The following is a 144,179-nucleotide window of genomic DNA, read 5'->3' on the forward strand; positions in this document are numbered from 1 at the left end:
GACCCAGCTCCACTCAATGACCAGCAAGCTCCAGTGTTGGACACCACATGCCAAACAACTAGCAAGATAGGAACAAAACCCCATCCATTAGCAGAGAGGCTGCCTAAAATCATACTAAGTTCACAGACACCTCAAAACACACCACCAGACACGGTTCTGCCCACCAGAAAGATAAAATCCAGCCTCATCCACCAGAACACAGGCACCAGTTCCCTCCACCAGGAAGCCTACACAACCCACTGAACCAACCTTACCCACTGGGGGCAGACACCAAGAACAACGGGAACTATGAACCTGCAGCCTATGAAAAGGAGACCCCAAACACAGTAAGTTAAGGAAAATGAGAAGACAGAGAAACACACAGCAGATGAAGGAGCAAGGTAAAAACCCACCAGACCAAACAAATGAAGAGGAAATAGGCAGTCTACCTGAAAAAGAATTCAGAGTAATGACAGGAAAGTTGATCCAAAATCTTGGAAATAGAATGGAGAAAATACAAGAAACATTTAACAAGGACCTAGAAGAACTGAAGAGCAAACAAACAATGATGAACAGCACAATAAATGAAATGAAAAATTCTCTAGAAGGAATCACTAGCAGAATAACTGAGGCAGAAGAATGGATAAGTGACCTGGAAGATAAAATAATGGAAATAACTACTGCAGAGTAGAAAAAAAGAAAAAGGAATGAAAAGAATTGAGGACAGTCTCAGAGACTTCTGGGACAACATTAAACGTACCAACATTCGAATTATAGGGGTCCCAGAAGAAGAAGAGGAAAAGAAAGGGACTGAGGAAATATTTGAAGAGATTATAGTTGAAAAATTCCCTAATATGGGAAAGGAAATAGTCAATCAAGTCCAGGAAGCGCAGAGAGTCCCATAGAGGATAAATCCAAGGAGAAACATGCCAAGACACACATTAATCAAACTATCAAAAATTAAATACAAAGAAAACATATTAAAAGCAGCAAGGGAAAAACAACAAATAACATACAAGGGAATCCCCATAAGGTTAACAGCTGATCTCTCAGCAGAAACTCTGCAAGCCAGAAGGGAGTGGACCATTATATTTAAAGCGATGAAAGGGAAGAACCTACAGCCAAGATTATTCTACCTAGCAAGGATCTCATTCAGATTTGACAGAGAAATCAAAAGCTTTACAGACAAGCAAAAGCTAAGAGAATTCAGCACCACCAAACCAGCTCTACAACAAATGCTAAAGGAACTTCTCTAGGGAGGAAACACCATAGAAGGAAAAGACCTACAATAACAAACCCAAATGGTAATAGGAACATACATATCTATAACTACCTTAAATGTAAATGGATTAAATACTCCAACCAAAAGACATAGACTGGCTGAATGGATACAAACACAACACCTGTATATATGCTGTCTACAAGAGACCAACTTCAGAACTAGGGACACATACAGACTGAAAGTGAGGGGATGGAAAAAGATATTCCATGCAAATGGAAATCAAAAGAAAGCTGGAGTAGCAATTCTCATATCAGACAAAATAGACTTTAAAATAAAGACTATTACAAGAGACAAAGAAGGACACTACATAATGATCAAGGGATCAATCCAAGAAGAAGATATAACAATTGTAAATATTTATGCACCCAACGTAGGAGCATCTCAATACATAAGGCAAATGCTAACAGCCACAACAGGGGAAATCAACAGTAACACAATCATAGTAGGGGACTTCAACACCCCACTTTCACCATGGACAGATCAACCAAAATGGAAATAAACAAGGAAACACAAGCTTTAAGTGACACATTAAACAAGATGGACTTAATTGATATTTATAGGACATTCCACCCAAAAACAACAGAATACACTTTCTTCTCAAGTGCTCATGAAACATTCTCCAGGATAGATCATATCTTGGGTCACAAATCAAACCTTGGTAAATTTAAGAAAGTTGAAATCATATCAAGTATCTTTTCCGACGACAATGCTATGAGACTAGATATCAATTACAAGAAAAAAGACTGAAAAATTACAAACACATGGAGGCTAAACAATACACTACTAAATAACTGAGAGATCACTGAAGAAATCAAGAGGAAATCAAAAAATACCTAGATACAAATGACAATGAAAACACGACGACCCAAAGCCTATGGGATGCAGCAAAAGCAGTTCTAAGAGGGAAGTTTATAGCAATATAAACCTACCTCAAGAAACAAGAAAAATCTCAAATAAACAACCTAACCTTACAATGAAAGCAATTAGAGAAAGAAGAACAAAAAAAACCCCAAAGCTAGCAGAAGGAAAGAAATCATAAAAATCAGATCAGAAATAAATGGAAAAGAAATGAAGGAAACAATAGCAAAGATCAATAAAACTAAGAGCTGGTTCTTTGAGAAGATAAAAAAATTGATAAACCATTAGCCAGACTCATCAAGAAATAAAGGGAAAAGACTCAAGTCAACAGAATTAGAAATGAAAAAGGAGAAGTAACAACTGACACTGCAGAAATACAAAGGATCATGAGAGATTACTACAAGCAACTATATGCCAATAAAATGGACAACCTGGAAGAAATGGACAAATTCTTAGAAAAGCACAACCTTCTGAGACTGAACCTGGAAGAAATAGAAAATATAAACAGACCAGTCATAAGCACTGAAATTGAAACTGAGATTAAAAATCTTCCAACAAACAAAAGTCCAGGACCAGATGGCTTCACAGGAAAATTCTATAGTTAGAGAAGAGCTAACACCTATCCTTCTCAAACTCTTCCAAAATATAGCAGAGGGAGGAACACTCCCAAACTCATTCTACAAGACCACCATCACCTTGATACCAAAACCAGACAAAGATGTCACAAAAAAAGGAAACTACAGACCAATATCACTGATGAACATAGATGCAAAAATCCTCAACAAAATACTAGGAAACAGAATCCAATAGCACATTAAAAGGATCATACACCATGATCAAGTGGGGTTTATCCCAGGAAGGCAAGGATTCTTCAATATACGCAAATCAATAAATATTATACACCATATTAACAAATTGAAGGATAAAAACCATATGATAATGTCAACAGATGCAGAAAGAGCTTTCGACAAAATTCAACAACCATTTATCATGAAAACTCTCCAGAAGGTAGGCATAGAGGCAACTTACCTCAACATAATAAAGGCCATATATAACAAACCCATAGCCAACATCGTTCTCAATGGTGAAAAACTGAAACCATTTCCACTAAGATCAGGAACAAGACAAGGTTGCCCACTCTCATCACTATTATTCAACATAGTTTTGGAAGTTTTAGCCACAGCAATCAGAGTAGAAAAAGAAAATGAATCAAAATTGGAAAAGAAGTAAAACTGTCACTGTTTGCAGATGGCATAATACTATACATAGAGAATCATAAAGATGCTACCAGAAAACTATTAGAGCTAATCAATTAATTTGGTAAAATAGCAGGATACAAAACTAATGCAGAGAAATCTCTTGCATTCCTGTACACTAATGATGAAAAATCTGAAAGAGAAATTAAGGAAATACTCCTATTTACCATTGCAACAAAAAGAATAAAATACCTAGGAATAAACCTACTTAAGGAGACAAAAGACCTGTATGCAGAAAACTATAAGACACTGATGAAAGAAATTAAAGATGATACCAACAGATGGAGAGATACACCATGTTCCTGGATTGGAAGAATCAACATTGTGAAAATGAGTATACTACCCAAAGCAATCTACAGATTCAGTGCAATCCCTGTCAAACTACCAATGGCATTTTTCACAGAACTAGAACAAAAAATTTCACAACTTGTATGGAAACACAAAAGACCCCAAACAGCCACAGCAATCTTGAGACAGAAAAACGGAGCTGGAGGAATCAGGCTCCCGGACTTCAGACTATACTACAAAGCTAGAGTAATCAAGACAGTATGGTACTGGCACAAAAACAGAAATATAGATCAATGGAACAGGATAGAAAGTCCAGAAATAAACCCACACACATATGGTCACCTTATCTTTGATAAAGGAGGCAAGAATATACAATGGGGAAAAGACAGCCTCTTCAATAAGTGGTGCTGGGAAAACTGGACAGCTACATGTAAAAGAATGAAATTAGAACACTCCCCAACACCATACACAAAAATAAACTCAAAATGGATTAGAGACCTAAATGTAAGGCCAGACACTATCAAACTCTTAGAGGAAAACATAGAACACTCTATGACATAAATCACAGCAAGATCTTTCTTAATCCACCTCCTAGAGTAATGGAAATAAAAACAAAAATAAACAAATGGGACCTAATGAAACTTAAAGGCTTTTGAACAGCAAAGGAAACCATAAATAAGACGAAAAGACAACCCTCAGAATGGGAGAAAATATTTGCAAACGAAGCAACTGACAAAGGATTAATCTCCAAAATATACAAGCAGCTCATGCAGCTCAATATCAAAAGAACAAACAACCCAATCCAAAAAATGGGCAGAAGACCTAAATAGACATTTCTCCAAAGAAGATATACAGATTGCCAACAAACACATGAAAGGATGCTCAACATCACTAATCATTAGAGAAATGCAAATCAAAACTACAATGACGTATCACCTCACACCAGTCAGAATGGCCATCATCAAAAAATCTACAAACAGTAAATGCTGGAGAGGGTGTGGAGAAAAGAGAACCTTCTTGCACTGTTGGTGGGAATGTAAATTGATACAGGCACTATGGAGAATAGTATGGAGGTTCCTTAAAAAGTAAAAATAGAACTACCATATGACCCAGCAATCCCACTACTGGGCATATACCCTGAGAAAACCATAATTCAAAAAGAGTCATGTACCACAATATTCACTGCAGCACTATTTACAATAACCAGGACATGGAAGCAACCTAAGTGTCCATCGACAGATGAATGGATAAAGAAGGTGTGGTGCATAGATACAATGGAATATTACTCAGCCATAAAAAGAAACGAAATTGAGTTATTTGTAGTGAGGTGGATGGACCTAGAGTCTATCATACAGAGTGAAGTAAGTCAGAAAGAGAAAAACAAATACCATATGCTAACACATATATATGGAATCTAAAAAAAAAAAAAAAAAAAGGTTCTGAAGAACCTAGGGGCAGGACAGGAATAAAGACACAGAAGTAGGGAATGGACTTGAGGACACGCGGAGGAGGAAGGGTAAGCTGGGACGAAGTGAGAGAGTGGCATTGACATATATACACTACCAAACGTAAAATAGCTAGCTAGTGGGAAGCAGCTGCATAGCACAGGGAGATCAGCTCGGTACTTTGTGACCACCTAGAGGGTGGGAGGGAGATGCAAGAGGAAGGGGATATGGGGATATATGTATATGTATAGCTGACTCACTTTGTTATACAGTAGAAAGTAACACACCATTGTAAAGCAATTATACTCCAATAAAGATGTTAAAAAACAAAACAAAACATGGGCTCAGTCTTTGTTGTTTACTGTGTGACTTTGGTAGTAACATCTATTGAGCCTCATTTTCTCTAATATGGAAATAATATATATTTGCCTTATAGTGTGTCCACAGGAATTAAATGTACAAATATATACAGGGTTCAGCATTGTAAGTATTACTATCAAATACTCTTTAAATTCTATCTCTTACTTACTACAGGACCACAACTGCAAATCCAGACCTACAGCACATGAGATTTGTGTTTCCTGTTGCCACTGCTCCAACATGTGTGTCATTTCCTGAAGTTTTATCAAACCCTCCCCCCCACCTCCATTATCTGAAAAAGGAAAACAGATGTTTTCATGATCATCCTGTAGGAGAAAAAAGACAGCAAAGAGAAAGTTCTGGCTCTCTAGTGCAAAAATGCACTAAAAAGTAAAGATCTTATGATAAAAATGTACAAGATTTATATCCAAAGGACAGAAGAAATGTTATGTAATGTAAAATTGTGTCAGGGATAAAAGGTATATAGATAAGCAACCAGGACCAAGAAGAATCAGATTCAAAAAAGATCTTTTCTTCATCTTCCTTTGACTGAAGGGCTACCATGTGGATAGTTTGCTTTTAGTGTTGGTTGTATAGACAAATTACAAGAGTATGTCTCCTTCTGGCACTACAAATCTAACAAAGCTAGATTAGGTCCATGATTAATTTTGATCATCTTTATGATAGCATGTAAAAGTATAAATTTAGGTTCTTAGAGAACACATAATACTTTTTTCCCCCTGAAGGAAGACAGGGAAAGAAAAGGGTACACTGTGACTACAGATCTCCGTACAACAAGTGTTCATTGTTGAGTATAAATACAAGAGAGGAAAAGGACACACTTAACCATGTTTGCGTTCTTTTAGAAATCCTGTTAAATGTTATATGACTCTGCTGCTTTCTGTGTCTTGTTTTATCAACTGAATTGTCTCCTATCACTTGCTTCAACAAATCTACAAAGACCCACATACTTAAGCTCTCCTACCCTAACAGAAGACAACATCCTAACTACTCTTGAAGAAACAAATCAAACTCTCATGTACTAGTATACTAGTACCTGTGTATATCATGTTCACATTTAGAATTTAGCAAAAATAGGTGACAAATGAAAACAAAATTTGGATTAATTTTGCCAATTATTTTGCATTTATTACTCCATAAGTTAGACCAAGATAGTATGATACTTATGCAGTAAATATATTAAATACAGAATGAATGAGAGTTCTTTGATCTCCTTAGGTCAAACACTACTAAACTAATTAAAACTAAATTACATCTGTTTAATAACAATTCATTTAATGTGTCAAAAAATTTGACAGTCTTTGGAGTTTCTAAAGTGGGATCTGACCTAAATTATCAACTCCATACATCATCGCAGTTAAGAATGATGAATAAAGAAGAGAGACACAGAAAGAAAATATACTTAAGGGAGACAATATATTGGTAAGGAACTTCTAGAGTTCTAGGTTAGGTATAGTGATTCAGTGATCAGAAAGAAAGCAAATGCTAACAGAAATATTTTTGGCAGTTCTATTTATCTAATATAAAGCACAGTATTCCCAAAGATATCTTACTTGTCTACTTGATTTCAAGTAATTGTCATTAAACTCAAACACATATGACTTTTGTATACAAAATGATAAGCTAAGGTAGATAGCAAATTTAGAGGCACAGATGGTGAAGAAAAATATGTTGAATTTTCAATCAAACTGCTTTCGAGTGTGGTTGTAAACTCAAGAATATATTGCATGTATAATTCTGCTTGAATTAGCTGAAAGACAAATCATGGTTAACATACTACTTATTAGCAAGTAATAAAGAGTTAAGCTTACTGTGGGACTTGAAACTTTTTTTAAAGGGGTCTTTGCTCAACTACATTGTCTTTTGACTCAACAAAACTGATATTTCAGATTTAAAATTTCTATATTACTTAAAAATAGGGATTCTAAAATTCTCAAGCCAAAACGGCAGCATGAACAGCTTAGGAGGTTGAGGCAATATTCCTATGGGACTTTGAATCACAGCCTAAAATGGTCCTAAAGGAACAGTGGCTAAAATGGCTTTGAAATTTCATTTAAAATCTTCTGTTGTCACTTACATGCTTTATGTTTTGCATTCTTCTGATATGTCCATGTTTGTTTTAATGGGAAAATATTTTAAAATTACCACAAAAAAAGACAATGCCAAAACCATGCATCATGTTTGTTTCATGGATTTCTCTAATCCTTATCATATAATTAGAAAAGTATGGTCATGGGGTTTAAGTCGTCAGAGGATGATGCAGCATTAGAGTAAGGATCTTCCTTTTAATGGCACTCAACGAGATACTTTTGGAAGTCTTAATTTTATATTCTTTAGGAGAATCTAGTATCAAGTTTTATTTGAGGTTCTTATATACAGATTTAAACAAACTTAATACTTGTGTGATTTTTTTAGAATTAGGAAAAAAAAATCCTCTATATTTAAAAGGGATATTTTAATGAGCAGGGTAAATTTATCAGTTTTGTCACTCCAACCCTGACCCTTCTCTTAAATCCATTTTACCAATAATTGTGTTTAAAAACACGGATCTTAGAATAGAGTCCAAATGTTTTAGCGTGACCCATGATTTGACCTTTTCATACCCAAACACATTTCTCTACTGCTTCCTTGTCTCATAATTGATGACCTAGCCATGTTAAACTTTTAGTTTCTCCAGGGTGCCATAATCTTGACTCAGTACTATTTTTTTTTTTTAAACAAACTGTTCTGTCTTCAACACTTCCCTTCCTCATCCCTCCGACCCAGCTCTCAACTGTAACTACAGTTGACCCTTGAACAACACAGGTTTGAACTACACGAGTACACCTAAACATGGATTTTGTTTTTCAATAAATACATACGTACTGCAGTACTACAGGATCCTCAGTTGAATCCCCAGATGCAGAACCAAGGGTACAAAGGGAGGACTATAAAGTTATAAGCCCTGACCCCCACGTTGTTCGAGGTTCAACTGTACCTCCAAGAATCCTTTTCTAACGGGTAAAGGTTGAGTATACTACAATAGCGCCCAGTAGTTTCTGCATAAAACTTACCAAACTATACAACTGCTATTATTTCACACCAGACTGAAAGCCCCTTGATAAGGAACTGTGTTTCATGCTGATTCACAGCTTCTAGTTAGCATGTAGTAGTATTTGCTGAATGAAGATGTTAGCGAGTTAAGTATAGTTTATGTTTCTAGTTCGTAGAAATCCAGTTTGAGGAGTTAGTGGTTCATTTGAAAGCATAATACTGGATGTTTTATACTGACAGTCTTTTAAAACCGAAATCTACCTCATCATGTGCTCTCCTGTCATTTTTTTAAACATCTTTATTAGAGTATAATTGCTTTACAATGGTTTCTGCTTTATAACAAAGCGAATCAGTTATACATATACATGTTCCCATATCTCTTCCCTCTTGCGTCTCCCTCCCTCCCACCCTCCCTATCTCACCCCTCTAGGTGGTCACAAAGCACCAAGTCCATTCTCTAGTAGGTCTGTGTCTTTATTCCCGTCTTGCCTTCTCTGTATCATTCCAATTTTAGTATATGTGCTGCCGAAGCAAGCACTCTCCTGTAATTTTTATAAATAAATTCAATTATTATCTAACAAAACAAAAATGGAAAGGGAAAAAACTAACCACAAATAATTTATATCATTTTGTTATTGTGGTGTAGAGAAAAGAGCCATGGGCTTTGAGGTCGAAAAATACCTCCATTCGTTCAGAAAATTGTTAAAATAATCTCACCTTAAAAAATTGGTTCAAAAGGTGATTCATTTTTCTATCACTACAGACATTCCCAAACTGTATTTCTACAGCAGTTGATATTTTGTGAAGTGCTTGCATATTTTGTTTGAAACTAAATCATTATTTTGAAAATATTTTAATATTTGCCATTTTTTGTTGCCTATGCTATTAATCTATACATTAATTAGCAATAAATATACTATGATTACATAGAGTGCAATATTTTTAGTATTCATGACTGGTTGAAATTAATACTATTATCATCTCAGGAAAGGAATAAATACCATGCCCAGATTACAAACTAATGCTCAAGAGATTATGATAAACAAAAACTAGAAAATAAACATCTTGGGCATTATCTTTTTAAGCATGATTCCTGTAATAGCATAGACAAGATGTAAAGGCCATAGACGAGAAAATGGGCTCAGACTAACATGGCTTGTTCAAGCTGCCATGATCTATAAATGGTGATGCCCAGCCTCAAACCCTGTTTTCTCATGTCCAGCATCACAATTTGCTATATACCTTCTGTCATAATGTGAATTGGCCTAGAAGCTCCTTGAGAGTAGACAACTCTACTATAACAAAGCATAAGCATTTCCAGACACTGCCACATTATGCAAAATCACACAATAAAAACCACAGGGCTTATGGGACACAACCCTCAAACACTTCATCACACAAAAACAAACAATAAAAAAAATGGCAGCACAGTTTTGCATGTTAAATGTTTAAGAAATATATAAATACTGCTATAAATATGCCTTATTTTAAAAAAGATTGAAAGCTTGCTTGTGGAAGTGGGTGTTGGAAGTGTTGTAGCTTGTGAGTCATCGTGAAGTGTTGGAAGGATTGTATGAAATTGGACGGCAAGTTGTTAACACCAGATGTGGGTAAGTGTGCCCCCTAACACGTGAAGAGCTGAGGTAGGTAGCTGACAGATGTCTGAGGTGTATACGTGTGCACACCTGGTGTATTTCTAAACAGCCTGGATTAGCTGGGTGCAGTTTTCTGTTTTCCACGTTTCTCATGATGAAATCGCACATTAAATGCGAAATGCATGTAACACTTACATTCTTCCTTAATATATCAAATATGTTGGAACAAATGTGCATTTTCAAAAATCAAAGAAAAGAGCTGAGTGTACTGTGGTGCCATTTATCTTTGAATTCCCTACAATGCAAATAGCAAATTCCAACAAACGTCTTTTGAAAACGTATAAATTAACACTTAGGGGAAAAAAACTTCCATAAACGGAATGCCAAGAATCTTCCCCAAGCAAGAGAAAGAAAAACTACCAATGGAATGAATCTGTATTTCACATAATCCTCACAGTGAACATATGAGGCAGGTATTATCTCTATTTTACAGATGAGAAAATTAAGGCTTTGAAAGGTCTCATCACTACTGGGTAGCAGAATAAGGTCTTTGAATACAGTTCAGTCTAATGTCAATGCCTATACTTTTTCCAGAACAAAAAATATTTATAATTTAAAAATATACATTATAAAATTCCAAACTCAGGGAAGAGACAACTACTGCAATGTTACTATGGTCTCCCTGGGGCTGTTTTACTTACATCTTTAAAAAAACAGCAGTAATTATTCCTTTGAACATATATATGTACTTTAACTTCTATGAATCATTACTAAATGAATTGGAACCACCTTTTAGAACTTTATAGGTGTCAGCATAAGGAGCTTTTTAACCACAATTCTTTGACTAATTCTCCACTAGCGTTGAACACACTCGTGATAAATACATTAATACTTCAGGTTTCTGGAGCCTTTTAGTGATTTCTACCGTCTGGAATTGTTACAATACCAGAAATTAAGAAAATTTTTAAAAAGGGAGGATTTTAAGCTGAACCAGACAAAAATAGAAAAACATCTGAATATTACAATTTGTACCATCATTTATCAGTTCATTAACCAGTTGAAAGGATTCATCTAACTGGTTGGTTGTGGTTATAAAAATGTAAGTCACAGGAGCAAGAAATTAACTGCAAAGAGAAGATGGATGAAAAGTAAAGAGAAAAACAATTTAAGTGATAGCTAAAGCAGCAACAAGGTTTAGAGACAGCAATGGGAGTGGTAAACAGGAAATACTCAGCAAGACAGGACAACAGAGAAAACTGCTAGCCACAAGAACATGAACCACCATGCTAAGGATATGGGTAATAAGTCACTGAAGGCATAGTATGGCACAGCTAAATCTGTATTTTTATCACAGCTCTAACGCAGAGAGCTATCAGCAGCATCACTAGTAAAGTTTAGGTACTGCAACTTTAGAACTGTGCTATCCAATTGGAGTTGGGAAAGGAACTGAAGCAGCATTCAGTGAATAGGAAAGCTTTCTATCTACCAAAGTGACCCAAGGGTCATTTTATTATAAAGTATGATGTAACAGAGACAGGACTTAAGACTGTTAATTTCCAGTCATTTAACAATATCAATTCACGTGGAAGTCCTTTCCCTGTCAGGCTAAACTTGATGTTTATTACTAAATAAAACAATCGTATTGATTTCTGTTATTAGCTATTTACCTATTATCTTGTACATTAAATTCCAGTAATTTTAATTTATGAATAACAGCAGCCCTCTACTTCCTTTAATTAGTTTAACACATTGCAGGACTGAACTGGAAACCCAGGTACCTGTAATCTAATTACAGGTAAGTCAATACAAATATGTTGCTAAACTGTTCATTTGACCTATCTAGAACAGTTTAAAATGAGGTTAAAACTATACATAAGGTCCTTTTCAGCTCTACAGTTATTCCTTAGTGTTAACAGTACATATCTCTCGAATAACTTGAAATTACCAAGAAAATGTAACAATGTTCACACTCAGCAAAAAAATAAGAAAAAACTTTTAAGCTGATTTTCACTGAACTGAAAAAAAAAATTCTACTAGCATAGAACTTGAGTGTCCAAATGGGTCACACCTACCAATCTTGTCAAAATGTAGTTCAGCAGGTCAGAGGCGGAGCTAGAGATTATGAGTTTCTAATAAGCTCCCAGGTGATAACTGCTGTTGGTCTGGGGACTTGACTTTTGAGTAGCAAGGTTCTATGATCTGAACAAACTGTAATGCTGACAAGCTAGGCTAGCCCAGATATCGTTGCAGAATAGTGACTATGACCAGGAATAAAACACTGTAAGGAAAACATTCCAGAAAACCTGATGATGAAATACGTCTGGGAGGTGATAATATGGGAGGAACAAGAAAGATCGTTAAGTTGGTAACTGAAGGGGAATGAGGGAGGTTTGTTATTTTCTAAGCACTAACACCAATTAAGGGGAATACTCTTTCTGTCCACTGAAATGGGAGGGAGGCATTAAGCTGTACGAACAGTGGCTATAATGTGAAGCTGGAAAGGATATCTTTGTATTTGAGGATCTCACACATAATTTCAGCTTTTAAAATACTAACGATAGCTCCTTGTTTACTTTTTACATCTTTGCCTTAGGAAAAACTTGAGACTCAAACAACTCATACAGTATTTATTGAAAAGGAATTGATTTAATAACCTTAAAATTGGTTAAATGTCATGAGATTTGATAAGGGGATTATTAATGTCCAGACATCCTAATCTTAACAAAATTTTGAAGTGTGTTGAACAAAATATCATACCATTTAATAAACATCATAAATATTTGCAGTATTTTTTTAGGTACAAAAAGCAACTTAGACTACAGAATACAGACCAAATTCTCTTTGAAAAACCACCACTGAATTTAAAACATACTAAATTCAATGTAACGATTACCTGTGGAGAAGGGATATACAGGGGCTAAGATCAGGGAGAGTACATAAAGGAGATCAGTTCAATCTGTAATGTTTTTTTTAAGTCATATATTAAAATTACACAAAGTATGGGAAGTATTAGGTGGTGAAATAGTAAGTGCATAGCTGTTTATGTTCTTTGTATTTTTCTGCGTATCTGAACACTTCATTTTGTCCTTAATGTGGGCAATCTGACACTTAACTTCATTAATACTTTATTTGCAAAATCTAAAACCAAAAAAGATAAAGGGAATAAGTATACTTAGGAGAATAAAGAATAACTCCAAAATTAAGGGTTTTGATAACTGGTACACATATCCTAATACTGTGGCTTAAAATTGAGATTTTCTACTGAATTCTTACCAACAGATTTTCTTGAAACAAATATTTAGCCAAAATAGAAACCTATGTATGTTCAATTTCACTAAACAGTTCCATACCCTCTTCTCCTGAATGAAAAAACATTTTCAGATTTTTGCTCTATTTAAAAATATTAAGGCAGTGAGGAAATCTTGTTTGAAGTCCCAAGCTACTCATGAGAACGTCTTTTCTTTTCATATTCTCCAAAGACTGTGTTAAAATTACCTCTCAGTTTCACAGCAACCTTTAAAGGTATATACACAGAAAATCTCATTTTTAAATGGAGTCCATAATTAAATATGTATCTGTGTTGTGTTACTAGGCTATCAAATAGTTCAAACAAAAAATACAAGGCTAAATCCAGATTCTCCTTTCATTTGGCTTTGGGATGCATTATAGACTTGCTTTCTACATCTTTTTGCTTTAGCAAATGTTAACACTTAAAAACATAAAAAAAAATCCTCTGTAGCAAAGCGACATCAGGGTATTATTTATTGTAGGTAACTAAGATCTGGCAAGACATGAAACTGGCATTGCAACTTTTCCTCCTACATAGCAATTTATCAATTGCATAGCATTTCTGCATTCCTACTATTTGAGTTTCACAGTATCCTGTGAGGTGGGAAGAGCAGTACTGCCTACATTTCCCATACACAAGGGATACTGAGGCTTAGAAACGTAACTTGTCCTTTTCTGCTAACTATATGTTGATCCAAAAATAGAAATAACAAACCAATTACCACAATTTGATTATACTAACCTTATATTTTGAACTTTAGATTTCTCAAGTGTTAATATATCCCTAATGTAACTAAATATGATTCCTTATCATTCCTGGTTAAGCCAGGGTGTTCTTAGCTGCTTTCAAATATTAAATTAGATTTCTAACATTAAATGTAAACTTTATGAATCCATTCCTTAAGTAGGTATTTTGAAACCCATTTTCCAAAATAAATCTTAATGTCAAAAAATCAGTTTCTCTCTCAGTTGTAGGAAAAAATAAAGTTATCTTTCTTAATATTCAAGGTTAAGACCTCTATTAACAAGCAGCTGCATCTTACGAACACTTCAGTTAGCTAGTTCACTTGAGAGATAAGACTGAGGCATATGGTGGTAATAATAATGATGACAAAGCTATTATTTTCACCTAATTAAACAATTTACTATATGCTGAGGACTGGGTTAAAATAATGTATGAAAATTAAAGCACTCCAAAATGTCAAAATTCTCACTTCACTGACTTGTGCTTTGGAGGGAAGGTTGCACTGGAGTGCACTCTAAAAGACTGAGGAATCTGCCACTCCCTAGGCAGGAAAAACTTGGGTTTCTGGTCACTCCCCCATCAGAAATACTGGGAACTCCTCTTCTTAGCTCAGTAATTGGAGCAACCCCAGTTCCCACAGACATCTCAAAACTTCTGTTTCTTCTTCCAAGCCAATCCCAGCCACAAGGAACTACCTGAAAAACAGATAGTACCTACTTTCAGATATTTCAACTACCACCCAATACTGAGAAAAACTTCACTTAGAGAAAACTGTTCGATTACTATTCATTCATGTTATGGGTTTTTTACAGACTTTTTAGGCTCATGTGCTGTTGCTAGAGTTCTTCTGTACTACAATGCTATTTTAAGAAAAAAAAAATTAGAGATAACTTTTAGCTTCCAAATCACCCCCATTGTCGACCCAAATGTAAACAATTATTTACTATATTCTTTCTTTCTTGGAAGTGACTGAATTATTAATATAGCACACTTAAATGAATTGCATACTCCTTCATTTGTTTTTAACTTTCCTAATGTATGAGTTTTGCATAATTGTCAGTTATTTTATAACAGAACAAACTTAAGGAAAATGTATAACTGCAAAGTTATCAGACACCCAAAATGCCTGTATAAAAAAAGGTGACCCCCCAAAAATATTGAGTACAAATAGCACCCTAATCGAAACCCTTTAAAAAGTGAAAATCGTAACATCACAAATTACCCTTAAACTTTTAAATAAATACCTGAATGTGTATCTTCCTTCCCACCCAAGGCAAAAGCAGATGGTATGATACTGTTTCTTCCCAGTAACATCAAGTACCCTTTGTTAAAACTCACAAGGTAGGAAATCTTTAGCAGACACAAAAGATGAAAGATGAAACTGCAGCAAGAGAGCATGGCAAATCCAAAAGATCTATTAGTGCATAAATCTACTGGAAAAAAAACAACAACAACAAAAGAGATAGAAAGAATTAACAAGATACAATAAAAGTTATGTCTTTAAAGCAGTAGATTATAACAGGGTGGGAAATGTTTAATATGTGTCCTCCTGAAAAGCAGTTACCATCTTTCAAATTAAAAAAAAACCAGCTGGTATATTTTCACAGCATCTAGATTTATTTATGGTATAAAGCCATAGAATTGTAATATTATTATTCCTTTCCCACCCTGGCAGAGAATAAACATGAATTCAGAAGCACAGTGGAGTGAAAACAAAGAAGAGAGAGAAAAGGCAGCAGAGAAAGACAGAAAAGGTGAATACAGAGCTACAGAAGTGTTTATTGAGCATGCTACAGAGGTAAGCAGAGTACACACAAAAGGAAATTAAACAACCATCAAACCTCCCAACTTTGTTAGAAAATTAATTTTTAATTGTGCCGCTTTCAAACTATACTGAATTTTACATTTCTAAAGATGTAAAAACTCAACTAATAGAAAATATACATGACCATTCTGTCTACATAGATAACAGAATCTATGAACCTTGAAACTAAGTACATCAATTTGAAAAAGTATTGGTCATTTAAACAGAATCAACAATTCAGATTGACAAGAACTGTTCAAATTAATTTGACCTGTAGATTCTGAGCCATGTTTTTATTAAAGTCAAAGTCAGATCTATTCCTAAATACAAAATATTTTGAAGATTTATTAAAACTGAATATTACAATGCAAGGTAAATTAAGACTAAAGGCACATAAACTTTGGTCCCACCTGGTTGTCAGTTTTAGAAAACTGCCACAAAATTAATCTTCCTGCAAATTTTCGCAGTACACTTTCTTTTATCTTTGAAAAATACATGCACCAGTTCCTGAACTAGCTAGACCAGTCTGCACATGCTCAGAAATCCACAACCGTATTCCAAATCTTAATTACAAACTAAGGATGGCAATATATATTTAAATGCACATAAATCATGTCAACTTCAAAAACATCTACGAAAAATATTCAGCCACAAACAAGACGTTACTTAGTGCTGACATTTATATGATACGTCCCACAAGAGTGTGTACAAAAAGGTTAAGATTCCACAATGCTTTCCACATAGGGCTCAAACTTACAGAAATCACTTTGTTGTCTTAAGAAATTAATACTCTGCATCTTGTTAATTTTAACTAATGCCTACATTCATAACTGAATCTAGACCAGAATTGTGAGATACAAAAGGCCAATGTTTTTTTCAAAGCAATAAAGCCTAAGGTAGTAAAAACTAAAAAAATGCTGCTTTATTCTTTCAGTATCATGTATCTTATTTGATTAAATATAAAGAAATGTGACAAGCCAATAATTCAAAATAAGTTCCAAGCAGGAGAAACAAAAACTTAACCTTTTTACACACCCCTGCCTAAACATATTGTTAATTCCCATTTAACAATGTGCCCTAGACAACCAATTCCTTTCTTCTAGTAAATGCACAATAGCAACACTAGTTTTCCTTTTTAAGGCACGTATGTCAACTAAGTTGAAAAAGGAAAGTAAAATTAAAATTTTAAACAGACAATAAAAATGGCTTCTCTACAGAACAGATGAAAGAGAGCAGTTAATAACTCTGCCTTTACATATGCCATTTCATTTTATAACCAAGGAATGATAACAGCATGGGAAAAAAGAAGAAAAAAAAGGAAAGAAAACAACAAAAAAAATCAAACTCTGGTCCCCACTTTTCTGAACAGTCAATAGGTGTTGACACCAAACAATGTGATTCACCGCCAATCTTCATCTCCCCTTTTTTAAATTGTTGACTTGGAGAAAGACACTCTCAGATGATGGTTTTCACCAAGGTTATAATTATGAAGATCAATCAAGGCCTGAATAGCTTCTTCCACTGTTGCCATCTGAAGAAGAGCCATTTTGTGATCTCTTCTGAAACAAAATTATGAAATTAGATACTTCATAAAAATTAGGAAGGGCTTAAATACTTAACTTTTGCCCATTCCAGAATCAAAGATGTCTAGAAACAAAAAGAACAACTACTTGAAGAAAACTTTTACTTCTATCAAGTCACTAATTTAAAGACAAGAAAGCTTGCTTACTGAAAAAACTTAAATGCTTTCACAGTGCCCCCAGTGTTAGCAAACAGTGTTCGTAGATCCTCTTCTGCTACTGAAGGACTGGGAAAATTAGACGGAAAAAGAGAGTAACAATTAATAAAAAATGTTTATATTTTATTCCTAAAATGTATATCCTTAATAAACTACTCCAGCTTCAATACTTACGGGATATTGGATAGGTGAAGGGTTGCAGAAGGAGGAAAAATGTTCTGAAAATTTTTGGATCCAGGTTTCTTAAAACGATGCAGTGGGGAATTACCAAAATCTTTTGTTAGCCCTTGATCATCAAGTCCCTCTCGAGGTAGTTGTACAGTCTGATGCTTAGACAGAGTAACACGAATAATTTTTCCATACATCTTCTGTCCATTAAGATGATTCATGGCTATAAAGGGGAAGAATGCCTATTAAAAAACAATATCAAGGTTCAAAGCAAAAATAATTCTCATTTTAGAATAGTTGAAATATCTGAATTCTGTTATGATTCTAAAATAAATCATGAATTTACAATAGCCACTGGTGACAAAACAAGTTCATTTGCACTAGACAAGGCGTTGAGGCAAAAAAGCCAGCTTCTTTCATAGAACGAAAATCCAAAATGTGAGTCTCTCTCTTCCTTGACAGTCCTGCTAAATGCCCAAGAAAGAAACTTAGTACTCATCTGTAACATTTTCTCCCTGCTGATCCATATCCTAACTGCCAAGTCCTACCATACCCATCCTCTTAATTACTCTCAAATTCATCTTCTATTTCTACACTTTTCACTGCCATTATTTTTTTATCTGGATAACTCAATCAGTCTCCTAATTTGTCTTGTTGGATTTTTCTCTACTTTTCTCCAATCCATTCTATACAAATTTATGTCACTACCTGCTTAAAAGCCTTAGGGATAAACTCTAAAATTACTCTTTCTTTAACATGGCTTTATGCCTTTCTCAGTCTGACCCTACCATCTCTCTCAAGCCTCCCTGAATAAACATTTATTGATGATATACAATACTAACCACTTTGCTAATGCTGAGAATCAAGTGGTAAGACAAGAACCATCCTAGCCCTCCTCATGGAACCTACAGTATCTTAGTACCGTACTCCTTGTACTTAATGTTCCAGGTGTACAAAACGTATTTTCTTAAACACTAGTTTTTTTACCTTTAGCCCAGTGTGCATGCTTTTCTATTTATAACAATTTCCTATCTCCTTCACTATCCCTCCTAATCTATTTATCCTTTAGTGTTACTCCCTCAAGAGGGCCTTTTCTTCATCCTCTAGAAAACGTTCAGAACCTCACTAGATATTCCCCCATGCAGTACCCTTTACTTATTTTTATAAATTCATTACATTTTAATTATTTATATCCTCCTTCAGACTGTAAGATACATGAAAGCAGGAACCAGTGTCTCTCCCCACAGCACACAGCACAGTGCCTAAACAGAACATCACATAGCTACTTCTTGAGGCAGCAGTTGGGTTACTTTTCAACTAAAAGAACTGGTCTGAGATTAGAGAACAGTTATACGTTTTATGTTTTATTCACTAGTCACAACTGAAGAAAACCATGTCATAAGTCAAATAGTTTAGCTAAACTGAAGGTCTATTTGACTACTCAAATCAAAGTATTAGAGTATTAAACAGAGAGGTAAAGGCAATATGGAAGAGCAGGGAATTGAGAATAAAATCCTTACTCTCAAATGTTTTTAATTTGATTAGTATACTACAGTACACAGTCTGACACAGGAGATACCCAGAATTTGTTAAATCCATGCATCTTGTCATACTTACTTGTACAGAATAAACCAGTTAAATATAAAACAGGTCTGAAAAGGAAAATGCTATAAAAGTATAAGGTACCATTCCAAAAAATCTTTTTCATTTATAGCTTCCCTAATTTGTAAAAATAAGTTTACTATTCCAGCTATAAGATAAATACTAAGGATGTAGCGTACAACATGATAAATATAATTAACACTGCTGTATGTTATACATGAAAGTTGTTAAGAGAGTAAACCCTAGGAGTTCTCATAACACAAAAAATTTTTCTATTTCTTTAATTTTATAACTCTATGAGATGATGGATGTTCACTAAACTTACTGTGATAATCAATTCATGATGTATACAAATCAAATCATTATGCTGTACCTCTTAAACTTACACAGTGCTGTATGTCAATTATATCTCAAAACTGGAAGGAAAAAAAAGTTTACTCTTCCTGATTTACTGCAGTGTTATACATTTGTAATAGTTTTTTCTCAGATTTTCAACTGAGGCTAATAAAAAAAATAAGCTCTCAGGCCTTAACTTTCTTACACTGTATTTCACATATACTTATAAAATCAACTCAATTATCCATAGTGATGGTATGTAAACTCCTTTTATAATAAAGCTTACTTGAATTATAAAATATTTTTAAGGTTCTATTAATTCTGTTGTTTTAAGTGAACAGAACTTTGCTTATGATAAAGTGCTATTACCTCATACAAAAGGTGTTTTAGTGCAGCTTTGAGAAGTTATAAAAATACTGCACAGTTGAGCTTTGAGATACTGAAGGGCACAAATAACAAAACAACAAGAGGTTCTAAGCATAGTAACTGCACCGAAAGGAGATGGATAATAGAGAAATGGGGTTACAAATAAAGCAAAATAACCAAACAGCTAACTCAGAAAGTAACCAGGTAATAAGGGAGATTCTAGTCAGCTGATTGCTGATAAAAGGATGTGAATAAATTTAAAGTGGATGGGGGTTAAGGAGAGGGGTAATTAGAATACCGGGGCTTTTAAGGGTATTAAAAAATAAAAAGCGTGTCAAAAATGGAGGTATATATATTGATTAAACAAAGCAGAAGGAAATGATTAGAATAATTTTAAATGAATCAAGTTTAAATAACAGGACTCTAATATCTTGAAATCTGTTCCAAGAAATATGGCATCAATGAACAAAGCAATCAATGATCAAGAAGAAAAAAGTCAATGCTGCATAGTGGAAACGTCATTTTTGGTTTAGTATTATTTTCTACCTCTCCCTTTATCTCTGAAGATAGTAATGAATAATGAGAAGTTAAAAGATGGTAAAAAAAAAACAAAAACATACAGGAGTTCACATAATGTGGAACTGGAGCTATATCAATAATTATCCCCTTTATAATTAAAAATATTGTTGCCTCTCCCATTTAAAAAAAATGAATCTTGACATCCACTTGTTTATTAGTCTTGTCAAAGGACCCAACTTTTAGCTTTTTTTTTTCTCTCAACTGTCTTCTATACCATTATTTCTAGATTTCTAGTCTTGTCTTTATTATCTCTTTTCCTTGGGTTTATGCCATATTCTTTTTTTTTTCTAAATTTTATTTATTTACTTATTGGCTGTGTTGGGTCTTCGTTGCCGTGTGCGGGCTTTCTCAAGTTGTGGCAAGCAGGGGGGCTACTCTTTGTTGCGGTGTGCAGGCTTCTCATTGTGGTGGCTTGTCGCAGAGCATGGACTCTAGGCGTGCAGGCTTCAGTAGTTGTGGCACGTGGGCTCAGTAGTTGTGGCTCACGTGCTCTAGAGCGCAGGCTCAGTAGTTGTAGCTCATGGGCTTAGATGCTCCACAGCATGTGGGATCTTCCCGGACCAGGGCTCAAACCCGTGTCCCCTGCATTGGTGGGCGGATTCTTTTTTCTTTCTTTCTTTTTTTTAAATAAATTTATTTATTTATTTATTTTTGGCTGCATTGGGTCTTTGTTGCGTGCGGGCTTTCTCTAGTTGGAGGGAGCGGGGGCATTATCTTTGCTGCAGTGCACGGGCTTCTCATTGTGGTGGCTTCTCTTGTTGCAGAGCACGGGCTCTAGGGCGAACGGGCTTAGTTGCTCCTCAGCACGTGGGATCTTCCCGGACCAGGGCCTGAACCTGTGTCTCCTGAATTGGCAGGCAGATTCTTAACCACTGCGCCACCAGGGAAGCCCAGGAAGGCGGATTCTTAACCACTGCGCCAGCAGGGAAGTCCCTATACCATTATTCTTAACAGTTAAAACATTCTGTAAAACATCACTTTCACTGTACCACACATACTAGTATGTATAGTACTTTTATTATCATTTAGTTTTACATATTTTAAAATTCCCATTAAAATAACTTGAGACATGACATATTGGAATTATTTTTCAATTTCCAGATACCTGGAGATTTTAAATGTATCTTGCTGTTATTAACTCTTTAACTTAATTGCGCAGTAGTCAGAGAATTTGGTCTGTATGATACTTACTCTTTGAAATTTACCGAAGCTTGCTTTATAGTTTAGTTTGTGATCAATTTCTGTAAGCATTCCCTGTGTACTTAAAAAGAATGTGTTGGATGTATAACTATTAGATGCCTAATTCTATACATGTGTAATTCTGTTAATGTAATTGTGCTGTATCATTTGCGTCTTGCTGATTTTTTTTTTTTGGGGTCTGCCTGACATAATTCAGCAAGGTGTATAAAAACCTCCATTATCGTGGTGAATTTGCTCAATTCTCCCTGCAGTTCTATCCATTTATAATTTACGTATTTTGAAGCTATTTCATTAGGCATACATAAACATAAAACTGTTGTCATCTTGGTGAACTAATAAATCTTTTATCACTAATCTTTATCTGAAATGAATACAGCTACCTAAGTTTTCTTTTGCTTATTACCTGTCAATTATCCTTTTTATATCCCTTTACTTTCAATCTTTCTACATCTTTGCACCTCACATCTCTTGTAAAGAATAGGTGGCTTTTAAAAAATCAAATCTGTCTTTTAATTGATGAATTTATTCCTTTACATCTGTTGTTATTATTGATACATCTGGACTTGATTCTATCATTACTTTCAAATTTCTATTTCCCCCCATTTTCTCCATATCATTTGCCATTTTTCCCTCTTTCCTTTTGACTTTTTTTTGGGGGGGAAGGTCTATTGAGAGCTCCCTTCTATCAGACCAGCAATACCTCAAAGTGCAACTCAGAGTTCTCCACTACTCACAGTAATGAAGAAGTGAAAGCCAATATATACACATACTTAAAAATTGCTCAAATATCGCAACACCAGAGTTACATGATTCCTACTCCCTTTACAGCACACTTCGCTAGATATAATTTAGTAGTTAAAGAAGAAGTAAGTTTACTTTTGAGATGGCAGCTACATATTAAATAAAAAGTTGAGGCTTTCTTGTAAGTAGTTCTTGAAAATATGAATTGGAGAAACAAGATAATTATTTTAACAAGGAACTACTCTTTGACATTTCCTTAGAATTAATTTACTTTAATTGTTGAAGATCAGTACATTACTTCAAAACATAATTTACAAATTATATTATTCCTAAAATATCCAATTTAAGAAAATTCCAGTATCAATTAAATAGGTTATGGTAGAAACTGAAACATCTTAATGTTTGCAAATTTTAAAACTCTGGTCTAAAATGATTTAACATGGCCTCTAAGATTTGCAACAATCCCATTCACACTTGTATACTACTGACTATACCTTGCCGTTTATTTCTCCCATACTACTTCCTAAGCATAAAAACATCTGCCTATATTATAAAACAATGAGTATTTCCAAACAGAGACCCATGAAAACCCAAAAGAATGAGAACAGAGCCCATAAAAAAAGCATACTACATTTTTTAAAATTTCACTTATTTTTTTCAATAGCACACCCTAGTTTTGTATAGGATTTGTGTGTTTGTGTGTGTGCTATAAAGGCATTAAGGGTCCAAGTACGTATTTTTACGGACATATACTTCAAGAAAGCAAAATCTAACCTGGCAGCAATGAGAAATAATAAATTATTTGCCACTACATACAGTTTGAAACCTATAAATCATGCTATTAGTAAGTCAAAGCTTTAGTAAAAAAATCTTATAAAAATTAGGGGTAAAAGATTTATAAATGTACTGTTAGGCACTGAATTGTATTCTCCCAAAAGTGATATACTGAAGCTTTAATCCCTCAATGTGACTACCTGGAGGCAGGGCCTTTAAGGAGGTAATGTAGGTTAAATGAGGTCACATGGGTGAGGCCCTAATCCAGTAAGACTGGTGTCCTTATAAGTACAGGAAGAGAAATCAGAGCCTCAGAGGCTGAGAAAAGGCTCAGAGGAAAGGCCATGTGAGGACATATGGAGAATGGAGCTCTCTGAAAGCCAGGAAGAAAGTTCTCACCAGAAACCAAATCTACTGGCACCTAACTACTGGCCTCCAGAACTATAAGAAAATAAATTTCTGTTGTTTTAGCCACTCAGTCTGTGGTATTTTGTTATGGCAGTCCAAGCAGACTAATACAAGTATAGCAAAAATTAAAGTATCACTTATCTAAATAGTCCTTACATAAAACAAAACCAAAAATATCGTGAAAAATTTGGTTAAATTCTACCTCAGGTACTTCTCAACCGTAATGACTGTGTATCCTTTATTTACATGAGGGTAATGCCACCCACAGCTCACACAATGAGGAAAAAAACCAAACATTTAAGAATGCTTTGTCAACTATGAAACAAAAACTGTAAAATGCTACTTACAAAGTTTATAAAAACAATGGCAATGACTACACTCACCAAAGTACAGAAGTGTACACAAGCAGAGGAAGAAGAAAAGATTTAATGAGCATCTATGACATAATTAGCACTTTTATATAACTTCCACTAAAGATGGATAATAGCTGATAAGAAACACTGAATTTCAAACTTACTTCTGATTCCAAAGGCTAAAAGGTCTAGTTCATCATGTTCTTAGTTTGTGAGTCTCACTGGATATAACAGCAAAAATACACTAGTTTTTACACCAAAAATGGCAAATTTCAAAATTAATAGAGTACACCCAGTCTGAAGTACCATCATCCCCGAATCTCAACTAACAGAATTATAAGCTAAGAACATATTGACATTTACAGTCAATCACACCGTGCATATGCAGCTACATTCTAGATTTATGTGATTTGGCTTTGTGCATGAAGAAAAACGAGATGTTAATTAAGTCATCAATTATTTAATAGTATAAGTGTAACTTGTCTGAAGTACATTTTAAGATTTCAAAAAGGATTAACAGTGGGGTATTTGGTATAAGTTTTTCATTCTGTAAGAACCTGGTATCTCTAAAATATGTTTCCCATGTGACTCTTTCCTTTACTAAGTTTAGTTAAATACTTGCAAATGACTTTAGAAGAATTAAAATAACACGGCGTTAATCAGGATTCCATGGACTATATGAACTGTTAGCTTTGATTACAAGGAGTATCCAGGAATGAAAAACACTAAGGATCTTTAATATGTATGTCATAATTCTTATGTGAAATTGTTATTGTAATTTTGAAGCCAAAACATTTCTTCCTTAGACTCCACACAAGAAATGGTTAAGAGGACAGCAGAAAAATACAAATATGTTCATCATGTACAACTATTCATGTTAAAATATGAAAATTAACATGATTTTGAACCCTGGCTATTAATAAATGGCTTCTTACTAATATAAAGACTTTGTTTTTATTCACAGGTTTAGATTATATATTTGAAATCAGATTTGAAGATGTATAGATAACATATAATTTAATCTTACCCAGTTGTGATTGGTTTCCATCAGCCATCTGTATTAGAGCACTGTCTTTCTTATTGTACAAAATCTTCACACGCTGCACATCTCCATAAACACCTTTTTTTGGAGCCACAGAGAGGTAATCCAAAAATGGAATTAATTTTACGTGCAAGTCAGCTAAAGATTATCTTTCTGACATATTAATGAAACATTCAGACATCAACATGATCACTCATTCAAACTCATCATTCTCACAAATGAATAAAGAAGATCAAGATTTTGAACAGTGAATTTTGAAAAGAATAATCTCTGATAAACCCTCAAAGCTATGTGAATGATATTAAATTAAAGACCATGCAAAATAAATCAGCATGCATTAAAACAAATTTTGTGTCTATGGAGTTTTAAATAGCAAAGAAAAATAGCAAAAGATTTACTATTCAACTTTAAGCCAAAGTGCTAGCTACAAATAAGAATTAAGGTGAAACAAAAATCAAATCAATAATAAAAGTATAGTGCTAACAATAACATACCGAAGAGGGTAAACAGACTTTGGGGCGTAACCATCTTTAGAAGGAGAGAAGAGCAAGCAGCGTAAGACAAGAAGAGAGAAGAGTCGAGGAAGAGCGGAGATGAACAGATCATCCATAACGAAGGGTGGTTCCCGCAGAATGGTGAGGTGGTCATGGATCATGGTTCAAGGCGGTTAATTGGGGCAAGTTGGTCCGAGGAACATTTGTTCAAGCACAGAAGCATGAACATAGGGAATGGAGACAGGGGATGAAGACAAGGACAAGGAAAATAAAGGATAAGACAGGGAAGGGAATGGGCATTTGGGAAAAGACAAGGAAAGGGAAGGTGAACACACAGGGAAAAGGATGAAATGGGGAAGGGAAACAGCAATGCAGAAGAAAAAAATAAGGAATTGGGGAACAAAAAAAAAATAAAATATAGGTCAGTACATAGGAAATGCAGGATTTGGTCAGAAAATGGTTGGTTTATGTACTGTACAAGAAAAACTGAGTAAAATGTAGTCATCCAAGACAAATATGGGTAAAGTACATCTATATCAAAGAGTAAATTACAGCATTTCATCTCAACATAGGGAAGGAAAGCATGCACAGGAATTTTAAACTTTGAACTTTAACTGCATAAGCATGGCTGGTTATGAAATGCAGGCAAAATTCTTAAGAGAAAAACAAAGGCACTCTGATTCAAACATTTTAGCATGCAGAACTGTGGATGACAATAGTACTAAATGATAAAATAGCTTAATGTTCGTATTAACAGAGGCCAATTAAAAATGAAACAAATATTCAAATTAGACATCATAAACTGATACACTGAGCTTCCCACATTTCATACCAGCTTCCATAGCAATCAAAATAAAATATACCAGACATAAAATGTACAACTAAAGAAAATAACTCAGCAATAAACTTTATTTAACGGGGTGGGAGGGGTTCAGGGAGGGGTAAAGTTGAAAAATATTTTTAGAAGACAATGACTAATAACTGCAAAGAAAAAATTACTAAGAAAGACTGGAAGAGTGCCTCGTCAAGATCTTTGGAAGAACCTTCAAAGAAAAATGTATTAGAGTAGTTCACATAAAATAAGATTTAAAAAAATGCAATGACACATAAGCATGAAATGAACAAGCAAATAATTAGAAAAGGCAAAGAGCAAAATTGTTTTACAGTTACATCTGCAAATTAGATCACATTTGCCTTTTGAGAACAACAAAAAGATAAAAAGCCGAACTACAGTACTTCACCATATTTTTCTTAGGAAAAATAGGTAGTTAGGTTAAAATATATATATATATATATATTAAAAGAGATATGACTGTCTACGGAAATAAAGTATTACCTAAACAAGTACATAGATTTTATTCGGAAGTAGAAACACACAGAAAATACTTTGACTAATGAATGTACATAAAAAGAAAGGCAAGTGCAAAACGAAATAAACATGAAAAACTTTCACAAATGAAATGGAGTTAAAAAATAAACACTAGAAAATTATTTTACTAACCTCTTCATTTAAATTGCTAACCAACAGGACTGTATTGCCACCAGCTGAGACTCCAGGCATACCCACTCGGCCAGCAGCAGCTGCAGCAGCTGCTGCAGCAGCGTTTGGAATAGCCAAAGGACTCAGAGCTCCTGGAACAGCTGCAACAGGAAGCCCTAATTTTAAAATAAAGCATATTTTACGAAACACACACAAGTCGTTTACAAAAACCAATTTAAGCACGATGGCTGCACGGCTTAGGGCTGACCGTTCCAAGTGGTTCCTGAAAGTTAATTTTTATAACATTTAGAAACATTAGTTGCTGATAAGTAGTAGATAAAATTAATTGGTTTCAATGAAATCATTAAATATTAGAACTAAGGTACATACCTGTATTATGTTAAAAAAATTAAATATACAACATTCCATTTCCTATGGAAAAGCAAACACAGCATAAAGAATATACTTCCAAGTCAGAGACTTGAAAAATTCACTTCCATGGTTCATAGTGAGGAGCCAAATCTAAAAAAAAATCATCTTCAACATAACAGTAACTCACTTTTTTATAAAGTGCTATCTTCTTTATAAACGTGCTTGAAATTAGACAAATAATTACAGCTTACAAACCATATATAGTAAGTCCTTCACTTTTAGAGACAAAATCACCCTGAACATCATTATTTAATTCATTCAAGTGACCTAAAGAAAATCTTACCAAAATCTGTTTTCCTTAATTCCACATTCAAGTAGGTGTAACACAAGTTTCTCAATTACAACACTTCCCCCATAGAAAGAATGAGAAAAAGTCTCTATATCACACAGGCTTTCTCTTTCAGTGTTTTCCTATCCTTTACCTACCAGTTTTAACATTTCCTTCTTATTTCTACTGTTCTACTTTCCAGTCTTACTGTTGTTCTGTCATCTTCAGGATTCTTCATTTATTCCACAGAATTCCCTTTGTCTCAGCATCTTTTATCCATATTTCAATTATCAATAAACTTGGATTCCTTTCATCCCTTAAATTCTTACATACCAGCTTATTTCTCAATAAATATTAGTTCACTAAAGAAATGAGTTATATGTTCTTTTTTTTCCTTCTCATGATAAACGCGACAAACATTCAACCTACATAAAGTTAATTCATGACATACCTGGGTAGAACTGGCCCATAGTACTGTTGTCCCATAAGTTCATGTTTTATTTCTTCTTTTCTCTTTCCAGCTTTCTTGTACATGTCATAAGGATGTGCTGTTACCTCTGGTTTCAGATGTTACTCTTTTAGCCAAGTTTATCTTTTTACTTTACAGAAACTACTATGACCTTTCATTGGCAGGGTGAAGGGTTCTTGAAGACTGACAATTCTTAACTTCTTTAGTTTTTGACTTATAAAATTTTTCCCTCCCAATCTCCTTTTATCTTTTCTGAGTATCTCCCCCATCAGTAGAATGGTGTTTCTCATTTACGTTCTTGCTCTGTATGAGTTTATTTTACAGTCCCCCACCACCACTCCACATACCATTTTTGGGGATTCCCTCCCCCCACCTTTTTTTTCTTATTTCTCCACTTTTATTTTTTAGATTTTACTTTTTGTTTTGGAAAATTTCCAACATATAAAAAAGTAGAGAGACTAGAATAATGAGCCCCATGTATCCACCACAATTGTTTACCAATTATTAACTCATGGCTAATTGTGTTGTATCTACTCACCAATTTTATTTTTAAAGTAAATCCAGAAATAAGGATCTAATTTTAAAATAGAAACTTCTCACGTCTAATAATTAATCATGCATAACAGTCTTTAGTGCCTTTTAGGATCCACCACTTTAACTATCCTATGGTATTACTAACTTCTCAATGTTAAATACCATAGCTCTCATTACATTTGATAGGTTGTTTCCATTTAACAGTCAATGGATATCTTAAAATGCTGCCAATGTAAGATACATTCCTAATTCCTAGGTATATACTCACAGTCATTTTGATCTTGCATACTCTTATTAGACATGTAGATAGATTCCAAAACTTATAGTTCTAAGTTACTTATCATTTGTCTTTCTCTGTTGATATTTCAAGAAAAATTACTAATTCATGAAACACATATAAAACATCAATACATTTGATATATCAGTCTAAACACAACTTCATTTTTGCAGAAAATGGTTTCTTCTAAAACACATCTCTACCATGCCAATATACAATTAAACAATCATAATACTTCACCAAAATATTCAAAGATGATGAAAAATTTATTCAAAGAAACTTTAAGTCTGGGATTTGTAATGAAGATACCTTGGTAGCACAATATTATTTAAAACATCAAGACATCATGGAAAAATAATCACTGAGAATTAAAATAATTAAAATTAATTTAAAATGGTAATTAAGAATTAAGAGACTAGGCTAAAGCCCTTTTTGAAGTGTGGAAGACTTAAAAAAAACAAGAATGCCATATAAACAACATTACACTTCAGTAAAAATAAGACTTCATTTTCTCGTGAAAACATAAGTGAAATTTTGTGGCTCCAAGTAGATACAATTTATCTCCTTCTAGTAAGGAGATAATGGAAAGCTCAGCAAAATGTGGAATGTAAGCTATGAGGTCCCCACTGTTCTTGCTACTATGCAAATGCTACTTCATAATCTCCCTACTTCTCCATTTATTCTCACCATTCTGGGTCACCAGATGATCTATCCTCTTGCCAAATGACCTTTCTTCATTTTAGGCAGCCCAGAGCATGATGCAAAAGTACTTCAAGAGATGAGGGCAGTCACTGTCCTTAGTGCCACTAGCATGTATTTCTCTTCCACTACTTCTTCTCCTAGTCTGGTAACTTAGAAAAACTATTTCAGTCATCTTTCACAGTTCCAAATCACTAGAATAGTCTTGAGGTTTTTATTGGACTTTTAAAGCCTCTAAGGATAGTTTCCACAATTTCCTTCAGTATACTCTTCTCTAAAAAATTATTTTTTCAGTAAGGTAATTTTTTTTTTTTAGGTTTAATCTCAGTTTTGTCTGCTACACAAAAATATAAAAACCTATGAAGTATTTCATGATGTACTATTTATGCCATAATAATGAATTCTGAAAAGGAATTCTGCACTGTATTTTTCATATTAATGTTAACTGCTAGCTGTGAGAGAAAATACATTTACTATCTTCCCTTTGTAAAAAAACATATAAAACACGTTATGCACATTGGCTCTAATGGATTACTTTTAGCTGTAGAAATAACTTTAATTTTAATGATTTACATCTTCAAGCCAGCAGGTATGCTGTAAAAAACACTATATGCATATTGAGATGGGGGATAAAAACGTCTGTTTTACTTCCAGGATTGTTTTAAGAATCAAATAACGTCAAAGAGCTTCATAAACTGCCACATGAAAAGAAAAGGAAGGTGTCACAGGGATCCCTTCTATGTGAAATGATCTTCATCAGCTGGGCCACCCAGCATTTTGAGTGATTCAGCAATTTTATAAACTTCTTGTATTAGTTCTGACACATTACTAGCCCTTCCTCCCTGAAACTGATGGCCACACTGCCATGTATCTATCTGATAGAGATTGAAAGTCCACAGCGATGAAGTGAAGAGAAATTATGCATCTATCTATCCCTCTATCCCTGAGGTCATATTTTGCTGAGGCACACAGACATCCCTAACCTTGTCCATTACAATTGAAGAATTAAACTGTTCTTGATAACTTACCTTAGATCACTGGCAAATTTTATCTATAATTTTTAATAAACTTTTATTTTAGAACAGTTTTAGATTTACAGAAAAATTAAAAATTCTCCAAAGTTCCTATAACCTGGGCACCCCTTTTCCCCCATTATTAATATCTTACTATAGCATGATATAGTTATATATCATATATATTATAAATAGATATATTGTACTATCATACAATAGTATATGTTGCAACTAATCAGCCAGTATTAATATGTTATTATTAATTAAGGTCCATAAAGTATTCAGATTTCCTTAATTTGCATGTAATGTCCTTTTTTTGTTTCAGGATGCCGTTATTAGATTTAGTCATACCTCCTTAGGCTCCTCTTGACTACGACAGTTTTATCCATGCTTTTTAGAGATGCAGAATTTGTTTCATCCTTTCATTTCCTATTCTAAAACGTCTATCCAAAGTCAATTACATCATATCTTTTGGTCTTACACTTCTTTCCCCTGTTTTTGGTCTTACACTTCTTTTCCCTGTTCAAGACATCTGGTGGTTGTTATTCTCACATATGACTGAACAGAGGATTGGTGGTGGGACTTTGAGGCCTGTTATAATTCATGTAGTATAGGGTCCTGGGTGAGGGGGGCAGTTTTTACAACATTTAATTTCCTGACTTGAAAATAAAAATTTTACCTTTGACAAGAATGACAGCTGCTATTTTTTCCTCAAACAATCCATTCTTCCTCTTCCACCAACCTTCCCTTCAATTTCTATTTTACCCTCCAGAACCCATTTTTCTTTTCTATCATTAACAATTGCATTTTATTCAATGTGCTTGGTCCTAATGAAACTTATCTTATAACCCTCTCAAAAAGTCATTTTTACCTCCCTAAACCCTTCCCCAAAGGAAAGTAAAGGGTGCATTTTTCATCCCACTATCCCACCACCCAATGTTATTTTCAGACTGCTGTTCTGCCGTCACCAATTAGAATGTCTTTGAGGTCGTACCATGCAATCATTTCTCATCAAAACAGCCATCAGGTCACTGCGACATTTTCTCTCATTACATTAAGACTTTGGCACCTGGCTTTATTTCTTCCTTCTATCTCAGCTCTTGTCCTCATCCTGTGATCTGTCTGACACACTGGTCTCACTATTTCTTAAAAACTTCTACTTTGATGATTTTTACTGTATCAGTCTGTTTTACCAACTTCTTTTGCTACATCTTTGATTTTTTTTCCTTTTTTCGCCATTCATTTCTAACATTACATCCCCTTTCCTGACTTCATTCTTCCATCTTATAGATCCTCCTACTCCCATACCAGCCACTGAACCAACCCATTTTTAGCCTATATGATAACCACTTCCCTTTCTATTCTCCCTTGGCTAGACTATACTATGTCTAGAGCATTTTGGCTTGCTTGTTCCTAATCCATTAATGCTCTACAATGCCAGACTTGGATAAATCAAATCTTGTATTTTGGATATGCTTTCATCTAGGTTTGTAAAATATTAAGAGTGAAAACACACACACACACACACACACACACACCCTACAACCCCAAACTGATTCCACAAACATTGTTATTTGATGTTAGCCGCATTTCCTATTCTATTTTCAAGAATTCCCTAAAAATCCACTAGACTTAAGTCCTGTACCCTATTCTCAACCTTTATATTCACCAAGTATCTTGTAAGACCGAGATCAGAATTCCCTCAAAATTTTCAATCAACTTCAAAAGTCCTCCCTTCTTTCATCTGTTCCCCTTTCTTCATAAAGATACAAATGGTGAGAAGAAAGAATATGGACTATCAAAAGCTGATGACTTCAGTCCAGCTCTGCCCCTAAATCTCTAGGTGAGCTTGATAAAGCTTCCTTCCAGTTCTCACAGTGGTCCTGAAAAGTATCTCTGTATTTCGTAGGCCCCAACATTTCCACTATATTCTTGATCCAATCTACTACAATCAATTCTAGGACTTAAGCTAGCCTTCAAAACAAATACTAGCTAATATGAAATTAGCATTCATTCTATGCCAGACACTGTGAAAAGTTCTCTGTATGTATTAACACATTTAATCCTCACACTAGCCTTAGAACATGGGGATTACTATCATTATATCCATGACAAATGTGAAAGCTGAGACAGTGAAGCTGACCCAGCTTTTGAACTGAGGATGTCTGGATTTGGACCACATACTCTTAATGATTATGCATACTTCTTCACCGTAAACATTTCCTCTTGGGCCCTGATTTGCTCAACTACCATCCCATTTCTCCTTCCTTCCTAAAGCACTTATTCAAAGAGTAGTAAGTACTTTCTTATAAAATTTACATTCCTAATCCATTATAATTTGATTTATACCCATTCTTATAAGAATAAACTTTATGGTAACTACTAAACTGAATAGGCACTTCTAATTTTAACCCTATTTATTTCATCCCTCAATCCTTTACTTCCCCACAACATAAATGTGTAGTGCTTAAAGTTTCAATTTCAAGTCTTTAGCCCTCTTGCTCTCTTATACCTGAGAATCTTAAACCAAAGTTTTTTTTTTCTTTCAGTTTTACTGAGATATAATGGACATACAGCACTGTCTAAGTTTAAGGTGTGCAGCATAATGATTTGACTTACATCATGAAATGATTATCACAGTAAGTTTAGTGAACATCCGTCATCTCATATAGATACAACATTAAAGAAACAGGAAAAGAAAATTTTCTCCTTGTGATGAGAAGTCTTAGGATTTACTCTAACAAGTTTCATATATAACATAGAGCGGTGTTTGTTATATGTATCATGTTACATTACATCCCTAGTACTTATTTATCTTATAACTGGAAGTTTGTACCTGTTGACCACCTTTATCCAACTTCTCCCCACCCCCAAGCCCTGTGTCTGGCAACTACAAATCTGATCTCTCTAAACCAAAGTTTTAAATATCACTCCTCTGGCCTTTCAAATTCTCAACCCCACAGAACTCTTGCCTAAGTCCTAGGCTGAATTTCCTACTATCTAGGTAGACTCCTCCACAAGTTTAATTCTTCATGAGTCATCATATCATAACGTGCCAAGTCCTATTACTTTTACATTTCATTTTTCCCATGTTTCTTTCTTTCCATTCTCATTTCTGTCCCTAGTTTAGATTCACAATTTTACCTTACTTAGACTAATAGTCTCCAGTATACTCCTTGGGATAGCATCAGTTCTAAGATCTTCTCTCAAACTAGTTATTTCTGACATCACTGCCTTTCATGTTTTCCCAATTACCCTATGCCTCTTTCACAACTGAATACTTGTCACTTCCTAAACATGCACGATATATTCTTCATCACATTTCTCATGCTGTGTTTTTTAAATCCTTTATTCTTATCCAAATCAAATGCCTTTGGCCCATAAAGCCCTTCCACATTCTCCTTTGGATGATAAATTACTCACTTCATTATGCTCTAATACTACATTAAACTCTATTATATATTTCAGTTTGCCTCACATTAGAGATATTCAGACGTATGCTGTCTCCACCGGAGTATAAACAAGATTACAAGCACAGAAACCTTGTAATTTTTCTGAGCCCCTACAGTACCCAGCACAGTGCTAAAATGACTGCTGAAAAACGCAATTAATGAATAAAGCAGGATGCCACTGAGGTGAGGTAGAATCCTTCTAGGAATGTGAAAAGCTCACAGCAATTACTTACGGAGGATAAGAAAAATTCAGAAAGTGGGGCAAAAAGGAGAGGCAGATTCAGAGACAGAATACCATTTTTAAATTAAAATCAAGATTAACAGGAAAAAGAAAAAATATAGAAATTAAAAGGAAGAGAAATATGAAGTTAGGAAGAACTCAGAAAAAAAAACACACTAAAATTTCCTGTATGTATCTGTTGCTTTCTTGGTGCATCTTTAGAGACTGAAAACTTCCTGCATAATTTTTACCTCCTTCAGATAGAGGCACATTTTATACTATGGTCACAAATGCATAGTTTTTCTTCTACTAATTGCAGAGGTAGCAGTAATATACTTTAGAAGGCTTTACTTTTAGCCATACCACATACATAACTGTCAACTCTTAAAAATTTTTCAAGATTAAATCTACAGTATAATTTAATTTAAATCTGTCTTCTACATCCAAAGGCTGAAGTTGATTACCACTGAATCAACTTCTGTTGTTTAGCTGTTTAGCTTTAAAAATATGAACACCAGGATAAATATGAGAAAGGTTTTCAAGTATGTGACAGGGTATCATGGAAAAGGAGGAGGTAAACGTAGGATTAATAAAAGAAATTTCTTAAAGCTATAGCTGAGAACAATAGAATGGATGACCATAACAAATCAGTTTAGGACTATAAAATCAACCATTAAGAACTCTGAATGAAAATGTGTACCCTGGATAGTTAAAAAGCAGCCTACGAATAACATTTTAGCCCTACAGTTATAAGCTTATTCCATTTGAGAAGGCTGGTAAATAAGTAAATATGAACTGATGTAATAATGTATTTCTCCTAATGTTTATGGCACGTTATACCTCCAAAGTATGAGGTATGCAATTACCACCAACTATTTCCTTTGCTGAGAAGACAAAAAAACTTCCAGATTTAAAACATATTAATTCAAATATTATATAAAATGTACTTGGAGTTAAATAAACTCTTTAAAGGTTATTGCTTCAAGTTAATTCATGATTCACAAGTAAAAATGTTATCCAAATTTTAAAATGAACAATTCTACCCCAGCTCTTGCAACTTCCTCTTTAAAAGAGACATTTTAAAGACAGAAAGTGGTTAAGACTCCATGCTCCCAATGCAGGGGGTCCGGGTTCGATCCCTGGTCCAGGGAACTTAGAGCCCGTAGGCCGCAACTAAAGATCCTGCACGCCTCAACTAAGACCCGACACAGCCAAATAAATATTTTTTAAAAATGAATAAATAAATATGAATACACAAGAACACGTGATCTTAAAAAAAAAAAAAAGATGACACTATAAGGAAATAAATAGCCAGACCAATCCAGATTGTGGCATTTTCTAAAAGAATATAACTAGGTTTCCACAATAAGTCAATGGAACTGAGGGCTGGGGCAGAGGGAGAGGACTTTAACAGAGTAATAGACATTCAGGAGACATAACTACCAAATGCCATGTGTGGCCCCTGAGAAGATCCTATTCTGAACAAATCAATGCTTAAAAAACATTTTTTGAGACAACTGGGGAAATGCAAGATTGACTGGGTATTCAACAACATTAAGAAATCATCATCAATTTTGATAGGTATGATAATCAGGTTTTAATCAATTTTGATCAGGTATGCTTGGTAAGAAAATGTCATTATTTTAGAGAAATTATGGTAATATTTGAGATGACATGATGTTAAGGATTTGCCTCAAAATACAAAAGAAAAAATGAACAGATAAAACAAGTGTGGGAACTAGTGAATTGAGATAATGGATATGATAACTGAAGTCTTTGATAAATAAAAACTTAAAAAAAAACATGTAAATAACCCATTCAAAAGTAACAAAAACAAAAGCTTTCAGAAGTCATTTAAAAATAAATTTTAAAATATTAAGTTTAAAGTAAGTTTTAAAAAATATATTTAAAAAAAGTTTACTTGTTAATTTTATGCATCATAAACACATAGAAAAGAAAACCAAATTCAATTTAACAGCTAAACAGTATCAGTGGAATTGTACCGATACCAAGACAGATTTACATGGCATGAATAAAGAAAAGTATTAGAATACTGGCTCAATAGGTATAAAGTATGTTTTTATGAGAACACTAATAACTTCACTAAAAAACTACAAACTTTCCTCTATAGCAGTAATTCTCAACTCCCACTACATCTTGGAATCCTGGAATCTTAAAAAATTAGAAACCCACTAATCATTAGGGATTCTCAGTCTACGGTAAGACCTGGTGATTTTGATGTGCAGGAAAGTTTGAGAAACACTGATCTATAAGAACTACATATTTACCCTTATGAATAAATGGTTGTTATATCTGTTCTCAATTACCAATTATTTTCACCTCAGAAGATATCCTATACAAAGTTTGCTTTGCTTTTCTGTTAAAACCTTATGATGAGAACGGCTGCTACTTATTAATTAACTCAAACTACACAGAAGGCTCTAAAGTAAGTATTCTTTGTATGTATTATCTGCATTAATTTTTAAAATGTAGACAACATGATCATGAAAAATTAATTACTTCTAGCAGTTTTTCTAAAAGTGACCCACCCCTTAATAAATTAACTACACTTCTTAAACATTTTAAAATGGTCATTATAATGACATCTCAATTTATAATCTCAAGGATTTTTGATCACCTTGTTCTTTGATGTAGAATATGTGAATAACTAATAGTCCGCCAAGTTTGTGATTATGTATTTAAATGTCAAGATTTCTAACTAATTACAAAGCACTCAGTCTCCATTCTTGAATAAATTACATTTTTTGGAGACACTGTGGTCCCTAGCACTAAAAAAAGGAAGCCGAGAACGCTAGTCTTAAAAAATTACTGTGTAAAATAAACCAATTAAAATTTATAATACTGATTCCAAATTAATTAAATTTAGTCAAGTGCTAGGATATAATATAAAAATCATACAAAGTAAAGTGAATCCCCCTAAATATTTAGCAGAAAAGAATTATCACCTAGTATCTGTGTTCTTACAGAATCTTTGAAATAAAAGGATACCAAGCAATTATTTCATTTTGGACAAGTACTCTTTGAGGAAGACTCAAGCAGGAAATGGATCCTATCAATATTAGTTTGTTGTACTTTGAAGTCACCTGACTTATTAAATATCACTAGAAGCAAATAAACAGAGAAAAAAATGTAGTCACCATTCCAGAAGGCATGACCTCACTAACGCAACAGTGTATGTCACTATTAAGAGTGTTTCATGACTACTTTAAAAAGCAAAACAGTAAGTGGTTCCTCATAAAGATAACAATACCCACCAAAGGTGTGGCGGGTAAAAAAAAGTTACCTTAATGTCCTGTAAATGGAAACGTTTGGATTGTGATGAATTATTTTAAAATATTTTCCCGTAACTAGCCAGTCTAAAATATAAGTATAAAGTTGAATGCTTAGCTCATACCAAATATGAACATAATATCCTTAATATACATTTTACGTTTTGTACATCCTAATAGAAAGAATCCAGACAACCAATTCAGAGACTTGTAAGTACCTAATAAGCATTGAAAAATTATAAACTAGTTCATAAAATAATAACAATTATAATAAGCTGGTAGAGGAAAAAGTACAATAGCCAGCCTCATATACCATTCATGTTAGTTTAAATTAACATCAACATTCTAGAAAGAAATTTGCAACAAGATTCAGAAGGCTTTAACATTTTCTTTGACCCAATGATTCTAGTTCTAGGAATCTAGTCTAAGTAAATAAGAGACAAAAAATTATGTACAGGTGTTTGTCACAGCGCCATTTATACTAATGAAAAGTATGAAAGTAGACTAAATGTCCAACATACTTCCAAAAGTATTATATATCCACTAGAATGTTATGAAGCTACTATAATTATCATTTTTCCAAAAAATTCTCAGTAGAATAATTCAAATAAAACACAAAACTGCAAATAGTGTGCTTTTAATTTTGTACAAAATATGTATTTACATAGAAAGAAAAAAATATCAAAATATAAGTAATCTCATAAATTATAAATTCCATTATTTGATTTTTAAAACTTGTAACTCACCCACTTTCAAAAACTACTTGCAGACATTTAAAATAAAAAACCCCAGTTTTAAGATGTAAAACCATTATAACAGGTAAACGATGAAGTCATTTAATAAAGGAAGGTAAATTCACATATTTTCACTACAAAATATTTTCCTTGTTCTTATCAGGCAGAGCACAGAAACAAAAATACAGACATACCTTGGAGATACTGCAGCTTTGGTTCCAGACCACCACAATAAAGCAAGTATTGCAATAAAGTGAGTCACACAAATTTTATGGTTTTCCTGTGCATATAAAAGCTATGTTTACAGTATACCGTAGTCTATTAGGTGTGTAAACATCATTATGTCTAAAAAAAATGTATATACCTTAATTACAAAATACTTTATTGCTAAAAAATGCTAACCATCATCTGACAATTCAGGGTTGCCACAAACCTTCAATTTGTTTTTAAAAAACAAAAACAAAACAGTATCTGTGAAGCACAATGAAACGAGGTATGCCAGCATATTATATTAAAATATTCAAGACAGAGCTGGAAGAAGACACCAGACGAATTTATTTACTAAGAACTGAGCAACTTTACTCATATTCTTTTAATGCAAAAATGTAGAACACTTGAAAAATGATAAAAGCACTGAATAAGACAGAAGTTAGTTATGGCATAACTTCATAATCTTTTATGAGAAAGACATTATTATTACTTTAAAAAAATTCCATCAAAGCCATGAGATTACAAGGAAAATGATGATGAATTCCCTCTAACCATGACTCCACCCAGAATCAAAAACACATACGAACTCATCTAACTACACCCAAATGAGCAAACACATATAGCTCGTAGGGTCCAAGAAAGTGATTATTATGGTCATATGTTTGACGCTAGCTGAAGTTTCTTGGTATTTTACCCTTGTTTCTTTAATGAGTTGCATGTAATATTTTAAATTTCTTAGAAACTACTATAAAAAATCTTGTTGTCATCTTCTACTTTGGTTATTTTAAGGATTAAATAATGTATCTACTAAGTGACTTGCAGAATGCCTATGACATAGAAGCTCTTCAATAAATGTTGATTTTTGTCTTTTCTATAAAATAATTTCTATCAGTTAAAAAAATGTAAAAAAAAAAAAAAGTAAGAATTCACAGTAACAATTACAAGCAAAGGCCATGTATCACTCATTATTGTCTCACTCTTGACTTTAAAAAATGGTACACCATGTAATAGTCAATATTATCTACTTACAAGCCAAGTTGAGGGAATAAAGCCTTAAATTATCCCCACACAGTGATAGAGATTCTCTCAAGAAAGAATGTTGTCAACCTAAAGAATCTATTATGGTCATGATAAACTGCTATGACTTGTGCTTAGATGTATTAGACAATTAGAATAAAGGGTCAGTTTTGTCTAAAATTACCAGAATTAATTTCACATATCAAATGCTCCTCTTGTGCATTAGTGTGTGTCGGTTCATAGATGTATCACTTATATTACATATTTATAAATGGATAACACATGCTACATATTCACAGTAAGTAAATATTTCCAAAAATTACTTCATTCTAATGCTTTTCCTTTTTTAATTGATGAACATAAACTAAACTGTAAGAACTAGTTTGTGACTCATCAATCTTGGGTTCCATATGTATAGAAACACTCATTTAAAGATAATCTTACAAACTTCAGAAACCAAGAATTTCCTGAATACATCAAATAAAACTGTAAAATTTCATCTTAAATTATAAATCACTTATTTTACTTACAAAATAACATTTTCCTTTATTTTTTCTTCATCTTGACTCTGTCAACTATTAGTTGCAAATTTTTGTGTTTTGTTTTTTGATTAGGTGGGTCAAATCCATTGTAGAATGAGGTGAAATACAATGATTAAGACAAAATGCAAATACTGATAAATACCAAAATAAATTTTATATAAAGTTCTTTCTAGTTAAAATTGTTTAAAAGAGAGAGTATAATATGCTTTGAAAAAATCTATACACCTACTCCCATCATATGTTGCATCTGTTAACTTTTGTTTGCGCAGTGCTAAATTGAAACAATTAGATTGGCCCTAAAGAATATGCACAAGGGCCCCTAGACAGCATGACTTCAATTTAAAGTGTGAATATTTTATTAAGAACTCAACAGTATTTCTTCATTAGAGCTTTTCCTCTTCTATTCTGGGAGAGAAGATGAGAGTGGTGAAAAAGAATATAACTGATATAATTTTCATTATACTTATGAATTTAGGGTTTTCTTCCAACAGCATTCATATGCTTTCTTACCTGATGGGGAGAGAAACCTAACTTCTTATATTCCAAAATGGGAGATTCATTATACTTACTGGAGTTTAACAGGCACTTTCCCATTTGGCAAAATGGGAGAAAAGTGGTATAGACAATAAAAATCATACCTAAGAGAGATGTCTCCTTGGCAAATGCTGCAGCAATAGCTGGGTCCAATGCAGGTTGTCCATCCCCAGATGGAAGATCAGGTCGAGTATAATCCCTACTTTTATCATTGTTGTATTTTACATTCAAATTCACAAGTTTGGAAAAATCAATCCTTAGGGTACAGCAAGCATTATAAATATTCTGACCATCTAGGGCCTGTAAAAGTGAACAAAATACATCAGCAATCTTAAGAAATAAAAATTAGAAAAAGTATGACTTTGACAATAAAACTCAACAATGAAAAACTGCACACAAAAGCCGCCAGGAAAGGGATCAAATTCCATACCCTGTTCTTTACTATCCCAGCTGTACATATATTGGTTTCCACAAATACTATCTTCTTTAAATAGAAAAGTGTTACCTAAATCTAAAATACAACCAGTTAAACATATGTGCTAATACTTTTAATTTTAAAAATCTGCAGATATTTTAATTTAAAAAAATTAACAAGGGTCACAAATATAGTCAGTCCTGCCAAAGTAGTACCATAAACAGTCTGCACAATACTTTAAAGTTAATTTTATTATACACATATCTTTTGCTGGATGGTAACACTTACAAAAATTGGTATAGGTATAAGGTAACTTCTGTTTGATGCCACATTAAATGAGGTGCCTCAAGACAAATAAATATCACTATGATGCATAATAGCAACTACCATGAAATGAGCAAAAACTCTTGGGTTGGCCAATAAGTTTGTCTGGGTTTTCCATAACATATTAAGGAAAACCCCAACAAACATTTTGGCCAATCCAAAATTATCTTCCTTAACCTAGGTTGTTCAACCTGAATCAGAATAACTTGCTGAATAAGCAAATTCAACGTCATCCCAGGAAAGTTCTGGAATAGAAGGAGTACAAACTCTAGAGTTGAAAGGTCATCTTGAACAAGTTATTTAACCTTTCTGAATCTCAGAATCTTTCTGAACCTGGAAAACAGAGATGACAATGGCTGCCATGTTTCCTTGCAGGATTATGAGGATTAGATAAAAGATCACATATGTAAAAGCATATCATGAATTATAAAGGACTGTGCTGCTGTTATGATGATTATGTTTTTTTCTGTTCCTATATAATCACCAATGCTACTCCAGCTGGACAGAAACCTGGAACGAACTAGAGAACAGGGGAACACACTGTTAATTTTTCATTAGAAGAATGAACATTTACTGTATAAAATAACAGTCCAGAAATGAAGAACATGTTTAGCTCTATAATTCACCTCAAAAATGAAAACAATTCTTCTGATAAAAATACATAAATAGATCACGCAGACCAAGATCTATTAAGTGTGTAAAACCAGAACTATATTAATAGTAGACCAACATATTTTTCACATTTGATGTTTGAAAGAGAATTTTTGTATTACCTCAGTATGACTATTTTAATTGTCACATTGTTGAAGAAGGAAAGTAACTGAAACAGACTTAAATATAATCAAGAGTGCCCTGTTACGGAAAAAGTAAACCTCTAGAGCTCCTTATGTATATAAAGCTTATAATTAAAATATTCCCACTCTAACAAAAGAAAACCCGTTCCTTTAATATACAAAATTAAGATTTATCCAAGGGGGAAAGTGTTGGGGGGGGGTGGTGGTGGGATGAATTGGGAGATTGGGATTGACATGTATACACTAATATGTATAAAACAGATAATAAGAACCTGCTGTATAAAAAAATAAATAAAATAAAATTTAAAAAAAAGTTAAGATTTATGTGAATATATTTACCAAGCTAAAAACTAACCTAAAAACACAATTCAACCCAAGTTCACCAATTTCAATACATTACTGGTGAAAACTCACTTAAAGGGACTACATACACATCAGGATTTGAATTATATTTGAATTAGGCAATGTACCTATCATCACATGAGAATGAAAGCCAAGTATCAACTCTCTCAGCCAGAATAATATAAGTATTAATTCAATACTCTGCTGTAAAGGCAAACAAAGCATTGAAAATAGGTCTTCATTTACTCTTTCCTATAGGGGAAATGTTGAGCCAAGTAATAGAATCTGTATCTCTCCCCAATATATGAACATCAAAAGATGAGCAGCAAAATTCACTCTTAGGTGACTATTTCAATAACATCATACAAAAAAATCTGATATCTCGTAAGAAAAGACCTGGCTTTGTGTCATATTATCTAAATTAATGCAAAAAGTAATGTACTGACACAAAATCACTAACTTCACAATAAGCAGAGTTTCTTTGGGGCTGAGTTCTTTCAATGAGGTTGACTGCCAAATACCTACAATGAATATGCTAACTGCTAGAAAGCCCTCTAGAAGCCTTTGACATTCTTCCTTTAATTAAAAAAAAAATATCTTTATGTAGATGGAAGATACACAAGTATACCTAAGATACAAAAGCTAGAGAAATCAGGAAACAATATGTAAATTAAAATCACCTGTTAGCAACATACGAGAGGAACAAGAGCTGAGGATACATGAGAATAGAAATCCAGGCACTTTCAATAGCTGGCTGAGGTAAGATGACTACAAATGAGGTAAGGAGAAAAATCAAATTAAACTATATATGCAAGCTCACTTCAAGCTCATGTGTTTGCAAAATTCCAGGAAATAATGGCAGCACACAAGTCAGTCTGTGTTCAGCAGTCGGGACTGCAGTGATCTTGCTAGAGCAAAGATTTCTGACAGTAAAAGCTCAAGTTAATTTGCAGAAAGGCCTCTCAAATGTGTCTATGCAAAGGGAAGGTTTGGAGTACACAAAAACAATCAGGAAAAAGTATTTTCATATGAAGTATAAGATTTATGGCAAAAACATGGTAAACTCAGTAAAAACGTTAAATACAGAATGTATAATTAACAACACAATAAAACACTGCATATGGATTAAAAACAGGAAAAGCCACCAATGAAACTAATGAAATACACTCTCCTGGAAGGAATCATTAATGAGAAACAATCCACTTGCATATTAAAACAGTGACCATATTAAAGGATTTCCAAAAGACACAGTGTCACTGTCCAGTGTCAACTGTACACATTCCTAATAGAAATAGATAACACACCTGAAAAGGTGTCTCTAATAACATAAAAACAAAAACAGCTATTTTCTACCATGTGTGTTATAATTTCAGGGTTGTATAAAACAATTTTTAAAAGTCCAGGTGAAAAGGAGATTACTTCTATTTCTCGAAAATATAGAAACCGAACTAGAAAGCCACAGTAAGTGATATCTTTGCCCAGTACACTGCTTGACAATAAACAAGATTTTTGAAAAATGCATTAGGGCATTTTCTTTAATAAATGTGAAGATCATTTAAAACAATTTACTTTTTACTTGACAATTATGATTGTTACAATGACTTGTGATTACCACCCTAAATGTCAACCCTCAATATACATTACCTTTTCTGTTGACTTAAGAGGTTTTTAAAGCCAACCTCAGGACAAATTTAGGAGATGGTTACATTTTTCCCCTCCAACCCTCACTAATAAAACTCCATTGTTAATATGTTTTTTTCCGAGTTGCTCTTCTCTTATAAAGCAAAATGCTAGGGGGAAAGAATTCCAATTAACTGAAAATAATTGCCAAAGATCATAACTAATATATGGAAAGTTTGGTTGGCTCTGTCACTCAAGCTGCCTTTACATAGCAGTGATTCCCAGGGCATTCAAAACAAAACAGAGTAGTGGGCTCCCAACCCCAAAGATTAGAACTGTTAGTTCAGGATAGCCAAAGAGTCCCATTTTGTATAAGCAATCCATATGATAAGAATGTATCTGGACCACAGTCTGATAAGAATGGGCTCTGGACCATACTTTAAAGAATACTATAATTCTCTTGCCCCAAACCTAAAAGTACACTATGCCTGCTAAATGAATTCCCAGGGCGTAAGCAATATTTTGTCATTCTCTCATTCATTTGAACAACAATCATTATAGAAGTGGAGAAGCAGGCTTGAGATTCTCTTCCCAAATTCTTATTCCTTACCTATAAATTTTACATGATCTCTACTGTTTTAACAAGCATAAAAATACAGCAACTGAATTACAAAGTTTAGAACCAACTCATTTTATAATACACCGAGATGTACATGGATGGTTGAAGGTTGGAAGGATCTACAGCACTCCAGATGCTGGGAAAGTTGTGACACGGGTTGAAAAAGCCCTAATACTGTAATACAACATACACTATGCTAGGTTCTAAAAATGTAGCAGGGAACAAAGTAGACATGATACTCACTCATATATAACTTATAGTCCAACAGATAATACACTTAACAAGTAATTATAAGTTTGGTGTGCAGTGGTGAGAACTAAGAAAGGAAGGGATCCAATCTAGTTGAAAGGTTATGAAAGACCTCTCTGAGAAGAGACTTCTAAACTGATACTTGAAAGAGAGGTAGAAGTTGGGCATAAAGAGATGGAGAGAACAGTTTCAGCAAACAGAACAGCAAGCTGTAAGCCCAGAGATCAGAGAATATATAGCATATGCAAGCATTTAAAGAAGTCCAATATGGTTAAAGGGGTGGAAGATGAGACTGGAGAGGCAAGATTTAGTTTTATAAGCTATGTTAAAGAAGGAGAATTTTATATTAAGGACAAAAATCAGTCACTGAAGGGCACTGAGAAAGGAAGAAATGACTTTGAGATCATTCTTAAAACTCAAAGTGGTGAGTTTTGTCAGAAGGCCAATGAAGCACAGATTTAAGAGATGATGGCTTAGATCAGTGCTACTCAAACTGTGGTTCATGGACTAGCAACCCAAGTCACTCTGCATGAAGAGAAGCTTGTGTCCGAATTTATTATCAACACTGACACTAAACAAACTATAGCTAAAAGTATGCTGATTTGTATTTTGGCACAAGCTCCTTGTAGCATCAAAGACCAACACTTCGAATGACACTAGCTTAGACTATGGTGATGGCAAGAGAGTTGGAGACAAAAGGATAGATTCAACAGAAATTTAGGATCTAGAATCAGTACTATTTGGTATTAAGCTGAAAGGAAAAGGAATAAAGGAAGATTCAATGTTTTCTGGCTTGTTTCTTAGATTCATAGTACCTTGACCTTTATTGACATAGAAAATACAGGCTTTCGTATTTTTGGTGGTGGGGGGTGGTGGTGACAGGAGTTAATTGAACACGCTAAGTTTGAAGGTGCCCCATGGTCCATGGGTTCCTAATCTGGGTCTCTTAGAAGAGGTCTGAGCTAGAAAAAGTGATGTGAGTACTGTCAGAATCACAAAGGTGTAACTGAGCTGTGTGTAACAGCTGAAGTCCCCGTGGTGGAAGGGGAGGGATATAACAAGGAAGGGACAGAGAGGTGGGATATATATAGGTGAGAAGTGTCAGAGACCACGAGAAAAGAGGATTTTAAGAAAGGGAAAGAAAGGTTCAATGTCAAATGTTACCTAAGGTTAGTTAAGATAAGGACTGAATAATTCTGTTGAGATTTAGCTACTCTAGTGATCACTGGTGACACGAGGGAGAAAAATATGGATAAATAGCGGCTAAAACCAAATTACTCTAAGTAGAGAAATAAGAAGAGGATAATAAGTATTAACAGCAAATAAAGACAGCTTATTTAAGAAGTCTAGTTATAAATGAAAAAAGGGAAGAGAGACAAGGTGTTAGATGGACAGATATATGGAATACAGAATTAAGGGTAAATTCATTTAAAAAATGAAAGAACACTTAAGCACACTTGAAACACTGGTGAGAAGTAACCAACAAAGAGAAAAATACAAGAGAAAGAGGGGATGAAAATGCAAAGGCTCTTAAGAGGCAGAAGAGGATGGTATCTGGTGTTTACTGGTCTTAGAAATACCTATGCCTTTTATTTAGAAGAGACAGATATGTGTGGGTATAAGTAGATTTTGTGAGAAATACTGATGGAGTTTCCATCTGATAGTTTCTATTTTTTCTGAGAAGCAGCAGGCAAGGTCGTAAGAAAGAGTGAAGAGAGACTTGGTGGAAAGAGAAATTTCAATCCGATATAGTCATTGTGGAAAATGGGAGAACAGACTGAAGAAATGTGGTAAGATTTTGCAAGCAGAGGGCCTATTTGTAGTTGATGCTGAAGAATTTAAACTGGTACCAATTGGTTAGATTATGTGATATTCTCTAGGTACAGTCCACAGTCCAGATAAAGGCATCAAGAAAAATGACTGGAGTCATCAAAAGTATATGTTTAAACAAGGAATCTGGATTAAAAGAAATTGGGACAAGCAAGTTTAGGAAACAAACTCCTTTTTCCTTCTCCAATAAGTGAAATATAGTTGAGTTCAGATACCAGAATAAAAGCTTAATTATTACCTACTTTCTTAGAATTACAATTGTAGATCTTTGCAGAGAAGAACTGAGTGTATATAAACATTCACAAACACCAAGTGTAATGCTTATTTTCTGTGCACAGAAGACTGGTTAAATGAAAACCTATCAAATACTGAAAGATATATATAAACTACTTTCCCCATTGAGTTGTAGAGCCCAAATGCAGTATTAATTCTGAATCAAATTCCATTTCACTGGTCCTTTACCAAATACTCCTCCTCTGGATCAGAAGGGAATGACAAAGAAAATATTCCATATTAAGAAAAATGCACACTATATTTAAATTTGTTTGAAGCTGTGAAAAGTGCCATCGAGAACATGGCTTCTAGATTGTCTGCTATTCATCAAACCTCATACCACAATGATTTTGGTAACTCTTTAAATATAAAATAGCTCCAAAGTTGGAGGGCTGGGGCATGTTAGGAAAGACAATTATTTTTTTTTAAAGAACTGTAATTGCTGAAAAGGGAAACATAATATAATTAGATCATGCAATTGGGAACCAGTGAGTAGCAACACACTGGAGAAAAGTAGACTAAAAAAATGTCAACTTTACAGATAGTGTACATTATAAGTAATTTACTTCTTTAAATCTTAGCATCCCCTTGTAACACATGAAAAATTCCTGTTCTGTTTATAACACGGAGTAGTCAGAAAAAAATGAGATAACAGCACTTGGTAAACCATTTCAATTATGCTATTATTACTAGTAAAGCCTTTCTGCTACCTGAAGCTATTTTTGCTCCCCAAATGAGATTCTAAGGATGAAATGCAATGAAACAATAATTAAAAATGGCCTGGTTCCATACAAGCTATCTTGATCTGGAGGAAGTACTGAAGTAATAGACCATAATTAGTCTGAAAGTAAAAGTGTGAAAGGGAGAAAAAAGGTAAGACAAATATAAGTAGAGACAGTTGATTTAATGGTTTAATAATAAATATTTAATGTTTTAATAATGGAATAAAAATGAGATACTACAGCACAAGAAGTTAAAGAGACAGACAAAGGTAGATTTAAATAAGATACACAAACAGAAGATTAGGCATTTAGAAACAAAGATATGGTATGCAGTTTTCAGTGGTAGCTAATGACAGGGGTAGATTTTACTGCTTTGAACAGTTTCTTACCGTCCATATAAAATAACAACAACAACAACAAAAAGGTAAGTAATGTGAATAAAAGGGAGACTAAGAACTTATTCAAAAAACCTATCTTTTAAAAAAATACTTAAAAAGAATACTGGAAATAGACTGAGAGCCTATCATAGCATTGAGCCACACGTCTATTGATGTATTTCAGCCAAACTATCTTATAGCTAAATTAATTACTTTGAAACTCCCACTGGAAAATGTAAAATCTTATACAGGTATGCATGCACAATACAATCCTGCTATATCCTCAAGAGCACAAAACTTCTGGACCTAAATCAAACAAAAATGCAAAATATAAGCCTATATTACAGATAACTACAAATATGAGTAATGTTAAAAATAAACATTTTTTTTTATCATAAATACTAAGCTTTTCTAATACTATCTTAATGACAATAATGTGTGCCATCTAAAATGCTATATGGTATTGCTAAGTTATGTCAGTATTAATAACATTAGCTATACATATATATGTGTATATACATATATATTATCTGCCACTGAAAATTACAAACACAAAATCTGCCACTCTCTCCAAAAAAAGCTAGACTTACTAGTTTTGCTTGCTGAGCATTTACTGGATCGCCATACTGGAGAAGAGCTTGAAACTGGTTATTTTTTGTAAATGTGATTATCTTCAATACAGCACCAAACTTAGAAAATATCTGTTAAAACATTAAAATCAAAACAAATTTTATCTACTGTATTATTATTTCTCAATTTTATAGATAAACATGCAAATTAAACTAAACTTACTTGGTGAAGAACATCAAGTGTTACAGGGTAATACATATTGTCAATAATTATTCTAAGCACTGGACTCTGGGCTGGAGTCACTGCACTCTCACTAACTGTGGTGCCACTAAGAGGAGTATTTGCTGTCTGGACAGCTGTCACAGCTTGAAGAACTGCTTGAGCACGCTAAAAAATGAAAGATAAGCACTTTAGAAACATTCCTGGTATTTTCACCTATACTTTGCTACACGTTACAATATTAAATTCTTTTCTAGAACACATATAGAGATTAAATAAAATTTAATACTCAATAAATACTTTTGAGCACCTGCCATGAGCCAGGGATTATAATTCAAGTATTATACTAGTATTTACTTCAAAACAATTATCTAGGGTTTGGGACCAATGTGGAACAAGAAAGACAGTCAGTGTAATTTATTCTCAAAACAACAAGATGTAGTCTGACAGATTCAGAAAATGTTTTAAACAGAAACTTCTAGAGAACAATGAAACTTTAACATTATTCATTCCATAAAAAAGGCACATAGTAAACCTTAACAAGGGGATTAACTAGATTATCCAAAAGAACTCCCATAAACCTTATTATTTCCAATAAATCCGAGAAGAAGAATATTCAGTTACAAATTAAGTCTTTTTTTCATACTAGCATAACTTCTGAAACCAAAATTTTTAGAACAGAGATTGATGTATACCATACTACAAAGCTATAAAATTTTCAGGAATACTTCAAAATAAAATATGAAGAATATTTTCCATACATGTTATGGTATCTAATACACTATTATTTTACATAGGACTAGTAAGATATTGATAATTAAACCATGACAGATCAACTATTATAAGACACATCTTGATTTCTGAGATTTTAAAATGTGAAAAAATATATATATGGAACTGAAAAAATACAGTATTTTTAGAAAATCTGTCAACTAAATCATATGTTAAATGCTCCAAAAAGACTGCCTTTATTACTATTATGCCTTTCCTATTATTACTGACAGATTCACTGATAAGGAATAATTTCTTTCTACCTTATCTGGGGTCAGAAAACCTATATAAAGGCAAATAACTGTTAGATATAATAATGACAAATACCTCTACACTGCTTTATAGTTTGAAAAAGTTGTATTGGCAGATAACAGGAATATAAACAGAGCACAGTGATGAATGAAAAGGAAGGTGGACACAAAAGAATGAGAACACTTATGATAATAAGGAATGATCAGTGTTCCCTTCAGCAGCACATATACTAAAATTGGAACAACACAGAGATTAGCATGGCCCTATACAAATATGACCTCAAAATCATGAAGTGTCACATTTTTTCTGGACCTATTAACTAATGTGGTGGTGGTAATCATTTTGCAAAATATAAATATATCACATCACCTTAAAACTCAAACAATGTGTATGTGAATTATACCTCAAAAAAGGTGGGAGGATGGTCATTTCACTGAAATATTATATAACCAGGAAATCATATAGCTTGGTACTCAAAGAGATCACATACTCATCTAGTCAAACTTCATCATCTAAATGCTAATTAAGTAAAATATGACCTATAAATTTATGTTAAAGTGACTTGTTAATTCAAATCCAACATTTTGAAACATACAATAAATATTCAATACAATGGGCACATTTATACTACTATAAAGAATAGTTATAAAAAAAGAGGGATAAAAAGATTTCTAGAACAATGTTTGTTAATTTAAACATCTGAACATATTTAACCCAATATATATTTAACTAAAGTATTTTAAGTAGCTCACTGCAAGTAGCTCACTGTTCACTTTCTTCATTAGTGATCATGTCTTTATATACATTTATTAAAATAAGCATGGAAATATCACAACTTAGAACAACTCTAACATCTGCTATTTTAAACAATGGAACGTCTTCTTAAAATAGGAATCACATGATCATGGTGTACTATCCAAACAGTATAAAAAGTTAAGGTTCCTCTGCAACCCAGTTACCCTGTCTGCTTTCCCTACATACACAAGCATATATGTATATATGTACGCCATACAAACATGTTAAGTACTCATCTACTGCATACTTTTCTTTCCCATACTATTCACTGTTCTCCATCTTCCTTTTTCACTTTAACAATTACATTCTCTATTATCATTAACAAGTAACTTCATACATTTTTTTGCATACTTTTCTTTCCCATACTATTCACTGTTCTCCATCTTCCTTTTTCACTTTAACAATTACATTCTCTATTATCATTAACAAGTAACTTCATACATTTTTTTTTGTCTCATTTATGTGTAGCTTTTTTTTTTTAACATCTTTATTGGAGTATAATTGCTTTACAATGGTGTGTTAGTTTCTGCTTTATAACAAAGTGAATCAGCTATACATATATCCCCACATCTCCTCCCTCTTGCATCTCCCTCCCCCATTTTTTTTAAATAAATAAATTTACTTATTTATTTATTTATTTTTGGCTGCATTGCGTCTTCGTTGCTGTGTGCAGGCTTTCTCTAGTTGTGGCGAGTAGGGGCTACTCTTCGTTGCGGTGCGCAGGCTTCTCATTGCGGTGGTTTCTCTTGTTTCAGAGCACGGGCTCTAGGCGCGTGGGTTTCAGTAGTTGTGGCATGTGGGCTCAGTAGTTGTGGTTTGCAGGCTCTAGAGAGCAGGCTCAGTAGTGTGGTGCACGGGCTTAGTTGCTCTGCAGCATGTGGGATCTTCCTGGACCAGGGCTCGAACCCATGTCTCCTGCACTGGCAGGCGGATTCTTAACCACTGCGCCACCAGGGAAGCCTCTTCATACGTTTTTAAAAAAAATTCATGGAGCAGAGTTGGCTTGCCAACCTAGATTTTAATTAAACTTCATATTGAAACAATCATATACACATAAAAGGACACAAATCATAAGTATATACAGCTCAATAAAACTTCACAAATAGAACATATCTGTGAAAGGACTATCTACATAAAAAATAGAACGTTACCAACACTCCAGAAGCCACACACATGCTTTCTCCCAGTTATATAAATGGAACCATATAGTATGTGTTCTACTTTGATCTGGCTTCTTCCAATAAACGTAATTTTTATGATGTTCATCCAATTTCTAGAGGCACCAGTAGCTTGTTCATTCTTTTTGCCAGTCAGTATTCCAACGAATAAATATACCACAACACATTCTACAGCTGCTGAACGTGTGGATCATTTCCAGCTCTGGGCTATTACATACAGTGTGCCATGAACTTTCTTATACGTATCTTTTCATGCACATATGTATGTATTTTCTCAGATACGTGACTAGTAAAAATTACGTCAAAGAATATGTATATGCTCAGCTTTAGTAGATATTTCAAGGTTTTAAAAATGATTCTACCAATTTACATTCTCATCACTTATTTACGGAAGTTCAAGCTTCTCTACATTGTTCCAATACTTGGTACTACCGGTCTTAATTTTATCCAGTATGGTATACATGGCAGTATCTCACTGTGAGCTTCATTTGTATTAAGGGTTCTTAATCCAAACCTAATCCACTCTGTGGATCAGAGGATGGCTTTCAAGGAAACTAACTAATGGGAAACCTGAAGATGTCTAACAAGTGGCCATGTGAAGTAAGAGATGGAAAGGTGGTGCAAAGGCAGGCAGGCCACAATATTCCAGGTAAAAGGGACAGCACAGAAACACAATGGCCTCCAAAGACAAAATAAGAGAAAGCATGCCAGGTTATAGGCGCTACACTTACTACTGGGATAGAAGCACAGAAAAATAGGGTGGGAGTAGCCATAAGACAGAAACAGTACTCATCTCAGAAAGGGCCTTTACCCTGAGCATGAAAAGGATTTGCTGTAGGGGAGTAACTTAGTCAGATTTGGCATTTTAGAAAGAGATACACTCATACACACACACATGCGCAGCTGTACTAGGGAGAAAGAATTGAAGATGAAAATGAAGAAAGATAGTAAAAGAAAGCTATTAGGTAATATAGCCAAGAGATGATTGTGTCTGAGCAAATGAAGTAGCAAGAAAGAAGAAAACTGGGCAGATATTGAAAAGAGTGAATTCACAGGACTTACTGATTTGATGAAAGGTTATGGAAGAATTCATGATTGACACACACATTCATTTGTCTCTCTTCTATTATAAAACACTATTAAAATGACTATAAATAAGTACAAAATGGAATAAATGCAGATACTGAAGAGAGAAGGTAATCACTAGCTCAGAATAATCTGATCAAATTCCCAGAACTCAGAAAATGCATGGACAGAAGACATAGTGAACACATAGCAAACAGGGTTTGCACTGGTAGCAGCCATAGGAATCAAATTAGAAACTGGTAGGTACACAGGAGGGAGGAGAATGTGAAAATAAAAGGGTTAACAGAAAGTATGGCTAACAAACATCCTCCTCCTCCTCACCATCAACCAACTTATAATTAAATAATAAAAACAAAAGCAACAACAACTAAACACTCCCTTAAAAGAACAGAAACTCTAAAAGGAGTTTTGAAGGCCAAGAATAAAGACCTCTGGCATTTGGGGGGATCCCAGGTTAGTATCCAAGTCCTCATAACCTTACTCTAGAGGAAAGCATGCAAGTCCAATAAAACCTAAATTGTCCATTCTGAAATATAAACAGACAATGAGGGTGGGTGGGAGGAAGAGAAGAATAGAGAGAACAAGATAAACATAACAGCTAATACTAAAGAAAGTAAAAGATACAGTCAAATATTTTAAAATACCATTAATTAGTAACTGTAAAGAATGACCAATTGCAAGGTAAAAAGGGTATCAAAGAAGAAGAACTTTTGAAAATCAAAAATATGGCTGTCAAAAAATTTTTTTTCAACATAAGGAACATTGCACTGACTGCTCCCTATGTCTGGAATATAACCAAGACTGCAGTAAGTGCCTTATTCTCTAATCACTTTGAAGTTTGTCACTCAAATGTCACTTGTTGGTTGGGCTTCCACTGGTTATCCTATTTGAAATTACAAATCCCCCTCCCCTACATATATATATCTATCTATAGATGCCTTATCTTTATTCTTTCCACATCATTTTCATTTGAATCTTTTTAAATGAGAATGCATTCACTAATTACTGAAAATACTAACATGTAAAATGAAACTGGGATATTAAATGCCATTTTAAACTCTAAGTAAAAAGAATAGAGAATAGATATTTTCTTATGGCATATTTCCTCATAATCAATTCTGAGAAGTACAACTTCTGGTTCAAAAGAAATGAAAATTATCAAATTAAAAAAACAACTGAAAATTTTAGCCTTATCTCTTAGGCAAAAAGTTTTACAAGCTTATTTTTCATGAACTATCAAAATGATCTTAAATTATTTTTTACAAAGGTTAAAATCTATGAGGAATTGTTTTCCATTTAATTTTTGATAAGACAAGAGCCACAGTTTAGATTTTACTAAAACAGATATAATTAGCTAAAAACTACATTTGAAGAGCTGAAATTTTTAGACCAGTTTTTATTGCAATCCTATGTATTTAGATCTAAAACCATTCTTACACTTTTTCTAAATAAATAATTTTAGATAATTAATATCTTCTACATCACATTTTTAAAAGATCAACACATTCATATATTCTCAATTGTTACATTTTTCCCCCAGGAAAACCATTAACAGATCCTCAATAGGAGTTTTTCCATAAGAAATTAAGACCTATAAAAAGTCAAATAGGGCTTCCCTGGTGGCGCAGTGGTTGAGAGTCTGCCTGCCAATGCAGGGGGCACAGGTTCGAGCCCTGGTCTGGGAAGATCCCACATGCCGCGGAGCGGCTGGGCCCGTGAGCCACAATTACTGAGCCTGCACGTCTGGAGCCTGTGCTCCGCAGCAAGAGAGGCCGCGACAGTGAGAGGCCCGCGCACCGCGATGAGGAGTGGCCCCCGCTTGCCACAACTAGAGAAAGCCCTCGCACAGAAACGAAGACCCAACACAGCCAAAAATAAATAAATAAAAATAAATAAATTAAAAAAAAAAAAAAAAAGTCAAATAACCAAAGGGACTGAACTTTGTACATTGAAGTCTAAGCAGCAGAGTTGCATAAACAGTTTATGCTTAAGTCCTACCTCAGACAGTTTCTATACAAAAACTTTAATTTGCACAAAGAAAAAGAACACTTTGACCAGAACCTTAAAAGCACTGAAAAAATGCTATTTAACTAATTTATCCAGTATTAATTTAAAATATGAAAATAATAGACCACACATACTTTCTGTAAATTAACATAATGGTTAATACTTTAACATACTACAAGAAAACACCACAAAAAAACCAAAAATCAAAAAACAAGAAAATGCTCATAGAAAAATCTTCTGAATGGTTAAAAAAATTTTTTCTGCTAATATGTTTATGATATTCTTAATAGGTTCTAGGCCATTTTATTTATGTACCTACACATACTCACTTGGTTCAATGTATTATCTGTTTTTAGTTCTTTGTGATTGGAGTACTGAATATAAATTGGTTGGTTACGAAGGTGAGGTGTCACAGCAGAATAGTAATTAACCATAGTAATAGCTGCTTCCTCTGTTGCTAGTTCCAAAAATGCCTGAAAATTTAAATAGCAAAAATCTTAATATTATGAATCAAATTCAAATAAACTTCAATATCTGTGTAATCTATTTGGCTCATTAGAAAAATCAGTATCTAGAATATAACCTTTCAAGTTACATTTAGATGCTCTAGTAGGTAGAATTAGAAATCCCTTACTGAAGTTTAGAGATACAATTAAAGCTAAACTCAGAAGAAAGCTCTTAGAATATAAAGTACTTCCACCTCTGATTTTCCATACACTACAAATGTACCCACTCCAACAAAGGCTAGAGAAGATAAAATCTAAACATTTTCCAGCACCAGAATTTTACCACTCCTAACCTAGGAAACATAAGAGAACTCCAAGTCATTTTAAAAGCATTTACAATTTAACAAAGAAAAAAATTAAATGTCATATTATTAGTGATATTAACTATATTTAAGAGAACATTAAATTTCTCTAAATTCTTCTAAATGGTATCATTAGAAACTTTAAAACAAAATTTGATTTTTAATATACCTGGACCCTACTGCCACAGGTATAACTATTCAATATAGAATACCTGGGACTAATGACTATCTTTTTCTAATGTTATCAGATAAATATTTCCCTGGGATAAGCCTAAAGGATAAGATGCTGCTAGTGTCCTTACTGATTTCCGATATTACAAAGAGCAAAGCCACAATAAAAGAAGTATTTCATCTGTATTTCCCACAATCTCATTGACCAATAGTTCAATTAGAGTCCTAAAGGGAATTTAAAAGGCAAAATCTGAAAACTACGGTGACTTATTCCTTTTAGCTCCCTAGCATTAGCTTCCCAAACACAGCTACAAGGAAAAGTCAGAGTAAGACTTCTGTCATGTTCTTTAAGAAAAGTAACCTACTATATACCATCCTTTCATCAGGCGACAGCTAATTCACACCTGCTGCATAGCTGGGGCTTAACATTTTGTAAGTCCTGAAAGAAATATACCTGATTTTTTCCTTTCAGCATAAGGATGTTGGTCACCTTACCAAAAGGTAAGCCTAAAGCAATAACTTCAGTTTCTGTCACTTCACCCGGTAATTTTCGAATATGAAGTACACGAGAAGGAGCACCATCCATTTTATCTTCTCCTTTAAATTTTTTACTATCATTACCATTGGCTGAAAGACATTAAAGAAACAGTCTTTAGTATATTGATTTTCCTTATTTGCATAAAAAAATCACAAAACAAACTTTAATAAAGAACTTAAAAACAGAGCTGAGCATACTTGGGATACTTCCTAAAAATTCAAAAACCAGGTTTGCAAAGTAACAGAGAAAATCATATCCACCAATTACTACTAAATGAAATCATCAATTAAGATTACTATTGGGTAAATATATTTCTGGATAGCATATGTAAAGAGTAGCAAGTGATAATCAAACACATTAAGATGCAATTTCATAAAGAAATGGTCAATGGCTATAGAACACAATTATCTTACAATTCAATCATCTAATTAGAGACTAATAAGGAGTCTAAGACTTAGTCTAAGACTAAGGAAAATACAAAAAAGTGAAAATTTTGACTTAGCAAAAATTAGATTATAATTTTACCTGAGAAATTCTAAATTGTTCAATTTGAAAAATGTGCTAAAAAATGGAATCAAAGAAGGCAATGCTGTAAAAATTATTATGCAGTCAACCCACACTACGGGTCACATTCCTCTACCTAAATGTTTTGTCACTATCAAAATCTACTATAAATCACTCATGGACTTGATTATCTTATTCTGTTACTCTGAGCTTTAAAGTGATATATTTTAAACAACAAATTAGTTGCCTGCTTTTATTCCAAAGCTTTACCAAAACACAAAAAATAAACAAAAAAAACCAAAAACCAAACATACTAAAGATGCAATAAAATAGGTGTTTTGGTGGTTCTTAATCTTCTAAGAACTCAAGGATATTTCTGAGAATCTAACTAACCTGAAGAATCCTTACACAGTGAGAAATATGCATGTATACTCCATTTTGATACAATTTTTGGTACTTTACAGTACACCCCCAGAAAACATTCAATACTATCTGTAAAATTCTAAGACCATCGGGATCTTCTAAGTGCCTTCAAAATTTATTCAAACATTAATTCTTTAAACAGTTACTGAGTATCAAGAATATGTCTGGCACTTTTTTAGGTTCTGTGGGTACAGCAGTGAACAGTAAGCAGTAAGATCCCTGATGCTCTCCTGTAGTCTAGTGGGAGAGATGTACTACCCAGTACATGAACCAGATAATTTATTATAGTGATTAAGTGATATGGAGAAAGTAAAGCACAGTAATGTGATTACAAGTGACTTAGCAGAGGACTGGAAGAGGGTGATGTGGTAGTGATTTTACTGGATGATCAGAGATAATATGTGAATTCACCTGGTAAGTATAACTTAAAGTGTCAATTAAGTCATAGTTTAACAGTTTCACTCAAGTTTATATACATCAACAAACAGCCAATGCATTAAAAAATTCCCCTAAGTTGACTCTGTACAGAAGAGTAGTAAGCTCTGGCTTCTGAATATATTACCAGAAAAATCTTGCTGGTTAGCTCTTCATCATTCCAAAAATAAGAACTACAAAAAGCTCTCCACACTTCCTTCCATAAGTAAGGAAAACATGTATGTGCACAGGCACCTGAACCTATCAGAAACAGGCTGAATTTCCTATTTTGCGGCATCTTATTTTAACAAAATCATCATTGGGTCTGTTAAATGATACTTTAAGTTAAAGCAGGGAATCAAAAAATACACATATACCTTAAAACATATAATTGACATACAAATGCATATTCTTCTAAGGCCTTTTCTTGGCAAAGCAATCTGATAGATTGTGTTCTTGTTCATTCATTTGTTTGAATAACAAGAACAAATACTTCACAGTCCAACCTATAGTCCCATGAGTTATAGGTTATGATATCAGGAAACTCAAACAGCAAATTTGTTTTTCCTTTAGGGAAAAAGGCAAGAAAAAAAAAAATCACAATAAAGATACTACCCATCACTACACATATAGGGAGAAAAAAACGCTTCCCTTTTCAAATGATTCTTAGAATATGATTCCCAAAAGGCAAAAACCTGCCTAAACCTATTATTAAAAGAATAGAAGAGTTTATTGTTTTGAATTTGTGTTGGATGATTTCTTGACAGTGGATGGTGAGTAAAACAACTGAGTAAAAAGGTAGCTGGGACAGTTTTCACAGTTAAAGAAGAAGATAAATAACTTGTTTGTTTCATATTTATAGAAAAGAAGGTACTTTTCTCTTGCATTGATATTTAACATTCACTGACAGTAACCTACATGCCAGGCACTTTACAACTCTTAAGACTGCTATTATAACCCATCAATCCCATTTATAAATGAGAGGTACTTAAGCTGCCCAAGGTCAGAGTTACTAAGTGGTAAAGACAGGAAATGGCAGGAAAAGGATTAAAACTCAGGAGTATGACTCCATAGTCTGTAGTCTCAACCCACTACTACAGGAGGACCCTAAAGACAAACTTCAGGTAATATATAATGGCCTAGAGAAGATCTGTTCTTTTCTGCCAAATACCATGTAACTAACAACATTTACACTCTGTCTTTACACTACTTGATACTCCTCTCAGTTAATAGCTTCAGAAAGGGTGGCTATTAGATATTCATATTTTAGTGCTAAATATTATGAAAGTCTCAATTTTAAATAATGATACTATGAGAATGTAAAATTGAGAAATGATGATTTCTTTAAATATAACTAAGCTGACTTTCATATATAAAAATACCCCAACCCTGGAAAAGAGAAAGGACGCTAAATGTGTGGCCTTGGGGCTTCCCTGGTGGCGCAGTGGTTTAGAATCCACCTGCCAATGCAGGGGACACGGGTTCGAGCCCTGGTCCGGGAGATCCCACATGCCACAGAGCAGCTATGCCTTGCGTCACAACTACTGAACCTGCACGCTAGAGCTCGCGAGCCACAACTACTGAGCCCACATGCCACAGCTACTGAAGCCCGTGCACCTAGAGCCCATGCTCCACAACAAGAGAAGCCGTCCAATGAGAAGCCTGTGTACTGCAACAAAGAGTAGCCCCTGCTCGCCGCAACTAGAGAAAGCCCACGTGCAGCAATGAAGACCCAACGCAGCCAAAAATAAATAAATAAATCAAAGTGTGGCCTCAACTTATGAAACATGTAGGCCATTTATGACCCTATTAGAGAAGTAAGGAAGATGGGGTCTCTCTGGGTTACAGATCTATGATTCTTCAGAAGACAAAGTACTATAATTTGGACTTCTTTCCACAATCCTTTCCCTTACACTTCCCAGGTAATTCCAGACAGAAACTTTGGTTTAGATATGTAAAACTAAAGAATTTTAAAGACTGTTTTTTCAACAACAGATGATCTTATGAAGATGATTTTACTCATGCATGTAAGCTGCATATAGACTGTAGAAATCTTTATACTATTTTCCATATATGTCTTCTTAAAAAAGCCTCTGGCTTACGGAGGATGTTCTTCTACTCACAAATTCAAAACAGGACATAGAAACTGTTTCTAACTGAACATTCCAATACAAACTTAAAAGTTTTCTACCTCAGTTCTAAAGTGAACATCTTCACTTCTGAACAGTCCTAGTCCATCTCTTTTCTCTTTGACTTTTTTCTTCTACTGGCTTTTACCTGTAGTTTTCACACAAAACGGTCTCACCAAGATCCTGGGTAATTTGTTAAATCCACCTGTGGCGGAAGAGCTGTGAGCCCTCTCAACCTTACCAAATCTCTCTGTTCTCACAGCATCCTTAATAACTTACTTCTAGTTTCCTTACTTCCCTGACTCATTTGATACCTGCTTCGACCCCTCTGCTAACTCATTTACTTCCCAAAATGGTTGGTCTGCCCCAATCTGTTCTGGTCTTAAGTCGTTCCCATCTTTACTTGCTCATACAGACACTCCAGTAAGGGGTTTCAAAAATCAACTTCTATTTTATAAGTCTATTATTTTAGTCCCACTCATTCACCAATACTTCTAGTTCTATACTTTCAACTGTATATACCAACTTGAAGTGCATCATCTCAAAACTTTTTACTTCATCTGTCCAGTGAAAACTTATTTAATAAAATATAAGTACATTCTCATTCTCCAAGTCTTCCAGACTCAAGCATTTATAAAAAGCACTCGTAACTTCCTTTATCGAAATATAACTGAGAGGCAGAGCAGTTTTACTCTCAAGCAGTTTTAGTTAGACTTCAGGGCAAAGCACAGTGTTATACAAGCTGCTGGCTTTAGAAAAACAAAAAAATAAAATAAAGTTAATCTAAGAAAAATGAATGCTCATACTCTTTGCATTCTATATGGGAAAACAAATTTCAAAGAACAGTTAAACCAGAAATGTAGGTATATACAGGTAGAGAATACTTCTGTTATTCTACTAGCTTTAGTTAACTCCAACAGTCACCGCACAAAAAAAAAATCTTACTAGGTTTACTGTAAAAGCTGCCTGTAACTCCGCATTTCTGAGTAGCTGCATAGCCTAGTTGCCAAAAGTAACTTATGCATGAGCTGGAAAAATATAGAAGGCTACACTAAATTAGAGGAAGGCTCACGTTACCTCTACACCTCTATGCAAGAAAGAGGACATGCTGTTAGGACCCTCATAAACATTCAAACTGAAACAACGTGCTGGAATAGTCTCAAAGTATTACAAAAAAATGAAATAACATATCAAAAATGTCTGTATGTAAAAATTAATTGGAAATCTAAGAGAATTCTGAATAACATGTAACAGAATCTATAAAATGATTTCAGTTCTTTCACACAGAGAAAAAGTCATACTTTCAGCAATAATAAATACTGATATTAAAGAACAGCAGCAGCACTGGCAGAAACATGTATACCTAACTTAAAGAGGTATTCCACTTCCACACCTATAAAAAAATGGACTCAGGAGAGACCATATCTTACAATTGTCAAGCCTCCTCCCCACTTCCAAAGAGTTACAAATTCCTTCCAATAAAATCCAATTCCAATACTAGTTAGAGCTAGCTGTGTCTTTGAAATGTTACACTTCTAAAGAAGGAACTAGTTTATTACAAAATAGTTTTGAATAAGATTATTTCCCCAAGACTAAGTTTCTAACAACATTAACTTTTCTCACTTTTAAAATTCTTTTTTTCGAGCTCTACCCACCACCAGAGCCTCCCATCAAGCCTCTTAGATAGCCTCAACCACCAGAGGGCAGACAACAGAAGCAAGAAAAACTATAATCCTGCAGCCTGTGGAACAAAAACCACAGTTACAGAAAGATAGAGAAGATGAAAAGGCAGAGGGCTATGTACCAGATGAAGGAACAAGAAAAAACCCCAGAAAAACAACTAAATGAAGTGGAGATAGGCAACCTTCCAGAAAAAGAATTCAGAATAATGATAGTGAAGATGATCCAGGACCTCGGAATAAGAATGGAGGCAAAGATTGAGAAGATGCAAGAAATGATTAACAAAGACCTAGAAGAATTAAAGAACAAACAAACAGAGATGACCAATACAATAACTGAAATGAAAACTACACTAGAAGGAATCAATAGCAGAATAACTGAGGCAGAAGAACGGATAAGTGACCTGGAAGACAGAATGGTGGAATTCACTGCTGCGGAACAGACTAAAGAAAAAAGAATGAAAAGAAATGAAGACAGCCTAAGAGACCTCTGGGACAATATTAAACGCAACAACATTCGCATTATAGGGGTCCCAGAAGGAGAAGAGAGAGAGAAAGGACCAGAGAAAATATTTGAAGAGATTATAGTCGAAAACTTCCCAAACATGGGAAAGGAAATAGCCACCCAAGTCCAGGAAGCGCAGAGAGTCCCATACAGAACAAACCCAAGGAGAAAGACGCCGAGACACATAGTAATCAAAGTGGCAAAAATTAAAGACAAAGAAAAATTATTGAAAGCAGCAAGGGAAAAACGACAAATAACATACAAGGGAACTCCCATAAGGTTAACAGCTGATTTCTCAGTAGAAACTCTGCAAGCCAGAAGGGAGTGGCATGATATACTTAAAGTGATGAAAGGGAAGAACCTACAACCAAGATTACTCTACCCGGCAAGGATCTCATTTAGATTTGATGGAGAAATCAAAAGCTTTACAGACAAGCAAAAGCTAAGAGAATTCAGCACCACCAAGCCAGCTCTACAACAAATGCTAAAGGAACTTCTCTAAGTGGGAAACACAAGAGAAGAAAAGGACCTACAAAAACAAACCCAAAACAATTAAGAAAATGGTCATAGGAACATACATATCGATAATTACCTTAAACGTGAATGGATTAAATGCCCCAACCAAAAGACATAGACTGGCTGAATGGATACAAAAACAAGACCCATATATATGCTGTCTACAAGAGACCCACTTTAGACCTAGGGACACATACAGACTGAAAGTGAGGGGATGGAAAAAGATATTCCATGCAAATGGAAATCAAAAGAAAGCTGGAGTAGCTATACTCATATCAGATAAAATAGACTTTAAAATAAAGAATGTTACAAGAGACAAGGAAGGACACTACATAATGATCCAGGGATCAATCCAAGAAGAAGATATAACAATTATAAATATATATGCACCCAACATAGGAGCACCTCCATACATAAGGCAACTGCTAACAGCTATAAAAGAGGAAATTGACAGTAACACAATAATAGTGGGGGACTTTAACACCTCACTTACACCAATGGACAGATCATCCAAAATGAAAATAAATAAGGAAACACAAGCTTTAAATGACACAATAGACCAGATAGATTTAATTGATATATATAGGACATTCCATCCAAAAACAGCAGACTACATGTTCTTCTCAAGTGCGCACGGAACATTCTCCAGGATAGATCACATCTTGGGTCACAAATCAAGCCTCAGTAAATTTAAGAAAATTGAAATCATATAAAGCATCTTTTCTGACCACAACGCTATGAGATTAGAAATGAATTACAGGGAAAAAAACGTAAAAAGGAGAAACACACGGAGGCTAAACAATACGTTACTAAATAACCAAGAGATCACTGAAGAAATCAAAGAGGAAATAAAAAAATACCTAGAGACAAATGACAATGAAAACACGACGACCCAAAACCTATGGGATGCAGCAAAAGCGGTTCTAAGAGGGAAGTTTATAGCTATACAAGCCTACCTAAAGAAACAAGAAAAATCTCAAGTAAACAATCTAACCTTACACCTAAAGAAACTAGAGAAAGAAGAACAAACAAAACCCAAAGTTAGCAGAAGGAAAGAAATCATAAAGATCAGAGCAGAAATAAATGAAATAGAAACAAAGAAAACAATAGCAAAGATCAATAAAACTAAAAGTTGGTTCTTTGAGAAGATAAACAAAATTGATAAGCCATTAGCCAGACTCATCAAGAAAAAGAGGGAGAGGACTCAAATCAATAAAATCAGAAATGAAAAAGGAGAAGTTACAACAGACACCGCAGAAATACAAAGCATCCTAAGAGACTACTACAAGCAACTTTATGCCAATAAAATGGACAACCTGGAAGAAATGGACAAATTCTTAGAAAGGTATAACCTTCCAAGACTGAATCAGGAAGAAACAGAAAATATGAACAGACCAATCACAAGTAATGAAATTGAAACTGTGATTAAAAATCTTCCAACAAACAAAAGTCCAGGACCAGATGGCTTCACAGGTGAATTCTATCAAACATTTAGAGAAGAGCTAACACCCATCCTTCTCAAACTCTTCCAAAAAATGGCAGAGGAAGGAACACTCCCAAACTCATTCTATGAGGCCACCATCACCCTGATACCAAAACCAGACAAAGACACTACAAAAAAAGAAAATTACAGACCAATATCACTGATGAATATAGATGCAAAAATCCTCAACAAAATACTAGCAAACAGAATCCAACAACACATTAAAAGGATCATACACCACGATCAAGTGGGATTTATCCCAGGGATGCAAGGATTCTTCAATATACGCAAATCAATCAATGTGATACACCATATTAACAAATTGAAGAATAAAAACCATATGATCATCTCAATAGATGCAGAAAAAGCTTTTGACAAAATTCAACACCCATTTCTGATAAAAACTCTCCAGAAAGTGGGCATAGAGGGAACCTACCTCAACACAATAAAGGCCATATATGACAAACCCACAGCAAACATCATTCTCAATGGTGAAAAACTGAAAGCATTTCCTCTAAGATCAGGAACGAGACAAGGATGTCCACTCTCACCACTATTATTCAACATAGTTCTGGAAGTCCTAGCCACGGCAATCAGAGAAGAAAAAGAAATAAAAGGAATACAAATTGGAAAAGAAGAAGTAAAACTGTCACTGTTTGCGGATGACATGATACTATACATAGAGAATCCTAAAACTGCCACCAGAAAACTGCTAGAGCTAATTAATGAATATGGTAAAGTTGCAGGATACAAAATTAATGCACAGAAATCTCTTGCATTCCTATACACTAATGATGAAAAATCTGAAAGAGAAATTATGGAAACACTCTCATTTACCATTGCAACAAAAAGAATAAAATACCTAGGAATAAACCTACCTAGGGAGACGAAAGACCTGTATGCAGAAAACTATAAGACACTGATGAAAGAAATTAAAGATGATACCAACAGATGGAGAGATATACCATGTTCTTGGATTGGAAGAATCAACATTGTGAAAATGAGTATACTACCCAAAGCAATCTACAGATTCAATGCAATCCCTATCAAATTACCAATGGCATTTTTTACAGAGCTAGAACAAATCATCTTAAAATTTGTATGGAGACACAAAAGACCCCGAATAGCCAAAGCAGTCTTGAGGCAAAAAAATGGAGCTGGAGGAATCAGACTCCCTGACTTCAGACTATACTACAAAGCTACAGTAATCAAGACAATATGGTACTGGCACAAAAACAGAAACATAGATCAATGGAACAAGATAGAAAGCCCAGAGATTAACCCACGCACCTATGGTCAACTAATCTATGACAAAGGAGGCAAAGATATACAATGGAGAAAAAACAGTCTCTTCAATAAGTGGTGCTGAGAAAACTGGACAGCTACATGTAAAAGAATGAAATTAGAATACTCCCTAACACCATACACAAAAATAAACTCAAAATGGATTAGAGACCTAAATATAAGACTGGACACTATAAAACTCTTAGAGGAAAACATAGGAAGAACACTCTTTGACATAAATCACAGCAAGATCTTTTTTGATCCACCTCCTAGAGTAATGGAAATAAAAACAAAAATAAACAAGTGGGACCTAATGAAACTTCAAAGCTTTTGCACAGCAAAGGAAACCATAAACAAGACGAAAAGACAACCCTCAGAATGGGAGAAAATATTTGCAAATGAATCAACGGACAAAGGATTAATCTCCAAAATATATAAACAGCTCATTCAGCTCAATATTAAAGAAACAAACACCCCAATCCAACAATGGGCAGAAGACCTAAATAGACATTTCTCCAAAGAAGACATACAGACGGCCACGAAGCACATGAAAAGATGCTCAACATCACTAATTATTAGAGAAATGCAAATCAAAACTACAATGAGGTATCACCTCACTCCTGTTAGAATGGGCATCATCAGAAAATCTACAAACAACAAATGCTGGAGAGGGTGTGGAGAAAAGGGAACCCTCTTGCACTGTTGGTGGGAATGTAAATTGATACAGCCACTATGGAGAACAATATGGAGGTTCCTTAAAAAACTAAAAATAGAATTACCATATGACCCAGCAATCCCACTACTGGGCATATACCCAGAGAAAACCGTAATTCAAAAAGACACATGCACCCGAATGTTCATTGCAGCACTATTTACAATAGCCAGGTCATGGAAGCAACCTAAATGCCCATCAACAGACGAATGGATAAAGAAGTTGTGGTACATATATACAATGGAATATTACTCAGCCATAAAAAGGAACGAAATTGAGTCATTTGTTGAGACGTGGATGGATCTAGAGACTGTTATACAGAGTGAAGTAAGTCAGAAAGAGAAAAACAAATATCGTATATTAATGCATGTATGTGGAACCTAGAAAAATGGTACAGATGAGCCAGTTTGCAGGGCAGAAGTTGAGACACAGATGTAGAGAATGGACATATGGACACCAAGGGGGGAAAACTGCGGTGAGGTGGGGATGGTGGTGTGTTGAATTGGGCGATTGGGATTGACATGTATACACTGATGTGTATAAAACTGATGCCTAATAAGAACCTGCAGTATAAAAAAACAAACAAAACAACTAATACTAAACTTTCATTGGGTTATTTGTGTGGAAATATATTAATATAAATGTTTCAGACATTACATGAAATTTCTAAAAATCTTATATTTGTATTTGTATGGAAATATGTATGGAAATATGTTAATATAAATGTAAAAAAAAATAAAATAAAATTCTTTTTTTCTTTGACACAAATATACGTGTAGAGAAAGAAGTCTCGACAGGGAAAGGCTGTTGAGATAGATGCTGTTGGAAACAGAATTCTAGTGAAGTCAACTAGAAGAAACATTTTGGGAAAAGCTGGAATGTAAGAATGAAATTCTGTTTTGTATCTGATAATGATAAAAATGTCCTTGTAATATTGTCTGTAAAAGTCCCTTTTTGAGACATCTGGATGACAACTGCGTATTTTTCCAGGTAAGTATAGTCACTGGTTTTTAAAGGTCTTATTATTCAAATTGGGGTCTGTTTGAACATACAGACTCTCATCTTTCTATGTTAGGAAAAACCACAGAAAAACTTAAAAACTCAATGTTTCCTTTGTTCAAAAAGGTAAAATAAATTGAATCTATATAAACTTATGTTGAAACAGGCTTTAAGAAATTTTACTCCATCACTACAAAAACACTTGATTCATTCTTTAGTCACAAAGTACATTATCATTCCTAAACATACTTAAAAAAAAAAGGATAACAGTAACAGATTGTTCTTTCTTTTCAACAAAAACAAATCACTTTCTCTACTTTGCTCCCTTTGTTAATGGAACTACTATCCATCAACCCAGTGATTCTAGGTCAAAACTCTTAATACTTCTACCAAAGTCTACTTCCAAATAACTCAGAAATTGTCTAATTTCTTCATATATCCTTCTCTCCATATTCTACTTCGGAGACTCTAAAATTCAGGACCTCGGTGTCTCTAAAGCAGATTATTCTAAAGTTTTAAACTGTCCTATGTACAGTAGTAACCCCCCTCTGCCCCCTAAAAAATGCAAATGGAACAAAAATCCTTTCTAAGTGTAAATATCGTGAAGTCTAATCTCCTTAGTACAACAAATCAAATCCTATATCCAGACCCCTGCCCACCAGGACTTTTTTAGTCATTCCCCTTCTCACATTCCACATTGCAGAAAGACAGAACTCTACAAGTAGCTGATGGGTTTCCACAGGTAGCCTACTATTTCAAATAAATTTTGTATTTATTTTACAACTTTGTTCATTGACAAAGAACATGTCCATCACCCCAGAAAACGTCCTAATACTTATTAATCCCCAACACCCACAAGCAACGATTATTTTGGTTTCTATACTGAAAATTAATTATCTGCTCTTTACAGAAAGGTAATCACATAGTATATACTCTTTTGTGTCTGGCTTCTCTTGCTTCATATATTGTTTCTTAATATTCACTCATGTTGCTACATGTATTAATAGTAATTCTTTTGCTCTTAATGAGTAGTAATCCACTGTATGACTAACTTCTTGATCCATTTTCCTGTTGATAGACATTTAGATTGTTTCAAGTTTGGGACCATTATAAATAGTTTTTTATACACACATTTGTACAACTAGAAATGGAAGTACTGGGTCATAGGGCGGGTTTATGTTTAACTTTATAAGAAACTGCCAAACTGTGTTCCAAACTATTTTACACTCTCACCAGCAATGGCATATAGTTTCAGCCGCTCCACATCCTCATCAACATTTGGCATTACCGATTTGTTTAATTTTAGCCTAGATTCTAGTTGGTCTGAAGTGGTATCTCATATTAGTTATAAATTGTGATTTCCTTATGACTAATAAATCTTTTCATGTGCTTATTAGCCATTCGTGTACCTCCTTTTGTCCATTTAAAAAATTAGTCTCTGTATTTGACGTGGAAGAATTCTTTACATACTCTGGATATAAGTATTTATATATGTCAGATATGTATTGATATCTGAATGAATATTAATATTTTCTCTCAGCCTGTGCCTTGCCTTTTCACTGTCTTAATAATGTCGTTTGATGAGAAGGTTTTCATTTAGATGGACTCTAGTTTGTAAAGTAATGCTTTATGGTTACTGTATTTTTGTACCTTTTCTAAGAAATCTTCATTTACCCCAAGGTTGAGGATACATTCTAGGATTTTTTTCTTAAAAGCTTTGCATATTTAGATTTTAGGTTTAGGTATGTAATTCATCTTTTTCTGTACGGTATGAAGTAAGGTTTGAGTTTCTAATTTTTTTTTTTTTAATATGTGTATCCAACTGTTCTAACACCACTTGTTAAAAATACTTCCCTTTCACCATTAAATGACCAAGGGACCTTTGTAAATAATCAATTGACCTTAAATGTAGGAGTTTATTTATAAATACTGTTCTGTGACACTAATCATGCTAATACTAAACTGCTGTGATTACTTCACTCTTGAAATCAAATAGTATTCTAACTCTTTTTTTTCTTTTTCAAATGGTTTTAGTTATTCTAGGTCCTTTTTTATTTCCATATATAGTTCAGATCAATTCATCACTTTTAATGTAAATGCCTGTTCAGCTTGACTGACTGATTTATAAATTCCATCCCAATTAGGGGAAAAATGACATCTTTAACACACTGAGACTTCTACTCATGAACATGGTGTATCTATTTATTTAGGTCTTTAATTTCTCTTTGCCATGCCTTTCAGTTATTGATGTAGTTATCATGCACATTTTTTGTTAAATTTATTCTTTGATATTTCGTCTTTCTCATGTTTCTATAAACGGATTTTTTTAAATTCCATTTTCCAAAACTTTGCTAATAATATCAGAAAAAAATTATCTTTGTATGGTTAATTGTATCCTGTAACCATTCTAAAATCATTTAGATTCCTTTGGGTTTTCTCTTTTAAAAATCATGTTGACTGTGAATAATACAGTTTTACTTCTTCCCTTCTGATCTTTATGCTTTTTATTTATTTTACTCGCCTTAATGTAAGCAAAAGCTAGAAAAATTGTGGAAACAGACATCCTTACTTCATTCCTCATTTTAAGAAGGAAACATTCACCCCTGCAGGTTTTGTTGTTGTTACTGTTGTTTTAAAGAAATTGATTAAGTAATTACTTAAGTTTACCTGGAAACACAAAAGCTCTAGATTAATCAATTAGAAAAAAAGAGCAAAGTTCCTCAACCTCAGTCATAAAAACGAAAATTAAAACCTTGAGGTACTACTTACACACCCATTAGAAGAGATAACATTAAAAAGACAATACCAAGGTGAGGATGTTGAGCAACTGGAACTCTCATATACTGCTGGTGGGAATGTTAAAATGGTATAAGCACTTTTGAAAACTGTTTGGCATTAAATGTACATAAGAATTAAACATATACCTACCATACAAAACAGGTGTTCCACTCCTCAGCATTTACTCAAGAGGAGTAACAGTGGATGTTCACGTAAAGACTTGAACATGATTGCTCCTAACAGTTTTACTCATAATAGTCCCCAAAGGGAAATGACTTAAATGTCCATCAATGGCTGAATGAATAAACAAAATGCAAACACTACTCAGCAGTGAAGAGGAAAGGAAGTGAAAGCAGTACGACACAAAAGAGTACACAGTACATGGTTCTGTTTATACAAAATTCTAGAGAATTCAAACTAATTAATAGTGACAAAAAACAGATCAGTGATTGCCTGGGAAGGGGATAAAACAGGAAGGGATGGCTACAAAGGGCTATGAGGAACCTAGTATGTGTGATGGATATATATTTTGACTGTCAGTGATTTCATGGGTGCATACATCTTTCAATACTTATCTGACTGTACAATTTAAATGGATGCAGTTTATTGTATGGAAATTATACCTTAATAAAATTGAATTTAAAGTGGAAAAAAAAAGAAGAAAACATTCAATATTTCACCATTATGAATGAAATTTATTGTAGGCTCTTAGTAGATGCCCCTTGTCTACCCTGTAGAAGTTCCTCTTTTACATATTAGTTTTCTGAGAACTTTTTATCATGAATGGATGCTGTATTTTTGTCAAATGCCTTTTCTGCTTATATTAACATGATCATTTTTTTCCTCCATTATTCTATTGTGATAAATTACACTGAATTCCTTTTCCACTGTTAAACCTTACAATCAAGAGGTAAGCCTCAATTAGTCATCATGATTACCTTTTACATACTGCTGAAAGTGATTTGCTAATATCCTGTTAAGAATGTCTGCATTTATGTTACTGAAAAATATTAGTGTGAAATCCTGATTTCTTATATTATCTTTGTTAGATTTTGGTTTTGGTAGCTTCATAAAGTGTATTAGGGAGTATCCCCCTTCTCTTTTTCTAAAAAAGGTTAAAAGACGGCTATTATTTCTTATTTTTAAGTTTCATAAAATTCAACAGTGAAACTGCCCATGCCTGAGTAAAAACCACCTACAAGTGAAAACCACCTACGAGTGAAATCACCTATGCCTGAGTAATCTCTGTGAAAAGATGTTTTTTATTATTAAAAATTCAATTTTGATAATAGAGATAAAGGTAATCCATACTTATAATATTATAATATAGAGGTAATCTATTATATCAGCTTTGGTTCACTAGATTTATAAAGGAGTTAGTCTATTTCACTTAAGTTGCTGAATTTATCAGCATTTCCAATGCCTGTGATACTGTCTTTGTCCTATTACACTGTGTAGGATCTGTAGTGATATCTCAACTTTCATTCCTGATTCTGGTAATTTATGTTTTCTTTTTCTTTCTTGACAGAAATTTTAAATCTTTCTTTTTTTCTAAGACAGATATTTTCCAATGTAGGTAGACAAGTACTAATATAGGCATAGAACTATTTTCCCCCCATGCACCTCGTGTGGGGAAAATATTTCTATATTTTCTTCTATATTCCAAGAAAATATAGATGTATTTTCATTTGAAGTATGATTAAAATATGATGTATTTTCATTCAAAAATATGCCCTTTATATCTTCTGTGATTCATGTGCTTTTCAGAATTGTGTAAATTTCTAAATACTTGGTAATTTCCTAGATTCCTGTAAATCCCACTACAATCAGGTACTATATGAGCTTCAATCATTTGAAATTTATTGTAAGTTATTTTAACATCATGTTGAATATCCTATGTACATTTAAAAGGCTATTCTGCAGTTATTGGATGTCTTGTAAATGTGAGTTAAGCCAAGCTGACAGCATTGTTCAAATCCTCTACGCATTGTTTTTTTAAGATCAATTTGTCCTATTGATTACTATGAGGAATATGAAAATAGCCAATTGTAAATTTAAAATTGTAGACTTCACTGCTTCTCTTTTAATTTTGTCATTTTTTAAAATGTACTTTGAAACTGTTATTACTAATATACAAATAAAGGAATGTTATATTTTCCAATATATTGACTCTTTCGACCCTAAGAAATATGCCTTTTTATACCCGATAATACTCCTTGTCTTGAATTCTACTTCATCTGATGTTAATACAATCACATCAACTTTCTTGTGCTTACTATTTGCATGAAATATTATTTTCCATCCCTTTTACTTTCAACTTGTGTCTCTGTATACTTCAACCTGACTACAGCAGTAGACAGCGTAGTTAGGTCTTACTTTTTAATCCAGTATGATATTCTTTGCCTTTTAATTGGACTTCTTAGACTACGAATGTCCAAAAGAAACATACTACAAGCCACATAAATTTTAAGTATTCTAGTAACCACATCAAAAAGTAAAAGGGAGTGAAATTTATTTTTTTTTGAATTTTTGAATTTCAGGTTCTTATTAATTATCTATTTTATACATATTAGTGTATACATGTCAATCCCAATCTCCCAATTCATCCCACCACCACCACTCCACCACTTTCTCCCCTTGTTGTCCATACGTTTGTTCTCTACATCTGTGTCTCTATTTCTGCCCTGCAAATGCGTTAATATACGATATTTGTTTTTCGCTTCCTGACTTACTTCACTCTGCATGACGGTCTCTAGATCCATCCACGTCTCTACAAATGACCCAATTTCGTTCCTTTTTATGGCTGAGTAACATACCATTGTATATATGTACCACAACTTCTTTATCCATTCGTCTGTCGATGGGCATTTAGGTTGCTTCCATGACCTGGTATTGTAAAATAGTGCTGCAGTGAACACTGCAGTGCATGTGTCTTTCTGAATTATGGTTTTCTCTGGATATACGCCCAGTAGTGCGATTGCTGGGTCATATGGTAATTCTGTTTTTAGTTTTTTAAGGAACCTCCATACTGTTCTCCATAGTGGCTGTATCAATTTACATTCCCACCAACAGTGCAAGAGGGTACCCTTTTCTCCACACCCTCTCCAGCATTTGTTGTTTGTAGATTTTCTGATGATGCCCATTCTAACTGGTGTGAGGTGATACCTCACTGTAGCTTTGATTTGCATTTCTCTAATAATTAGTGATGCTGAGCAGCTTTTCATGTGCCTCTTGGCCATCTGTATATCGTCTTTGGAGAAATGTCTATTTAGGTCTTCTGTCCATTTTTTGATTGGGTTGTTTGTTTTTCTAATATTGAGCTGCTTAAGCTGTTCACATATTTCGGAGATTAATCCTTTGTCCATTGATTCATTTGCAAATATTTTCTCCCATTCTGAGGGTTGTCTTTTCATCTTGTTTGTAGTTTCCTTTGCTTTGCAAAAGCTTTTAAGTTTCATTAGGTCCCATTTGTTTATTCTGGTTTTTATTTCCATTACTCTAGGAGGTGGATCAAAGAAGATCTTGCTTTATGTCAAAGAGTGTTCTTCCTATGTTTTCCTCTAAGAGTTTTATAGCATCTGGCCTTACATTTAGGTCTCTAGTCCATTTTGAGTTTATTTTTTTGTGTATGGTGTTAGGGAGTGTTCTAATTTCATTCTTTTACATGCAGCTGTCCAGTTTTCCCAGCACCACTTATTGAAGAGGCTGTCTTTTCTCCACTGTATATCCTTGCCTCCTTTGTCATAGATTAGCTGACCATAGGTGTGTGGGTTTATCTCTGGGCTTTCTATCTTGTTCCATTGATCTGTATTTCTGTTTTTGTGCTAGTACCATATTGTCTTGATTACTGTAGCTTTGTAGTATAGTCTGAAGTCAGGGAGTCTGATTCCTCCAGCTCCCTTTTGTTCCCTCAAGACTCCTTTGGCTATTCAGGGTCTTCTGTGTCTCCATAGAAATTTTAAGATTTTTTGTTCTAGTTCTGTAAAAAATGCCATTGGTAATTTGATAGGGATTGCATTGAATCTGTAGATTGCTTTGGGCAGTACAGTCATTTTCACAATATTGATTCTTCTAATCCAAGAACATGGTATATCTCTCCATCTGTTTGTCATCTTTGATTTCTTTCATCAGTGTCTTATAGTTTTCTAAGTACAGGTCTTTTACCTCCTTAGATAGGTTTATTCCTAGGTATGTTATTCTTTTTGTTACAATGGTGAATGGGATTGTTTCCTTCATTTCTCTTTCTGATGTTTCTTTGTTAGTGCATAGGAATGCAAGAGATTTCTGTGCTTTAATTTTGTATCCTGCAACTTTACCAAATTCATTGATTAGCTCTAGTAGTTTTCTGGTGGCATCTTTAGGATTCTCTATGTATAGTATCATGTCATCTGCAAACAGTGACAGCTTTACTTCTTCTTTTCCAATTAGGATTCCTTTTGTTTCTTTTTCTTCTCTGATTGTCGTGGCTAGGACTTCCAAAACTATGTTGATTAATAGTGGAGAAAGTGGACATCCTTGTCTTGTTCCTGATCTTAGAGGAAACGCTTTCAGTTTTTCACCATTGAGAATGATGTTTGCTGTGGATTTGTGGTATATGGCCTTTAGTATATTAGGTTCCCTCTATGCCAACTTTCTGGAGAGTTTTTACCATAAATGGTGTTGAATTTTGTCAAAAGCTTTTTCTGCATCTATTGAAATGATCATATGGTTTTTCTCCTTCAATTTGGTAATATGGTTTATCACATTGATTGATTTGCGTATATTGAAGAATCCCTGCATCCCTGGCATAAATCCCACTTGATCATGGTGTATGATCCTTTTAATGTGTTGTTGGATTCTATTTGCTAGTATTTTGTTGAGGATTTTTGCATCTATGTTCATCAGTTACATTGGTCTGTAATCTTTTTTTGTAGTATCTTTGTCTGGTTTTGGTATCAGGGTGATGGTGGCCTCATAGAATGAGTTTGGGAGTGTTCCTTCCTCTGCAATTTTTTGGAAGAGTTTGAGAAGGATGGGTGTTAGCTCTTTTCTAAATGTTTGATAAAATTCACCTGTGAAGCCATCTGGTCCTGGACTTCTGTGTGTTGGAAGATTTTTGATCACAGTTTCAATTTCAGTGCTTATGACTAGTCTGTTTATAGTTTCTATTTCTTCCTGGTTCAGTCTCAGAAGGTTGTACTTTTTCTAAGAATTTGTCCATTTCTTCCAGGTTGTCCACATTATTGGCATATAGTTGCCAATAAATTAATTTTAATAATATATTTTAACCCAATATATCTGAAATATTACCATATCAACATTTAAATCAGTATTTTTAAAAATGAGATTATTTTGCGTTTTTTTTTTTGGTACGTCTTTGAACAACACACACACCCATTTACATCTCAATTAGGAGTAGTCACATTCCATATGCTCCACAGTCTCACAAAACTAGTGGTTACTGCACTAAACTATGTTAGTTTAACCAATTTACATTTACGTTTATGACTGGGTTTAACATCTATCTCTCTTTATTTTCTAACTGTCCAGTGTTTTGTTGTTCTTCTCTTGCTATATCTGATAGTATTCCATTTTAATTCCTCTATGGACTTTTCTTTTTAAATAATCTTTTTGAGGTACAATTCACATAAAATAAGCTGCCTATGAAGTTATAATCTAACAAGTTTTGACATATATTTACATCTGTGAAACCTTCAGCATAAGGGAATATACATATCCATCACCCTCAAATTTCCTTATGCCCTTTACAACCCTCTCCCTTGCTCTACCCACCTCTAAATTCCAAGCAACCACCAATTTGCTTTAATATGCATCTCCTAAAGTTTTATATAAATAGACTCATACCGGACATACTCTTTTTTTTCCCTGTCTTTCACAGAGCATAATTATTTAAGAGATTTATCCCTGCTGCTGCATGTAACATAGGTCACTCTATATGGCCAAGCAGTATTTCACTGTATGCAATGGAATTCAATACCAAAAGAGCTATCTTTTTATATATTCATCTGCTGATGGACACTTGGGTTGTTCTGGATTTTAGATATTACGAATAAAGCTACTATGAACATTCATATGAGAGTTTTAATGAGTATATGCTTTCATTTTCCTTGGGTAAGCACCTAGAAAACAAATAGCTGGATCATACAGTAAATGTTTAGCTAAATTGTTTTCCAAAGTAGTTCTATAATTTTACTTTCCCATCAACAGTATTTGACTGTTACAGTTCCCCCACATCCTTTCCAACACTTAGTATGATCAATCTTTTAAATTTTAGCTGTTGCAGAGATGTGTAATGTTATCTCACTTTGCATTTCTCTAACAACAAATGATGCTGAACATCTTTTTCATGTGCTTACTTGCCATCTGTATATTTTTTTTGCTGACCAATTCAATTACTTTTGCCAATTTATCAAATTGGGTTGTTTGCTGCATTATTGTTGAGTTTTAGAGTTTATATACGTAGTCTGAATTTATATATATTCTGGATAAAAATCCTTTATCAGCTATATATATATATGTATATATATCAGCCATCTTTGTAAAGATGTCTGCCGCTCTATGGCTTATCTTTTCATTCTCTTAACAATGTCTTTTGAATAATGTAAGTTTTTAAAACTAATGAAGTCCCATTTGTTCTTTCATAGATTGTGCTTTTGGGGTCAATCTATGACCCCATTAAAGAAATCTCTGCATAACCCAAGGTCACAAAGATTTTCTACTATGCTTTCTTCTAGAAGTCTTATAATTTTTAGGTTCTACATTTACATCAAAGTCCATTTGGAGCTCATTTTTGTATGAAGTATAGATCCAAGTACCGATAGCTTGTTGCTGCTGTTGTTGGTAGCATATGGATAGCCTATTGTTACAGAATCCTTTGCTGAAAAATCTATTTTTTTCCTCCACTGAATTGCCTTTGTGCCTTTGTCAAAAACCAGTTGTCCATAACTGTGTGGCTTTATTTCCAGACTCTCTATTCTGTTCCATTGATCTATTTATCTTTCTTTATGCTAATACGACTTTGTTTTGGTTAGTGTAAGGTTTACAGTAACTTTTAAAAGGAGGAGTCAGCCCTCCAACTTTCTATTTGCTTTTGAATATGTCTTTCTACCTTTTTAAAGACATTGTTTCAATATGCAACCTTAATTTACCAGTATATTCTTATGTAAGAGTTAATACTCTATCACTTCATGTAAAATATAAAACCTTAAACTGTAAAATTCCATTTATATTCACTTTGTGCTAATCACTGTCATATAAACATCTATGTACAGAATGAACCACATAATTAAAAGGGTTTCTGTATACCTAAACAGTCTTTCAAAGAAGTTTAAAGGAGTAAAAGAGACAGATTTTTTAAATTTTCACACATTTATTTACCAATCCTGGTACTCCTTGTTATCTCCTGCAGATCCAAGTTTTTGTCTAGTGCTATTCCATTCAGCCTAAAGAACTTTTTTTTTTCTTTTAATGTTAGTCTCCTGTGAGATATCTTTTTCTTGCTTGCTTATAACATTTTCTCTTTATTATTAGTTTTCAATATTTTGATTATTGTGTGCCTTGGTATGTTTTTTACTTATCCTACCTGACAGTTTTCTTCAAATTTTAGAAGTTTTCAACTATTACTGCTTCAATTACATAAATATTTGGTACCATTCTCTTTACTCCCTCTCTGAAACTGCAATTACACATATGTTAGACTGCTTGATCGCCCCAAAGATATACTTTTACTCTCTCTGGAAGACTGAGTAATTTCTATCAATCTGTATTCAAGTTCATTAACCTTTCTTCAGTTGTCTTCAAACTGCTGTTAGTCTCAACCAGTGAATTTTTCATTCCAAATTTTGTATTTTTCAATTAGAGCATTTCTATATGCTTTCTTTATAGTTCTTTTCTCAACACATTCTTCCATGTTCATTATTTCAATATTTTCTTTTATAGCTTTAAAAATATTTATAGTCCTTGTCTGCTAATTCCAATATCAAGGTCATTTTGAGGTCTATTCTTATTGAATGCTTCTTCACAAGATTCGTAAAATTTGATGGTATGCAGGATACCGTGGATGATAGCTGTGGGAAGACTGAATCATGTTGTCTTCCTTAGGGCATGTTGTTTTATTTAGGCAGGCAATTCAATTACTGGTGACTCCTTCATGTCTTGTCAGGCTGGACTATCAGAGTTTCTTAACTTAGTCTTACGGCTGTCACTTACTATAGTGTATGATCCTTTCTCTTAAGGCCTGAGCTTTTTGCAGTCTAAACAGAATGTCTGAAGTAATCTGCAAGACATACGCATTCTAACTACCCAGAACTCCAATGTCTCAGAGCACTGCACAACCTATGGAATCACCATTCTAGCTCTGACCCACAGTTGGTCATTTCTGATAGACCAGGAGAGTCTCAACCTGCATATATGCAGCCCAGCCATTATTCAAAATTCTGAATTAAGTAAGAATCCCCACACCAAATTCTGCCCTCCAACCTATGCCCAAACCCCTGGACAAGTTCCTTTTTCAGGATCCTTCTCCATAAATCCCAAATGTCTCAGCAGCTTTGAATTCCAATCTTAGTCTCTTCAGCACAGTGAGACCTCCATGCTTTACTTCAGCTCCACCTCCATATGCTACAACAGTAGGGTACCCCAAAGCAGAAAAGCCAAAGTATTCATGAGACTCACTTCATATGTTTCCCTTATCTCAGGTTTCATTATCTTGTACTATTTACTCATCAATTCCAGACAACAGGTGTCCCATATATTTTATTCAGTTTTGTAGTTTTTGATTTTGGGGAAAGATGGAAAGAAGGAAAGGCTGCTACCAGTACTCTGTCATAGCCCTACATATTAATTTAAAAAACATTTCCATTATCAATCATTAAATGTACTACTTCAAAAAACATGAAACTGGCAAAGCAGAGATACAGACATTTGAGCCTGTTTGTTCAATTATTTGTACATGGTACCTTGACTATCAAAATCATGGCCTAGTGATTTTGCTTTGTAATCATGACATGGAAAACTCAGTAATGATGATGTGCAGAAAAATTCATCTTAACATCATTATAACTATATTTGAAAAATACTTCATTATAATTTTTACTTAATTGTCAGGGATGTGTACATGTGCACTGAGGTGTACATATACACAAGCATGGCTACCTGAAGGAAATCAAAATGCTTCCATTCTTTTACAATCTTTATATTGCCCAATATCATTCCTCAAACAACTAATTCAGAAAAGGGTTTAGAAAAAAGAAACTTTGGCTTTAGGTAATAATATAAAATGTAGGGTTATAAGGCAAACTAATTCACTCATCATCAGATTCAAATTTGCTCCACTGGCCATAAAACTAAGCTCTAAAAATTAGTCTATATTTATTTATAGACAGACATTACAAACAACCAACAGTAATGTTTCAAACGTATAAAGCTTAAACACCCTAACTATGAAGATTACATAGATCATTTTATATTTCCAAGTAAATAAATAAAGGAAACCAATCCAAAAAGTTAAAAATACTGTTACCACACAGAAAAAAGATTTAAAGCACATAAAAAAAAACAGCTATGCAAATGAATCTTATGGTATTTTTTTTTTTTTTTTTACAGTTTGGGCTTTAGGATTTGTGGGATAAAGAAAAAATACTTAAAATAAAAATATTTTATGACACAATAAAAGCTAAGCACAAAAGTACAAAAGGAGTGAGAGTGAGGAAACTTGTAACATGAAAGAAAAATAGGTTACATTTTTGTGATTTAAAAAAAAAAAGCAATCAGATTTAGTTACTTGCCCACAAATCACCCACTTCAGGTTTTTGCACTTGACACATACATACTATAGTAAAATTTCTCTAAACTGTTTCAACACAGAGTATTTAAAAATAAAGGCTATTCTGGTAAAACACACTGAACTTTTGTTTTAACATTCTGCTCTGTGAAATGTCAAATAATGAGACTGTTAAGAGAGTTAACACTTACCTGTAACCACCATGCTGCTCATGTTAGAGTTTGGACTACTGAGAACACTGCCTGAGAGTAGTTCGTCAGATCCTCTCTGTTAAAACAAGAACAAATTAGCATAAGACCCCTTTACATTTAAAAATATTAATCTGAAAGTCTGTCACTTATCTGGTAACTTTTCAAACAGTGTCACTGAAAACCAAATGTCAGGTGTTACACTACTGGGAATAAAAAATTTAATCCCTAAAATAATAAGTTAACTCCACTCTCCTATCCATCTCTTCCTTTTCCACAAAGCCAACAGTGTTTCCTTCCTTCCATTCACCCAAGTCCAACAGACAATAAATAGGAAAACTGATTAGGTTTCATAATCAGAAGGCTTGGAGAACTACATCATTTTTTTAAATAAACAAACTAATGCCACAGCAGCTGGACTTTCTCACAGACACTCTGTGAATCCTTCAGCCTCACAGCCCTTTACTCATCCAGATAACTCAGGTCTTTAGAAAATGAGAACTTCACACTGGTGAGCTGGACAACTCATTTACATGAGCTGGATAATTCATTTTCATAATCATTAAAATTAAACAATTAGATATATATTCCAATGGCTAGAACACTGTAAACAAAGGCAAAAATCTATGGAATGAGAAATTTCCTTCTGCCAATATAAAGAGATTGAATCATGTCTTTAAATCCTTTAAAGAAAAGGTTATAAATCGTATGTTTCCAGAACTGCACAGTTGTTCAAACCAACCAATGTTGTTTCAACTATTTTAAAAATGTGTGTACATACAAAAGTATGTGTGACCAGACTAATATTTAAAAAAGCTACGTCAACTGTTTTGCATATTTTAAGTATGTGTATACTTACATACATGGGTAATTAATATTTAAAATAACTCAATCAACACTAGCTGATTTAGACAATCAGGACAAAGTTGAATGCAACCACCAAAGTGGAAAAAAATGTACAAAGGAGATAATTTACCAAAGCAATTTAGAAAGTCCAAAACAATCTGAATTAACCATAAAATTTATGTTAATTTGTGTTAAACTCATACTTTAATAAGCTGTATTATAATAAGTATCACAGTGATGAACAAATATTTATATGTCATCCCCTTTTTTAAAAGCTTTCTACTTGTTAGCATCAAGTTCACAGAAATACAAGCATGAGGAAAATAAAAACATAGTATCAAGTCACATTAATACCATATTTACATCATATTTAATTTTTTAATCAAAGTATGGAAGATTCAGCATGGCACTGTTTTATAAGGACATGATATGATATATAGAGTTAGATACTTTAGAGATCCTTAAAGTGTGGTCCCTAGAGCAGCATTAGACCTGGAAATTTCCTTAGCAACATATGTTCTCAGATCCATCCTAGACGTACTGAACAGAACAATGGAGACAGGATCCAACAACCTGAGTTTTAACAAGCCTTTCAGATGCTTCTGAAGCATGCTGAAGTTTAAGAACTGCTGACATCCATTACTGGTTCACTATCAACAACAAAAATGTTTCCTAGTTGTTTTTTTTTTATTTTTTCGAACACTTTTAGGTTTAAAATAAAATTGAGAAGGAACAGATTTCCCATATATCCCCTGCCACCAAAGATGCATAGCCTCCCCCATTATCAACATCCTCCACCAGACTGGTACATTTATCACCAAGGATGAACCTATTTTGACACATCATAATCACCCAAAGTTCAGTTTACCTAAGGGTTTAATACTGTACCTTTTAATACCTAAGGGTCTGGACAAATGTGTAATGACATATCCGTCATTATAACATCATACACAGTATCTTCACTACCTTAAAAATCCTCTGTGCTCTGCCTATTCATCCAAACTCCTCCCAACCCCTGATCTTGTTTGTTGTCTCCTCAGTTTTGCCTTTTTCAGAATATAGCTGGAATCACATAGTATGTACCATTCTCAATTGGCTTCTTTCATTTAGTAATTTGCATTTATGGTACCATGTATCCCTCATGCCTTTTCATGGCTTGATAACTCATTTTGTTTTACTGCTGATAAATACCCCATTGTTGGGACGTACCACAGTTCATTAATCCATTCACCTACTGAAGGACATCTTGGTTGCTTCCATGTTTTGGCTATTATGAATAAAGCTGCTATTAAGATCCACGTGCAGGTTTCGGTGTATACGTAAGTTTTCAACTCCTTTGAATAAATACCAAGGAGTTGCTGGATCGTACGGTACGAGTATGGTCAGTTTTGTAAGAACAGCCAAACTGTTTTCCAAAGTGACTATATAATTTTGCATTCCCACCAGGAATGTATGAGAATTCCTGACACTCCACATCCTTGCCAGCATTTATGGTTTCCAGTGTTCCAGACTTTGGCTATTCTGACAGTGTAACAGTATTTCACTGTTATTTCAGTTTGCATTTCCTTAATGACATATGATATGAAGTATCTTTTCATATACTTATTTGCTATCTGTATATCTTCTGTGGTGAGATGTCTGTTAAGTTCTTTGGTCTATTTCCTAATCGAGTTGTTTTCTTATTGCTGAGTTTAAAAGTTTTTTGTATATTTTGGATAACAGCCCTTTATCACATGTATCTTTTGCAAAAGTCCAGCTTATCAATTATTTTTTTCATGGATTATGTCTTTGGTGTGGTACCTAAAAATACATCTTTATACCCAACTCATCTAGATCTTCTCTTACCTTATCTTCTAAGAGTTTTATAGTTCTGCATTTTATATTTAGGTCTATGATCCATTTTGAGTTAATTTTTGTGAAAAGTGTAGCATCTGTGTCTCAATTCATTCTTCTGTACATGTATGTTCAGCTGTTCCAGTAGCACTTGTTGGAGAGACTACCTTTGCTCCTTTGTCAAAAATAAGTTGACTATATTTATGGGGGGGGGGGGGGCTCTATTCTGGGCTCTCTATTCTGTTTCACTGATCAACCTGTCTGTTCTTTCACCAGAACCACACTGTCATGATCACTGTAGCTTCATACTAAATCTTGAAGTTGAGTAGCATCAGTCCTCCAACTTTGCTATTCTCCTTCAATACTGTTGGCTATCTGGGTCTTTTGCTTCTCCATAGAAATTTCAGAATCAGTTTGTTGACATCCATATGACTACTTGCTGGAATTTTGATTGGGATTGCACTGAATCTACATATCAATTTCAGAAGAACTGACATCTTGACAATACTGAGTCTTCCTATCCATGAACGTGGAATATCTATCCACACTTACTTGGTTCTTTGGTTTCATTTATCAAAGTTTTGTAGTTTTCCTCATGTAGATCTTATATATATTTTGTTAGATTTATACTTAAGATTTTCAATTTTGGGGGTGCTAATGTAAACTGTACTTTATTTTTAATTTCAAATTGTACTTGCTCACCATTGGTATATAGGAAAACCATCGACTTTCCTATTAATATATTAACCTTGTACCCTGCAATCCTGCAATAACTACTTATCAGTTCCATGAAATTTTTAGTCAATTCTTTTGGATGTTGTACATAGACTATCTCGTCATCTGCCAACAAGTTTTATACCTTCCTTCTCAATCTGTATACCTTTAATTTCCTTTTCTTGCCTTACTGCATCAGCAAGGAATTCCAGGAGGATGTTGAAAAGAAGTGGTGAGAAGGGACACCCTTGCCTTGCACTTGATCTTCATGAGAAAGTGTTGAGTTTCTCACCATTAATATGATGTTAGCTGTAGGGTTTTTTGGTAGATGTTCTTTGTCAAGTTGAGGAAGTTCCCCTCTGTTCTAGTTTAGTGAGAATTTTTATCATGAATGGGTGCTGAATTCTGTCAAATGTTTTTTCCTCATCTAGTGATATCATATGATTTTTCTTCTTTAGTCGATTGATGTGATGAATTAACCTAGTTCTCTTTGTTTCTATGACAACTATGCCATACGGCATTAAGAAAAAGGATTCTGTAGTTCAGCTTCCACCTACTATGTCACTGGTAAATTACTTACCTGTTCTAAACCTTACTTCCTCATTTGAAAAACAGAGATAACATCGTATCACAGTCCTTGGGCTCTGACAGGTTTCAGGACTGAGACTAGCCCAACAACTTTCTCCTCTGGAGAAGAGAGAACCATGACAGAAACACATGTGACAAGGATGTGAATATCAAGTTCCTGAGGAAAATTAGATTCTCAGAAAGAAAGAAAGGTTCTCACTCATGTATTTCTGGCCTCCACGAACACAAAGGTGCTACAAAGGAGGTGGACTGAGTGCTACCTACCTGCTAAAAGCTGTGAAAGCACAAACTCATACAACCAATAAAAATATAAAATACATATAATAACACACTGAAGAGGATCAATAAAACCAAAATTTGATTTTTTGAAAACAAGACAACAGAATAGACAAACTTTGGATGAGAATTAGGTAAGGAAAACAAAAAAAAGCATAATTATGTATCATTAGGTCATGCAGACAAGAATAAAAGCTCAGGGAAAAACTGAAGCAACCAGATGAAAAAAACTTAGCCCAGTGAATAGCCTCACGGAGCATACTGATACCATTTTCTTACAACTGCAGGACTTTCCCTTATGAAAAATCAGCTTCTAGGTTATTTACACCACTATGTTCTGCATTTCCATTTTGTTATAGTGGCTTAGCCTTTACCCTAAAATATATACATCTGTAATGTGAAAAAAAAATGACACTGCATATTTTAACTGGCTATCTGTATAAGAGTAAAAAAGACAAGAAAAATGAAATTGGATCCCCACCTCGTACAATAAATGAATTAAATTTTTTTCTGATGAATTAGAGACAAACGCAACAAATAAGACTTTTACATTTTTCAGAAGAAAATATTTTTATGTTTATATATGAGTATATAAGTCACAAAAGTGGATCACATACTATGTAATGAATACCTCAGTAAGTTCCATAGAGAAGAAATCGTACAGATCATAATATCTGGTCAAACACAATAAACATTTTAATGAAATTAAGAGAGAAAAGAAAAACAGAACAAAATCCAATTATAGTTTATTCAGATAAAATTTTGAAACTGTTCCTAAAAACCTGAGCCAAAGAGAGAATTTAAACTTCAAATACAGATTCCTATGAAAATTTAGAAAGAAAGACCAGTTACTCATAAAAAAATAGGCAAGAGATAAGATTAGTTTTCAGCACACACGAAATGGAAATTATCCTTAAACAGAAAAGTTGTTTCATCTTGCTCACAGTAAAAACAAATTCAAATTAACACTAGATTTAGATGCCATTTCACCTCTCAGACTGGCAAAACCCCAAGCATTTGACAATATACTATACTATGGCTATGGGGAACTGAGGTACTTGCATACTTTCTATACAGTGGTATAAAGAAATGAGAAGATTTTCCATATATAGCCACGGAATGATTTCCAGAGTGTATTTCTCATTAAGTAAAAAAGGTAAGATATTAAACCCTGTGTATTCTGTGCTACCTTTTCTCTAAGGTGGTGGGAGCGAGCAAGTAAAAAGAAATTCACACTTACTTCTATTAAATAAAAGAATAAACCAAAAACTAGTGAAAACAGATACCTATAAGGGGATAGAAAAAACAAAGTAGAGTAGACAGAAGTGAAAGACTAGACATCTATGAATGTATCTTGTTTTGTAGTTTTGACTTTGGAAAATTTATTCAACATGAAAAATATTGCCTAAAAATGAAAACCAAAATGTAACAAAAAAACCTAACTATTAGCTTGGTGGTAGAACTGCACACAGAATTATCTCAATAGATTTTAAAATTCTGTGATTATACTATACATTCTTTGCGAAATACACTTTAAGGACAAAAATAACTGCAAACATCTTAAAACTGTATTACAATGTTAATGTTAACACAGATGTTGCTTTTTAAAGAAACTAGTATATATGCAATTGTTAACATTAGCAAGCAAGAGTTTACAACATACAAGAGATACAAACAAAAAACTGGAAGAGGAAAAACTGTAAAATTACATACGAATTGTAAATAAATGAGTTCAAATATATGTCTCAAAAAAATTTTGTTAGCTTTGTGAATTGAAAACATCTTGAAACAATAACAACCTAAAAGCAACTGGCACCTCTGCACCCACATTACTGTGGTCTCTAAGGACCAGGTCTCACCAAAGGACCATTCTTTTTAAAGAAATGGCTAATTGAAGTTTTGGAGAAAGAAATGATACTTTAGGTTAAGTATCAAAATTACCAGTATTATGAGCTGCTGCTGGCCCAAGATGAGAAAATTTAAACATTTTTAAAGGAATGATCATTGCAATAAGACTGGAATAAACATAAAAATCCTTGCCTTCACAACGACCTAACATCAACGCTAAAGAACTCACATTACATTGGAGTTACTGGAGTTACTAGCTCATGAGGAAAAATTTTTTAACTGAAAATCTACCCTGCTTTTTTTAAATAAGGGTGTTTCAGTATGACCAAATATTTGATGAAAAAAGATCTTCCGAACAGAAAAATATTTTAAAATATATGCAAGAGAAAAAAAATAATATCACCATTTTTGCAATACCCAATGAAATTACTCAATTATTAGCTACTAAAGCCCACTAGGTGAAAGGATGATAGAGCACTCTATACTGGATGCATCAAGCTGAGGACACCTGAACCTACTAATAACTGTCAGTACTGAACCTACTGATAAAACATCACAAAGAGGTAACTAGACATGTTCCTCCTGGTGTGATACATTAGAAATTACGGATATATACATTTATAAAATATTCTTGCTAAAAATTAAACCTGAATCTGATCAAGCCTGAATCTGAATCTGATCAAGCCTCATCTAACTACAAGTACACAGGAAATACAAGACATGAGAAACACACAAAATGACAACATGGAGGTATAATCAGCAAAATTATATTTTTCTGAAAATTGTACAGAATAGATGACCCAGTTTCTCTAACAAAAAAAATCAAGAAAGAGGGAGGGAGAAGGAAAACTGACTTATAAATAGACTTAAAAGAACCAAATCAACATGTTGACTTTCCTTGATCCCTGATTCAAAAAGAAAATATGAAAGACTTCTTTAAAGTGACTGGGAAATTTTGACTACTGTTGGACATTAGATGATATTAAGAAATTATTTTAGTGATGGGGTGGGATTGGGCAAAATAAGTGAAGGGGATTAAGTGATACAAACTTCCAGTTATAAAATAAATAAGTTACTGGGATGTAATGTACAGCTTGGGGAGTATAATTAATAATATTACAATTTTTTACAGTGACAGATGGTTATGGTGATCAATCTGTAATGTATGTAAATTTTGAATCATTATGTTATACACCTGAAACTAACATAATATTGTATGTCAACTATACTTCAATAAAAAAGGAAAAACTTGTTTAAAATTTTATTAGGTGTGATGATATAAATGTCATCTTTAAGAGATTATTATCTATTAGAGATACACATTGAAGTATTTAGGAATGATATAAAATAATCACTGAGATTTGCTTTAATATTCTCCCACAGGAAGACAAAGAAAATATATTATTATACCATTCACCCTACTTTTGTATACCTTGAAGCTTTCACAAAGCTTAAAAAAGTGAAAAAGATATAACACGTTGATGAAACACATTGAAGAAGACACAAATAAGTGGAAAGATATTCCATGCTCATGGACTGGAAGAATACTGTTAAAATGTCCACACTACCCAAAACAATCTACAGATTCAATGCAATCCTTATCAAACTAAGGATTTAGAATAACTAAGCCCCTTGGCATCAGTTTTAGCAATGACTTTTTGGCTTTGACACCAAAAGCAAAGACACCAAAAGCAAAAATAAATTTGGACTATATCAAAATTTTAGCTTCTGTAGAGTGAAGGAACCCATCAACAAGATGAAAAGGCAACCTACTGAATGGGAGAAAATATTTACAAATCATATATAGAAAATTAGTATCAAAAATAAAGAACTCATACTACTCAGAAAAAATGAACAGTATGATTAAAGAATGAGCAGAAGACACAAATAGACATTCTTCCAAAGACACACGAACGACCAACAGGAACATGAAAAGGTGCTCAACATCACTAATCATCAGGGAAATGCCAATCAAAACCACAATGAGATATCACCTCACACCTGTTAGAATGGATATTATCAAAAAGATAAGAAATAACAAGCACTGTCGAGGATGTGGAGAAAAAGGAAGACTTGTGCACTGATGATGGGAATGTAAACTGGTGTACCCACTAAGGAAAACAGTATGGAGGTTCCTCAAAAAATTTTAGAAAGTACAACTGTATGATCCAACAATACCACCTGAGTATTTCCCCGAAAGAAATAAAATCACTATCTATAAAAGATATCTGCACCCTGTATTCATTGTACCACTATTTACAAGTCAAGACATGGAAACAACCTAGGTCTCCATCAACACATAAAAAAATGTGGTTAATCTATACAATGAAATACTATTCAGCTATAAACAGAAGAAAATCCTACCATTTGCAACAACATGCAAATGAGGTCATTAGGCTAAGTGAAACAAGTCAGAGAAAGACAAACACCATATGATATCATTTATATGTAAATTCTTAAAAAAACAAACAAAAACCCAAAACACTGAACTCACAGATACAGAGAACAGTGGTATACAGAAGCACAGTCAGGCCTTTTGGGGGGGGACCGAGCGGGGGTAGGAATTAGTGAAGGTGGTGGTCAAAAGGTACAAACTTGGAGTTATGACATAAATGACTCCTGATGGTATAATGTACCGCATGCTAATATAGTTAACAATACTGTATATTTGAAAGTTGCAGAGAATAAATCTTAGAAATTCCCATCACAAGGAAAATAATTTAACTATGTGTGGTGATGGATGTTAACTAAACTTACTCTGGTAATCATTTTGCAATATATACATACATCAAACCATGTTGTGCACCTGAAAATAACATAATGTTTTTACATCAATTACACCTCAATCTTAAAAAAAGAAAAAGAAAAAAGGGAACTCTCAAAGTCAAAGCTTTCTGCCCAAACTATCAATTGATCTTTCTTCATCTTGAATGCATTTTTAAACAAGAAAATAAACATGTTAGTGATGTAATTTAAAGTGGACAAAAAATAATAATACAGTAAAACAGATCTAGTGTGGGCAGAAAAAGACAAAAATTAGTGAATCATGAAACAAACCAAAAAAATTAACAAAAGCTGGTACTTTGAAAAGACCAGTAAAATAAGGTCTCTGATAAGAAAAATAAAGAAAAAGGATAAAATAGGAATGTGTAATGTTAATGAAAATTAAAAAAAGGAGAATTAAAAAATGCTATAAAATTCTGAGAAATAGAAAAGTACTGAATAAATCAATAACTTTGGAAGAAATCAAACTGTCAAAGAAGCATCTCTCTTTCCTCATGCCTACACATAAGCTTTTAAAAATCCTTCTAACATGTAGGGAAAACGATGGGAAGTACATACAATGCTGATTAGCTTTGGTAAAATTATCAATGATTTAATTTATTTTCCTTTTTGCCTAAAGCATTAAATTTCTGCATTAAGCATGTCTTTTATAATTAAAACAGTATGGAGAAGGGGAAAATTCTTCAAAGAAATATCACTGTTCTCTCCAGCTCTGCCATCTTATTTTTTTGATAACACAAATACAATACTCTCTAATTAACTTATAAATTTAGTACAAGTATAACCAAAACCTGAAAAGTCTTCATGGAACTTAGCCAACTGATCTTAAAAATATATATACAGTGAAGAAAATGCCAAGACAATTTTGAAGTTGCAAAATTCACTCTCCAAGATTCCAAGACTTACTGTGATGCCACATTAAATTAAGACATTTGGGTAGTAAGACAGTAATAGACAATGAAACAGAAGAGATAGCCCAGGGAAAGTTTCACACATATATGGAAACCTGACAACTAACATTGCAGATCAGTAGGAAAAACATGAACCATTCAACTGAGTTTGTACCAGATTTGTTAACCATTTACAACACACTACACAAAAATTAAATTACAGGTAAACTGAGGCCCTAAATGTGAAAATCAAAATTTAAAAATTTTCAAAATAAAATCCAGAAGACTATATAGTATAAAACCTTGAGTTTAAGATTTCTTAAAACTAAAATGTAAATTTAATGTTAAAATTTCCTATTCTACTCATCAATGCAAAAAAAAACAAGCCACAGACAGGAAGGAGTTTATCTGTACCATATATAACTAACAAAGCTTTAGTACCCACAATATATAAAAACTCCTAGAAATCAGTGACAAAAAATAAAAACTTCAAAGTTGACTTCTAATAAAGTGCTCCTTCTAAATAGGATTTACAGATTAAAGAACTACAATACCAAGCATCACCATCATTTGAACACTTACTGCCATTGTGGGCTAAATCTTTTACATATTATTCAATCTTCAACATAACTTCTGAGGTAGGTCCTGTTAAACCCATTTTAAAAGTTGTAAAACTGAAACTCAGAGGTTCCCTTGTTCAATGTTAGAGGCCAACTCTAGTCTGTTAATTCTAAATCACGTGCTTTTAATCTGACAAGCCCTTCATTGAAAAAAAATTTCTTGTCCACCATCAGTAATGCCAATTTATGTTCAATTTTAATACTATATTTCTACTACAGAAAATTTAATTGGACTTTCAAGATATACTTCTTTGTACATATCCTTTCAGAATACTGACAAAGAAATGTTTATTGAGCAAACTATGCTGAGCATAAACAAATTGAAGAAAAAGTTATTACAAAGAATGTTCTTGGAAAAAACATCACAGACATATGCAAAAAAAAATCAGGTATCATATATCTTCTAATGGAAAAACATATCACCACTTATAAAATATTACTAAAAACAGAAAGAGAACCTGATGGTCTGTAGATCCATCTACCAATTGACATATATGGACAACATAATAATTATAACATCAGAATACAATCAGTATATGCAAACTATGGACAACTCTGTAAGACCAACAACCAGTTTTCTTCAAAAATAAAATGTAATTATGAAAAACCTCACAGTGACAAAAGGAGAATTTCTAAATTGAAAGAAATTTAAAAGGCATGTCAATTTATTGAATGTGTTGATCTTATTTGATCCTGATCCCTCCCCACCACGAAAAATGAACTCTGTAAAAATATTATGACTTTCATGAGACAAACAGAAATCTTAACACAAATCTGGCACTTGAGAACATTAAGCAATTGTTGCTATTTTTTTGGGGGGGGGGTACACTAACAGTACTGTGATTGTATTTCTTTAAAACAGAAAGAAAGGGAGAACTGACCCTATCTTTTAAAGAGACACACCAAAACATTTATGGATGAAACAAATAACCTGGAATTTTTCTCAAAATAATACAGGAGGAGAAAAGTAGAGTGTGGATATCCTAAGTTTTAGCAATGGGTTGTTCGTTGATGATTGTTGGGACTGAAGGACATATAAATAATGCTTCATGATACTACTGTGTCTTTTTTTAATGTTTAAAATTCACCACAACAGTTATAAGATGAATCATTGCTCAAAAACACATACCTTTCATAACTGTTATATGTTATTAATTTTAAAGTAAAAATATTACCTAATCACCTTAACCCTTAATGAAGTATGTCTGAAACTAAATTAAGAAAGCTATTACAGTTTAGGGACACAAATGGACCAAGTTAAGAGATTAGAATAGTTAACAACTATATTCTAATTCATGGTGCTCCATACAGTACCAAAGCCAACTATTTTGCAGCTCAGTCTCCACATTCTAAAGATAACAGAATAATGAGCTACTTTCATGTATGGAAGCTTACAGATATATGGAATACTACCTACCACATGAAATACTTTAAATTTTCTCCAACCTTTCGGCCATTCTATTTTTTCTCTCCCTCCCATATATTACACAAACCCTTTGCTGTAAAATCCATATCATTCAGCTAAATTGTTCAATGGCTATGAATTTGTGCAAGCCTATTGACAAAACTTTGGCCATGTCTTCCCCTCAACATATACTGCTCACTTCTGCTCCCAAACATTTACAATATACAGGTCACAATCCACTGATTTCATGAAATCTACTCTGATTCTACCAACCAATCTTCCCTAATGTAGCCATAGAGCATTTGCTTAAACCTTGTATATTTATTTCTAGATGAGGTTCTAGAAGATACAGCTCTTTTGGATCTCCAGCAAGAAGGAAGAATGTTGTGCAATAAAATTAATATTTACCTTTTTATTGATAAGTGGCTCATGAGATTATGAGCATGTTGAAGCCAGAGACCCTTCAACAGTCATTAAATATATACTGAGTATGTACTATTTAACAGGCACTACTGATGACACAGAAACAATAAAACAAAAAAGGTCCCTGCCCTCAAGACACATATATTCTATTCTTAATGTCTTTGAATCACCAGTCTTTAACACAGTGCTGTCATTTAGTAGACACACTAATGTCTCTAATTTGAAATTCTAATACAAATACCCTAGCAAGCATTATGTAACATTTTAAGAAAACTCAAAATCTAAAAACCCAAACAACACAGTTTTTGTTAACCTGTTATAAGTCAGTTACGTTCAACTACTACCAAAAAAGTTTTCTTTAGCATTATTTTACTGTAATTTTCTAGGAAAGCCAATGATGATGAATAAAATAGCCATATCACAACTTAAAACTGTGCATTCAGCAATTTACAACAAGTGCTTTCAAAATTCTAGTGAAATTTAACTTGAAAAAAGCTAACTACTTGGGCCCATTATTCTGCAAGGATTTCAAAGGCAAAATGGTTAAGAGTACAGAAATGAAGCCTCTGAAACAAATTACAAAGAACATAAAAAAACATTTTAAACAAATGCAACAAACTTCATGTTAAAAATTCACAAATTTCCTTTCTTGTTGTACAGTCTCACTGACCTGACCAAATAGAAAGGAGTCTAAAATCACTGAGAACTGAGTAAGTCTACAGCACATTTATAAGGATAAAGAAAAATGAAATTTCAACATACCCTAAAGCTATAAAAATTGGATATTCTTTATGTAGTATAAATTGGTTAACATTAACAAAGGACCTAATTCATGGAAAATACTTTTTATGCATGATCACTTTTAATCTTCAGAACTTATAATCTCAATTTTAAAGAAACTGAAATTAAAAATGTTTAAGTATCAAAGAGACAAAAAAATTAAATTATACTACTTCACAATTCAAACACACCTAGATGCCCAAAACTGCATGAGGTAAAAAAGTAATAAACTGTAAGAAAAAGTACCTATGATGCATATGAATCAATTTTCTTTTTATACAGAGTTATAACAAAAAAGATAATCATTGAAATAGATCACATATACAAAGAGGCAGTTCACAGAAATAGAAAGCCAAATTTTAAAAATCTCACCCATTTCAAAATACAAATTACAAAACTCTTTTTTACTGTGAAATTAGCTAATATTCTAAATTTTTATTAAAACCCAGGATTGGTAAGGGTGTAGAAAAACAGGCACTCCCATACACAACTGTAGAAAACAAATGAGTATGGAAACTTGTGGCATTGTGGTTTTAACAAACTTTTTAACTGTAAATTTCATTTGACACTGCATTTTTACTTCTATTTTTAGTATGCTCAGTTTTTAACTGCAAAGGGAATCAAACCAAAATGTTCATCAATGTGGAACTAAATTGTGGTATGTCAAGCAACTACACTGTGGTGCATCCATAGAACAAAGAATAAGATAAACCTATTACTGCAGAGATATTATGTAATTTTTTTAAAAAAAAAGTGAACTTCTACTTTTGGCCAAGAAGGTATAACATGGGCCAGTTTGCCCAACTGAGAAAAAAAATAAAAGAAAAAGAAAATCACACATAATACATAGAACAATGTTTTTCAAGACCACTGGACATCAGACAATGATGAACAATGATCCCCGAGAGTCAGAAAACAACCATGGGGTAAGGCCATAATCGTCCCAGCTTACTCACTTGAGAAAAAGCCCAGGTCAAGGCACAGCTCAGATAAGGAAACCAGGTCGAACTTGGAAAACTCCCTGAGAGTTAAGAAAGAGGTAAGAATCCAAGGAGACCAAAGCAACTAGAGTTTGTATGGCAGAGTTCCAAAGACAGCTGCACGGAGAGAACTCTGGAAATCTGCAGAGAATCCGCCCTGAGTATTCAATGCATGTGCATAACTATGTTAAGGGTAAAGTAGATTATTTTTCTTGTTGTTTAAATCTTTTAAAAAGATAAATGGCTGTTTAAACAAATAAAAAGAATGCCATATAGAATTTATAACACATAGAAATAAAATGTTATAATAGTACACAGGCCAAAGGGGGAGAAGTATTCACATAGTATATGTAAAGTAGCATAAATACTACTTGAGTTAAGACTGTGATAAATTAAAGATGTATGCTATAAATCCTAAAACAGCTATCAACATAACAAAACAGCTATAAGCTAATCAGCTAAAGAGATAAAATGGAATTAAAAAAATTACTCAATCCAAAAGAAAGCAGGAAAAAAAAAGGGAACGAAGAACACAAGGGACAAATGGAAAACAAACAACAAAGTGGTACTTTTAAAACTAACCATATTAATATAACAACATTGAATGTGAAGGGTTTCAACAACCAAAAGAAGAGGGTGTAAGACAGGATTTAAAAATCAAGTCTCTATTTTATGCTGTCTACAAGAAATACGCTTTAAAATCTAAGGATACAAATAGTCTGAAAGTAAAATAATGGAAAAAGATAAACCATGTAAACTGTATTCAAAAGAAAGCCAAGATGGCTGTATTAATATCACAAAAAGTAAAGCAAAGAAATTCAAAAAAAAGAAAGCAAAGAAATTTTTTAAAATTTTAAATTTTAAAGCAAAGAAGATTACTGGGGATAAAAAAGGTCACTGCATAATAATAAAGGGATCAATGAATCAAGAGGACATAGTAATCCTGAACGTTTATGTACTAATTATAACTTCAAAAACATAAAGCAAAAACTGGGAGAACTGCAAGAAAAAACAAACGAATACACAATATCGGAGATTTCAATATCGTTTTCTCAATAAGTGACAGAACAATAAAAAATCAGGAAAGGCAGATCACTTGAGCAACACTACCAATAAACATGACCTAATTGACATGTATAGAACACATCACCCAACAATAACAGAATGCACATCCTTATCAAATGCACTTACAACTAACAGGATATATATTTGAACCATAAAACAATAAAATAATTACAAAGATTCAAGTCTTACAAAATATGTTCTCTAAGCACAATGGAATTAAATTAGAATAACAGAAAAATACATGGAAAATTCCAAATACTTGGAAATTAAATAACATACTTCTCAATAACCCATGGGTCAAAGAAATAAAAAAACATATTGGAATATATTTTGAACTGAATGAAAAGAAGTATAAATGTCAAAATTTGAGGGATGCCATGGAAGCAACATTTGTATGAAAATACACTGCATTAAACCTCTCTGTATTAGAAAAGATATGTCAACTACATCAACTTCAATGTTAAGAAAGAAGAGAGCAAACTAAATACAAAGCAGAAAAACATTAAAACAGCAGAAATCAATAAAATGGGAAAGAGAAAACTCAATGCAACCAAAAGCTGATTTGTTTTATATTAATAAAATCAATAAATCTTTAGCCAGACTGATAGGGAAAAGAGAAGACACTAATTATCAATACCAGGAATGAGAGAGGCAACATCACTATAGATTCTACAGATACTAAAAATATAAAAATGTAATACAACAAACAACCCTATGCAAATAAGTTCAGCAACTTTGATGAAAACAGACTAATTCTATGAAAACAAAATTACCAAAGCTCACTCCAGAATAAATAATGTGAATAGTCCTATATTTATTCAATAAATTGAATGTGTAGTTTAAAACCTTCCCACAAAGAAAACACCAGGCCCACACAGCTTCACTAGTGAACTGTACCAAACACTTAAGAAAAAAATATATCATTTAGGGTATTTACCCTATTATCAGGAAAAAAGTAAGAAGGCCTGCTCTCATCATTTAAATATTGTACTAGATGCCATAGGCAAGAAAAACAAAAGGCATCCAGATAAAAAATATGATGAACAGTGTATATATAAAATCTGACAGCGTCTACCAAATAGCTGTTCGATCTAATGAGTTTGGCAAAGGTGCTGAATACAAGAGCAATGGGCATAAATAATCTGTATTTCTATATATTAATAACAAATGGACATTTGATTTTTTTAAATATTACTTAAAATAGCACCAAAAAACACAAAATAAGGATAAATCTGACCAAAAAAATACAAAATCTATACAGTGAAAACTAAAACACTGCTGAAAGAAAGACCTAAGTAAATGGAAAGATAAATTGTGTTCATGGATGAGAAAACTCAACATTAAGATGTTAATTTTCCCCAAATTGCTCTACTGATTCAAGTTAATTTCAATTAAATCCCAGCAGGCCTTTTTGTAGAAACTGACTCATAGGAAAATGTTAAGGACCCAGAAGAGCCAAAACAACTTTGAAAAAGAACAAAGTTCTACCTGATTTCAAGATTTAATATAAAACTACAGTAATTAAGACAGCACGTTTTTGGCTACTAGGTAGACAAAAATGGGTCAATGGACAAGAATACAGTACAGAAATAGAATCATACGTACATACATAATTGATTTTTGACACAGGTGCAAAGCCAGTTCAATGAAAAAAAGTCTTTTCAACAATGTTGCTAGAAAAATTGAATGTCCGTATCGAAACCCAAAAAACCTTGATTCATACATTGCACCATATTAAAAAAAATTAACTCAAAAAGACTTAAATGCAAAAGTAAAAACTATAAAACTTCTATTAGAAAACAGGAGAAAATCATCGTGACCTTGGGTTACACGAAGATGGCTTAGATATGACCAAAAGCATGAGCCACACCAAACCAAGAAAAAAAAAAAAAAACACCACAGAACATCTGGTAAACTGAAGTTCATCAGAATTAAAAACTGCTGCACTACTGCTCTTCAAAACACTGTTGAGAGAATGAAAACACAAGTGGCAGAAATATTTTAAACCATATATCTGATAAAGAACTTGTAACCAGAAATGTAGACTTCTCAAAACTCAAAGAAATAAATCAATTTAAAAAGTGGACAAGAGATTTAAAAAGACACTGTACCAAAGATGATACACAGCTTGCAAAAAGCCCATGAAAAGATGTTCAGCACCAAAGACATTAGAGAAGTGCAAATGAAAACCACAAAGAGATTACGACTTCACATCCACTATAATCTCTATAATCAAGAAAAACAGACAACAGGCACTGGAGAGGACGTAGATGGACTGGGAATCTCATACCCTGCTGGTTGCAATGTAAAATAGTGTAACCACTTTGGAAAATAGTTTGCAGTTTCTTAAAAAGTTAAACATATGCCTAACCATATGATCTAGCCATTCCAATCATAGGTATTTCCCCAAGAGAAATGAAAGCATACATTCACAAAAAGACCTGCACAGGAATGTTCACAGAAGCTTTACTTATTATAGCCCAAAACTGGAAACAATCCAAATGTCCATCAAGAGTTGAGTGGATAAACAAATTGCTGTATATCCATACAATGCAATACTACAAAGCAATAAAAAGAAGTGAACTATTGATATACAACATGGGTGAAATCCCAAAATAATTATGCTGAGTGGAATAATCCAGGCAAAAAGAAGGTACATACTGTATGACTATTTGTTTAAAATTCTAAAAATTGCAAACTCATCTATAGTGACAGAAAGCAGATGAGTGGTTGCTTGGGGAAAGAAAGGCAGATGGGAGAGATTACAAAAGGGCAAAGTGATACTTCTGGGGTTCATTATCTTGATTGTGGTGATAGTTTCATAGGTGTATACATGTCAAAACACTAGTATACCTTAAATATATGCAGTTTACGTCAAATTGTATCTCAATAAAGCTTTTTTTAAAGACAAGATATGGACCAGTACACACGGCGTGAATCCATATGTGTCGCTAAACAAGGATGTTTATATGTGTGCTAATATATAAACTAATAATTTCAGGAAAAAATGCACCAAAAAAAATGTTAAAATAATTATCTACACCTAAGAAACAGGACTGGATATCAGGGAGAAATACTTTTCACTTAAAATTTTTTTTTAACCGTTCACATTACTTTTTTTTTTTTTTTTAATTTCATAAAAGCTTAATTACTTGTACCTAAGTCTGACGCCAAAGCAAAAATTCTTAACCATTATCCTAGAAAATTATTTAAAACATAACTTTAGTTATCAAAACTTTTATATTAAACACTGGACAAAAAAATTGGCTAGCAATTACTTTTATATCATTTTCTAATGTTTTCTCTTCAAACTACTAATACAGAAAACTGCCAGTAAACCAAATCTGTACATCCTCTTCCAGGCATCCTCATTTCTCTCTGCTTGTTCGGGGTTCTGTGAGTTCCTTTTCTCCTTATCCAATAACAGTTGACAATTCAGACTTGAATCATTTATTCTTTTAAAAAATTCACTTCCAGAGGCTGTTTGGATAGTAACTATATCTACATCTTGCACTCTCAACTTAGAAAACAGCATTGCCAAATAAAAATAAATACACCTTCCCACAAAGAGCTCATCATTTCTCCCCCAATCTACATAATATGAACTTGACAAGCCTAAATATTAAAGCATGGACAAGTACTTAGTTTACTAGATACAGAGGACAGAAAATAAGCAAAACACAAAATATCTCCAAAAGCATACTGAATAATATCACACTGTTATGGATGAAATTTTAAGAATTCCAAAAATTATTTGCAACAGTCAGCATTAACTGGACTAAGCACACAGCTTTTCAAGACTACTCACACTTGAAGGGGGGAAATGTCATTGCATCCAACAAGTATCTTAGTACTAGGCTTGGAAGATGTGTCAGGCTTGGAAAATTGAATATTTAAGACAAGAACCATGCCCTAACAGGGCAGAAAGGCTTACAAACAAAAATTTATAATACATCAAGATGTTAAAATATGCAAGGATTCAAGGAAATGAAAGGCCTAAGCACTAGAACTAAGGTTTAAAGTATGAGTAGTTTTCCTGGCCATAGTGAGTGAGGAAAGATTCCAAACAATCTCTACTATAAGGCCTATCTTTCTTTAACAGACACACAAACCAGCTTTATAACTTCTGACTCAAATTTGAAGCTAACTGCCTAAACAAGTTTCTTTTCTCTTTAAAGATCAGAGTAACTGACTTCTAATGAGGCTTATCATTGGCGAAAATATTTTAGTCTTCGTAAGACAAAAGCAGAGCGAAAAAAATCTTAGATTACTAAAATTATATGATTTAGGTCAAATCACGTATCTGTCCATTTAAAACCATCATTTCCTCTCCGAAAATTGGGTTATTTTCTATTCACAAGAAGCCGTGTCCGAAAGCTTTAATTCCTTGAACAGCATTCATAACTATTTTAAAATGTTATTCTCACAGACTGCCTTTCTAAAAAAATTTATGGTTGTTGTCTATTTAGGTTAAAACTATTTATATAAACCAACTTTAAAAATTCAACAAAATACTTTACACTTGAATTCTGTAAGCTGTATTATAGTTTTCAAAAGCCAACAGAAAGTTTCCACTAATGATGATAATATACTCAGTTGATTGAGGAATCCAGTTTTCATTAGTTTTAAACTTTTTTCCTACCTTCACGCCAACTGCAACTTCAGTGACAATTCTGTAATGAAAAAAAACAAGTTTCAACCTCTTGTTCTTCAAATGGTCATTGTCTGACTGAAACTTTTTAGGGTAGTTCATCATCCATGAATTTTCCACTTACAGTGCAGACAGAAAACAAAGATGGTCAGTGGCACATTATCAACTTGGCTTTCTAGAAATGACTTTCAAAGGTGTGACGAAACCCACCACACTTCTGGTATTTTTTAACACTTCAAATAGCAAACTGAACAAAACCCCAAAGCCTATAATGCCCCTTTACCCTTTGATTAGTAATTTAAAACTTAACTCTTTAGTAATCTTGATAGAAACAGGAAACATGAATTCCAGGGCAAGTTTTGCCATCTATTTCCATATTGATCTGGGGGAAAGAGTGAACTTCTCTGGATTTGTTTCATCTGGAAAATAATCTCCAGAGAACCTCTAGGAAGATTCAAATTTTGTTAATCTGTTAACTTTTATGTGACCTGCACTTAGTTTCTTCACAAAATACCGAACTCCAGATGCTTAAAATAAACTCACATTTTACTTCTGACCCTTCAAATACTGTCAATGATTCCAGTAAACGTACTTTTTAAGTGATACTGTTTTCCTCTGCCCCCAAACGGGCTGAATACGGCTATATTTCGCCCTAAAGGGTGCCTCCTTTCTAACAATGAGTTAAATTATTAAATCGTCTTTTCAGATGTGGAGCGTTAAGTACCAGGGAGACCCTGGTCCGTATCATTTCCCGAAGCCCTTGCCTCACCTCACTCAGCACTCTATCGCCAGCCTCAAAGACGCAGCACGGTTCTGGCTTTTTGGAGTTGTTTTTGTTTTTCCAGAAACTGGTCAAAGTAGCTGAAAAGAGGGCCCTGTGTTGACTATCTACTCTTGTTTCTGCCATGGCTCTTGGCCTTTGCCCATGTGACTGATGTCGACCACAAACACTTCGTTTTTGAGATGATTTAATTGCTGGGCCCTTCTGCCAAGCTTGGAACGATCTTAGGCCACACAGAAAGGCGTTTTTTCAGCCTCCCGCCCCCACTAGCGGACTCCAGTGAAAACAAAGGAGTGTGACATCTGCCCTCCCCCTTCCTCCCGCCGCCGCACGCCTCCCCGCCCCCCCTTCCCCCGCGGCTCCCACTCAGCCTTCCCCGGAGCTCCCGCCACCGGCATCTCCCCCAGCCGGGGCGGGGCGGGCCGGGCGAGACCGGGGAGGCTTGGGACGGCTGGGGGGGGCCTAGGTGGGGGGGGGCCTAGGTGGGGGGGGCTCTCTCCTCTCCGCGGGGAGCCTCCCACGCAGGCCTCGCTCCCAGCCGAGCCGCTCGCCCGCGGTCCAGGTCCCAGGTTACGGATCGAAATGGCTCCTAGAGGGGGCAGGGCGAGACGTTCTGGGACCCCCCAGAGCCCATCCCCCGCCGCCCCGCCGGGGCCCGCTGCCTCTCCGGGGTCGTCGCCCCGCCGTCTCCCCAACGCCTGCCGTGTCCACGAGCCCGCTTTCTTCCCGTTTTCTCGACCAGAGCCCGCCACGGGGAAGCCCAAGGAGGGGTGTGTGCGATGGGGCGGGGGTTGGGTAACGGCAGCCCAGCCCTGGGGAGGGACCGCCGGGGGGTTTCGGCCCGACCCCGGACCGGGCCGAAGGCGGGCCCCACTCCCCTCCCGCACACCTCCTCGCCGGCCTCGTTACCTACCCGTCCATTGCCGAACCGGACAAAGCTTCGCTCACAAGAACCGAGCCACGCAGCCGGCGAGACACACAAGCGGAGAGAAAATGGCGGCCAGGGCCCGACGGAAATTGCCGAAGGTGCCGGAGCGCACAGGGCAGCGCGCGGCAGCGGCGGCGGCGGAAAGAGCCGAGCGCGCCGGCGCCCGGCTGCGGGCGGCGAGCGGCGGGGCGCGAGGAAGAGGGGGAGTGGGCGCAGCCGCCGTCGCCTCCTACGCGCTGCCGCGCGCAGGAGGCCCTCCGCCCTCCGCCCTCCGCGCTCTGGGCCGGGGTGTGCTGCTGTGCAGCGTGGCGTGCTCAGTTTCTTTTGAACGTTCCTCTCCGAAGTCCCTGTTGCCCTCCTAGGGCGCTGTGGGTGCGACACCGCCCAACCCTCCACACCCACTGCCTTGGACCTCGGGAGCGTGGTCACTGGACCGCAGGACTGCCCCCAGGCAGCCTCCACTTTTCCCTCCAAATCAGGCTCCAAGTTGGCTCCCCTTGACCTAGGCGGGCCAAGGAAAAACTATTTTATAGCTTTTTTTTCTATGCCATCTTTTATTTGCAGACCTCTCCATCCTCTTAAAAAAAGAAACAAAAAACACTTTACCCCGTTAACCAAGACCACTGCTTAGTAAAAATAGTATTTCCAAAGTAGGCATCATCAGATTGAAATATACGCTTTTGCTTCCAGACACTTGAAGTTCCAAGTGGAGAAGGATGTGATTCTCACCTCACTCAGTTGATGATTAGTGGGGACCCGTAGGAAATATTCACAATACCTGGATGGAAAAGAACACAGGTTGAGCGATGTATTAAAGAGTTGGTACAAAAACTGGTACCAAGGGTAGGATCTACCATTTGGGGGCTTGAAAGAGCAAGTGGGGATGGGAGTGGTAGCTCCATCTTCACCACTGATTAGAGATGGAAGAAGCATTAAGAAAGGCTACTCAAATTGACTCCCTTTTCTATACAGTATCTCTCACGGTCTCCGTTTTATTTTTAATAGATATTGGAAATTTCCTTTAAAATGTTTTTATCAGAGGCTCTACAACGTTTGAAAAGGCATCCATTTTTGAAAAATTTGCTCAGTGGGTAACTGCTTTGCCAGCAATTTTCTCTCTCCTCCACCCTTCCCCCCCAACCACAACACACACACACACACACACACACACACACACACACACACACACAAATATCCCTTGTCTCTCCAGTTACTCTCAATGCCTATTATGGGCTTTCCTGTATCTCCTGCATACAAACCTCTTACCCTTTTACTATTTGGAATTTCACTGTACTAAATGGTACTTTCTGTATGATTCATAAAATTATATTATTTTTAACTTGGGCAAACCTTATAGAGCATCTTGTCCAAATAGAACTCTTCAAAGCACTCAAATGTTAAAAATTCTTGATTTGGTTCAGGGATTGGGATTCCTTAAAAAAAACAAAAACACCTATTTCCTACAATGCCTTCTTTGCCTTAATCATTGACTTACAATACATAAAGGGCCCATTATCGGTGCCATTAATAATCACTTTTCACATGTTTGGGGTTTTGTACATGTATTTTCACTCAACAATTAAATATGTAAGCTCCCAAAGGGCAGGAACTCTAGCATAATTCTTTGTATTCCCCACATTGACTCAATCGATGTTGATTGATTAGCTCTTGCTTTATCCTGGCAAAAACAAACTGTTCCATGAGGGGAAACCTGGCCTTAGGAGGCAAAAGAAAATATAATACTCACAAAACCATATTTTTCTTTTTTTTTTCTCCTAATAAAGCACAAGACTACAAACAAACAATAGTCAATATGCTTGCTTATTTAAACCCCATCACTTTCTAGAAAAGATTTAAAGTTCTTTACAAGTCAAGACACAAAAAGTGAAATATAAAAAGTGAAATAAGAAATAAAACAAAAGGACAAAATACAACATGGAGTCAGGAGTGAGGCTAATGCAACAATGTATGTCACAAAAGCATGCTGATTAAAGACTGGGTTCAAATTTGAGCTCTTTTCATTTAGTAGCTGTGTGACACCAGACATGTTCATTAACCTCCAGGAATAAATTTCATTTACTGAAAATAATGGGATTTCCTTTACTGAAGATGAAAATGGGATTAAAAATAGGGTCTTCATCCTAGATGATTGTGAAACCTAAAAGCCATAATGTACGTAAAGCACTTCTCTAGCTCAGTGATGGGTTACAGTAAATACTCAATAAAGGCTGCTATCATCATCCTTATTATTTTTGTTATTAAGTATTATTATTCACTTGAGAAGGAACAGGTCACAAATTTGGCCCTTGGATTTTTTAACAGCAACAATATTCATATAAATAAATCTATACAGAGACTTTCACAAAGGTTAAACATGTCACCACTAACATAATTAGATTGGCTGGTATCTAGTGGAATAAATCTGGGAAAATGTCATAGATAAATTTCTAAAACCTCATCCAAATCTAAATTTGTGTGATTTTATGAGTTAACCATGGGGTAGATTATTAATCTCAACATTAGCAGATGGTCAACCTTTGTAATATATGACAAGATTATATTAGTGTTTATGGCTTCCTAACAAAGTAAGGCAATAAAAAGTGAAGTGCCTGTACAGCATTATTTTCATACCCATATCTTTTTTCAGTATAATGATTTGTTCTTTCCCTTCTGCATGGTAAATGTTTTGACCTTTTACAGAGATTTACACTTATGTGAACAATGATTAAACCTAAATTTCAGTGTATGCTAAGCCAAAATGAGGTCTAATACTGATGCAATAAAAATAGGAGATAGGATCGTGTTCATAATGTTCTGATTTTATTCCTAGCCTCACTTCTTGTCTGTTTATATTACTAAAGACTTTCTTTCACTTTTTTATGCTGCATTTTCTTCTTATGAGAAAAGGAAATAATCATAAGGTCAATTAGATAATTCTGAGGGGTATGTATTTTTGAATAATAGGTATAAATTCACAATGGAAAATATAAACTCAAAAAGTATAAAAGCATATACAATATGCCTGGAAATGGCAAACATAGAGAGACAGAAAGTAGATTAGTGGTTGCCTAGGGCTGGGAGTGGGGATGGGGAATAACTAAATGGGCATAATTTTCTTTTTAGGCAAATGGAAATGTTCTAAAACTAAATTGTGGTGATAGTTGTAAATATGCTAAATATGACAAATTCATTGAATTATACACTTAATACTGGTGATTTTCATAGTATGTAACTTGTATACCAATAAAGCTGTTTCAAAAAGAAGAAGCACATATTTTTAACGCCTGCTCTCCAGCTACCGAGGACCAGTTTACTGTACATTCTTCCACATATATTCTAATGCATAAATTGATTACATACATACTTAGTTTTTATTACAAAGTAGTAACCACAGTACACACTGTCCTGTAACTTGTTTTTTAACTTAAAAATATATCTTAGAGATCTGTCCTTATCAGTAAGTACACTTAGAAATATCTTATTCTTTATATATAGCTGCAAAATATTCCACCAAATAAGAGTCATGATTTATTTAACTAGATCTTATTGATGGACACTTAGGTTGCCTCCAATCTTGCTATTTACAAACAAATCTTTGATGAATATCCCTGTTTCTAAGTCATTTTTCACATGTGGGAATATATCTGCTGGATAGATACTATAAATTAAATTTCTGGGTAGAATGCATTTTTTATTTTAAAAGATGCTATCAAATTACCCTCCGGGTCCTTGAGTCCTTGCAGGAAAATATTACCAATTCTTATCATAAAAAAGCGCTGATTTCTTTAATACACAAGGAGTTCCTAAAAATAAAAAAGTCAAAGGCCAACAACCAAATTTTTAAAATTGGGTAAAACATATGGATAAAATATGAACAAACATTATAGAAAAGTAAAAACAAAAATGTTCAGTCTCACTTATAATAAGAGACATCCAAAGTAAAATTGTACTAAGATTCTCTTTTTCACCTGTCAATGCCCACCTCCCCCCTCCACCTTAGGCAAACATTGCACAAATCTTCCTGAGTACTGAGAAGAAGGATTCCTTTCCAAATTATCAATATGCAAAAATAGAATAAAGATACTTCTAGATACACTAAATGTAGAAAAGTTTGTTCCCTATGTACTTTTCTTTGAAATCTTCTGGAAGATGTATGTCCCAATGAAGGAATACATCAGTAAAGAAGATGTGGTACCCAGGAAACCGGAGATCAAACATATAAGATAAGTAAATTAGATATCAATGAATTAAGGCCTAGGCCAACAGCTATACAGCCATATATCAGTCCTTGGGTTCCAATGCAATATGAGACCAGAGGGCTCCAGGAAACATGTCTCCAAGGAAAAACATGGAACTTATAGACCAAAAATGTCTGAATATATTGAGCAGAATTTTATAGTACTGTTGGCAAACTTAGGGGAAAAAAATAATAAAAGATACATGGAAACTTTTAAAAAATTAACTTCAAGGTAAATAAAGTTTTAAGGAGATATAATCACGTACACTCTGTGGATCAGTTATAAAAATAGTTACATCTTCATAAAAATGTAAGCACTGAATATTAATAAAATTAAGATGTGAAACAATTTCATGGGAGGATGGAAAAAAAGCAGGGATGTGTGCATATGTCTGTGTGATGGGAATACAAATTCTCATATTCCTAAGTAGGAAGCCAATAGATAATGTCTAGAATTGATAGGTGAGAAAATGGCAGATGAACATATTAATCAGAAGTATGGAGGTAAATACCAGGAAAATCAGGAAGAAGAGTTTAAAGTTGTTGTTTCTGGGATATAATACTTAGGGATAAGAAAAGGGTGAGACAGAGAGTATAGTTTGGGTTTGTTTATTTCATGATAAATCTTCCAGAACTATTTACTTTTTAAGCTTTGTGCATGTGTTACTTTGGTAAAAATAAATTTTACATTAGAAAAGAAAGGATTAGATGGCAGCGAACAAAAGGCTGTCTTAGCACAAATATTGCTCTTTTGTATTCTGCAAAAGTGACTGCTTATCTACTTGCTCACTGAAAAAAGCTCAGCATAGCTGGCTGTCCTTCCTATACTGTGCATTTAATAAAGATTATTCTTGGAAGAGAACACAATAGTTTGAGTGGATCAGCAGTTTTTAGAATGATCAAGCATAAAGAACTAAACTAGGATAACGAATGGAGAAAAGTAAAGAAAAAAGTAAAAGATAAAAAATACGCTAAATACAAAAGAAACAACATCATTTTGCTTTATAATATCATCAATTATGAAATGCTATAAATGTATTATAAAATCCACATTATAATTTATTTGACTTTATGCAAATAACCACACAAATGATAACTGACAAGTGTTCTGCAAATAAAAATACAGATTTTAAGCTCATTCCTGGAATAAGTAACTCTTCCAAACTAAATTCTTCTTTGATAACTTCACACAGAAAGGAACCAAGTAACAAATGGAAACCATCAGCATTTTCAAAATATATTTTAATATTTCTAGAGTATTCAAAGTAGTTTGAATACATTTGCTCCTTAACACCGGCAATGAAAAACTGAGGAATGAGAGCTGAAAATCGTTCAGGTTTGGTTAAAACTCTTAATTATTTTGCAAATAGATATTTCTGTTGGAGCATCGTCACTTCAGTCTATAATTCCCTCACCCCCATACCCATTTTCTACTAGAGAAATAAAGTATCTTTTTAAGAAAGGGGAAATGAATATGATTTTGTCCTTATTTAATATTTATGATGAAGTATTTTTACCGAATTTGCAAATGATAGATAACTTATATTAGGAAGATAGAATCAGCATTCAAAATGACACTGAAAGGAATGCAACAGGAATATAAATGTAAAGTCTACTATTTAGGTTTTTAAAGATCAGCTGCCAAATGCTCTACATATTAGGGGATACATGGTTTGATGATACACCCTATAAAGAAATCATGAAGCATTGACCCAAAGCAATTACAGTATTAGGATTTGTTAATGAAATAAAAGTATTCAATTAACCATATAATAGTTCCATTGTGTCCTACTCAAATTTTCCCCACAGATTATGTTTAGTTAGAATATGTTAAAAAAAAATAGCAGTTATACCAGGATAATTGTGGAGAGCAATATCGTTAGCAGCTCTGTTGTCTTGTGGGGTAACCATGCAATTTGGTCAGGGGTAAACCAATCAAAGTAATCATCCCCCACTTCCATAGTGATAATTTCAGGTAATCCAGACCTAAGGCCAATCAGAGCATGGCATTCCCTTGAACCCAGGGGTTGGTTCAAGGGTGGGTCTGTCAGCATGAAATTTACCATCATTTTATGATGGTAGTAATCATCACCTCTCTCTTGATGGACGCAAACATGGAAGCATGGAGTTCTGATCATTGCTGGCAACCACACTAAAATCACAACAGGAGGCTACCTAAACATAAAGCCTGAAGGAAGACAGAAAGAAACTCTTGCCTCCCAACAATCTATTTTTAATAGGAGCCAGGGAGATTCCTTTAAAATGTAAGCAAAACCATGTCACGCCTCTGCTCAGAAACCTGAAATGGAGCTTGATTTCATTTTGAGTAAAAGGCAAGGTCCTTACAAAGGTTTATAAATCCTACATGATCTGGTCCCCTGCCCTCTCTCTGTCCTCATCTGAGATAACTCTCTTTTTTTCTATATTCATTTCTTGCTGACATACTGGCCTTTGCTGTTCCTAGAATATTCCAGGCACTGTCTCGCCTTAGGGTCTTCTCTTTAGCTGTTTCTCGGCTCTTCCCTCAAATATCCCCTTTCCCACTTCCTATGTACACCCCCAATAAAGTCTTCATCTTTAAGTCTTTATTGAAATCTCCGTGAAAGGTACCCTGATACAGCCACCTGCTACCCCATCCCCAATCTCAGCCCCCTTTCCTTGTTCTACTTTTTTTATTAAAAGCACTTACCACGTTCTAACCTTCTATATAATTTGGTTTTTTTTAAACATTTATTGTTTACCATCTGTCTCTCTCCATTGGAATATAAGCTCTAGAAGGGTAGTTTGTTTGGGTCCTGACATACCTCGAATGCCTAGTACAAATGTCTGGCACATAGTAGGTGCTCCCTAAGCGTTTGTTGAGGGATGAATGTGTAACTGAGCTGCTGGACCACCCACTTGCTGAAGACTGACTTTGGACTTGCCAGTGATGTGAGCAAAGGTGGTTCCTTTACTGCTTTATGCTTTGGAGTAAAAATACCTTTTTTAGACAGCTGAAAGCAAACTAATTATTAAAATAGTGAAGGATGGGGGATTCTTACCAGAGAAAGAACGTTTGAAGGAGTTGGAGATGTTTACACTGGGGAAAACCAGTGAAGAACATGTTAGTTATAGTCTAATAAATAAAGGGCTTTCAAGTAAAAAGAGGAATTAGGCATATTATTTATTGTTCCACAAAGTATAATGGATTGAAGTTACAGAGATTTCAGCTCAATGTAAGAATGGACCTTCTAACAATAAAACTGCCTCACCCATGAATGAGCTGCCTCATGCTTTAGTCAGCTCTCTGTTATTATGAGTGTTTAAGCAGAGGCTGAATATAGCCATCGGTCAGAGAGCAGACAGAAGAGATCACTGCATTTGGCAGTGGATTGAATTCAGTGATTTTTTGAGTTCTTTTCTACTCTAGAATCAGGTCTGAAGTATTCTGATGTGCCATATTTGTATTGTGAGGGCCCAGTCCCTTTGGCCATAGCTGATTAGACCAGGAATGGGCAGCTTAGCAAACTGTATCAATTGGATCCTTCCACCTAGAAATTTAGAGATAGGAGAAAAGACTCTCAGCTGGTCTTCTTACGTGATTAGAAAGGTAACCTCTGAACCCAGAAGTAATGGACAACCATATTCTACCATATGAGCTAACGAGCGGAGATAACTGGTCTGTAGAGGGAATAAAAGAATGAAGGTGATGCAAAAAGAGAGCAAAACTTAATGAGAGTCTATACTGCCTGGCTATCAGGCTTTCCAGCTTCTATTCCAGTCATTCCTAAGGCCCAGTGGTTTTCCTACCCTTGAGCCTCTCTCCCTCCCTCTCTCTCTCCCTCCTTAAGCTAGTAAGCTAGTCAAGTTCTTTCTGTTACTTACACCCAATAAACATTTATTTTTCTTTTAACCACTGTTTATCTGCAATTATAGGTTCTGGGGTAATAAAGGAAATCTACCATTTATATATAAAGGGTAAAGATAATATTCTTTCTACTCATTAATTGGAACTACATACACTGTCAATAAAAAAAAAGTTGTATGACTTTTTTTGCAATGCATTAGTTGCTTTACCTTTATCACCATCATATTAGTGCTTGACATAAAGTTCTTAAAAATGTGATAACAGTTCTAGAATGAGTATTTTGGAACTTTACAAATGTGCTATGTATCTCAATTTGGGAACCTTAAAGCCATTCTTATGTCCTACTTACTTTGGGTGGTATTATCAATAGCATTTTCTGTTCCTGTCCTCAACTTAGCTTTTTTATTCTTTCAGATTTAGTTGTTGGTGGTACTGTGAAAATGATAAAATAGGTGTTAAAGACTAAACATTTTTAAAAAGCAGGAGTGGCACATAAGTGCAAGGGTGGAACAAAGGGAATTTTCATTGACACCGCCTGCCAATTACAAGGAACAGTAACTGCAAGGGATACTCTCTCCACCTCAGGGGCTGAGGTTGGGGGAGACTGTAGGGCTACTTAAGAAAACAAGCATAACTTTTTTGCCAGGTCTCCACCATGTGAACCAGTCTCATAGAAGTCAGATCTGCCCCCTGAGATGATCTCACCACCACTACTACTCTCCCCTGCCTCAGTGCATGGGAACAGAGTCAGAATACTGGCAAATGTTTCACAACTGGGAGAAAAGCTCTCACTGGTCATGTTTGTTGATTTGCATGACTTAAATTCTTCCTCCATGGCTGATTTCAAGCTACAAGCATGACTAAACATGGATTTGGGAAGAGGTAAGCAGAGTTGGCTCTTGAGGGTGTGTACAAGTGTCTCCAACACACCACTGATACAGGCCACCTTGCTGTATCTAGAATACACTGCCAAGCACATCAACCTCGGGCTGGGCTCACTGCTTTGAACACTCTTCTCTTGCACCTTTGCATGGTTTTCTCCCTTCAAGTCTTGCTCAGAAGTGACCCCCTCCCTCAGAAAGGCAAAATAGCAACTCTCTCCCATCACTCTATTCCCTTTCTTACTTCTTTTTTTCTTCTTAGGAATTAACAGTGTAACATTATACTGTATATCTAAATGTTTAATTGATTATTATTTGTCTCATCTCTCAAAATGCAAACTATATGAGGGTAATAAATTTGCATTTTTTTGTCCTTTGCTGCTCTTCCAACACTTAGAACAATACCTGGCACAAAGCAAATAGTCAATAAATCATTATGTAATGAATTAATGAATAGATTTTGTTAAATCAAGTGGTAATCATCTCTCTATTGTACGTGCTTAGCACAGTGCCTGGACCAGAATTGACACTCAATAAAAATGTTTGAATATATGAATAAGTGATTAGATATACAAGACAAATGAGCTAAAGTGGGAAGTTAGAAGAAAGTTTACTTAGGAACATTATTATTTCTAGTAATCTGCTTGCACAACAGATGGCAAATCTTTTCTTCCTTATCCTGTTTCATAGTTTAGAAGATTGAAATACAGAAAAACAATTTGACTTTACCTACCGATATAAAGTGTGTTGCATTTTTACAGGCTAGTAGTTCGATTCAGAATGAACATTTGGATTTGAACCAGGCTGAGATAATGGAAAGAATACTGGATCTGTAGTTCAGGAGAGCTGGCTCTTGTGTCAGCTGCCTAAACTGGGTGGGACATATCACTTAACTTCTTTTCACTAAAAGAAATGTTGGCGAAATGACATAACTAGAGGTGTACAGATTCTATGATCCAACTCAAAGATTCTAATCAGGTTATCTTATTTAAGAATATAGATTTTTCAGTTCATTTTTGCATGAGGTAAAATATCCAGCTCAAACAAAAATAAGTTTCCATTCTAGAAGTTACCATTCATGTTGCTGGTGGTGAGCCAAAGTTATTTAACTAATGCAAGTTTAAATATAAATAAAATAACTGACCACATGGAATAAGAGATATTCATTCATTCATTAAACAAATATGTATTCACACAATACATATTTATTTATTCATAAATATTTGTTTGACCATCCTATTTACTATTGTAAATTGTCCCCTAAGCACACCTGATCCTCTTCACCCTACTTTCATTTTTCATAACATCTTCCAATATAGTAAATGATTTCCTTATGTATTATGTTTATTTTTTATTGTCTTTCTTCCTCCCTCAACAGTCTCTCACTCTGGACACTCACAAGGGGAAGCTCTTACTTTGCTCATCAATATATCCCAAGCATTTAGGACAGTACCTGGCTCTATAAAATATTAATCTTATTAACAATAAATATTTGTTAAATGAATGAATTTACACTTTCTATGTTTCAGACACTGTTTTAGGGACTGGGAATACAGTAGAGAACAAAACAAAGACTACTCTCAAGGAACTTACATTCCAGAGGAAGTGACAGTAAAAAAAAAAAAAAATATATATATATATATATATATATACATACATACATATATACACATACACATATATACATGTATGCATACACATGTATACATACATATATATGTCAGGAGATGATAACTGCTGTATAGAAAAATAGCAAGGCAGGGTACTAAGAGGGTAATAAATGAGAATTGAGTGATATATTTCAAAAGGGAGGTTAGGGAAGGCCATTCTGATAAAGTAAGATTTAAGCAGAGACTTAAAAGAAGATAAAACAGTATGAGACTGCAGGTATAATACTCCATATGTAAATATATGGAAATATGTTGACTGTGGCTGTTCAAAATTTTTGAAAATTAAGTTATTTAACATATAACTTATCGAAAATTTACCATGTCTCAATCTCTGTGTGAGGTATTGAAGCCATAAGAATGAAAGCAAGCAAAGAAACAACACAACCTAACTGTCCTCAACCTCAAGTAATTTGACTTCTGGTAGAGAGAAGAGATGGGAAAATTAGTTATTAAAATTCAGTGCAAAAAAATAAAAGAAAATTCAGTGTAGCTCTAGTATAACCAGAAACATAAAGGAGGCCCCCTACACATTTCTGGGGGGAATGTGAGTTGGAGAGGTTGGTGATCAGGGTCTCTGGGTGGTTGAAGCTTCAATCCTCAGGTTGCCAATAGATGAGACAGGGAAGGGCATTACAGATAGAGGAAACAGCATGTGCAAAACAGGGCCTCAGGAGAGAGCATGAAGTGCTTGGAACCTGTACACAGAGAGGTAACAATGGTGTTGAAGATTTTGTTGTAAGGAATGGAGAGTAAAGAGGGAACCTGTTACTGAAATGTCTGTATATGCCAAGCTAAGGAGTTTGAACCTTTATCCCAAAGGCAATGCAACAGGAAACTGTTGGAAGGTTTTAAGCAGCAGAGGACATGAGGTTCCTACAAGATGTTTGGGCAGAAACTCAGGGTAGACATTTACAATTTTAACTTTTTGGAATTTACAAGACTGTTTCATAAAACTGTTGCCCGCTTGAGACTCGTGTTATCTCAGAAGAGGGGGGAAAAGCCAATATAATGAATTCATCGTTTCTCTTTAATACTGAAATACATAAAGCTTCAAGATATTTATGTCAGTAGCTCTTTCATGACACTTGGTATAGCCTGGAAACTGTCTTTGATTTGAAGCTTCTATAATCAGCCAATTGGATATTTGCCCACTGCTATTGAAAGCAGCTCATTTGCCCCTTTCCTGTTTGCCCATTTCTATTCCTCTCTGACCTTAAAAGAACCTAATTATAGGAATGAGATCACTAAGCAATTGAAACTAACTCCTGACTTATGCTCTCCTTATGCACACCATGCCTTGTCTAACCTGTTGATTCTTTCCCTAGATACAAAGAAGAATGAAGAATTAAGTAGTTAAAGAATGATTAGCTCTCTACTCCCAACAGCTCCCTAAGGAACCCTGCAGGCAGATAACTCAGACAAGATAACATCTGGAGAGAGTCACCCAGTCTGCACTCAATGGAGAATGATCAGAACCCATCCTCCTGCCTTGATGATTTACTGAGATTCTTCCCCCTTTTTCCCATTTAAAAACTGTCATGGCTGAGCAGAACCTTCAGAGTTGGTCTTTGGACGCCAGGCCACCATCTCCCCAGATTGCAGGCCTTTCTGATTAAAGCACCTTTCCTTTCTGCTGACACTTGCCTCTCGAATTATTGACTTTTGAGTGGTGAACAGCTTAACCTGAGTTTAGTAACAATATTAATGCTAATAATATGATATTATTTTGATTTTACCTTGGTTAATGCAATGGACAAATACTTTCTTTTGATATTAACAAGAAGCATAGCTTATTTATATCTCATCAAAAGCTATCCCTTTTTCATATTTTCTACCAATACAGAGAGATTTCAGCAGCAAACAAAATCTTGTCCCTGAAGAGTAAAAGATTTTGCCACCCCAAGTATGCCACTTTGGCATAAGGATGATTTTGAGCTGAAGACAACTGAGAAGAAGCAGATACAAGAAAAGTTCTTTGTTCTTTCCCTATTTGTTTAAAAGCCAGACAACAGTTTACAAAGATGTCCCCACTGGAGACAAATTTAGACCCTTATCAGCCTGGAGGCAGCATGTGAGGAATCAGCATAACAAAGTTTACTGACTAGCCTTTATTTACCATTAGCTACCCAGATATTTACTGTCTAGCAATTTGAGACCTAGAGACTCGAGGTCCTTTTCCTTTGTCTTGTTACTTCCCTAAAAATTTATTATTCTTTTGTTAAAATACTGTATAAACCCAAGGTCTAGCCACCCCTTTGAGCTCCTAATCCCTGAGTTTCCCTGTGCATGTGTGGGATATACACGTTAATAAACTTCTGTTTGTTTTTCTCTTGTTCATCTATCTTTTGTCAGTCTAATTTACAGGCCCTAGGTGGAAAACCTAAAATAGGCAGAGGAAGAGATTATTCCTTCCCTACATTCCATCGGACACATGGATATAGTTAAATAGAAGATGCCAGCCTGGCTACTCTGATGTTATATGTGCTTTGGAATGCAAAGTGACCAATTAGGGTATATTTTAAGCTAAGGTTTTAACAATTTATGAAATACATCTTTGGACCTTTTTTTATACTCACCAAGTGTAGGCATATCTTCTGGATCTCCTTCCCAAAATCACTAAAAAAAGAAAAAAGAGAGGATTTAAAAGCTACAATAAAACATTTTTTTAAAAACTCCACAATATTCAGATTTTGTGGATTTTAGAACTTCTGAGGTTGAGCCAGGCTTGAATAACGTTCCTCTTCCCTGAAAGAATTCCTTACTTACAAACAGTACAACTTAGTTGTCTAAGTGTAAGCAGAATGTTTAAAGTAACATTGACTGTAAACTATTTCTAAGTTTACAGTTTTCTAAACTATTTCTTCGACACCCTCAAGTATTTCAAAAGTAGTTAATTTACATACAATTGATATGCTAATTATGGTTGATTTATGAATAATTCTTATCTATTCATTCAATCAGTCCCCTAAGAATTTTTATTAGTCAACATGTTGTTAGCTGGAAAAGTTTGAGTTACTTAAGACTTGACAGCTGAATGAATAGGGGGAAATAGTGAAATATTTTCTGCTTTTCATCTTTGTCAAATGAACTTGGACATTTCCCCTTTCTTCAGTAACTATTCCTTCTTGTTTAGTACCTTTTTGCTTAGGACCCAACAACATTATGTCTGCTGAAAATATCCACTAAATAGGCCACAGAGTGATTTTTTGAAGGCATAATTTTTTACAAAATTATGGTTTCCATTTCATGGGGTTCAAGGCACACTAACTCAAAATATGTGACCTTGGCATATCGAATATCTTAAGCTGAAGGATTTCGAGAAAAGGGCAGAAGCAGGTAGGTCACTCTGAAGTCCCACCACCCCCTCACCCTTCTCTGAAACTCCCACCTGAAAGGTACATTCTTTGTACCAGAAAGAAGGACAACTTCTTGTTATCAGAGATGGGGAATTTGGGGTCAAGAAATCTGTACAAGCTTTGTTAAACTCACCCTTACCTTCCTAGTTATTTCTTCACCACTTCCTACCTCTAGCCCAAACCGCTTTGGTCAATTCTTCACAAACTTACTGTTTCTTTGTCTAAAAGGAATAACAGCTTCCCGCACTAGTCACTTCTTCAGGTCTTCGTTCTCTTGTGAAGGCTCCCTGTAAATGTAAAAATTCAGTAAAATTTGTATGCTTTTCTCCTGTTGATCTGTCTTTGTCAGTTTGGTTTTCAGACCCATCCAGAGACCCTAAGAGGGCTGAGGAAAACTTTTTCCAGCTCCCAAATTAATACAAAATTTAGGGAAAAAAAACACCTAAACCTTGTCCAATACATTTTCCTCTAGTAACTATTTGGAAGCCTTTCACTGAAAAAAACCGTGGTGCTCCTACCTTGCTTTTATCCAAGGCATGAAGTTAGCCTGATTATTGGTCAATCCAGTACTAGCCACTATAGTAACCAACCTGACAAGCTTTTTGCAGATAATGTCCTGGACCAGCCAAAGGAGAGCAGAGAGCCAGCACTTAACCTTTAGGAATAGATGCCTAAGGCTTTTGGTGCAGGGTTGTTATAAGGGTGGCTTTACCTGCAGCCCAGCCACAAAAATTTACACTAGATACTGAATGCAAGTATGTTTCTGGTTATCCAGTCTCTCTTAGAAAATTTACCCGTGCTAGCCTAGTACTCTGATGTTTGAAAATGTCATGCCCTTGTTATATGAAAATGACAGCACTGAGCTGTGCTTTGAGTTGTTTATTTGAAGGCAGTGAAAGGTCAGAGATCCAGTCACTCTTTTCTCTCCTGTTCTTCTTATAAAAGGTAGAGTGCATCCTTGAGACAGATGACTCAGAATAGAGTTTAGCTATTGAATGCTCCTCATGTGTAAGGCGTATGCCAAGGCAGTCAGGAGATACAGAGGGATCAGTTTGAATTCTGCCCTTGAGAAGCTATTGTGGGGTCTTTCCTGCCACTAAAGGTAAAGTTGGTGTGAATCACCAATGTTCACTCCTGGGAGCTTAGATTCTCACGATCTACTCTGCCTCCAGTTCCTCTGTCTATATTTCCTTCATCGGTACACCTTGCACTAACATTCATGTGAAATTCAGTCCCTTGTTTAGTTAACATAATAAATCAGTTTCCACCAAGTGTTCATGAGATTGATCCTGAATATTTGGAGGTGACAATGAAGAGTTATATTGTGCAGGGGTTAGACTTCTGCAACAACTTTCTTTTTCTTCTCTCTTTCTTCTTGATTTTGTATTCTCTCTTCTCTCTGTTGAAGCAAAACAAAGTGTCCTTCCTCTCTCAGGCGTGTAGTTTTAGTGAGCACCATTTATTGCTTCAACATGCCTTTGGGGGGGTCTCATTCGAAATGCCAAGAAATAATTCTTCCAATAATACTGTACTTTGTTCTTCCCAAGAGGAATTCTGATGAATACATTTTTCTCCTCTTCATTATAGGAGTATGAGAGAGAAGTTTTAAAAGGTCGATTTTGATTATTTAAAGAAAGCTTTTAATCGCTACTCAAAAAACTCTGAAGCCCTATCCTCCCAACTCAGCCCAACAAAACCCCAATCAAGGCTTCAGTCTATCATCTCTTTCCTACACCTGAACAGTTGAGTGTCACAAGTGAAAAAAATCTCCCAGTCTTATAGATGTTGTCACCATAAAATCATATTTTCAAAACAGTTGGATCCTCAGCTTCTCCTATTAATCTCTATTATACTTAGGAGTAATTCTGCTTAGCCTCCTCTCCCTCAATTACTACTCCAAATTGGCACAAGTCTTATCAAATTCTCCATTCACTCTCAGACCACTTTTATTGAGAAAACTGAGGCCATAATATACAATCTCTCTTAACTTGTAGGTCTCTCACCTATGAAATAATTTAGATAAACCATTCACACTTACTCCTTTCCTCTAGTTCTGAGGATGAACGGTGCCTCTTGCAGTTCCTTGTTGCTATACCATCCAGGCCCTTGATTTCTCAATGACTCCCTCCTCCTCTATCACTAAATTTTGTTCAGGGGAAGGCATCTTCTCTTAACTCAATTACTGTAATAACCTTTCGACTCTTCTAACCACTGTTCTTATTCATATTAACTCTACACTCCACAGGATCTTTGTAAAAACAGATCTGAATATGGAACCAACCTTCTTAAAATTCTTTAATGGCTCCCTTTCACTGTAGGTAAAGTCTAGGCTTATTCACATGGTATGCAAACTCTTCATGGTGTCGAACTTCATTTTCAGACACTCCCAGTCTCCCACTTTATGCTCCAGACAAATAGGACACCAATAGTTCCTGCACCTAGTGTGCCATTCTTGCCTCAGTGCCCTTGTTTACACCTGTTTATGACCTTCCCAACTTTCCCACACTACACCACACTACCTCACACATGTCCTTTGCCTAATTAATTTCTGTTTACTTTATTGGAGTCATTTAATATGTCACTTACACTAAAAAAAATCTTTCCCTTTTTGCTGTAATAATATCCTGTGGCTCTCCATCACCCATTTTTATCTATTATTTTCTAAATATCTCTGTAAGCTTGGGTGTCCCAACTACAACACCACACATACCTTATAGGTCCTTGAGGATAGAAACTACATTTTTTTTTCACCTTGATCTACCAAGTCTTTTACTGTATTGCAATATGAAACTCTGATTTTTTTATTGTGAAATATTTCATCCATACCATACACAAATGTTCATAAATAGTTTAAAGAACATTAATGAAATTAATACCACCTGAGTTAAGAAATAATGGCCAAGATCCTGAGTCCCTGGTAGCAATAAAGTTCACCAGTCTGGACATCTGGCCCAGCTGTATGGACAAGGTACTTGAGCTACAGCAGAATTAATGTCCACAGGGAGTAGGCCACTCTTTATATTTTTTCTCCTAAGATTGCTATGTTCTATCTCTAGCTCTCAGGAGTAATCAAACTGAACATACTTCTATATAGTGAAATCAGGGTTCTTGGCTAATACAGCAGGGGAAAACAGAAACTTCACTTGTAAATAGTCAAGACAAGTCAATCACAGATAAGAATATGGGCTAGGCTCATTAGTGTCCTTAGCCATAAAAAGTAACTGGGAACTGACTTGCTCTCCTGCCATTAAAAAAAAAAAAAAAAAAAAAATTAGAAAACTTGAAAAAATATAAATAAACAACTGTTTTCATACACTGGACAACAAACAGTGCAGGACTGAGAAAAGGGAAAAAATGAGGTGAGCCCTATGATCTCTCCAACTTGTGTCTGAAGGCACTTTCTGAAATACGGTGAGGAGAGAGTTAAGCAAAGCACAATATGACAGTCTCACTAAGTTGAGGTGACAGATATCAAATTTAGGAGAGGTTAAATAACTTGAAATTTGAACTGATGGGAAACTGGAGAGGCAGGAGAGCAGAGAAAGAGCTCCAGAAGTCTGCAAGTGTTACCCTAGAGTCTGCTGGTGAATACTGAGCTGCACATGCATAGAATAAAACTCCGTAAAGCTGGTCAAGGAATAACTGAAGACCTGTAAGCTGAGTAATGATCATTGCTCTCACAGGGCTGGGAGATATTTGAGTTCCAATAAGCCATAGTAGAGAGTCGTCATTGAATTTCCGGGATGTTCAATCGAGACCCCAGAAATGTCATCCTTTAGTAGTAGGGCTAGACAAGCCTTAGTGTTAAGATTGCTGTTGACCATCCTTGACCAAGCTATACAAAAAATCATGAAAGAGTCAAATTGATCCAAAAGTAACGTAAATGTCTACCAAACAGAATTTAGCTCTCTTTAAAACACAACAAAACACAGACATGCAACAACATAAAATTTGCTATGTCCAGAACTCAATACAAAATTACAAGACATGAAAACAGGCAGAAAACTGAGACTCATAGCCAAGAGAGATGTCAATCAGTAGGACTATACCTCAAAATTATAGATATGATGGGTATTAGCAGATATTTACTTAGACAGTGATTATAAATATGCTCAAGTATTTAAAGAAAAAACAAATATAATGAAATGGAAATAAAAGATATAAAAAGATTATTTTATATACAATTATTTTTATATAACATATGTGACTAAGAAATAAAAAAATCACATGGAACTTCTAGAGCTGAAAAAGATAATAGTTGAAATAAAACTTTTTGTGGATGGGCTTAATGGAGTTTTTAGACACTGCAGAAGAAAAGATAAATGAACTTGAAGACATAAAAATTGATAGAAACTATCCAAACTGATATATAAGAAGGAAGAAAAGACTGAAAAAAATGAACAGAGCTTCAATGACCCATGGTACAATAGTAAACAGTCTAAAACATGTGTAATTGAAGTTCTGAGTTGGAAGGGAAGACTGAAAATATTTGAAAAAATTAATGACTGAAAAATTCCCAAATTCGATCAAAACTATTAGCCCACAGATTCAAGAACTCAAACACCAAGCATGATAAACACACACACAAAAACCCACATGAAGCCACATCATAATCAAGTAGTGGAAAATCAATGATAAAGAGAAAAATCTTAAAACCAGCCAGAGGAAATACAGAATGATTATAGACTTCTTACCAGAAAAAATTGCAATCCAGGTGATTTGCAATGACACCTTTAAAGTGTTGAAAATTTTCCTTTCAAACTGAATTCTATGTCCAGAGAAAATCTCTTTCAAAAGTTAAGGAAGATGAAACTCTTTTCTGGACAAATAAAGCTGAGCAAATTATCAGCATATCTGTGCCACGAAAAAAATGTTCCTCAGATAAAAGGAAAATTATTCTAGATAGGAAATTGGATCTTGAAAAGGGAATGAAAAGTGCTGGAAAATGTAAATATGTGTTATATTTAAATATTTTTTTCATTTAAAAAATTTCTTCAAAATATAATTGACTATTTAAAGCAAAAATGAATAAGAATTTATCAGGGCCAGGAAACTGAGGAGGGTACACAAGGCAGTCTTCACACAGCATAACACTTAGCCTAGAGGAGAGCTGCTAAACAATCACCATAAGATGGGATGAGTGTCGTGATAGGCAAGGCACAGGTGCCATGGTTGATTCATCTTGCACGGAAACAAAAGGAGACTTTAGAATATCTCTCTGCATTTTCAAGTGGGGGGGAAAAAAGAGAAACTGCTATTATCTTCCCCTGATCTCTCAAATTTAGCTCTTTGACCTTTGAAGCCCAAACCTGAATTACCTGATATTTACAGTGAATAGTTCCTTAGCAACCATCTCATATATATGGAGAATAGTACAAAATTGCTTTAATAGAGCTGAAAATTAAACAAATGTCAGCTATATCAAAATATTATTATATAAACATATTTAAAAGATTTTAAAGTTAAATTTATAGTCACCACACATCATTTCAAAATGACCAATGATGTATCAGTGATTATAAATTTTTCAAAATAATAAAAAAGAATTCAACTTATGCTAGCAAATATTTACTATAATTGCTTACTGAACGTACTGTAGTGGGTTATTGCCCCAGTACACAGTAGTAGTTGGGAAGAAGGCCTTGGTAGGGATCTATGGTCAGACAATGTGTCAGGGGTTCAGGAAATTCAGCCAAGCTAGAAGACACAGGTGGCCGGCTCTGGAAGGACTGGGGTGATAAGCTCCAGAGTCCAGAAAATGCGGAAGGTATGATTGCTGGACGCAGCAGCGTTCAGGGACAGAAGAAGGGAATGAGTTTTTTGAAAGCTTCTTTTGGAGGTCGTGTTGTCCTCTGACACCCCCACCCCCACTCCTTATGCTTCTTGCAGAAAATACAAAGATGTTGGGTTATAGATAGGCAACAGCAAGAATCATAGCTCTAGCCTGCAAAGTGCTGGAATTGGAGCAAAGCTTGAAAGGCTATATGAGGATTACAGGGTAGTCTTTATGTCAATACTCTAATAGGATACTCTAATAAAAACACATATATTCAGCCTTAAAAAGAAGGAAATTCTGATACATAATACAACATAGATGAACCTTGAAAACATTATGCTAAGTAAAATAAGCCAGGCACAAAAGGACAAATATTGTATGATTCCAGTTATATGAGGGACCTTAAATAGACAAATTCATAGAGACAGAAGGTAGAATCGTGCTTGCCAGGACTTGAGGGAAGGGGGGAATGGAGAGTTATTATTTAATGGGTACAGAGTTTCAGTCTGGGATAGTGAAAAAGTCTGGAGGTGGATCATGGTGATGGTAGCACAATATGAATGTACTAAATGCCACTGAATTGTACATTTAAAGTGGTTCAAATTATAAATTTTATATTATGTATATTTTACCACAATAAAAATAACCCATATATAAGCATTCACTTATTTACTTAACATTAGTGAACACCTACTATGAGGATTGCCAGATAAAATACAGTACGCAGTGAAATTTGAACTTCAGAAAAACACTGAATAGTTTTCTTTAGTGTAAATATGTATCTTGGAATATTTGGGACCTAACTTATACTAAAAAAAGTGTTTTCTGAAATGCGACATATTTATACCAAAAAAATTCATCGTTTACATGAAATTCAAATTTCACTGGGAATCCTGTAGTTTTATATGCCAAATATAGAAAAATTACCTACTATTCATCAGACATTGTGCTAGGAGCTGAAATATATGAGGCATAAGGTGTGATTCTGGCCTTTGAGTAGTTTTCTTAAGTTATGGTGATGCCTAGCCATATTAGCAATATGAATTCTATCTTTATATAAAAGTTACTAAATATAACTGATATATCTTCAAAAAAAGTCTTGGAGTTTTAATTTTTAAATGATTAGGAAAAAGAAGGCCTAATGCTAATAATAATAAAAAAAGAAAAGAAGAAAAGACCTACGAATTCATTCCCAGTTTTTGCAGTGTTTACATGTAGCATTGTCACAGTGTTACTGTAGTGTAATTTTTTTATACTTCTTATTTAAAAGAACACAATTAAAGGGAAAGGTTTTTCTTTTTTTTTACTTTATTTCTTTATAAAATGACACATCTCTATTTGAGACTATGATAGTTCTTCTTTACCCTATTTTAGTATTTTAAAATTTGTGTTTTTGAAGTGTATATATGTATTTATTTAAAAAATAACAAACTCCACTCTTGTTCAGTCAGTATTGCAATATACCACTAATCTCTCTCCCATTTATAATTTCTATTACCTGTAATCTATCCCTGATGGATTAATCTTCCTAGTCCATACTCTGTTGTTGTTACTTCCTGTCCCAACATCTTCAATTGCTCCCCACTACTTTAGAACAATACTTGAAGTCTTTGGCTTGGATTTCAAGTTCCTCCAAAATTCACTCATTTCCTCACCTCATTTTACTTCTCCGTTTTTATCTCACTCCTCTAGTGAACTCTATCTTCCAGATACTGAATTATTTTGTCCTTCAATATGTTTCTGTTTTTGACCTCTGCCAAAAATGTGTCTATTCTCCTAGCTCATTTTCTTCCTTGAAATCTTTTCTGTTTTCAACATAGTGGCTTTCAGATGGTTTTTGTTTTGTTTGTTTTGTTTTACTGAGACCCACTGTAAGAAGTACTTGCAACCTAAAACACACACATATATGTCCATAAAAATAAAATGGAATAAAATTTTCATGAAAGTACATTTTCCCTTACTTTGAGTCATAGAAACTTTCTTTTTGATTGTATTCTATTCTATTCTCTACCATTCCATTTCATTAAAAGAAAATGCTAATCTCATCTCACTAGATTGATTTCTTGACCCAATTATGGGTTACTAGTCTCCAAATGGAAACTCTGCCTTAATGCTTATCTAAAATGTCCCCTCCTGTATGAAGACATTTATCCCCTTAATCAGAAACAGTCTTTCCTTTCTCTGCACCCTGATAAGGGCTTTTTACTACTGATGCACTTATTAACACAAAATCTGACATTATAGCCATTTGTGTGCATTTTATGCCTTCTTGTAAGACTATAAACTTCCTGAGAGTAAGGTTGATACCTTGTTTATTTTGTGTCCTATTTAGCACATATAGTGGAGTCTCACTGGAAGTTAGTCAAATGAAAGAAACCTGATATTAATCTTGATATGCCTCATCTAATCTACCGCAAAAGATTTGTCTCTTCTTTAGCTGTATCTGATTTAGGGACACAATGATGAAATTATTCATTGAGGTGTTCTCTGTTACCTGTAATCACTCAATGATGCTCTTGAATAATTCATCCAGACACTGCCAATTCTTATAAAACCTCCTATGCTAGGTCATATTTCTATGTTGGTTCCTTATACGGGGTAGTAATTTTTATAGTACTTCTGAATCTGATCTGACGCAGGGTGAAGCTGAGAAATCCAATCCTAGTTTTACAGCAGGTAGGAGGAGCCCTGGTATATTAGTATCTTCAATCTCTCTTATTAGAACAAAATAACTAAAGGTATGATAGTAATGGGGAAAAATTGAAAAGAAAAGCAAACCCCCTGAATAGAGAATAACATTTTTCAGAAAAGCAGTACTCAGTAACATGAAAACATTCAAAGGGGGAAATCCTTTAAATATTGTTTAAAAAAAAACTTCAAAGAGGATACCCAAGTCATGCAACTGTTTTTTAACATGAAAATCTTCAAAGAATACATTTCCTATGCAATGCTTAAAATTCTCAAAGGGGGCTCTCTCTGGAGTAAAACACTTTGAAGATGAAATCTCTTCAATAGTATGAGTTTTTTCAAAGAGAAAACCTTTTCCAAATTTTCTTTAAGCCAGAGACATTCTTTAAGGAGGAATTATTTCCAAAATAGAAAAACTGCCTTTTCAGTGATATGTGCATTTTTAGATTCCTCCAGGTGAAACCTTTAAAAAATCAAAAGATAAAATTCTACCAATAATCTATACTACATTAAGTTTGGTAAGAGAACGTAAGTTCTTGTCAGCATTGTCTGTAATGTATAGAAAACATTCATTTTAATGTTGTTAAAAAAATGTAAATGCCTTGACTTAAGATTGTTAGATATATTGACTTAATTAAAATAAGGGAACAGAAGTATTTTTTTCTAGGATCTTCCTTTTGGTTCAAAAGGATGGCAAGAAGAAGCTTATTATATGTGGTTCAACTTAATTTCTAGCTTTTATACTTAATGTAAACTTTGATGAGATCTTGCCAGCAGTTTCTCTTCAACTATCTATTATAAAGCTAATTTTGCAGGTTATTATGACATCTGAAAAGAAAAATTGCCAAACATCTTGGGTCAGGTCCACTGTCCCCAGAGCCCAATATTCTGTCAGTTGTACCAGAAGATGTGCTTCTGTTGCCTTGCCATTTGTTTATTTACTTATTCATCAACAAATATTTATTACATTTACAATGTGCCATTTATTATACTGTGTCGTCACTCATGATATCAATGTAAGAAACTTGGGTATTTGCCCACCAAATAGTCTCTTTCTCATTTTCTTTTCTCCAGAAGCTGATGGGATTAGTCACTAGAAGGACCAAAACAGGAGCAGGTGTTTTCACCCACACATGTAATTTAAGCCTTGACCCCCACTCCAGACTAGGCTTCTAGCCTATCCTTGTATCTCTAGACTATGAATTCAATTGTTCTGGTAAACAAAAGAACTACCTACCAGGAGTTCTAGGCTTAGCACAACCCAGTTTTGACATGTGTTGCATGTGATACAAAATACTCACTTTGCTTTGTAAAACAGCAACATCATTTGGGATATAAAAATTAATGGACTGGGCTTCCCTGGTGGCGCAGAGGTTGAGAATCTGCCTGCCAATGCAGGGGACGCGGGTTCGGGCCCTGGTCTGGGAGGATCCCACATGCCGTGGAGCGGCTGGGCCCGTGAGCCACAACTACTGAGCCTGCGCGTCTGGAGCCTGTGCTCCGCAACAAGAGAGGCCGCGATAATGAGAGGCCCGCGCACCGCGATGAGGAGTGGCCCCCGCTCGCCGCAACTGGAGAAAGCCCTCGCACAGAAACGAAGACCCAACACAGCCAAAAATAAAAATAAATTAATTTAAAAAAAAAAAAAAAAAAAAAAAAAAAAATTAATGGACTAGTACACTTCATCTCTATGATGTTCTTCCTCCAAATCTATAACCTTAGTCTAACCACAACACAGTACACATACTCAGATTAAGAGATAGTCTATAGAATTCCTGACCACAAATCTTCATAAGTGTCTGTTAGTTGAGATCATGAAAAAACAGGGAAAGACCAAGAAATTTTAATAGGTTAGAATGGGACTAAGGAGTTATTATGACTAAATGCAACGTGGTGTTCTGGATTAGATCCTGGAATAGAAAAAGGACATTAGTAGAAGAACTGGTGAAATACAAATACACAGTCTGTAGCTGATTGAATAGTGTTGTACCGATGTTAATTTCCACGTGCTGACAAATGTTTCATGGTTGTGTAAGATGTCAGCATTAGGGGAAATTGGGTGAAGGGTACATGGGAACTCTCTGTACTGTCTTTACAACTCTTCTGTAAATTGAAAATTCTTTTATAATAAATAATTGAAAAATATATCAGTGCAGTTGAGGTGTAGGGGAAGCAGCAACTCTATAAGTGATATTTAAATGCTTGAGGTCTGGGAAGTGCCACCTTAGTTCCTGTTCTGTCCCGAGGATTGCACCAGTTTCTGTGTGGATTCCATAGAAAAATGAATTACATTGTTATACTTGTCCTTGAATCCTACAGCTGACTGGAAGAGTTTGCAGGACACCTGATAAACAAAAGACACATGCATGGCCCAAAGATAGATTCCAATGTCCTATCTCCAGATAGGAAAGAAAATTTATTTTTCTACTGGTCCTACTTTCAAATAATCAATTAATTAATTCAACAAGTATTCACTGATGCAAAGAGGTCTCAGTCAGTGAACTGGATGCTGGTGAACAAAGCCCAATTTAATATGGTTCTTGCTCCCAAGGGTCTTACAGTCTCCTGGGGGAGGGAGACCGACTCATTCAATACATAGTTATTTTTTGAGTGCCTACTCTCTGCCAGTCACTATTCTTGGTGCTTGATACGCAGCAGTGAACAAATCTGCAAAGACGCCTGCCCCTCAGGAGTTTATATTCTCTCAGGAGTGGTTTTGGGGGAGACAGCTGATTTACAATCAGGGAAATATATTAGTAAATGATGAATCTTCTGATTCAAACCCAGGATTTGTCTTTGCCAGTAGTCTTTGGAGGCAGGTATGGCTGGCCTGTGTCATAATTCCCCCTCACTTGCTGTGGTTCCATTATGACCCATCTCCATTCATACATGGCCAAGCAGAGGCATTGAGTGGGCACAATATGATATAGTCATGATTACATATCCTCCAAAGGACACTTTGTTGGGGCAAGGGAAACCAGCTTTGTACTTGTGAGGTAGAAACTGTGATATGGCTGGGACCAAGGAACTTGTTACTTTGGCGGGTCTTTGTAATGGCTTCCTCTACAGGGCTGCAAACTCCATACCCACTTCAAGCAACAGTACCTAGCCTCTCCATTTATTCTCATTTACTTTCAATATTCTCAGCACCATTTTATTCTTTTACTAGATGTCTTACAGATGTCTCAGTAGTGTCCCTAGATACTTCATACTAGGATAATTTTTCTTTGATAGTCTTGCTCTTTTTGCAGGTATACAATTGTAATGACTTCAAGTTATGTTTTCTCAACCAATTCAAGTATTTATGTACTGTAGTTTTTACGTTATGTTTTAATGCTTTTACAGGTTATACAACCTATTGCTCTCCTCTTCCAGGCATTCTTTCAAAATTACTTTCATGCTTATAATAAGAAAATAATAATAAAAAATTCAATGAAACACACTTGATGTAAAATTAATGAAAAAAATAAAAGGATTGTTACATTGGATAGGCAAAGCACATCCAAAGCATTGCTTACAACCTAGTGAAGGTTAAATTGGAGTAAACTGTTGTTTTAAAAGTTAATTAACATATAAGCATATATTTGAGAGTTTCTTAGACATAAAAAATAGTACTTTTTTGATAAAAAAAAATTATCTACTTTTTTTGACCTCCACTAAAACAGAGTAGTTTGATAAGCTCTTTTAAGATAAATTCTGCTTTGAATTTCACAAATGAAGCTTGGCTACCCATTAAAATTTTTTTTAATGGCATTTAAACTCTGCTAAAAAATAATAATTCTTGAGCTCAGAGATATAATGGCAATATCTCTTGGATCTGATTGTGTTCAACAGCTATTGTTTTCAGCAACCTGACCTCACTTTGGAAGCATTTCAAATGAATTAGCAATTGAAACTCTAAAAGAGACAGCATGGGTTAGTAAGAAGTAGACCATGTTTCTCTGTTTCATCTCTTTTCTCCATTTCCAAGCCAGGGGCTTAACATACCCATGCAGACTTGGCTGAATAGCTATTTTGGGTTTGCCTTGTCCTTCTGCAATTTCCACTGTAAATCAAAGTTCCAAACTGTTGAGATCTATTCGTATTTAATTTAATGAGATCTATTCATATTTCTCATATTTAATGAGATCTATTCATATATTTTTAAAATATTTTTTGGTTAAGGAATAAAGAACACTTGTTAAAGGATCTCTCAAATTGATCATATTGGGATGTTTTTTCTTCATTTTTAAATCTCTTGTTTTCAGACTGTTTGAATGGATGTTTACTCCTAGCCTATATTCATAACTGTCTGAATGAGTATTTGCAGTATAGACTCGATGACTCTCCAGGTTTTCCAAATGTCCATTCAGAGAATGTGTATGATAGAAAAATGATGTGGGTCTTTACTTACAAAAAAGTATTTTTCTGCCATAAGTTACTGGCTAAAAGTGGAGTTTTTCCCAATTCGATTTATATCTTTTATTTCTTTTGGCAGTAATACTTCTATTATGGGAATTGTCTCAATATGATTATTTCCATAATAACGTCCTTTCAACCCTTGACATGCCTGCTTACATTCCCAGTCTTCTGTTATGTTTAAATTTCCAAGGCGACAGCTTTCAAATTTTCTGAGCAGCACTTTTTGGAAAAACTCTTTTATGCCTGTCTTTTATAGCATCAAACCCTGGAGAAGATACAGCTGGGTGTACGGCTCTTGTCTCCAGTCCCTTCACGTCCCAGGGATCCTTCACTTGCTCCAAAAAGGTGAACAGGTCTGACTTAGAGACAATAAGACTTGAGAAGCTGCCAGTTCCTCCTCTTCTTCCTCCTACTCTGGGTCGTTTTCTCATCAATATTATGTTTTTTTGTTCATTTGTTTTCCCAGGGAATTGGGAGCCAGCCGGCAAGACCGCCCAGAGCCTGGTGCTGTAGCCCCCATTTATTGCACTGCTTTGCTGTTCACCGGGGAAGCACATCCCCCAAAGTCCCAACCCTGGCCCCATGGGCATCTCATCCCTGGCCTGCCGGCCCACCTGCCTTGCCTGCCTGAGCGCTCCGTAGCCCGCAGAGTTCCCGCCTTTCCTGGAGTCTGAAGCGTCCTGCCCAGACGCCGGCTGTGCAGACGATGGCCTGTACCACAGCAGTGAAGGTAGGAGTGACCTGGGTGTGGTGGTGTCAGGTCTTCAGGGCTGCAGCCACTGCCTGGTCAAGGTCCTTCTCCGGTGTCGTGGTGTTGGGCAAAAGCTGGTTGTGCAGCCGGGGTTCCTCCACAGCCTGCTTCACATCGTAGCCGAACCACAGGCTGTGGATGACGGCCAACGCAGTGGACGTGGTGACCGGCGTGCCCCCGGAGGCCCCCAGCACCATGCGGACCTGGCCGTCCTGACCCACGATGATCTGGCCCATGGACCAGAGCGGCTGTTTCCCTGGCGTGATGAAGTTGGCTGGTGAAGGGGGCACCCCGGCTGGTTGATGATGCTGGGGGAGCTGAAGTCAAGTAATACTAATACTTGATCTGTACTGGGTAGAGTAAGAGTTCTATAAATGCCTGCATGATGCTCCAACCCTAGAGAAGATATTAAAGAGAAAAAACCAATACAATTGCAACTCAATTCAATTATTCAGTTCTGTTTGTTAGGGTGGTCTGAGAAACTGATGGGGGATTGGAAGTGCAAGAGTTTTATTGGGGGAAATCTGTAAAAGGTAAATGGACAGCGCCAGAGAAAGTGGGAAGAGCATTCAGACTGCCATGTTATGTTTGACACCTGAGAGAGAAGGGGGGCAAGAAGGACAGATCACTGGGAACAGTCTCAGACTGAAGCTCAGTTCTGAGAAAGTTTTGGTCAGTCTAATAGTCTTTGAGCCAAAGCCCCTTGTTAAAGGAACACCATGTCTTGCACCACCCCTTCACCGTGTTCACTCTTTGTCTGGAAGTATGGCCCTGACATGATCAGCCCAGGAATGGGGTGGATCTAAAGGAGCATTAGCTGCTGAGGCCTTCGGTGAATTTTGCTCCCCACAGAAGGAGACATAAGCAGCACATTATCATGACCACATCAGCAAAACTCCTTCACAGACTATTTCAAGAATAAACATACCCATGTACATACCCATCAGCTTATAGAGAACCCTATTTCACGGTATTCTCGCATAAATGTCTCTCACTAAACCTACTTTAAATGTACTCCTGACTGATATTCTAATGATGAATCAATAATTTAAAGCAGTGGTGATAATGAAAAGAAAAAAAGATCGTTCAAGAAACACATCCAGGACAAATTCGTCTTGTAAATCTATATTTAAATCTTTTAAGCATGCATGTAGAAGGAATTAAATACACATACCCACTTTCTCTTTCACTAAGTGACTTTCTGCATGTTTTGGAGTTGAAATTTTGTGAAATAAAGAAAAACGAGCCACATTTGTCTTTCAGTTCTGGTTTTATAGAATTCATACATTGAATCATTCAACAAATATCTAGTGAGTACCTACAAAGTGTCATCATTGTTTACTAAACATTTCACTTTCTCTATTTGTGTACCAGGAAATATCACAAATTTGGCCTGGTTTAGGAAGATATGAGCCAATTTGAATCAGCAAAAAGTTCTGTTTATTACTTACTTAAAAGTTTGCAATTATGAGAATGAGAGATTTGATAGGTAGAGACCTGAAAGACCATTAGAGGCAAAAGGTTAACTCAAAAACACTGGAAAGATCACTTAGTGAAAGATAAAAATGTCTGCATATAAGTCCTTCAAAAAAATTAAACAAAATTTATGAAGTTACTCTTAGATATATTTCTTGGACAGTCTTTTTGCCCCACTGACACTTCTGCTCCAAATTGTTGATTTGTTATTAAAGTGTAAGTCAGGAATACATTTAAGGTAGGTTTAGCTAGATGTTTTTTATTCAGGAACATCATGAAAATAGTGTATTGCATCTGCATAGGTTTATTGGGGTATATATCTATAAACACATAAACATACCTACACATATACATGTATGTGTATGTATGTGTGCAAAGATACTCATATATGTGTATGCATGTCTCTCTATGTCTATATATATATAGATAGGTAGGTAGATAGATAGATAGATATAGCTATAGATATATATAGATATTTTTCCAGCAAAAGGCTTTGTTGAATTATTCAACTTAGTTGAAATTTTATTGATTTTTTTCTTTAATAGGCCCTCCACAGTTTGAGGATTATGCAAAGTTTTGTAGGGCTCTTATTCTATTCCGTACAGATATGTATATTCATATTAATCATTAATCATTGATCAACTTAACAGTTTGGAAATTTGGTGGTGGGGGGGGGATGCTGAGAGGTCCAAGAAAGCAGGATAAGACCACAATGGCTATTTCACTAGGTTTGCATGAGGACTGTATTTCCTGAGCTGGGAATGAAAAAAGAAGATGAAAAAGAGAAACAGAGATGCATGAAGAGAAAGATGGCCTACTTCTCATTCAGCCTGTTGTCCCTGCTCAGAGTTTTACCAGTAACTTGTTTAAATTGCTTATAAAATGAATTCAAATTGTTGAACATGATGGCCAATCAACCAAATCAAAGTGATATTGCCATATGTCTCTAAGCCCGAATTTAATGTTCTTTTTAGCAATGTCAAAATAATGTGAAAAATCTTAATGGTTAGCCATACTTGATTTGTGAAATTCAAATCAATGTTTATCTATATATAACTGATTCACTTCGTTGTACAGCAGAAACTAACACAATATTGTAAAGCAACTATACCCCAATTAAAAAAAAAATCAATGTTTATCTAACAGATGATAATAGTTCTTCTTTTGTAGAGATGGAAGAAAACAAGTTAAGTTACTGTGTAATATATATAAATACATATATATATGTTTGGTTAAAAGTAATATTTCCTATATTTAAAGAGCTTTCACATATACACTAAGAATTTTGTTTTGAGAAATGCTGTTACTCTTAGTTAACCTTCACGAGACTACGTTGTGTCCAATGTGCTAATTCATTTTTAATATTCTAAATGATATTGCTATTCAACAGAAGAAAGTGAGCATTTCCCATCAAATGCTATACATATTCTCATGCACATAAATGGTGACTGTTATGTTTCTAGAATTAATATCATGTATACATAAATGTGTATGCTGAGACAATGAAAAAATGATACTTTTCCTTTTTGAGAATAATTTACCATGCAGTTTGCTTTAGTGTCTGCTTTAGTGAGATGATAAATAATGGCTTGGTTGTATATTACTCTATTAGCTCAGTGTTACTGGTAACTTGACTTGTAAGGCTTTTACTGGCCTTTTTATTTTGGGGAAACAAATATAGGTAAAGTAATTGGAATAATAATTTCCTAAAATGTATTTCTGAGTGAAATCAGCAGTGCTCAGTAGAAAGAAATAACTTCACCTATGTATCTATGGCAGTTTAGATTATTCTTGAGCAAATGTGTTCCTCTCCCTACCACCACAGGAATTATATTCTCTGTCCCATCAATGTTGAGATTGGGCATGTGATACGCTTTGCCAGTGGACTGAAGGTAGAAGTAAATGTGTAAATTTTGAACGCAGGCCTTAAGAAGCAGTATGTTTTTACTCATGCCTGCAGAAACTTCCAACCTTTACCATGAGAAAAGCATTTTTCAGATGGCTGCTGGCCCAATCAGTCTGGGTTCCTGAATAGGAGTATGGAGCTGAGCCACTGCAGTGGACCTAAAAGCTGAAGTTGTCCTAGTCAACCTGCAGACTTGTAAGCAAAATAATAATAATAGTAGTAGTAAAAAAAAATAATAATAATAGTAATAAAAGCTTATTGTTGAATGCCAGTGAGATATTTTGGTTGTTTGTTATGTAGCAAAAACGAATGTGTTTGGACTTCCCTGGTGGCACAGTGGTTAAGAATCCGCCTGCCAATAAATGGGTTAGAGCCCTGGTCTGGGAAGATCCCACATGCCGCAGAACAACTAAGACCTTGCGCCACAACTACTGAGCCTGTGCTCTAGAGCCCGTGAGCCACAACTACTGAGCCCACGTGCTACAGCTACTGAAGCCTGCGAGCCTAGTGACCATGCTCCGCAACAAGAGAAGCCACCACAATGAGAAGCCTGTGCACTGCAACGAAGAGTAGCCCCTGCTCGCCACAAGTAGAGAAAGCCTGCGTGCAGCAATGAAGACCCAACACAGCCAAAATAAATAAATAAATAAAAAATAAATATATTTCAAAAAAAAACTAATGTGTTTGTTTAAATACATTTTGCATTTTATTTATTCATTTTTATCTTAAATTCTTTGCTCTTTAGCTGAATTAAGGAATGGTCATAATTCACATCAAAAATTAATTTACATAGCTCACATACTTCATTCTTTTAGGAATATATATTTTAACATTGTAGTAGAACTTTATCATTTTTCAGCTAGATGACATGAAGACTAACTTCATTTCAGCCAGGGTGTCATCTTGATACCAAGAATTTCTTAATTTTCATATGACTATTTACTTATTATAAAAATGATAAAAATTGGTTCTTCTGGAGGCTGCTATTATATCTCTAAGTGATCTGCATGTACCAGTAAAATAGTTAAATACAGTAAAATACTTAAATCAATACTTTTTGATTTAAGCAGTATTGGCTGAATCAGCGTTGCAAGTAGAAAGTGACCACAGTTACACTATCTTCTACTCCCCCCTTTCAGTTCCTCCACCACTCAGTTTATGATTTTAATTACTCTGGTGGTTAGTATTATAATTTTAAGTATTTAAAGTTCTACATCTCAATTCATAAAATTTAGGCAGAATCTATTGAATTCCCTTTATATGATATGAGAAGTTAGGTCCCTTACATATTCCTCCATGTCTCCTCATGCCATCTTCCAATTGCAGGCATTTTATAATTTCACATTCTAAGGGGTTATTTAACTTAAATCATTCTATGACTATAATCAAAGGTTTTGTGACCTTTGACAATAAGTTAAATCTAAAAGTTATAAACTAAAAACAGCATTTATAATAATTATAAAACATCATTTACTGATATTCAAATTGTGTAATTTACTGTAGAAAAAAAAATATAACCATAGGTGATAAAAACCATGTTGCTCAAAATTGAATGTTCTGAGATTAAGTTAAATGTGTGTTGTCCTTACAGTACATAAATTTGTTACTGAAAATCATGCCACATTTTTAGTCTCATTCTAGGACAAAGCTTTCTTGTACAGCTTTTTGTGTTTTTCTGAGTTTCTAATTGCCTTTTCTTTTCCTTATTGACAGAAGAAATTCACATTTCATATTCATATTTTTTTGAAAGGAATCTACTATCTTTTCAAAGTGATGCTTCACAGAGCCCTCTTGACTTCTGTACTAATTTAGACTAGTAGTTTCTAGTCTTAGTGTATAGATGTAATTTTCTTACTTTTATATTTTGTATTAATTCCATAACTCCTCAACAAGCATTTTTAACTCTTCTTAAGATTTCTTATTTGTTTTGTGGAATATATTTTTCATTAGTTTTACAAAAACATATGTGGGAGGTAAACTTTTTGAGTTCTTGCATGCATCCAGTCCCTGATTAGATTTTGAATTCTAGTTTCCCATTTTAGATTTTGTCAAGCCCTCCTCTATGGTTTTCTAATATCCAGACTTACTGACACAATTCTGATTCCCACTTCTTTGTAGGGTACTTACTCTTTCTGTCTTTAAGATTTTAGAATTTTCTCTTAACCTTTGGAGTTTTTATATTTCATGAGTTTTCCTCCACATATGTCTTTAAAAAAATTTCCCCTACTAAAACTCACACCCTTTCAGTATAGGCCCATGCCTCTGTTTATTCTACTATTGCTTAATTATGACATTTATTCCATTGTCTTCCATTAAGAATATATCTTCTCTTCCATTTTCCTTCATTATTTCTTTCATTCCCCCTTTAACCCTCTTTCTTTCTTTCTTTTCTGTCTCTTGCTCTCTTGCTCTCACTTTCACTCTTGCTCTCTTTCTTTCTTGAACTCTTAATAGTTGGACGTTGGAGGTCCTGGATCAATTTTTTATGCTTATTAACTACTTTTATCATATTTTTAGTTTACTTATCTTTTTACATTATGTTCTTTGAAGTTTCTTTATCTTTATCTTCTATATCATTGTTTGGTCTTATATGGTGTTCATTGTAGTCTTTAGATATACTATTTAAATATCTTTTCAGCAATAATATTTCAAATTTCTAAGAAATATTTTTTTTTTCCTGACCACTCTTTTCTCAAGACATTCCGATCATATTTTATGGACACGAGAGCTTTTTGAAATTTTTTAAGGATATTATTAGAATTTTACTAGCATCTTGCATTAATTTTGTTTCCAATAGTGTTAATTGTTCTGTTTGCTCCTTTGGTTCTACTTTTTGGTGTTGTATATTTAGCTCATATGTCTTGTTTTCCTGAGTTTCCATCTCTATTAATGAGTGGAGAATGAAGTTGGTTAACAGGGCAATGACATGAGCTTCTTCTACAAAGAGTAGAGGTTAAGTGTTTTGACCATGAAGCAAGACTTCCTGGTTTAGAGTTGCTACTGAGTCACTTAAAAGCTGTGAGGGCCTGGGCTGGTCACTTCACCATTTCTGTACATTATCTATAAAATGGGAAGAATAATAATTGTACCTACCTCATGGAGTAATTGTAAGAATTAAACAAATTAACATGTTTAAATCACGTATAACAGTGCCTATACATGGCAAGTGCTATTGCAAATGTTAACTCTAATTACAATTGTGCAGATCTATATCTAAGTATTTTCTTCCCTAAATTGGATTGCTGATTTCTGGCTCTATGTTAACAATCATGCCCTACAGATGAACAAACTTCAGTTTAGGAGAACAAGGACAGAGGAGCAGGCAGGCTGGAGATGTGTGTGCAGGAATGAACAGGCATGCTTCACTTAGGGTATTTTCCTCAGGCCAAGTTCTTCCCTGTTCCTTTTCCCCTGTTTCCTATAGGTCCCCATTGACTCCTGTCTCTACCCTCCTCTCTCTACAGTGTCAACAGCTACGTTTACGGTTCTGGATACTTTCAAGAGAAGTTTTCACTTTCTTCAGAGGACAACTCTGATTTTAGTTTGGGGATAAATGCTGGGCAAATTATTCTGTATGAGGCAATTAAAAGGTGGGGATCCACCAGGTTTTTTAATAGACGGTCCCTCAGTAAGTAACTTTGCTTCCTTCCAAGGCTCCTTCCACTCCATATACTTGATAATTCCAAGTTTGGAATTTTTTTATATGCACTTCCAGAAGAAATGATCTCCACTCGGTTTAAGCTCTTTCCTGTGCATGTTGTGTATTTTGACATCCTTCTTAATGTATTCACTCTACAAGTATTTATTAAATCTGTATTATGTGTCAGGTGCAGTTTAAGAAGTTGGGGAATTAGGGATAAAAAAACAAAATCCCCACCATTATGAAGCTTATAGCGGGGGAGACAGGTAATAAAAAAGTAAGCAACTAAGTTTATAATACCATTTTAGATTACTATAACGGCCATGAAAAAAATAAAGAAGAATAGAAAGTGATAGGGACCTGGGATGGAGAGAGGAACACTGTTTTATATAGAATCTTCAGAGAAAGTCTCTCTGTGGACCTTGGCACCCTCTGACTGCTGTGTGAAGCATGGGATTTAAAGGGAGTAAGACTAGAAGCAGAGAGAAGGGTTAAGAGACTATTCAGGAGTCCTGATGAGAGATGATAGAGAATTCCTTTAGGCACTAGAATGTAAACTCCTTGGAAGTAGGTTCCATAGTCACTGTTGTTTTCTCCTTTGCATAAAACAGCCTATCATATGATAGGTGCTCAATAAACATGTATAGCATGAGGGCATGGATGCCGAGAGCAGTCTAATGGCCCTAAGGCAGAAACAAGCCTGGTATTTTTGAGAAAAGAACCAAAAGACCAATGTTAGGAGGGCAGAGAACCGAGTATTTTAGATGAGGTCCGAGAACTACAGAGCGACCAGATACGCAGAACCTCGTTCACCATGATGATAAGTTTGAATTTTATTCTCTGTTGGGGACCTGTTGGAGGGGTCTGAACTGTACAACGCTGGGGTCTGATTTATAATCTGAGAAGATCGCTCTGCCGTGTGAAGAATGGACTGTATAGGGAGCAAGAATAGAGGCCGAGACAAGTGTTAGGAGGCTGCGGTATAAGTCATGATGACAGTGATAATGGCTTCTATTAGCTGGTCCCAGCAGAGGGTGTGAGAATGGTTTGAATGAAGATTTACTATAAACAAACAACAAACAGAACATGCTTCAGGGTTGCAGTAGGAGATGGGAAAAGAATTAAAGATGACATCTAGAATTGGGGGCTAAATATATGTGTGAAAGGTAGTGCCATTCATTGAAAAGGGAAAGACCAGGTTTGGGTGAGGTAGGGGAATTGAAAGAGTTTTGTTTGTTTGTTTGTTTGTTTTTGTTTTTTGCCCTGTTAACTTTGATAGGCTGGTTGCCTACTGAGGTGGATATGATGAGTAGACAATAGATACATGAATCAAGAACACGGGCAGGCAGATGAAGCTGAAAATACAAATTTAGCTGTCAGTGTTAAGATGATATTTAAAGACATGAGAACTTTCTAAGGAGTGGGGTAAGACAGAGGAGAAATCAAGAATGGAATCTTAGGGCTCTTCAACATTTAGAGAGATACAAATGTGCTTTCAGAGCTCTGTCTCCTCAAAAGGTGTCCTGTCCTAATTTTCACAAAGGTGCTATGTCAGCACTTTGACTATGACTTCATCCATGTTTTGCCCTGAAATTTAACAAAATGTCTGGTCTGCAAACAGCATTCTTAACCACTTTCAGGGCTGATATGGATCTTTGTACTTTAAATGTTTACTGTGTGGAATTTGGGAAAGAAAGGATATAAAAATGTGAGCTCAGAAGTTTTACTTGATAATTGAACAGTATCAATTACTCCAGGATCTTTCACATTTTGATTAAAAAAAGAAAGACTGCACTCTAGGACTAATATTAATTTTGGAGACTCTGAATATCCTTATGACACTTGGTATCTTCACAAATCTGAAGAATTTCCATCTTCATATGAGAATCACATTTCTTTATCTGCATAAGTGGTTAAGGAAAGTTTGCAAGAAAGAGCCAAGCAGCTTAGAAATTAATTAAGACAAATTTAATGCTGATAGTGTTACTCAGGCCTTATCCACAAATAGAAATGAATATATAGTAATTTTGAGGTGCTCAGAATCAACAACAAAAAACTCAAGAGGGTGTGTATTACGTAACATTTGAAATGACAAATCAAGTTGTTTTTGGAGATCACCTGACCATCTTATGCTTCCCTTTTTACATTTATTATCCATGAAACTTTATTTTTATATTCTGTTACTATCCCCGAAGTAGAAAAACAAATAAACAAGACATACTACTCCTGCCAATGCTCTAAGATTATTATGATTTCCACTTGTTCATCTCAGAAAAAGGGAGTTGTCATTCTGGTCTTCTGTTGGCTTCTTGGGTGAGAGGAATTGAAACACTGAAGCTAGGAGTAGTGAGTCAAGTGCAGGTTAAAGGAACGATGAACAGGTGTGGATTAGGGCAGCGTTTTGGTCCTGGATCCGCCACTGTTGTGCTGAGCTTCACTGCACCGTTGTTTTGCCGAGGGATTCAGACTTGGAAACTGGTCCCTGTGTGGAGCCATAGCTGGAAGTTTTTTCTTGTTTGTTTGTTTTTTGTTTTGACAGCACAGAAAGCAGCAGAATCACCAGCCACCCACCTTGCAATTTGGCCCTGGTACCCAGTTCCACTCCTCATTCCTCTAATCAGACATCTTGGTGGTAATAGACAGGACCAACCTCAGGGACTTGCTGCTGAAACAGAAGTAGTAATACCCAGCAGAGACAAATTTCACAGATTATTTATTATTAGTAAAGTACTTTGAGAATAACAGATGACAGGCACTGTGAGTTCAAATAATTCTGTTATTAGAAGTAGGGTGTTAAATATATATGCATGAGGGATTCAGCTGGTAAAGGAAGTGGATTCTAAGATCATAAATTCTATACTTTGTGGGAATTTGACCCTGCCATCGCTTGCTGGAATATATTGAAAATATTCAAGTGGTTGGGCAATTATTTTAGCAGCTGACAAGTTATGGGACAATGCATATTGGTGGATGATGGGTTCCTATTGCTTTCAATTTGGTGGAACAAACAAAAGAAAATTTAGGGTTGTCATTGTGACAGAGTTTTTCCCATCCCTTAAAATTGTTGCCTCTTGCCACATAAACACTATTTCATCAAGTTTTGCTTTGAACTCAAATTTGGCTCTGTGTAGAACCATGGTAAGCCCACCCTTAGAACACTAATTCATCGCTAATGGTGTCAGCATGTCATGATAAACATCCACAGCCAAGACCAACTGTGGCAGTCATTTTCCTCACTTTCTTTGAATTTGTTATATATGACTTTTGGTTCCTAATAGAAAATTACTAAGACTGTCATTTTAACCACAGCTAAAAGACTAGTGGCATTTGGTATTCTAAGAAAAAGATGTCTTTTTTTGAAAAGTAAAGTTACTATAATTATTTTAGATTATAATATTGGCACAGAGAATACAGTGCCAAAATATTCATATTGAAAATGTATATTGTTGTATAATTAAGCCAGTCTAGAAACTTTAGTATAATACTCTATACTTACACAATATCGTTGCCTCTGAGTTTCCCAGAATGTTCTACATACATTAATTAATTAATTAAATCTCACAATGTCCCTGTGAGAAAAGTATTGGGTTAAAATTCATTTTTATACTGGGAAGAAAACTTGCAGGGAGGAAAGCAACATAAAATTATAAAGTAGGTTAGTGATAGAACAGGATTGGGATTCACAGCTTCCGAGAACATTTATAGGTATTTAAAAATATGGGTTCCCATGAACGGTGTGAGGGAGGAGATAGCTTCAGGAACTATTTAGAACTTCATTGACCTGGAATGGTTTTGGGTGAGAGATAATTCATACTGTAGCTGCTTCATAACTAAGCATAAAATTAGGCCATAGTTCATGGTGGGTTGGCAGTTGGTTCCAACACAGAATTAGACATTTCCAATATATTTTAAACATTTTACTTTATAATACTTATTATACAATGATTCACTAAGACATTAATAAAGTATATAATATGCAGCAGAAGCTCACAGAGTCTTGATATGTCACAATTGTAACCTTAGTAATCCGGTAAATATGTTTTCACATACAACATTTGTTTTCTTAGAAAGAAAACATTCACTAACCTCATTTTATATGACCCTTAACCTTACAAAACACTTTACATAAAATATTATGGTTTGCTGCTAAATGTACAAGATAGATCTAGAATCCCTGAGAAAAATGTGACACCTCCTGGTAGTCACAACATGCCCTGAATATTTTCTCTCAGAGAGGAAAGCAATCTGATAAACTTCTTTATTATAAAATTATTGAAATTTAATGTTACACTCACCAGTGGTATTTGTAAGAAAATGAGCCTGAAAAGGACGTTCATGGAAGTTTTACCCTCTGTGGGGAGGATAATTTTGGTTGAGCTGTCTTTTGGGTGATTCAATGATGCTTGTATTTAAAAGTGCTTGATTTTCACAACAGAATGCCTCTGAGAAGATATCCAAGAAGATTCTGGCTAGTGAACTGAATTCAGGTAATGGTGACTGTGGAGGAGCAAGAGAGATGCTTTCAGAATTCACTCAAGTAACGCCTCAGGCAGTTTGGCACACGTGTAGATAGCTGGAAAACAAAGGCAACCACCATTCAAGCCTGAAATTCTGCTATAAGAAAAAGGATTACTCTTTTGGAAAGAAAGGTTTAGATTCACAGTGACTAAGAAGTAGACCAGAAAACAGAAACAGACTTTGAAGATGAATGTCAATTCATGCATTCGACAAATGCTTATTCAACACTTACTATGTGCCAGACACTAGTTAGATGCCAGCAATTGAGTGGAGACTAAGACAGACCCCAGGCTTAACATGAGAAGAAAAGAGGCAGTCATAATATCTGGCACATAGCATGTGCTCAAAAAAATTGTCAAATGAATTAAAGAATTTAAAATGTGACTATTTATACTACTGTGATAAAACATTAGATACTGTTCTTGAGATTTCTCTTAAATGTGTTCATTACATTATGATTACAAACAAATTCACAATTGTAGAATCATAGTATATGCACAATTTTAAAAGTGGATTTTGATGTGTTGTTGAAAATAAAAACTATTACTATAGTACTAAAATGTTGGAGACATAAACCTTAAATGGAAATAACATTCCTTGTGATTGTTTATGGCTGCATTATAAGTGTGTGGAAAACTGTATTTGTTTTTATTTATGCATAATGGTAGAAGTTAGGATAAAGGGAAGACTAGACAGTGGAACATGTTATTGCCATCCTGTCTTGTCTCATTAAAAAAAATGTAAGAATGAAAAGGAATAATTTGAAAACATTTGTTCCCTTACAGATTAAACTATATGCTCTAATATTCTAATACCTTATTTTATTTACAAATGCGTATTTGTTATTAAAATGTGCATGTATGTTATTAAAATACTGTAGAGAAATATAATATTATTTGGATTAATATGTGTGTGTTTTTATATGCATGTTTAGGGAAAAGGAGAGCAAGGGAAAGAGAGAGAATAAAAAAGAAGTGATGGAGAGAAAACAAGGGAGAGAATGAGCAAAGATCCTTGATTCACTTTAATTTCCATACATAGTATATTGTTAGCAAATTTCTTCTGAATACATTTTAATGTCTATTAATTGTTTTGAATTCCTCAGATAGAGAAAACACTGTTTTTTTAAGACTGTGGTCAATATTCTTACATAGCATAATAAAATCAACATTTTTTTTCATATTTGAAAATTATTATGTATGGGTTTTTGTGGAGGCTGAAGCATCTATAGATTTTTTTCTGTTCTGCAGCAGCCTCATCAACACTCTGGGAGGATGAGGTTGAGTGCAAGTTGACTTTGATTTTGAGAAACAAGCACTTAAGATGGTTGCTAACTATTGTCATCATATTTAATTCAATTTTCTCTCCTCTATCTTCCTTTTCTTTTTTTAAAAAAATATTTATTTATTTATTTATTATTTCTGTTGGTTCTCTTAAAAAATTTTTTTTTGATTCTATTTGTTAATTTTTATTTGTTATACAATTTTTAAAGGTTAGTTTCCATTTACAGTTATTACAAAATATTGGCTATATTCCCCATGTTATACAATACATCCTTGAGCCTATCTTACACCCAATAGTTTGTACCTCCCACTCACCCACCCCTATGTTGCCCCTCCCCTCCCCACTGGCAACCACTAGTTTGTTCTCTATACCTGTGAGCCTGCTTCTTTTTTGCAATATTTACTAGTTTGTTGTATTTTTTTAATTCCACATATAAGTGATATCATACAGTATTTGTCTTTTTCTGTCTGACTTATTTCACTTAACATAATGTCCTCCAAGTCCATCCACGTTGCTGCCAATGTCAAAATTGTATTTTTGTGGCTGAGTAGTATTCCATTGTGTGTATATATATATATATATATATATATATATATACCACATCTTCTTTATCCATTCCTCTGTTGATAGACGCTTAGATTGTTTCCATATCTTGGCAATTGTAAATAATGCTGAATGAACATTCGGGTGCATGTATCTTTTTGAATTAGTGTTTTTGTTTTTTTCGGATATACACCCAGGAGTGGAAATCCTGGGTCATATGGTAGTTTTATTTTTAGTTTTTTGAAAAACCTCCATACTGTTTTCCACAGTGGCTGCACCAATTTACATTCCCACCAACAAGCATACAAGAGTTCCCTTTTCTCCACATCCTCGGCAACATTTGTTGTGTTTTTTTTGATGATAACCATTCTGACAGGTGTGAGGTGATATCTCATCATGGTCTTGATTTGCATTTCCCTGACGATGAGTGATGTTGAACATTTTCATATGCCTGTTGTCCATCTGCATTTCCTCTTTGGAAAAATGGCTATTCAGTTTTTCTTCCCATTTTTTAATTGGGTGGTTTTTTTTTTAATGTTGAGATGTCTGAGTTGTTTATATATGTTGGATATTAACCCCTTATCAGTTGTATCATTGGTAAATATTTTCTCCCATTCAGTAGGTTGTCTTTTTGTTTTGTCAATGGTTTCCTTTGCTGTGCAAAAACTTTTAAGTTTAATTAGGTCCCATTTATTTATTTTTGCTTTTATTTCCTATACTTTAGGAGACAGAAAAATATTGCTGTGAATTATGTCAAGGAGTGTTTTGCTTGTTCTCATCTAGGAGTTTTAGTCTTACATTAAGTTTTTTAATCCATTTTGAGTTTATTTTTGTATATGGTGTTAGAGAATGTTCTAATATCTTCCACTTCCTAGTGTGTTTCATTTTGTATTGTTCCCTCTTCCTCTATTTGTTTCACATACTTTAGCCTGCAGTATAATCTTTAAGAAATCAGTTATTTTGCAAAATGTTTACCATTTGAGTTATTTATGTAGTGCCTTAAACAACCTAGTCAAAACTGTAATAAAATGTAACAGATATACATAGTGATATATATGTTTCATGAGCACAATTTCCTTAAACTTAGAAAAAAGTTTTCTGTTTTAACCTTCAGTGGAAGGGATAATATGTTTGTAAAATTTCCTGTCTTCTATTATAGAGGCTGGAAAGTTAAAACACTTGATTTTTTTAGTCATGGTTGTAGGCTGGATTGGCCATAAGGCACAGTTTTGGTCAAAGATAACATAAACAGGATCTTTTTGGGAAGGGAAGCCCAGAGGAGAAACTGTGTGATGACAACATATGACCCTTTGCTTTCTTCCTGCTTGGAACACAGATATATGGAGGTGCAGTAGCCATTCTGTAATTATGAGGACAAAAACTACATGCTTCGTACACAGAAGAAAGATAGCTTAAAGGAACATTAGCTTTTGACAGCACTGTAGAATAGCTGTAGCAGACTTCCTGCTTCTAAATTTATGGTTATATAAGAAAACCAGGGCTGTCATATAG

General features: G+C 34.6%; 1 protein-coding gene across 5 annotated transcripts; it reads right to left on the bottom strand.

The window, feature by feature from the left end:
- Positions 1-15,909: 15,909 nt before the first annotated feature.
- Positions 15,910-101,836, bottom strand: PTBP2 (polypyrimidine tract binding protein 2). 5 transcript variants are annotated; one of them, XM_082385104.1, is made up of 14 exons: positions 101,679-101,836; positions 99,976-100,006; positions 80,285-80,360; positions 56,803-56,975; positions 55,699-55,842; positions 49,284-49,448; positions 49,082-49,192; positions 41,031-41,226; positions 27,257-27,396; positions 25,756-25,789; positions 25,247-25,339; positions 17,867-18,083; positions 17,684-17,761; positions 15,910-17,510 (listed from the first exon to the last, which is right to left on the bottom strand). In XM_082385104.1, exons 1-14 carry the CDS (start codon positions 101,684-101,686, stop codon positions 17,381-17,383), a joined length of 1,596 nt encoding a protein of 531 aa, XP_082241230.1. In that variant the 5' UTR covers positions 101,687-101,836; the 3' UTR covers positions 15,910-17,380. The 5 variants fall into 5 exon arrangements, with proteins under 5 accessions (XP_082241230.1, XP_082241229.1, XP_082241228.1 ...); XM_082385103.1 differs by having other exon boundaries at positions 15,910-17,513; XM_082385102.1 differs by having other exon boundaries at positions 27,257-27,411.
- Positions 101,837-144,179: the final 42,343 nt, after the last annotated feature.

This window comes from Balaenoptera borealis, assembly GCF_965194805.1.
Source record: "Balaenoptera borealis genome assembly, chromosome: 1".
NCBI classification, from domain to species: Eukaryota; Metazoa; Chordata; class Mammalia; order Artiodactyla; family Balaenopteridae; genus Balaenoptera; species Balaenoptera borealis.

Excerpts from the sequence above, each read along its gene's own strand:
- PTBP2 (XM_082385101.1), bottom strand. Across the intron at positions 27,412-41,030 it reads CAAGGAGACATCTCTCTTAG|GGCTTCCTGTTGCAGCTGTT; the intron begins GTATGATTTTTA and ends TTTTAAAATTAG. Across the intron at positions 17,514-17,683 it reads AAAGCATTTAAGTTTTTTCA|AAGAGATCACAAAATGGCTC; the intron begins GTAAGCAAGCTT and ends ATTTTGTTTCAG.